Here is a 137946-nt window from a genome sequence, read left to right as displayed (position 1 = left end):
AAACAGTTCAAGTTATTCACATAGAGGTTTCCTGTTGTTATTAGGACACTGCCTTCAGAAACTAAAGTCGTCCACAGAATCAGAGTTTCTCAGATGGCATGAGTGTATCTTAAAGACAACAACAGAACATTTGGCATGCTTTATTAGAGCCTGGGGGATTTTAAAGTCAGCAGACATGGCTCCAGCGAAATATACTGGTAGACCACAGCAGCTGCTCCCTTTAACTTGTTTTGTCTGACAGCGTGCCAAGCTAGCTGTTACTAAGGCATAAATCAATTGTTACAGTATGACATGAACATGTAATTTTTTTTAATAATTTGGCCAGTTCTTTTGTTTTGTTGTTGGAAAAAGAATAGTACCGTTGAGCTCAAAAGCTGTTAAATGAAAGAATGAATTTGCTCTTCTAGAAACAGGACATTTAACTGAAGTCCCAAAGCTGCAAAATTGTAACAAGCAACAAACACCAGGCTGCGTCTTCGGAAAAACAGCTTAAAGCTGTTACCACTGTCCATGGCAGACACGTGAATTGGTTGTTAACAATGGCCTGCTCATGAAAACACAAGAGAAATGTTTAACCAGGTATTTTCTTAACCACCTGCCCTCACAGGGGGTTCAGTCCAAATCACTGTTTTCAATGCTAAATTACCCGATGTTATGAATGTTAATGTTCCCATTAAGGTGAAGGTTGTCTCTGGAAGGAAAAAGTCTCCATGACAAAATGCTTGTGAAAAATAAAGATTCCTATTTCCATTATTACCAATTACTGTTATTATCAAACTGTTAATCAAACCTCCACTAAAAAGAAACAATCTAGACAAAACACAAATGATCTCAAATCTTCCATTTTTATTTAAGGTAATTGAAAAGCTATTTTTCATTAACTTATTGATTTTTTTTTTTTTTATCAACAGCTATGATGTCTTCTAGTCAGTTTTTAAACAGCACGCAGCACAGACTGCTCTGAGCAAAGTTATTAATGACACGTTTGCACACAGACAATGGAAAAATGTCACCAAGTTTAACTGGACCTCAGTGCTTCATGTGATACACTCCAACGATTGGAGTACTTTGTGGTCCTCTCTAGCACTGTACTAAACTGGTTCAAAATGTACTTAGAGAACAGGAGGTACTTTATGTCATGTCTGAGCAGACCAGAATTACAGACCTTCCTCAATGTTTCATCCTGAGGCCTCTTCTGTTGTTCATCTACATGTTCCCAGTGGTCACAAAGAACACTAGTTACCATAGCTATGCAGACGATACACAGACTTATATCACGCTGTCACCAGGAGACAGAGGCCCTGTGGTAAATGCATCAAGGAGATTAATAGCTGTCTGCAGTGGTGTTTTTTTATATGGGCAATATGGGCAGCCACCCAGGGTGGCAATTGTCGAGGGGCAGCAGGATGTGCAGTGTGTGCAGCGCAGCAGCACAGGAGAGCAAAAAAAAAAAAAAGTTTAATTTCTGCTGATTTACATGTTAAATTATGGGAATATGCAAACACCTTTTCTGTTATAGGATACATCTCACCTGCTGGTGAGAAAGTTGCTTCAACAGTCAGCAGCAGCTGGAAGAAGTGTGAGGAAAGGGGTGGGGGGGGGTCTCAGACAGCAGACCACAACACAATATCTAGATACAAAATGCCGCCTAATAAATAGTATTTCAACAACATTTTGGTTTTTATACACCTGTACTTAGGCTAGTCTTATTTTCCAACAGTAATAAATAAATTCGATGGACTTTTCAGGTTTGCCCAAGGTGTAGAACAAGCTAGAACCGCCTCTGGGTGAATGTGCCTAAACTAAAGGTCAGCACAGAGCTTCGTTCTATACACATAAGAACAACCAACCAGAGATCTGGGTGTAGTGATGGACTCAGACCTCTATTTTGAAAAAGACAAAAAGGGAATCACAAAGTCAGCATAATAATCGCCTTAATAATATAACGAGGGTAAAAAAAAAAATCTGATGTCACAGCAGGGGCTGGAAAATAACAGTCCATGCCTTCATCTTTAGTCAGCTTGATTATTGTAAAAGTGTCTTTACAGTTGTACCCAAAGAAATCAATCAGACTGCAGATCAATCAGAGCTCTGCAGTTCATGTTCTCAGTAAGATAAAGAAATTGAAATATATCAGTCCAGTTCTGAAGATTTTAGTTTTAAAATATAACAGACATCACATAGACAGGATGAAGCCACTGGTTGCAAACATAATTTTTTTTCACTTTAATCCATTTACCTAAGGATAATCTTAAATTTCAGCCAACTTTATCATGGAAGAATTGTAATTATATTTACTAAAAATCCTAAATGAGGGTTGAATTATTCTAAGAAGGCTGTGACTACAGCCTGTCACGATGAACAAACAACCCAGGTGACATCCCAGGCCCTTAATTATATTCCACTTTATGTCACATCTCTGCTCTTCCTCCCTGCAGCTAAATCTGCAAAACGTATGTGAGCCATATGGTGTAGGAAAACATCTGCTCTGACAGGAGGAAGGAGTCATCCTCAAGGGTTGCCACTGATGCTGCCACTGGAAATACTGTACTTGTGTCCATTTGCATTTTTTCCTTCCCTTTTTTTTGTTATTTATAGTCATGCTACTGAGGATGGACTCTGCCTGGACAATGGAGCCATCACCGCGTGCCAGATCTCCAAACCCACACATCCACAGCGACGACAGGATTCATCCAAGCGTCCTCAGCCTTCATGCTTAGAGTGAGTTCTTGCACTCACATCGCTCATCACTCACAGAGGAAGCCTGGGGGCTCACTGGGGTTGGGGCTAAGAAAAAGAGCTCCGCCAGCAGTTGGCGGTGAGGATGAGGTCGGGTAATAGGAAAAGGGGGTGGGTGAAGAGGTGTAGCTGGGGATTTAGACAGAACTGGAGCAGAAGGCTGCTGAAACTTTTGTGGGAACTGATATCAAAGGATGGGGCTGAAGGCCAGTAAAATATTTTACATCAAGATGAAAGTTGAAGAACAAACTGGAGTTTGGAGAAACAGTTAAATGTCTGAAACTAAAGAAGGTTGCTAGTTCGATCCTCGGCTGGGACAGTGGCCTTTCTGTGTGGAGTTTGCATGTTCTCCCCATGTATGCGTGGGCTCTCTCTGGGTACTCGGGCTTCCTCCCACCGTCCAGAGACATGCATGTTAGGTTGATTGGTTACTCTAAATTTCCCATAGTAGTGAGTGTGTGTGTGAGAGGTTGTTTGTCTCTGTGTGGCCCTGTGATGGACTGGCAAGCTGTCCAGGGTGTACCCTGCCTTTTGTCCAAAGACAGCTGGGATAGGCCTCAGCTTCCCCAAAACCCTTAATCGGACTAAGCGGTTAGGATAACGAATGAAAGAATATTTAACATTATACACAGGTCACAGGTCTGAGAAGCCTAGACCTTGCAGCCGGAAATCCAGCACCGCCTTGAAACAGATAAGATCAGAGATACATTAGGACAGGTACCACCAGACTGCGCCATAAGCACATATTCAGACAATAGGCAACACACAGTCCAGGAAGGCGGTGAGTCAGAGGGTAAGGGAGGGGCACAAGGGAGGACAGAGTGTAAAGGAACATCCTATTCCTTTCTCAGGAGGGGTTGCGCTGGCCCAAGGCCGCTGGGAAGCTAAATCTAGATGTGATTGTTATTTGGGTTTCAGGCCAAGAAAATATTTTGCCCTTGGCCTTGAGTCCAGGACTAGTCTTACATGCTGGCAGCTCTGAAAAGCCTTATGTTACAGCTTGTATAGGATGTTGCCATGACAAACAAGAGGTCTGTACTAGTAGATGTTTTTCTGGACTGTTTTAGTAGCCTCGAACATGAAATCAGCACTAAGTGGTCTCACTTGAGGTTTGACTAAACTCATATGTACAGTGCTACAACACGGGACTAATGGATATTCCTATTTGTAGGAGGATTTACAACCCACATGATCTGCACTTCAAACTTTCTATTTACATCATAACATTTATATGTTTACATAAAAGAAATCAAAACCCATGAAGTCAGGAAAAGACTTCAACTATCAAAATGATTTCTGTGACTTGTAGCTCTAAAAGATAAAATTTACATGATGCTTATTTACCTACTACAAAGATATTGGTGGTGATTAAAATGGCAAGAACTTTCTACTAAACAATACATTTCTCTGCAGGTCTGTTTGATAGCTGTTGTGCTTTTGTATATCATTATTAATACTGTGATTTTGGTAGCTTAAACAAGTTTTCCTTTCACATTTTAATTCTGTCCCTTTCTCTCTACTCCTTTCTTTCTCACCTTTGGGGTTTTTTTTCTTTTCTAATTTGTTTCCCTGTCAGGAACAGGATTGTCATGTCAGGACTAAAGATTACAATAAAAATAACAGTTAAATTATTCAGAATACCTAGGGCATCCACATATATGACATTTCTCCCTTGGCAGAGCAAAACTGTCGGGCAAAATATAGAGCACAGACCACCATTCTATATGATATGATTCTGGACAGGACAGGACATGGTTAAATACATAAATAAATAAATAGAACCGGTACAAGAACTCTGTTCATGTGTCAAATATGCATCTGATGGGTGCAGCAGCTCTGTTCCCTTTCAATTGTTAAACTGAAGAATTGTTAAGTCAGACCCTCTTTGAAGAAAGTTGTCTTTCCTACATGTTTTTCCAAATGGAAACTGACAAAATGTTTCTATATTTCTTTGGTAGGATTTTTTTTTTTCTTTTTTCCTGAGTGTTTTAATGCCAACGTAATAGAATTGTTCAATTTACCCCAAACATTCAGACTTAAATCAAGGTGCCTTTGTATCGGACAGGTTAATATGGTTGTATTATGTTGAAATGAATGCTTGACTGATTGTTGAAGAGCTGAAGTGAAGAAGACACTCACGTGTTTGGAGAGGTTGTCACTCTTACAGTCTAAATCATACCTGCAAAGAAGAGAGAAAATATGACACATGAGAACAGCAGCCAAAGCAGTAAGGTCATGACTGAAAAAATACCAAAACACAAATTAGTAATCTATGACACAAGCTTTTCTTCCTCATCATCTAGCATTAATGCAAGCCATGTCGCCACTAATCACTGTAAAGAAGCTGTTCAGGCTTAAAGAAGGTTCGTGATCGTGTCACCAAAAGCTTTACTGAGCCAATGTCAAGCATGAGGGCACAGCAATGTTTGTGGCCTCACTGTCTTTACTATTTTTTAGGTTGAAAATAATATATATAAGGGTTGGGACTCAATTAAAAAAAAAATGCTATAATAATTAGAGACTGATATTTATTAATCTTGATTAATCACATTTTAATTTGCATAACATTTGCCTCAAAAAGCAACATTTTTTCATTTCAGTAGATTTTAGTGGATTACAAAATAATACAAATACAATACAATACAAAATATGCAATTTCTTTAATGTTGTAATCTCAGTATATTAAAGTATGGAAAAAATACAGTAATTTTCATTTCTATTCAAAACAGTGGGGAAAAATAGAAAATATCCTCAGCCAAAACCAAACAGACCTAAAATTGAAACGATTTGTTAAATAATTTAACAAGCAGTTCCAGTCTACAACACCTTAAAATACTTTTACCTGGGTGGGTATGTGTGTGTGTGCGGGTGGTTAGATTTTGCATTTCACCTAGTCCTACAAGAAAATGTTGTGTCTATACACAGAAGCTATGGTGAAAGCTGGATTATTGCTGGTAACAATATGGAGACCACATAATGGTTTCCTGTCAATCTGAGAACTGGTTTTGTTTTGTTTTTTATTTCTTTGTACCTCTTTTAAACATTTAAACATTTTAAACATTTATTTCTACATAATACAAAACAATAAAATAAAAGAAAACTAAAAAGACATTTTAGCTTGAATGACTGGAAAATGGACATAATACCCTTTTTTTTTTTTTTAACTCTTTCTTAATCATTCCAAACCTTTTTGTCATATCAATTACTGCTCAATGAAATAAAAAAGAAACAAAAGAAGTACATCCAAAAAGTAGAGTATTTTTCAATTATCGGGCTGCTAAAAGGAAAGTAAAAGTGCAAAGTTTCATACAGTGACTAATGTAATTTCTTGTTCATAGAAGTTAGAACAGAATAGAACAACATAGTGGGAAACCCTGCTCCCCTCACCATTCCCATTTTTCATGAAATCATCTTAATTACACTGATTCAAATTAAGTATGTTAAATAATTCAACATCTTGCCATCCAAAGTTCATTTGATACCTTCAAACAACTAGATTAAAATCATGTCATACCCACTTACTATACTCTATTAAAACAAATGTTACATTTTGCAGTGGCTTGTTCATTTTGTTCTTGTTTTTATTTTTCTCATCACAAACTCTCAGTGTATATTGTAACCCAACATCTAGAAGAAACTGTATGAATATGTACCACTTGAGAACATTAATGTACCTTTCAGGCCTTAAGATGGGCACAATTTGTTACTTTGAAAACCAGTCGCAAGCATTGGTGGGAATATAGGTCCAGATTGTATCCTGAGGTCAAAAATGTAATTCGGTTGTACCCCCTTTTCTGACAGTAAGCAAATAAGAAGCCAGAGCTACAGGCAGAAGAGGGTAAACTTGAAGAGACAAATAGCTTTTTTTCAGGTCTTTTTTGGATCTTGGAAACAATATCTTTCTTTAAGAAAAGACGCTGTTATGAAAGTGTTGCAATAAATAAAATAATTTAAAGAATCAGCAGTGATAATCACAGTGTAAGTGTCAGGACAGGAATGGCACCTGCACATCAATGACAAACACTGCATTCAGTTGCCCTCTATGAAGTGCCATTTACACCTGCAAGAGGGCAAAACTCTCCAGTGGAGAGGGTTTTTTTTTAGTCCATTTATGGAATTCAGTAAGTGGCATTAGAGAACCAGTCAGCGCTTTTTAATCACTCCTCTCTTACTTGTTAGTGAGAATTTATGTTGGCAACAAACGTCCTTTTGGTTGTATATGAAGATAGAAAGAGGCAGAGAGTAAAAACAAAAAAACAGATTATATGGGTGAAAAAACATGGATGTTCCATTTATGTTGAGCAATCAATTACTGTACAATTGTCTTTCTTAACAAACTGATCCAATGCCAATCCAGTATGCCAAACAAGCTCCATATAACACTGATGGGGTCCGGCAGTGCACAAAGTGCATTACACAACAAAGAGACAAGAGAGACAAACGTCCAGTGATGCTCCAGATATTCCCGATGGCTAGTTGTCGGCTTGGTGTACAAGAACCTTAAAATTTCTTCTTTTTGACTGGCAATGGTAATCTCAGTCAAAATATTCACTGCAAACACAACGGTCTGCATGGTAATAAGCACAGCTAGCTACAACTTCTGCTTGTGGTCTGTGGAAGTTTTGACAGTTGTATCTCAACATTGTTGCTGCAATAGCAAATATTGTTGTTCATATCAATATTCTACAAATATTAGAAGGTAAATTAATACAAAGTATATTTTTAAGAAATTTCTGCAGAACATCTTTTATGCCACTTGTGATTAAATGTGTACAGTAAGGGTTCTTGGTGCTCTGACGTTGTTCTCATAAAGCTTTTTGCTATAATGCCACATTGTAGTGCACTTTAAAGTCAATCCTTACTGCATTTGTCTCAGCTACTGCCAATTTTGTCGTTAAGTATAGTAGAAGAAACATCAATTTAGTTGGCTGATTCTTTATATTTTAGAAATGAACATGGGTGAATACTCCTAACAGTCTCTTTTTTTTGTGCAACTTTTCGAGTTTTGCTTTCCTTTATTTGCCAAGCACTGTTTACATGGAAGAAGATGCTTAGGTGGTGCTGTTCAGCTGGACAACAGACTAGACTGGAAATGAAAAACAAAAACATCTCAAAGAAGTGACTGAATGAGGAAGATCTCTGCAAGTAAGCAGAGATCCTTCAAAGTCTGCATTAAGATGTTGCATATATTTAAAAGTCTTTTGTGTAAAGTGCAATCAGCTTTGCGGCCACATTCCTCTTGCTTGCATCTGCAGATTCATTATCAGACGCATGTAAATAAAGTTCATGACATGGAGAAGTTACTTGTTTAACTTCCAACAGCAATAATATTTCATTTTACACTATCATATTTAGGCTCCTTTAAGAGGAGGTAGAACTTGCCTTTTCTCGTTTTTCTCCTGTAAGCAGGAAAATCAACAAAACCACTTATGTGTTTATGGCTGTTGTGAAATTCTGCAAAACAAGTAACAGATTCAAAGCTGTCAGTATTAATAGGGCTGCCATGTACTGGACACTGGACACTGGAAACTGGTGCAGACCTCTAACTCCTGTTAAACCAGTTTGCAGCTCATTATGCAAAAACTGACCAATGGCTGAGCTGAATTTTTTTCAGTGTCAAATCCTCATTTAGTTTGAAGGCCTGTCATCCAATCATAAGTTATTTTTTTTACAAAACGCTAAATATCTTAAAAACTACAAAAGTTTGCCATGACAAAAGTCATCTCCTCTTTAACCATTTAACAAATGGCTAAAGAGAAGATAAGTGCCAAAAGAGAAAAACAGGAAAACAAAAGTGCGAATGCGGTGAATCAATTCACACTCACTACAAGCAATTACATGAGAATGAAACAAAAATGTGAGAACATCCCTGTCCACTTAAGAGCTTCTGCTTATTTCTCCACGTAAAGCAAACAACACAAAGTGTTGAAGCACAGACTTAACTAATTACAATGATGTTTGTCTCACAGTGACAAAATCTCTCCATTTAAAAGAAAAGGACAAAAAAAAAAAAAAAAAAAAAGAAACAGACTTGAACTGTGTTTTCCTGAAACTCTGAAATTAATTATGAAGGTCCAGGTAGTTTCCATGAAGATGAAAGGAGTTTTAAAGCGATGTATCAGTCTTCCTGTGATGAGCTCCCACCATTATAAAAACATCTGACAAAACTGCTCTGGCTCACTTTTTTAGCTCTGCACAGTTCCTCAGTAGACATCTAATTCCTACATTGATTGGGCTTCCATCTTCTGTTTTTAATTAAAGTAATGTGGTTTCATTTTTGATTGACAGACAGAGATACATTTACATTTTCTACTGTGTTCCAGCTGACTCGACACTGACAGAGTAACACATCTTAATTCTGATATTTCTGTAGTAACATCACGTTTCAACTGTCTTCTGAGACTAAAATTATACACACACCCCTGTAGTTGTGAACATGTTGTCCATCTATTTGGGTATATTATTTTAAATAAGAGGCAGAAAAAATAGGCAGAGTCAAAAAAAAAAATGGCATGGGCATGTAGAATTCACAACCGTGCTTTGATTTGTGTTGATAGCTACAATCACAACTTCACAATTTGCTGGAGGGACTGAATATTGTACCACGATCAATCACATTACTTTCAATTAAATGCCTGCATGGGTATTTTGGGTGTATCATGCTAATAGTTACAAATGTAGCTTTTGGCCTCAAGCACAGCTAAGTTGTGAACTGTACATGACTGGTGGACTCCACTTCATATTGCCCCCATATTTTCAGATTTTCAGTCATTTAAAAGTCTGCAAACACATAAGCAAACAGTACCATGACTGCTTCTTCCCACAGGCAGCTTCATACAACTTTATCCATGATTTGCTTCAGCTCTTCAAGGAGCATATCCGCACTTAGCTTAACTCTTCTATTCCTCAGATTGAGTTTGGAGGATTTGTCCAGCTCTGTTTCAACAATTCAGCACTGACTAAGCTGCATACAGACGATATTGTGCGATCAATTATTTCTCGTATTTTAACAAAGGAAGCAGGGAGGGAAAGAAACAAAAAAACAACAAAAAAAAAGAAATAAAATAAAAATAGTTCACTGCCTCCAGCACAACATGGCAACACCTGTTTCCAACTGGACTCGCAGCAGTCTGACTAGCACTTATCTATGATGTTGTTTACTGTTTGATTCCTTGCTTGTGTTGTTCTCACTTTCAGATGTAAGTTGCTTTGCAAAAAAGTGCTTGCTAAATGATTATAGAATAGAATAGAATAGAATAGAATAACTGAACTTGGGATCTTTGTTAGTGTAAGTGGTGTTGCAAGACTTACACTGTATTTAATGTATAAATAAATAAAATTGGAACAGTTTTTCTGCTGTTGTGATATTTGTGCAGACCGTGAAGAGGGACCCATTCATTCGAAAACCATTAATAGCAGCTACGCTGCACACACCATATAATCTACTTGCCTCTCCAGAGAGCAATTTATCCAGCTTTATTTACTTCCTGCAACACAGTACCTTTGGTGTGTCAGGTGTGCGTCAATATGTGTGTGAGTGTGTGGTATGTGTGCAATAGCGTGCAGCGGAGTGAGTAAATGAGAGAGGCTGAGCGGTTCTTACTACAGACAGCATGCCATGTACGATAAGGAGCCCGCTGACAAAAGTGGGGGATGCTGCATGTTACGGCAGGATGGGCCGGAGAGCTCCACTACAGCACTGCTACTAATGTAATTCCATAAGAGCAAGGAAACACACTGACGTTACGCAATGTGCTGCCAGCTAAATGCACAGGTGCGCTTCATGTTCTATTCGCCCCTTGCCTCTGTCACTCCCAAATGTTCATGAATGATTCATTTAATTTTATTTAATTATGAGGGAGAGTGTAGCAGAGAGAACAAGTTTTTAAAAAATGGGAGGAAAAAAAACATGCTACTCATGTATGTATGATCATTTGACTGCACATTCTGATGCACACACACACACACACACACACACACACACACACAAACACACACGCACACACAAACACACACACACAAGAACGTTTGCTGGACTAGATGTCCCTCGGCACCTAGTGAGTGCACATTAGCTGTATATGTGTGTGTGTGTGTTTATGTAGATGACATCACTCTGCATCGGCACTGAGCCAGACAGGATTTCTCTTGGATCTGCACGGTTTGTCTTGCGGGGGGGAGCGGCTTCTCAGAGCTCCATGTGAACAGAGCAACGATGACTAATGATGGTGCACAAACAAATGGGGCCAGAGAGGCGGGGAAACAACAGAAAACACCACACTAACACTTGAACTTAGTTTCTTAACAGTCCTTTCAGACTGCCCCCATAAAGCTTTCAAACTGACTGATACAAGATACTAAACCAGAATTGGATAAACTGGATATCCAAATCTGTACCCGTTTTCCTGCTTTGGGGGATTATTGAGATGTGGTTTTCCTCCAAGAAAAACTCGCATTGAGGTGATGGGAAATTGATCTTCCACTGCTTACACTAGAAGGCTTTGTCCACGCTGCAGACAAACGGGCCTCCAATCTGACTTTTGTACACATGTGTGAATAAGATCTTTTTCATAGAAAAACACAAATTAGATTTTTTTCAAACCAAACCCAGTTTCATATGGGCTACTAAATCAGATACATGTCCGATCTTTTTCAAAGCAACCTCCATCTGAACGATCGTTTTGCATTTCATCCAACCTTTGCATTGTCAAAGTGCAACAGATGTCACAGTGTGCATCAGATGTGACAGGACACTGTAATATCACATGAAAAATATGGGATGAAACCCTTTTATTTCAGCTTCGATTGCACAACAACTTTGAAAGTGATGCACTAACAAGTTAAGCATTTAAATTCCACTCAGTACACATAGCATGTAGTCTTTTATCAATCAAGCAATCAAACTTTATTTATGTGCTTTTCCAACATAAAATATGTGACTCAAAGTGCTTTACAGTTTAAAATCAGACATAAAGGAAACACACAGACAGACACATTATATAAAAAGAAACATCCAACCCCCCCCACAAAAGACTGTTTTACTTTATAGAGTCTGTTTCGAGCTCAGATGACATAAATAAAACCTCCAAAAATTATTGGAGCCATTTAAAGGCGTGCTAGATTCAAGAATTACTTTGACGTTAGATTCAGCTTGTTCACCTGAACCTCTGTGATAGCTGGACATTAAGTTCTCAGCACAATACAAATGTTTCCATGTTCACCTCCATGGGATGGTTAAAAATACACATATTTATGAATGCTTAAATTAAAACAGTGGTTAAAGCTTAAATTTACTAAAATCACCATTGTACCTCATTCTAATGTTCAGTTTGATCTTCATCAATATGTCTTGACCATGTCCACAGGACTGAATGTACTGAGTTGCTGCCATGTGACTTGATTACACATTTGTGTTAACATGCAATTAGATAAGTGCGCCTAATAAATTTGCCATTTGGCATATATTTAAGTTACAATAAACAGTAATTATTTAGTAAAAATTAGATACATTTTATATAAAATAGTTATAAAATTCTATGAAAGCTTCCTAAATGAGTTTCTTGCACCTTATAAGGACTGAACCTTTATTACTAAGTAAAGACAGTTGGAAAAAAATCTCTCTTTTGAATCACTTTGTCAGGCATTTCCCATTATTTTTTTTAAAGTCTGATCCAATTTACCACACTTGATTAGAGAACCACCTACCCGAGGCTTTCCACTGGCTTGACTGAGCAGAATAAATAAATAAATAAATCAGCGTGGGTTGCCAGCAGTGAGATAAGGGTTAACAGGAATTCCAGATGTACATAGCAACAGAGAACAAAAAGTGTGCAGGCGGTTTGCAGGGAGCTCTGTGCTATCAAGCTGAATGGATGCCCTGACAGGATTTCAACCTTTCTGTAGTGATAAGAGAAGTAGGGCTACAAAGGTTTGCAGGTGCTGCAGGAGCAACTGTAAAGACAACTTCTACACCTCAGGACAGAGTCTGTGAAAGTAAGAGGCAGGAGTAAGCACTCATCCTATGATGAGAAATCTGAGAAGTGCAAGTGTCTGCAGGGACGCGTGTATGTGTCGGGTACATGCATGTTACAACTCAGCATGAGTGCAAAAGAATGTCTGGGAAACAAAGTGTAAATGTGTGTGTGTGGAACAAAGAGAGTGTGTGTGTGTGTCTGTGTGTGTGTTATTTTGGACATTTTCTTGTTTTGAGGGCAAGAGTGTGTGCGTGGCGGCAGCCATGTCTTGGGAGTGCTGGGAGTGATTATAGGGCCATCAGACCATAAGACAGTAACAGGGCCTGATGCTCACCCACTCACTATAGGCCCTTCAGGGACTCCACCAAGCCACACACCAACACACACACACATCATCAGCATCATCTTCTATCACCCAGTCTTTACTGCTTGTCAGCTTTAAACATCTCGCATGATATTCTGGTCAGGATTCACACAAACAAATCTCTCACCAGTCATTCACACTCGCATATACAAAAAATAAAGACATAACACACAGCAAACCCCACATGCAAACATGCACACTCACTAGCGACATTATTACACTTGTTCAATTGCTTGTTAACAAAAATAGCTAATCAGTTAATCACATGGCAGAAACTCAGCACATTTAGGCAAGTAGACATGATCAAGACGACTTGCTGAAGTTTAAACTGACAATCAGAATGACAACGAAGGGAGATTTAAGTGACGTCAAACAGGGTATGGTTGTTTGTACTCAGGCTGGTCATAGTATTTCAGAAACTGCTGGGATTTTCACACACAACCATATTCTAGGGTTTCCAGAGGATCGTCTTAAAAAAGAGAGAAAACATCCAGTGAGCAGCAGTTGTCTGGACTGAAATGTCTTGTGGTGATTGTGGTGGAGGAGGAGATTCTCATTATGGATGTGCAGCCAACAAATGTTCAGCAACCGTAGGATGCTATCATGTCAACAGGGAGCAAAATCTCTGCTGAATGTTTCCAACACTTTAGTAAGTCTATGCCAACAGGAATTAAGGCCATTCTGAAGGTAAAAGAGGCTCCCACCCAGTTCTAGCAAGTAGTACTTAATAAAATGGCAGGTGAAAACAGTTTTCTCCTCACAGAAAGGAAAAAGATTAACCTTAGCAGATGATCCCTGGCTTAATGCTTACATACAATCTTTAACAAAACTGACATATAGTGGAATTGAATACAAACAGTAACTAGACCAAAGACACTCACAATCGAACTGCCATATCTCCCCTTGACCTTCACGGTAACCTCCTACAGCTTTTGACAGTCCAACAAAGGAGCAATTCCATATTTCATAAGCTTCCATAGGAAAATCCAGTGACAAAGTCAGAGGTGGCTGTTAATTAAACAGGATTAAATTGGACTCCTTTAAAAAAAAAAAAAAATAATAATAATAATAAAAGTTACAAGCAATAAAATTCTGACATCGGGCATGATAGTAAAGAATCGCACAGCAAATTTAACATAATTTCAAGATGAAGAAAAATTTGCCTATAGAAAGTTTTTTCATGAAGATAAATACATTTCTACCAAAACCACAAGATCCAGATTGCTGCACTGACAGCTATCGTGACTCTGAGGTAACTATCCTGGCATTAGTAGGACCCTTCATGATTCATGATTTTCATGATGTGGAAGACACATACAGAATTGCAGAATTGAATAATGAAACTGAAATCAACTACGAACTATAGAATATCATAGAATTTGTTCCAATGTGAAAACAATCTGATATACCCATGTTCAGGGGGCCTCTACTAAATGAACAAGAAAAGTAAAATAAGAGTGGAAGGCATTTTGAGTGCAAGTGCAGCCTCCTTGCCAATGCGGCGTCAACCTGCACTAACAGAGCTCAAGTTTCCCCCAGAAGTTCAGCTGAGGCTAAAAGGCCAGGAGAAACACTTAAGTAGTCAAAAAAAATGTCTTAAATACTATGTGGTTCTACATAAAACCAAAAGGCTGTATCCATTATTGTTGCAGCATCAGGCTGAGGATACACTGACTGACAATGAGGAGAGACATCAGAGAATAAAAGCAGCCTCCTTCAAACTAATAATGTGTGTTTCTGAAGACTGTCCTGAAGAAAATCCATGAAAAAGAAAACATTACTTAATTTTGGCTAAACCTACTGATATGACACTGCCATATGTTAAGAAAAAACTGACAGTTCATAGGCTCACATATAAAAGGCTACAGTTCAGCTCTCAGTACAGCCAGTCCAGACTCGAATCCCAGCCTAGACCCTTTTCTTTAAGTTACCCCCTTCTGATTCTTTTCTGCTAAGCAACTTCCTAGTTAAGGCTTGTAGAGTAAAAAAAAAAAAATTATGTATATGTATATGTGTATGTGTGTGTATATATATATATATATATATATATATATATATATATATATATAGATGTATTAAAGACACCTTAATTTACGAGTTTAGTGATTCACAGAGACATGTGATTATTTCTTATGAAATAAACAGTTGAGAATATTTTCTGGTTTGTTTATGTGGTTTTTTGGTCATTTAATATTGATTGAATCAGGTGTTGTCTGCCTTTTCTTGTGTGAAAAAAATTAAAAAAATAAATTTGGAAATATTGTGCAGGCTTCATACATTTTTAGCTGTAATTTTTGCTCACAGTTTACCAAAAATATAAAAACCGTACATGTGATGCTAAAAAAGAAAATGGATATTAAAAGATTTATCCTATTACAACATTTATTCATCATTTATCATCCTAACCGCTTAATCTGATGAAGGATCGCGGGGAAGCTGGAGGCTATCCCAGCACTCTTTGGGCAAAAGGAAGGTTACACCCTAGACAGCTCACCAGTCCATCGCACGGCCACACAGAGACAATCACTCAGTCCTATGGGCAATTTAGAGTAACCAATTAACCTAACATGCATGTCTTTGGACGGTGGGAGGAAGCCTGAGTACCCAGAGAAAGACCGCATTTCATGCAATAGTTAAAGTAAACCTTACAAATTTTTAGAAATTTCTTTCAACACTAAGAATATCTGAAATAACTTCCGGTTAAGTCTGTAAAATAGCTGTTGAGTTTAATATCTGCAATTGTTGATGTGACTTGATAAAATACACATTGAATAAAGGTAAACCTTTCTTTTCATTAGTTGAAGCTTTTTTGTTTTCTTTCTTATCCTTGTTTATGTCATAAATTCTTTCTTTTAAATGTGAATATGAAATGGCTCTCTTTCAAGAAAATCATTTTATTAAATTTATAGATCACAGTTAAACTATTGAATTCCTCTGATGCAGAAGTTCAGCATTTTATACGAACAAACCTTTATTTTATACTTCTTACCTTTTGTTGCAACTATGAAGCTCCAATTTGTTTTAATGTTTTTATCTTTTTTTGGTAGTGTTTAATTGGGGAATTACTGTTGCGCTTTATATTCTTCACCTATGCTGGGATGAAGAGCGGCTTCACCTTCTGAGGTTAAAGTTACAGATTGTCACATTTCTTTTTATTGGCTGAATAATGTATAATTCACAAGGCTAAACACATCTATGCACTTTGTCAAGGTTTAGCATATACCACTCAAAAATAGGAATTTTAATATCTTAATAAGCATACAAGTTCCAAAACATGCCAATAATTAGCAAAGGAAAACGAAAGTCTTATTCTAATATGGGAAAATGAAGCACACTCAGGTTGTTCAGTGGAGCTGCAGATGTGCCATGCAGATGTTTTTACATAGCAGTTTCTAGATGAGTGGTGAGCTCTGGTAAACTCCTTGCTGACCCACAGATACCCACTCAGTGCTTAAGGCAGTCAATTAAAATTGCATGATCAACTGTGTCAAATGCTGCACTTAGGTCTAAAAGGATTAAGACTGAGCAATCTTCTATATCTACTGTTAAAACGCAGCAATTCTAAACTTTTATGGGGGGGGTTTGTGTACATGGTACCATAAAATTTTATCTAAATTTATCATCGTCTAAATGATTCACATCTATAAATGGCTAAATTAGCTGTTCATTATTACATAGTCATGAGGACTAAGGGGCAGTAGTATTGATTACTGAAACTAAATCACATTCATCACAATTTTTTATAGCTTTGTGTCTTATTTCAAAGTATTGAATAAATGGAAAAAAATAAATGCTGGTTAAAAATAGACATAAAAACTTCTATTTCCCAATGCTCAAATCATGAATATTTCAGTCATAACTCAACCCTTCACAACTCAAAGTAGCACTTCACCCACCGCTGTACTGCATTTACCATTTTGTACAATAAAAAAAATTAAAAAAATCACACACATGAACATGCATAACTTAGGTTAACTCACAGGTCAAATCGTAGATTCTGTCTCTCCTCAAAGAAATAGTCCAGGATGAATTTACGGACAAAGTCAGGGTTGAGGGTGTTGTCTATGACTTCTGTTCTCCCGAACTAGAAAGCAAATGAGAGAGATCATATTTTCATGCTGCTTACATTTAGCAAACGCTATAATTATGCATTTGGAAACATAACATATATTTGTCAAACAATATTTACAAAGCATAAGATTAACTTGTGTTGTTGAACAAACAGGGGCCTATTGTCTTAGAAAAAAGTCTCTAAAGGGAGACTAATAAAGATGCTTTGACTTCTAAAGTTTGTGTTCAGGCTAAAACTAGCGGTTCTGGATTAACATTAGTTTCTTTAGACTAACAATAGTTTTTTTTAGACTAAATGAGATTCTTGTTTCGAATTAGCTATTTAGACTAATATTATCTTAAATAAGCCCAAATTAGCCTGTTTATGCTATGATTAGTAATCTACGTATAGTAGCATTAGCATGTTTAGGCTAAAACTAGCTGTTTTGGATTAACATTAGTTTCTATAGACTAACAATAGGTTTTTTTTTTTTAGACTAAATAAGCTTCTTGGTTAAAATGAGCTTATTTAAGCCCATATTAGCCTGTTTATGCTACGATTAGTTATCTGCGTACAGTAGCATTAGCTTGTTTATGCTAATGTAAGCACTAGATGAGTCCTGCTCATGATGTCTGTAGACTGCTATGGTTACTGCAAACCATAGCAGGGAACTTGTCCAACACACCTGAATCCAATGAATGGCTCGTTACTAGGTCTCTGCAAAGCTGAATGACATTCAGCTATTTGATTCAGGTGTGTTGGTCAAAGAATGCATCTGAAAGCTGCAGGATGATACCGAGGACCAAACTTGAGCAGCCCTTATAAAGACTAAGATTATCCGCACAACATTAATGTTATTCTACTTGTTTTTAAAGTGATTTGTTTGTGTGTATTTAGCCTTAGTTTGGAGACCTCAAATTCTTAAGAACTTGCATGCAACCCCTAATTGCAAAGCTGAATAAACCAGGTCTTCATATGAATCTTACAACTTCATAAGGTAAATACATTTAATGTGTTTAAAAAGTTTTTATCCTCTCTCACTTTGACTGGCCAAAGAGACTTCACATTTACTTTTCATAAAGTAGTCTCAAATAGCAAAGCTGTTTTTTGTTTTTTAAACAATATTCTCTGAGCAGTGATCAAGCCCCCAATGAACATGGAAACCAGAAAGAGGAAACATGTGAGGTATGCACATAAATACACCAACTTAAACAGGTTTATGTGGATATCCTAGGAGTGACAGACTGATCTGATTAAAAAAAATACACCAAGCTTCCTGAAAACAACTAAAACAATAGAATCATTAAAATATTTTGTTATGCCAACAACCCCCTCACCCATCTCATGTCAGTACTCACCTCTCTCCATTCTCTGTTAGCTATTCCTTGAGTGTACAGGACACAAACTGTTAAATAAGAAACAAAGAAGAAAAGTGAGAGTCACATAGACTGAAGAACATTTAATAGTGAGCAAGCAACACTGAGAGGTCATCCGAGAGCATGTTCATTCCCTGGACCCTGTCATCGAAAGAAAACTCCCTAATTAAATGTCAATAGACCTTTGCCTTACAGCACAATGGTATTTCAGAGAGGACACGAGGAGAGAGTGAGGGCAGTATGTGGATGGAACTGGTGAGTGGAGGAGACCTGGAGTGTTTTTTGAGTATAAGCCAGCAGTAAGAAGAGAGTGAAGCAACCAGCTGGCACTAAAATGGCATTTCATTTGCATTCTAGTGGCTTTACAGTATTCATACACAAGTCAAATGTCAGCCACTGACAGCTCAGAAAACCCAGAGAGACCAGACACTTGTAAATTTGTTACCTGGTAAAATCTTTACAGAAAGAAAGTGAATAGTATTGAGGTGAAAATACAGGCATAGACAATGTTTTTAAACTCTACCGGCACTTTTATTAAAGCATAATGAAAGATACCATTTTCCCTTTTTGTCCCTGTGTTTTAAATATTTCATGTTTTCTCTGTACTTTTATCATAAGTTGGCAAAGGACTCTCATGACACCTTAGTTGTGAGATTACACAGACAACTAATGGGTATGAAGGGCAACATTCATTATGTACTAATAAATTATAAAGCTAGTAATGCAGAGGTTCTTACTCAACTTTTCCAGTACAAAGTGGTCTGGGACTCATTCAAATACTAACATAGTATTAGTTTAATTGTTATCACTCTTTATTCAATAACTTAACCAAATCCACCTGCAGTTTCACAAACCTTGTCAAATACATAAAATGATACAATGAAGTCATCACAGAGACATTAATTTATTATGTGTATATGAACCTGCACATACAAGAGCCCATGAGCTAATAATTCATGGAATTGAAACAGACTATAACTAAGATAACTAAGAGAGCAAAACATGGAGCTGCATCAGACCTTAGTCGTTCAGGGTTGATCTTGATCGTTCAGGGTTCTGTTAGAATATTTCACCTAATTATGTCATACCAAGAGCTATACCTCCCAGCTATTGTTTCGCACATCCCTATAATTTGGTTGTGTTTATTCATTTGGTTGTCCAACTCTGGTCCTCGAGAGCTACCGTTCTACCATTCCAACACACCTGACCCAAATCAATGGCTTTTTAACAAGCAGGTACAGAAGATGACAACTAGTTGTGAGAAAACCTTTTCACTTGAATCAAGTGAATTTTACCAGGGAAACACTAAAACCTGCAGGATGGTAGCTCTCAAGGACCAGAGTCGGAGACCGCAGCTCCACTGGCTAGTGGCCACAGCTGAACGTCTTCTTCTGCTTATGGTAATTGTTTGTAAAAAGCTTCTTTAATGTCCACTACAGATAACTTTAGCATTAATAGAAATAAGTATCATTTTCTTTGGAAGTTTCTCTCATCCCTCTTGGCAGAAATATTAAATCATCAATAAGTTCTCCTAAAAGCCGCGTCAGGCCAATCCATAGTTGATATCCTTTTATTCCAGCCCAGGCAGGGGTGGAGTTACTACACAACTTTTATTATGTTTTCTTAGAGGAATCACTTAATTTTAATCTAGTGTTTAAATATAAATGTTTGTTCACCGAAGTCAAGAAACAGTTTGCACCAGTGGTTTTCCAAATGTAATATTCTCTCCTATCTACAAAAGTAGCTCTGGATGTCATGGTAAATATTGAATCATCTTGTGATCAAGAACTCTTTATTCCATTTTATTTTATTGCTGTGAAACCAGATCTGAGATGTTTGTTGGTGGTACCAAACTTGCCCCAGAGTGTTGACAGCTACACGGGCCTTGGACAGTTAAAACACTGCTGAAATGTTCTCATCTGACACAATCCTGTCTTCTAAATCTTTTCTTCATGGTTTGGTCTCAACTTTGACCTTTGAATGACTAATATATTTGAAACACCCATTGCTCTCCTTGCAATAGGTGTTTCAAGATGGTTCCAATGGTCAGATAAGGACAGTAAACTAATGTTTTATATATATTTATATATATATAAATATATATATATATATATATATATATATATATATATATATATATATATATATATATATATATATATATATATATATATATATATATATATATATATATATAATTATAAAATAATAATCACTAATTCTAAGAGGCCACACCAGCAACATCTGCCTGTCCTGTTTGGTTGCACAAAAGCACTAAAAAACAAAGAAACAATAATGCAGCAGATATGGCATTTACTGAGTGTAAAGAAACCACTGAGACGATACAACGTGCTCCTGCACTAATATGAGATTATGGCAAAAGACAGTCTGAATTGCTGCATGAAATTAATAAATAAAGTTGATCTTCTGATTATAGAGTCAATGCCTTCTGAGCCAACATGCATATTTATTCAATGCAGTACTAATTAATCATAAATCTATGCAGAAGTTAATGTATGACATATCGTCTACTGATTAGATGACTGGAGTGACATAATCATGGACTTTTATGTATTTATTTTTATTTTATTTATATTTTAAGCTCAGGGCTTTGAGTGCATACACAAGGAATACATGAGCTTACTCCCCTGCCTATGGAGCAGCCATAGAAGACTTCAAAAGCGGCAAATGGGTTTTACCAAGCTCAAGTCATGGATGGCATAGAAACCACAGCCAGGGAAAAATAATAAGTGTTACAAGGGCACTTGTCAAGAGGTAGAATGTATAAATCAACAAGAGAGCAGTCAGCTGATGTTGATGTGTTTAGAAAAACTGGCAAGTGTAAGGATTTGAATTGCACTGACAGAAACCAAATTATTATGGCTGGAGGAGTGGGTCAGAGCATCTTCAAAACAATAGGTCTTGCGGGGTGTTCCGAAAAATAGTATGAGGAAGGACACAGCCAGAGTCGTGGGTGCCCAAGGCTCACGGAGGCATGTGTGGAGTGACAACTGGCCCATGTGGGCCAATTCCACAGAGAGTTATAGCAGAACAACAGAAAGCCTTGATGAAGACCGATAGAGAAGTGTCAGAGAACATTTCTTTAGCTCATGTTAACTAATGTCTACCACTGGCACAGTTGGCAGTGCATTCTACTGTGCTGCTTTCTTTATGTTGATTTCTGAGAATATACATTATCATGATCTTCTCTATTGCTACCTTGTTCACTATTGTCTGAACTCTGCACTGTCCTCTGGTGGATGCAATGCAAAACAACCATGCAGATGAATAGTACACATGGAAGTATGGAGGCACTGAGGCTTGAATCGAATGTACACACATAAAAACAGCATAAATGAGCCTTAAGGGTACATTTATACCAGGATAGTCCAGGGGATTCACTTTAGTAATTCAGATTAATTAAACTGTTAAGTTAATTGCGAGCCTGCTAATGAGCAGTGTCAGGTTAAAGTAGTAAAACATGCAGGGCAGGGCAGGATAGATAATCGCTGGCATAGAAAACGTCATGTAGTTACATCGACTGGACAATATTGTCGGAAATGTCCACTGACAAAGATGGGAAAAAAACTAAATGAAGAAAATTGACCAGGATGTTAAAATAAAAGCTTTGCAGTTTTCCCAAGAAACTACTCAGTATGAGCAGCAGGAGGGGCAGCAAACGATTAAGCATGTTATTTTATGACCAATTTTACATCACCTTCTCTTTTTGGTTCATTTGATAGTCCGCTTGCTTTCACACTGCAAGTGAATTGCACCACAGTTCACTTACAAGTGAACTCAAGCAGACCAGAGTTTGCTTCTTTGATTAACAACAGAGTTAATAAGTATTGATACTACTTGAGACTGTCCACATTATCCATGGAACCGAACCAAAAAGTGTCAGTGTAAACTCTTTTCAGCTAAAAAATGTTAACAGAGAAGTTATGTAAGGGACCCCCCCCCCCCCCCCCCCCCTTACACAAGTGCTATACATTGCTTTAAAAACCCAACTGTTAAGACAATTCATCCACTAGTGGTCAATTTTGAGTCATGATTCACTTCCGCACTCTGAAATCAGTTTCAGACATTGGTTGGTAGCAGTAATGTACTGTTATAAAATTACTTGCAACAGTCCAACATGCCCAAGACACTTGCCATCTCTACAGTTGTTGTTCCTGTCGTATTCTTTTACTTCTTTCTGGTCCTCTTTTTCTTCTCTGGATTGTTCCTTTCGCTGGTTATATTCGCTGTACTGTTGAACACTGCTTCTCAGTTTCTGGGAATTTTGCCACATTTGTCACAAAGAGCAATGGATCTGCAAGGCCCCCAAAATGAACTACATTTTTTTTCAAAAATAATACAGGAAACAGATGGATGGCTGTCTGTCTTCTCCCTTGAGCAAGACAGACAGCCAAAGCAGACTAATTTAATGCTCAGCATGATATCAATTTGGAACCAGTGTCATCTGTTTTGGTCTATGGCATAATAAGTTGGAAACACTCCCATCCTAAGAGGTTAATGTGGGGCATATCATATTATATATCGTAATAAATTTATACTTGAAACGCTCTACTTTGGTCAATAAATCAATTTCCCTCCTGAGTGTTGTGGCACAATAGAGCTAAAGCTTTAGCTTGAGTTAAATATGGATTCAATTTGTATTCCTTTAGGATATTTATTGATGGAAACAGCCTCTGTTTTTCTAGCATGCTGTAAAAAAAAAAATGTCCAAAAAATAAATAAATAAATTAAACAAATGTCCAGGATAACCATGAATAGTTCCAGGGTTTTCACTTTGATCTCAATCCATCTTCAGTGGGATGGTGCAGAAAAACAAGTTGGATCCATCTCCCAACTTATCTGGGATGAAGCAGTTTGAGATCTTTCTGTCTGTTAACAGACGGCATCCTCAAAGCTTTTTGAGGAGTTATTCCAATGGGAAGCTCAGACCAACACAATGTCAGGCAAGCAGTTTGTATTATGTAGCTGGTCAGGATGTTGCATCAGAAATGTTTTCCAATACAATAGTTGAATAAAGGTCTTTAAAATTTTCATGGAGCTCTGAGATGAGATGTGTTCTTGCATTACTGTTCAGGCCGAAAGACAACACAACAGTCACCTACAGTGGAAACATATTATTTCCAGTAGTACTCATGCACTGTCACCTTCTCCTAGTTATCTGGCTCACTGTGAAGGTAGTAGATTTGCTTCGTACAGAAGGTGGGTGCTTTGACAGTGTTCCTGTCTGCTTAATGCCCCTTTCCAATCTGCTGAAGCATGGAGAGTAGGTAAAAACATACATACACACACACACACACACACGCACACACACACATATACACACGCACACTCACAAACATGCAGAAAAGTAAAACACTGGATTGCTGTTCAGCTGTATAAGCTAATATGAATATGGTCCGTGAGCTTGCCGGAGGCTTTGGATGTGTGCACCATTGTGTGTGTGTGTGTGTGTGTGTGTGTGTGTGCTTGAGTGTGTGTGTGTGTGTGTGTGTGTGTGTGTGTGTGTGTGTGTGCGCGTGCGTGTGTGTGTGTGTGCATGACTCTGCCGAGCCGGTCTAATGCTGTGTGACTGGGGCCAGTGCTGTCAGCAGAGCAGAGACATAGACGCAGCACAAGTGCCTCCTTGCATAAACGTTGGGGTGGGCAGGGATGCTCATCCTCCCTTTCCCACCATCTGACATTTAAAGGTCCAATCCACGATTCAGGGGGCTCATCAATTATGGGTTTGTACATAGCCAACCATGCCCAAAAACACCAGTGGGTTAGCAGTCAGGGACCAAAGTGCAGAATATTCAGAGATTTAAACAAGGTGCTGAAAGAATGAAGGCTAAACAAGTTAGGACGAAGGTAAAAATGATATTTTCAAGACAATTCTTCCTCAATCTTGGTTATTTTCTATAAATCTGACACAAAGAAAATTATAAAGAAGAATGAAAATGAGACTATTTCACTATTCTCAAGCATGTTTGTGCTCATGTGCTTGTGTATGCAAGTTTTAGAGAACCAGCCAACACTGAGTCAGAATTGAATTAATTGTTTTGCAACAAATGAAACTGATAGGCGAATCATTTTCATCATTTAAATCACTAAAAGCTGTGAAAACAGTAAGGTGATTTGTGCTTTGGGTACATAAGCAGCCTTACAGGAGCATTGTTCAAATTTAGCAGTCCTGGCTCAAAAGTATTGATCACAGATGCTCAAAATGAAATGAAATATACAAGCCTTTCTAGATATTTACTGTCTCATTATGTAGAATTTGTCCTCCACAACTTCCACGTAGAACAGAGGGGATCAGCAAGGTGATACAGGGGACAGTGCCTGACTTTTCCATTTGACAGCAATGAAAGCTTTCTCATGTAAACGTGACTTAATGAGTGGCAGCTGAATAAAACATAAGGTCTGTCTTCGTCCTGAGCAGCCGGTACACACAGAGGTGTGTAAACGCAGCCATACAGAGGATGTCATCATTTCTATGTGTGGGACTATTATGATGCAATGCTCCTAAATGAGAAGTTTGGTTGAGATGGTAACAATAATGGTAATTTCCAGTCTAAAAGTGTTTTAGTTTCATAACATTGCACACATGCAATACAGTTTCCTAATATGTGCTCTATTAACATGGGTAGAAGGACAAAGCTTGAGTTGAAGTTATGAAGGAAAATGTTTGCTGGATTGCAGATTGGGCTTTACTGTTATAAAATAAACAAAAGCACTGGTTGGGTCTTGAAAGCATTTGTATATGGGAATATTTTTGCACGTAAAATTGGATCGACAAATTTTTGACCACACTTGTACCTGCGCAAATGTGCTAACTTGTAGGTGTAGTCAGGTTTTCAGACTCCTAATGCACCTCTTTTTTTTTTCAAAGAAAAAGGGAAAAGCAAAAACTCCAACAACTTTTTCTGGAGTTATTAAAGACTTTAAAGGAGAATGATGTGAAAGCACGTATAGTTCGGATTCTTTTCAATGAGTGGCAGCGCTGCTTTAGTGGCCCCCTTATGCTGCCCTGTCTCAAAGTCAGATATTAATGACTAATAATGTAGACTGTGGCCAACCTGAGCCTGAACAAAATTTGATTTGATGGACCACCATGGCACTACTGGAATCTTAACCATTACAGATGCTAAATCATTTCAAATCAAATCAAATCAAAAATACCAATTTTTTTCAGATATTAAATTTCATTAATATACCATAACAGACACTCATTCATTTGCAATATTTGTAGTTGACTTATATTATACTGACATGGCTTTTAATCTTACAGGGATACTAAATTCAGAAAAATGGTCTTGTATTGATTTGAACTTTAATATTTACAGTGGTATAGCAGTGTGGTATACTGAAATTATATTTAAAGTAACAGATTTCACAAATTTGAGTTGCACACCTTATTGCTTTTGGTGCCTGAAATTCCTTTCCATGTGCCCCAGTGTACTATTCATTCATTAATTTATTCATTCATTTTCTATAGCGCTTAGTCCAATTAAGGGTTGTGGGGAAGCTGGAGCCTATCTCAGCTATTTTCAGGCGAGAGGCAGGGTATACCCTGGACAGGTCACCAGTCCATCACAGACCAATGTGCCTCCGAAAAAGGCTTTTGAGCCATGCTGGTACATGTTTGGAGATGATAACTCACATTGGGCGCGGAGAACAGTGACGAATACGACCCTTGACATATGCAAATGACTACTGATTCACCAGGCGAGGCAGAGTGTGTGAGGAGTAAATCCAAGCCTGTGTTTGTTCAGTTAAAATCTGCCAGCATGTGGTGGATGTTTGTCTGCAGAATTTAGTATCCGAGCATACACGTGTAGTATGTGGGTAGTTTTGTGTGTGCAGCCTGCTGTGACGTGTTGCATGGACATATGTGTGTGTTTGTGTGTGAAAGAAAAAGATAAGAGATGGACTTACTTGGATCAGACTTGGAGAACGTGTCTCTATCTAGCAGGTTTCTGAAAAACAAGAAAACAAAGAAGCACATTGACATGTAAATGATTTACACTCTTGCCTTAACAAAGAAAGAGCATCAAGAAACTTATTAGATCATTAAAGCCTTCTAATTAGCTTCCTCACCCGCCCTGACAACTTGCTTACCCATAATCATCTCCTGACTTCATTAACAAAAGCCATTTCTTCCAATCATGCAGGCAGTAACATAAAGAAGACTACAATATCAAGCTTAAAGTGGAGCTTATGTATATTTCAAGCATACAGAGAAAGCACCAGAACTGAGGACCTATTTTTCAGTTCTCTGCACTCCCCGAGTGCCAGAAGCAACAGCGGAGGCTGCCATCAAATTTACATGACACTCCAGTCATGGCTCTTTGTATGGGGAGGGATAAATGCACAGATGAGTCCCATAACAGAGCAGATGCCCAGCACTACTGAGGTTCTCCATCATTGAACAGCTCTGAAGGAATTAAATATGTGCATAAAAATGACAAGGCCCAGTTTGCTTGAGAGCTGACAAAAAGGAAATTGTAGAAGAGCTCAGGCTCTGGGAAGGAAAACCTGGCAGGTTACATAACCAGAAGGAGGTTTCGCTTGCTTGAACAAATCTCGGAGGCAGGAAGATGATGCCAGTGATGCTGAAGTGCCAACCTTCAGTGTTCTTTGACTGGCCATAATCACCTCTAAGTATAATTCAAAATGCTTTTTTTTTTTTTTTTTTAAAAAAGCAAGGGTCACACATTACCTTAATAGGACTGAAAAAAAAGCCCTACAGTCTCTGACATTAGGATAACACCAGCTGTTGAGGAAAATTCAGGGTTTCTGTATAAGTGTCCCAGTTTGGACTGGTAAGCATGTAAGCTTTATTTGTTAGTGTTGGTGTGACAGGAGGAGGTCCTGTGCTTCTTAACAATGGGAAAAAATGAAATAGCCAAATACTAGACCCAGCATCACATGTAAATTGTTTTCAGTTTGATTTGGTATATTTGTGGTGTACAAACTCAAAATCAAGCCTTCTGAAGGCACTTTTAGATACAATCAAAAACCAGTTATAATCCAGTTCACTTTAATGGACAATAATATAATTAGTCACAGAACTACTTCAGATAAAAGACCAACAAAACTGAGTCATATTACATCATTTGTAGCTGTGGTAGTTGGGCAGCCAGGTTGAGCTTGTGAGTCTAATGATAAATAAATAATGGATCACAGCTAATCTCCTTACTGAAACATGATCTGAGGCCTGAGACATGTTTCTTTACCATAAGTATAAAAATTACTCAAAAACTCTGTTGTCTTCTGCTCCCAAGTGGACACATATCAAGCACTAGATACAATATAACTGCATATGCCAATTGGTTTTTCAGCTTTTTTTTGTTGTTGTTGTTCTTTTTTAGGACCAAAAAAAGATTCCATATAAAAGAAGTATTGATTTTCTTACCATTAATTCATGGATCAGTCTTAATGCAATTAAAGCACAGAAATACAAGATACAAATAAAATTCCACAGAAATACAAGATACAAGCAACTTAGCAGAATGTTGCAGCCACAACAGCATCAAATGTGTTTGTGCTATAGAAGCTGCACAGCATGATATGGCTTTTGGGGTTAAATCTGGGAAAATTTCCAATATCCATACATGTCTTCTTTTTTGCTTGATTCTCCTCCATCTTCTGTAGATGTTTTTCCTGCAATTGCCCCATGTCTTATTCTCTGTTTTTAATGTATATCTGTGGCAGTGTTAGGGTGCCACTTACAGGTCTGACATATGTACCAGTGCATTTTTTCAGTGATTTTTGTGATTGAAACATTTATTGAAATGATTCTGAAAATGTACTTTTTCCTGATTTACTTTCATACTGCACTTTACTAGAGTGGAACAAACTGCATGAACAACATCATGCAGTTACAACGACTGTTCGCCAGGGGGAATATTCCCCAAATGACCACTGTTCAAGAAGAAACAGCCAGATAAAGAGGTAAACCCAGCTCATTGATTGCCCAGAACAGACAATAGATATCTTTCCACTACAGCTGACTTGTTCACCACAAGTAAACAATGTAGCAACAATAATCTTATTTTACTTTAGAATTAAAACCCAATATGGTTTTTACAGGAATCTGTGCAGTATAAGCAGCTGAAATGCTGGACATCAGCGCAAATCTCTGTGACTACGACTAGTCACAGTTAATTGGATTTTGATCGTGATCACGATTTTGGTGGCCACAATGAAATAAACCAGATTGTTAACTATATTTACATTCAAAACATGAGCTCTGCTGCCTGCAACTCAGGTTCTCAACAAGTAGTCTGCCAACCATTAGGGGGCGAACACATTGTTAAGGCTTCATTAAGCTGTCTAAACACCAAGCGCACACACCTTTTACCAGCAGCCGGTTAAGTATTGTTGGATTGGCTGGACATTTTAGGTGTGCGTTGTTAACACGGAAAAGCATGATGCTGCTTGCGCATTTTTCCTGTTGCAGCTGAACGAGGTGGTAAGAAATACAAACATTTTTACAATATTACAAGAAGCATTTAAATACACAAACCCTGCCATGTGCACAACTCACCCTGGCATGTGCACAACCTGCCTTGCCGCGGACGAAGTTGCTCGTTCAATATAAAATGACCAGCTTCACTGCACACAGAGCAGACATCGCCACCCACAATGATCCCTCCCGGCTTTAGACGAAGCTTCTTGTGGAGGATGTAACAAGCTTTAGACTGATGAGAGCAAGTCATGTCGAGAATTGAAAATACATCTGCATCAAAATACTGGATAAGAAATATGGGATCCTTTCGTGTAACTATTTTTCCAAAGGGGCGTCGCCTGCGCTGTATGAAAAATGTCGAGGGATTAAAGAGGTAGTGCTATACACACACACACACACACACACACACACACACACACACACATATACATATATATATATTAAAAAAAAAAAAAAAAAAAAAAAAAATATATATATATATATATATATATATATATATATATATATATATATATATATATATATATATATATATATATATATATATATATATACATATATATATATATATACATATATATGTATGTATGTAGAGTTGACAGGTAGGTTGTTTACAAGTGGTGCCATAATAAAACATACCTGTTTTTCCAGACACAATGATTGTGATTAATAATCGTACAGCCTACGTACTATGGCACATTCTACCTCACCGCTTCTCTTTGGTTCATTGGATGGTTCATTTCCTTTTACATTGTTAGAGAACTGCACCAGGGTTAAGAGGTGAACTGAGACCTCCAGTTTTAAAACTTACCAGAGTTGACTTTTTGGTGAGTTTAATGATCATTCACACTGCTCCAATGTACTGCCTGCTTGTTTGTTTAAAAACAGCAAAAGTGATTGAATAAACGCAGTGTAGCATCCTGCTATATTGTTTATTTTGTCATTAAGTTGGCTAAAGCCTCAGTGTGTTTCTTCCTTTTATGTTCTTGTAAAGTGTTTGTAGTAGTGGCTGCAGTTTCCTACACTTTATTAGTCTTTGAACTATTCACATGTTACTCTTCTGTATTATTGGGTGATATCTGTGTCAGTGAGGATCAGCCAATCTTTGCTCAGCATGAGCAACCTATGACCTACCAGGTTAAAGGTAGGTGGGTTTTATTTTTTTAGATGGAAAAAGACAAGAGAAAGGAAAAAAGGAAAAGAGACAGGGCTGCATGGTGGCGCAGTGGTTAGCACTGTGGCCTCACAGCAAGAAGGTCACTGGTTTGATCCTTGGCTGGGGAGGGGTTCAGTCAGTGGCTTTTCTGTGTGGAGTCTGCATGTTCTCCCTGTGTATGCATGGGTTCTCTCTGGGTACTCCAGCTTCCTCCCACTGTCAAAACATGCATGTGAGCATCTCTGTGTGCCCCTGCAATGGACTGGCAAGCTGAGCCATTGTTTTGTTAAGAGGAGCTGAACATACTTTTTGCCACGAGGTTACACTACTTGTCATTGCGCCGGAACCAGAGACTTGGAGTGGAGACGGTGTTTGTGCACCGAGTTCCAGAGTGACTAAGAAAATAAGGAAGTTCTGGACAGACTGTAAAATTTATTAAATGAGTGTTAAGACTCATCTCATCTTATGAACCCTGTTAGTGTGCTTCAAGTTGCTACGTACACTGCTGCGGGAAGAGGTACTCAGGACTCCCCTCCGCACACCATCGTTACTCTGGCCACTCTGGATTGGGGCTCCTTTCCGCCTACCTTCTCTGGAGTCACAACGTTCTTAAAAGGCACTGAGTAATCTACAGTGGTCAGTGAGTACAGATTGTTTTTCCTGGAAGGATTCTCATGAGCTCCAACCAAAGCGCGCCAACGTGTGGTACCACAAACTGAAAAAAAACCTATAAACTCTATATTTTTTTCATTTATTATATTTGATTTGGCCCTGCGATGGACTGGCGAGCTGTCCAGGGTGTACCCTGCCTGTCGCCCAAAGCCAGCTGGGATAGGCTCCAGCCGTAAGACCGAGCTAACTTCCATGTAGCAGCAACTCTGCAGAATGCACTGGACACTTCAGGCGCAAGCAGCGGACTGTAGTTCAGGTACATGGTTCAGAGCTGATATGAATGTTGTTACGGCTGCCTGTATTGCTCTTCAGCCTCCTAATTCTGAATCTTCAGCTGGGATGCATGCTCAAACACAGCTCTGATTGCTGCCTCCTGGCTGGGATTGGTCCGTCATGTAACCTGCTCATCCCCACCCTGCTCATTGGATAATTGGGACTCTGAACTCAGCTGACTCCACTAATCACCAGGACTTAAAAGACACCAGGAGTCCTTCATTCAATGGCTACCACTGGCTCAGTAGTGGTCTGCCCTCAGCTTGTGTGGTGACTCTAAACTGTTTTATGTTGGGAGGACTTTGACAGAGCTGCCTTATTTTCTGTGGTGTTGTTCATTGTCATGGTTCTGTGATATCTGTTAGTTTTTTTTTGTTTGAATAGTTAAACCAGTGTTTTTGTTCAGAAAACTGCTTTACGGTACGGGCTTGTTTTGCTCTTGGTTTGGCTATTTTGAGGCCATTCCTGGCCTGTTCTTGCTTTGTCTTCCACCATTGGACAATAAATCCGTATTGGTCCATATGTACACCTGGCCACAGGTCTTTCTTTTGTGCAGCTCAGTTGCCCTAGCAGAGTCTGGGTCATAACGAATGTAAAAAGAAAAGGCGCAGCTATTAATTAAAGCTGTTCATCAAAGACCACACGACTGCGAATGAAAATAGCAAGCCAGTGTTGTTACAAGTTAAGGTCGGCGCTAATTTTACAGCAGTGTTTCTCCATTCCTGTCCTCAGGCCCCCCTGCCATGCATGTTTTAAAGGCAACCCTACTTTAACACACCTGAATGAAATAAAGGCTCGGTAACAGGTTGCAAAGAAATTGATGGGGAAGTTCAATAATGACTCTGGTGCTATGGAGGAGGATCATGTCTAAAACAGGCAGGGTAGGGGGGGCCTGAGGACTGGAATTGAGAAACAGTCTATTACAAATACAAAAAAATTAAACAGAAAAAAAATCTTCTATTTTATTTAGTTTTATTAGAATCGGGCAATATCCAGCTTGTCATATTTTATCATGGAATAAAATCACTTGGTGAAACAATGTTTTTGTTGCCCTTTTTAAAGTCAGAATATAGATCAGTAGCTGCAAATTAAGTTGAAGTGCAATACAGTTTACTGCAGTATATAAATATGTAACTGTTCCTGACTTTTGTATAGTTACTACTCTGTTGGACTTTATTACAAGATCTTCACAAAGGTAGAAAGGTTATCCAATCAATCATTTGATTGATAGAGTAAAGTGCCATATTAATTGGTCAATAAAATAATTAATAGTTGTAGCCACAGAGCAAAGGCCACTTACAGTATCTTGACTGAAGAAATGGATGAATCAGTGTTATCATGTTGGCTACAATATGTTAAAATCTAACAAACCAGCTAACTTCAAACTTAACCACTCAAGTGAGTTTTAGTTAATATCTGCAATTAAACGACCAACCTCTCATAGCAGCTAATAAAGCATGGGTAGATTTTCATTCTTTAAGGACTGGCTGTTTGGAGTCTAACTTTAAGCTGCAATAATCACAACAGCATGGCTTTGTCCATATTGCACACTGCCAAGAGACACAAGAAGACAAGGAGGGGGAGTGGAGAGAGGCTCCTGCTATCATGCTAGCTGCAGGGTGAGCACTTTGTCGCCCGTCCTGTCCTGTATGACAAGCAGCAAGCGCTCCGAAGTCATTGATGGCGAGTGATGTATCTAGATCAGGCACTCATGTTGTGCTGATCCCAGTGTGGCCCAGATGGTGAAATGCCACGCTCTGCTGCTTCCCTGTCAGGGAACGCCCACTGGCCCTTCTCCAGCTTTGAGACCTTAGATAAATGACAATAATCGTTGGAATTGACTGCAGTCATATCGGGGCCGTGTTTTGTGACTGGCAGAGAGTCTGAAAGATTATGTAGCAGTGAGAAATGGGAGACCTCACCTGCCAAATGGTATAAATGTCTATTAAAGAGATAAACTGGATCTGGTTGGCTCCCAGAGGAGAGAGAGTGGAGGCGGAGAACAAGCTGCCAAGACGAAAGCGGGGGGGTCTGAGTTGTGTATGAAAGGCAGCACGCAACTGTGTTTGCGTGCGTGCTTGCAGCCACCGTGCACTTTTCTATGGATATGGTAACCTCCCTATGATTCATGTGTGCCCAAGGGCTTCCACCTGGCCCTGACGGAGTCGAGTGACTCTTTAAAAAGCCCTTTCCTCCACGGGCAGCCTTCGAAATGTCTTGGTGATGCGAGCAGAGTGCCTCGTACTTCATCAAACATTTACGATAGCGGTCCCCCCTCGACACCAGAATTACATTTGAAATCCCACCAGTTACATCACAGCTTCCTAAAAATGGCAGCTGGAGCTTTAAATACCTCTGTGAGGACTGGAGGGGGGACTTCCATCTGTGAGAGCATGATGCATCATGCGTTATGGAAAAAAATAAAAAAGGGAGCTCATATATTTGCCTTTAGACGGTCGAAGCCAGTCATAAAAAGGATTGAGACTTCTTGCTTGAGGATATCACCTCTTCTTTGTCTTTAATATGGTACATATATGAGCTGAAAATGGTGTTTCTTTTAAGCATTTTGCTGTTTTGTTTTCTAATAATGTCATATTATTATCTCTTTTATGCATATTATGCATGCATGTTCTTCTTACAATTGTGTAATGATCACCAGCAGAAAGAAATTCCTGTTGGAGAACCACAAAGTGACTGAGAGGTCAGAGTCAAGAATTATTCATCATCATCATCCTCAGACAGTTAGCAGTAGTTCAATTTAAGTCGACCATATAAAAGAGGTTCTTAGACTTGATGGCACTCTTTTTTTCTATTTCTAATGAATTAATGAAATTCAAAGTTAATGTGGACAGACATTAAGAAACGAGCTCATTTTAAGTACTCAGGAGTTAAATGTACCTTTAATAAACATGAAGTAATTTCCTGCAGCAGCTAGAAAGCAGCATGTGTAGTGAATAAAGTGGGTTTTTATTAATTACAGATGTTTCAAAATTTCAAGTGCTAATTGGTTTATTTTGTCAGATATTATTTTCATATCACTTAACAGAAAGCACAACATAGACAAATGAAAAAGCAGATGCATACTGAGCAAAAAGGTTTGAGTAGTAGTCCATAAAAAATGGTTGAAACGGTCATTATATTATACGCATATTTGGAGATAGGTGTAAAGAAATGCATTTTCACTGGATTGAACGTGTTAATCCTGGAAGAATCTGTGTCAGCTTTGCTCACTTGATTCCCCAAAATCCCATGTAGCCCTTTCCAAAGACACTACTCTTGCCTTCCAATCTCTTGAAGACAAAGTCTGGTTACATGAGGTGGTCATACCCAATTTGTAATCTAAGGTAAGCTAGCAGGCTTCTACAAGGCTCTGTTTTTATTACACTATCACAGAAGCCATCCGCCTATCCATTTTCTGAACTGCTTAGTCAAATTAAGGGTCATGGGGAAGCTAAAGCTTATCTAATCATTGGGCGAGAGACCCTGAAGAGGTCACCAGTCCATCACACCATCACAGAAGCATTTCTTTCTATCTTTTGGAAGGCCTTTTTAACCCATACTGGATTTTGGGCTGGGGGGCAATACGTTTTGTTTTTGGTTTTTTTTCTAGTATTCAAATATTGAAAATAAAGATTATTTATGCAGTTGTGTTAACTTTTCATCTCTGCTTGTTTGCTAGCTGTCAGTTTTGGTGCTCCATCCTCTGTGTTATGACATCTGTTGTGGTCAAGTTTAACTGAACTGTCTGCAAAATCAGGATTCCATCAACGTGTGGGCTGCACTTTAGAATTTTTAGAGGACATGCGTCTGTCTGTGCTGAGGAAAAAGCGTGTGGGTGTTGGGGATCTCTGCAGGACCAGAGGCTTCACTTTTAGGACCACAACATCAAGATGCAAATTTTTCATAATGACTACTTCATTGTGAGAGAATGACATCCAAGTCATGTACTTTTACTCTAATCTTAAGCATGTTGGCATGCTAGCAATGTCAAATAAGCTGGAAAAAATTTAAAACCTGTATGTGACAGTGTTGAAAGTGAGGGTGATATGACTGCAGTCCAGAGATTGTGGTCATTAGACAGCAACCAGTTCTGAAACTGCGGCCTCCTGTAGCTGCAGAAACCACATGTAGTCAATGGCAACTAAGAGCAATACACAGATATCTCCATTAAAGTATAAACTTCACTTAACAAGTTCACCATTTTCTCCCAAGGGACAAGCCTGTAATTACAACAACTCAAAGGTATGAAATTTTTTGGTACATTTTATTCTGGTGTGGACCACAGTTTTTAAATAAGTTTGACTTTCAAGCTTGTTTATTCAGTTTTTCAGTCACTTAGTTTAGTAGCAGCTAGGTACAGTCGGATGTCCTCTCCTTTTGCCCATGACTTCTTGGCTGTTTCAGAAAATCACTTTACAGTCAGTAAGAATGTGTCTCTATAACAGCATCATGAAAGCTATTTATCCATCTGAGTTGAGTACAACGTGAACAGTTTAATTGTTTTCTGTTCCAGGTCAAATGGTTTTGCAGCAGTCATGGGTATTTAACAGCTCTGGATGTGCATTGATGGGAACACAACACCTGGGTATCCACCACTATGAATGCACAAGAATTTACCTTCCAGTCAGATAAAATCATGTCAATATGTTCAATTAAGACAAAAAAAAAAGCTGTGCTGATCTGATCAGTCAAGATTTGAAATCTATAAGATTCATAACAAAGGCTGGGTGTTATGGCCTCAAATAAATATCGCAATATCATGAGCAGTTCACGTGGATAACTATAAATGGCCGATAACTACTAGTATGATACAAGACTATAGACTGATGTAGGATCCATTGTGTGACTGATCCAGAGATTGGACGTGACTGCAACGTGCTTAACGTATCTTAACTCTGCAGCGACCTTTACTCTCTCCGTTATGTACATGCTGGGAATCACAGTTTTTGGAAAAAATATTTCCACAATGGCAGACCGTATCTCTTGTTGACGGTTTTCATGAGGTGTATAAACCCTTTGGGCTCTACAGTAACAATAGTCTCATTCGGACAGAGACATTCTAAGAACTGCGTTCTGAGAACTAATAGCGTTCTAAGAACTGTCCTTCGCCAGAGAACCGTGTCACTTTGCATTCGGACATGAGTCGGAGACCCGATCGCTACCGATCTGACGCAACCATCTGCGACAGTGACGTGTTATTTTAGCGCCACTCAGCAACAAAACAAACCGCGAAGAGGAAAACACCACAAAGGAGCAAAAATGGAGAGCGACAAGGCCATCGTGTTCTTTGTGTGCTTTCGAACCCCCTCTGGATTTCCTCGGCTGAAAAAACGGCCAGCAGGGCTCTGACTTCGTCGTCCGTCCACTTATCAGCTGCGTTCTCCATGCTTCCGTAAACAGTGGTTTTTAAAAATGGCGGGGTCTGACGATGCGGAAATTAAGTAGCGGCGCTCAGCGCGAGGGCGTAGCTATCACCTACGTCAGCCTGCTTCGTCAGATGCGTTCCTACAGAACTAAGGAAAGACCCGGAAGTTGAGTAGGCGCTGAAATGGTTATAGGAACTCAGGGGCATGGTCCCTAAGTTCCGATCTGTCCGAATGCGCCAAAGAACTGAAAAGGTTACAGGAACGTCAAATGGTTCCTACAGTGGGAAAGAGGCTAATGGGAGCCATGTATTTTGCTATATGATAGCCTATCGCATCGGTAATTTCAATCCATTTCTTTGACATCTACTCATTGTTGAAAACTATCAAATTCTTTGGTTAATGACTGCTGCCTTGATGTGTGAGTGCTTTTTAATTTCTTCTCACAGCTCTTTCTTGTTGACCAGATCTACATTCACCATCGCAGCAGCCGCTTCAACTAGCTTCAACAGCTGTGTCCTTCCTAGTTACTGACTGGATGGGGCAGAATCACATGACTACACATGGCGTCTTAAAGGGACAGGAGCAGACCACTTACCTACACGCGACCAAAGAGAAAGAACGGGTTTTTTTTGTATGCCGAAATTACCAACATGGGAAAAATTATCAGTTAACATAAATTTTGGTATTGGTAAAGTTTCGGTTTATTGCCCAGGCCTTTTCATAACTATGAAGAATTTTGTCATACTTAGTGCACCTTCAGATAAAAGCCATGTGTGTGTGTCCACCTTGGCCTCTACTAACTGTTTGATTGGCTGGCTGTCATTCACTTGTACAACTGTCTCCACCATTCCTCAAACCAGCTTTCGTTATTTTTCAACAAACAGTGAACACTAAAATTATGTGCAGAAATTTCTTGTAATGTCGTATAAGGACCAGCAGAAACCACCACTGCATGTGATTTTAAGACAGGTGAACCAAACATTGATTTTTAATGGGTTTTTTTTACAAATTTGGTTTGAGCTAGTCACCATCCAGTCAGACAGAAGTATAAAGAGTCTTGCACGCAGTTTTATGCTTCACATCTCTGGACAAGATGTTTGCAGAAGAACTTCTATTTCTACGTGAATCCTTTTCTGCTCATTTAAAAAACTTACATTTTTGGGGCAGATTTTTTGAAGGATGACAAAACTTGATTTAAAAATATAAACTTGTGACTTTTTATTCAGCCCATCCTATTCGGATTAAGTACCCTAATGTCCTCCCTACTGGGGTCCTCTGTTTCCAAATAACATTATCTTACATCAGCTATACTACTCAACAATACACCCACGCTTTGCGGTGATTTGCTGTAATGCATCTACATGGGCCCTAAAAATGGACAAAATAACAGACATAAAGGAAGAAGATGACAGAGGGTTCTATCATATGTGTAGAGCAAAATAACACAGAAAGCGTGTTTTAAAAAAAAAAAAAAACCTTACCTCTAATCACAATGTGTGATTTCACCCCCTTCTATTCTGGTGTAACATTAGGCTATGTGAATATGGAGGCACATGAGCATAAATGCAAAAGAAGATTTAATGGATTTTAACTTGAAATAATGTAAAGTACCAATATATGCTAAAACGTGCTGTGTTGCTTTTAAAGTCTGAAAGTAGTGGTCTTGTAGTGGTAGTAGCTTACAGCTCTGCATAAATCTGCATTCAAATCCCATATTGTTCCCGGCGGAAAAGCATCAAACACTGGACACTAATCAATGTGATGTCTTCAAATCTGTCCGCTGCAATCACAGAGATGTGGGAAAGTGGCTATGCAAAAGATGAAAGCAGAGGAACAGAGGGGGCAGAGGGCGAGTTGGTTAGTAATGTAATGGAGGCATGTCAGCTCCCCAAGGTAACCAGGTGAAGCTACTGTGGCGAGATGGTGCCTTAATTAGACCAAATTACCGCTTCAAAAAACTCATTAAGACAGCTACTTTGCATGTCTCTTACAGGGACTCTAGTGGTTTATGCTGGCCACATGAGGCCAACTTGATATGTTGGTTTTGTTCTCTGTTGCACACAAATTGTGAGAGAGAAGAGCTCAAAGAGAAGAGCCAGAAAATGCATTCAGGTGACATGAAGTTAATTTGATCAGATTTAATTTTAGTTTCACTAAAGCTTTATGTGCACTTTGAGTTCAACTAACAGTTGTACTTAAAATGTAGCTATTAGACCACTGATTTCCCTGGTAATAAGATGGAATCAATGGAGAATGGTAACAGCAGAAAAAGCTGATATTTACATAACCAAAGTGCACCAGAAGGAATTTTTACACCTCATCTGAGAATAACAGTACACTCTTTCTCCCTCATCAGATAAGTTTTCATTTTCTAATGATCTATTGTTACACATGAGCTCAGCGCTGCTGCTACAGACTATGCTTCCATCCTTTTGCAAAAATACATCAAGTTCTTCTAGTGTAAATACACTGGTTTCTTTAACATGACAATGAGTTCACTGTACTTAATGACCTCCACAGTCACCAGATTTCAGTCCAATAGAGCAATAGTTCCCCATAAGAGAACAAGGGGTCCCCGAGGCTTTGACCATTTAAAGCCATTGTGATTAATGATTTGACTCTTTTTTTTTTTTTAAAATGTAGCGCAAATAATTCAAACAAAATTATCCGAGTAGGTGCATACTGACCACTAGCTAGAACACGTTATTGATGGAGAAAATCTCACTAAGAAAGCATAAAACCGATAATGGTTTCAGTAGAAGATGAGGCAAGGAGTCCACAGCGTTTCAGAGTTTTTATGAAGGGGGTCCTCAAGGAAAATATTTTGGCAACCACAAAGTGCCTTTTGGGATGTGGTGGAACAAGCTATTCTCATCACGGATGTGCCACAAACAAATCAGCAGCAAGTGTGTGATGCTATTATGTCAATATGGAGCTACATAGAAGATTGCTTTTTTTTTTTTTTTTTTTTAGCAATATTAGCGTCTTTAAAAGCTTTTCCGCATTAGTGTAATACTGTAACAGTCATTTCTGTCCATCAGATTTGACAGCTTGTTAAAATAGGTTTTCTTTCATTTTGTTACAATAAAAACATTATTTTAACCCTAATCTTTTAGATCATTTCATTTTGGACTGTGAAGTGTGGCAAAACTTTACCTGTGATCGGCGTTTTTGACATTACAAAAATCAATCGTGACAAACACTTAAATAGACAAAAACAGCAGTGGAACTAAGGCTTTGTGTCAGCCTGTCAAAGCTCTTTCTGTGATGTCAGCCATTCTGTTTGTTTGCAGAAAAAACATGATACCTCCACACTCTGCATTCCCTTCTGAGTCCTTTTAGGTATTTTTCCTTTTCTTCCTGCCTTTCCACATGGAAAGTGCAACATCGGCTCTGACACATCGACAGACCTCTCAGCAGGTCAGTGTCCGGCTTCAATGCAGCCACATCAGAACACGTCAATTCTCAGATGGAATACGCGTCCTACCTTTTGTGTCCAAAGGTCATGGCTATCACTCTGCTGTGGACCACTTAGATCAGTAGGAAACCACACTGTCGTGAGTACCTACATGTTTCTGCACAAGCATTCCCCAAAGAACTGCCTGTCTGCGTGGTTCTGTTTTCCTTTCTTTTCTTTTTTTTATCGTGCAGGTCTAAATGCCTGCCATGCACACTGTTTACAATCCAAGTAGAAAGCAAGAAGCTGCATGTTCACATGCCATCAAAGGCTTGTGATCAGGAGTGAAAGGCCCTCATCAGCTGTACAGCTATGTGCAGCAGACTGGGGGATTTCCTTCCCACTAACGCTTCATATTGGATTTGAGTTAATCAATCTGTCAGTTCTGCTGCTTGACTGCACACGAGTCCTGAGATGGTTTGGAGTTATTGAGCTAGGGAGCGTTTTCACTTGAGGATGGGATTGAGCCAGACTGAATGCTTCAGTAGTTTACAGAAACAGTAAAGTGGGAAAATCACACCACCCACAAGTTGGGTGCTGGGAGATATGGTTGTGGTGCAGCTGCTGAGGGCGTCAACTCGAGGCAAAAAATGCACAAACAAGGTTGTTTTCTCTTAGAAAAAAGATTAAACTTATGCAACGGATGTGGCTGTCAAGTAGTATGTTGGTCTTTGTCTCAGGGGTGTGTACATGAAAGCATCAGCATTCAGATATGTGCTTAAACTGTGAGGGCTTTGGAAAAATGAATAATAACAATGATTAAAAAAAAACATCTTTAATTTTTTGCAGACCGATCGCCAACAAAATAAACTACTAGTTGCAAATGTGGCATGAATGAACCTCCATGAACTGTCTGGCTGTTTAAAATCTGCATTTACAAGCATCAAAGGACATCTTGCCATACTTTTTCTGTTTTCATTTTTAATAAAATTAAGCAAAACACAGATGACTGTAAACAAATCTATCCAACAGCTAAACATTATGATTTTGTATAATGTAGAAAAATCAATGGAAATCTCACATTTTAATATTGTTTTTGAAAGTTAAGCATTTTTTTAGATCAGGTGACAGAAAAAATGTAAAATCAAGATTACAGTGGGCTTAAGACAAACAGGCATGGTCTGAAAACTATAAGGTAAAACAAATACTCAGTGAGGAATAATGAATCTTTTGTTTGCTGCAGGTTCAATTAAACTTATACAGAGAAAAATAAGCCAACAGTATCGGATGCTTGATGGTGTTTAGTTAGTGTCATATAAGGTTCCAGGAGAGATTAGGGGTCAATACCTTTATAGCAAATGTACTGGTAAACACTGAATTTTGGAGACTTTTCTCATTCCACCAATCAAAACAAGCTTTGGTGATATTTTGCCCGGAACAATTAAATCCGGCCACAGGACAAAAAACATTCAGCCTTCCTTAAGAAGGACCATATTTGAATCTAACTAAAAATTTATGGTGGGAATTTGAATAAATGGTCCACAGGGAAGATCTACTCTATAAAGCTAATCTGTTAAGTGCTTCATGAGACAGTTGTAGATTGACTGACGAAGACCGTATTTATTAATGAAGTCCTCGCTTCAAAGAATTCAAGCTGCCATAAAAGCAAGAAAAGCTGCAAGAAAGTACTTCCATTTTATTGCTTATGATTAATTGGTTCTCATCTTTTCTACACTGCTTTGAAATAAAAAAAATAACAACTCTTAATTTTATGTTTTACAGAGCCAGAACATCCAGCTATGAAATAAAATAGTTTTGCCTTGTATCCATGCTTTATGTGTTTTATCAACTAAAAAAGCTAAATTAACATCAATAAGCTTAGATGATTTAATCATTATTTTCCTGAGTTGGCACACCTGCAGTTTTTTATATAGTTTTTTTTTTTTTTTTTTTTTTTTAGAAATCAGCAGGTTCTTAAACAATATTCTTTAGGTATAAACACAATTCCCAGTTCGACCTAAGAGTCAGGCTGGGGATGGAACGGTTTGATGTGGTTTGGTAAAATCTCATCTCTGTAGTGTTTTCATAGCCAAGTATACTAGCAACATAACGATGTATGCGTCAGCTATGTGATTGTGGGACATCATAGCATTGCAATGCTGTTCCTGATTAAAAACAAAGAACGATGCGACACAGAAACAAAGGAGGAGAATGTCCGACATCCAGCAGTTTGTCTTCTGCTTGGTATGTAGCGCTATACAACAAAAAATTCACTCCATTATTCGACATTCCTGTTTTGTTCTCACTGCCAAGTCACACAAAAAGTGACAATTCTTCCAACCAATCAACACTTGGTAGCATGTCAGGCTCCACCCTTTAGAGTCAAGGGCTCGACAGGAGGGGGGGGCATTGCTTCTTCTCCATTCACTTTCTATGGAATTTGCGCCATGAGGTGAAATTGCTGCCCTCCATCAGCCAAGCAACAGGCAACATTTATGTGAGTGAACACCCACCATCGTTCATTTAGACGTTCACAGGGGGGCTTGAACGCGACACAAGAAAATTAAAAAATCTTCTGTCTGAAAACCGGATGTCTCAGTTCACTTAAAAAGTAAACCATGGTGATGTTTGTTTATTTGTTTATTTATTTTTTTGTTTGTTTGTTTTCAAAATTACACACATGCAAACTGAAAATAGCTGCTAGCATGTTTCACTGTAAAAAAAAAAAAAAAAAGGAACACCCTTAGAAGCTGCAAACTTGTAAAGCAGGGGTCCTAACGCACCACCCCCCGATACATAGTGCAGCTTTATCTCAATTCAGCTCAAATCAACACGATCCAGGACTATGGCACACCTAAAGTGGGAGTTACATATAATGGGAATCTGTAAGTCAGCATTCACGAAACAATCTGTTTCTCACATAGTTCCCTTCCAGTGTAAGAGCAAACGGATCATCCAAAGAGAGGAACATGATGGATATATCGTGCTGCCTCTCCTGTAGCTCAGACTTGACAGCTGGAGAGGCAGCGAGATGCCAAACCTTGTGTGTGAAAACCAAACTGGGTTTGAACATTTTAGGAAGAACAGCATCTCCCGGACTGAATAAACTTACTGTGCCTTCATTGTTTACTTGCAGTGAAGGAGCGGTAAATGGGAAGGACCTACAGTTTCTTGGCATATTGAAACACCAGGTTTATTCTTTCTTCTACATTTTTTATTCTTCTTCATTGGTCGTGTCAATATTATCCCCGAATGAGCTGCTCTCACTCTGTAACGTTGCAGAGGCGGTTTGCTCCACTTGAGAAAAGTAAAGTGATTAAGTGATTTTTAAAAAAAATCACACAACTGTATTTTTTTAGACGGTTGCCACGGAGCTATTTCCCCATTCTTATACGACTCCTCATGGCTGTTTGTAGTATTTGAAAAAGAAATCAGCAGGTTTTTCTTTTGAAATTATCGTTCTGTCTCATCCTGGGTTTTAAAAATCCACTCTCTGGATTGTTGCTGTTTTTTTTCTCACAGTGGGACCCCTCATTTAACAACAAACCAAGGATCAATTGAAAAACAATAAGACAACAATGCATATTGGGTCTCAGTGGGGCTATGTCCCTGAGATTTCTGCTAATGCTCCTATATAAAGGATGTTAATTGAATTTTACTTCTGCTGCTCACAGCACTGAAAAGCAGACATGTAACAAAATGTCGTGTGGAACAATATCATGGTTACTCTGCAAACCTGGTGCCAATACCTCAAGCCACTATAATTAGACTTATGAAAATGCCTCTGCGAGTATTCTGCTCAGATCTGCAAGGTACAACCTTTGACATTTTAAGCTTGTTAGGGCCCTTAGCCAAGGTAAGTGCAATCTAATATTTTCAGTCTCCTTCTTCATTAAGACTGCAAATCAAAACACCTATTTAGATTTTATTATTTTGCCAAATGGGACTTTTGTTATTTTGTCTGTCGCAGACTTCTATAACCTGAGAAAAAGGAGCTATTTCTGTGTTTCTTTGCGACTCAAAAATGCTTTTACACCCATTAAAGAAATGCTGCTGCACTTTTTCCACTTTCCATTCTGCCCATTTTCTATAACTACATGCTCCTATTAACTGAATATGGAGAAGCCTGAGCTTATACATTATGTTTGCATGAATAAAAACAGCATTTGTTAGAAAACCGAGATGAGTCACAACTCAGAGACAAGCTTTTTTCTTTCTTACCATCAAAGAATAAGCTTCTTCATTTTGAGATTAAATTTTTTTTTTAAATCCTAAAACCCATCAGGTTATTACCAGACTGACTTCTTCTTGAAGGTAAAGCCTTTATCAGGCTTTTATTTCCCTAAAGTCTCTTTTTTGTTATGTTTTTTTGTTTGTTTATTTATTTATTTATTTATTTTTTGCAAATGTCTTTTGTTTGTTCATTTTTTTAAAGACAGAAATGAGCCTAAACCTGTCCCTGAGGGATTGTGACTAAACTAAACTGATTATTTCTGACTGAGCCTAGTATTTATTTAGACTTGGTTATGAGAATGTGGATGAACTTTTGGCAGTGAATCCTGCTTTCAGTTCTTTAACACACGGCAGCTGATTGTTTCCGTTTTTTTCACATGTGTAGAAACTCTGCACAGACTCTTGCGCTATCAAGATATAACAAAATATTGATTTCTGATTGGAGAGCTGACATTTTAAGAAATAAAAACTGATTAAAGGAGAGCTGAAACATAATGGATGCAGATGTTTCTATCAAGGATGCCTTTTTTCCTAAACATACTGTCTTTGTGTAAAACAGCAAACAGATTTTGTCATTCTCATGCAAATTGATGATGTAAATTTGCTGTTGCTCATCTATGATGTTCCGCTCTGTGTGATATGTAAATCACATGATACAGATCTTTATCGCAACATGCACATCTTTAGGGGAATGGCGATCAATCAAATTTCAAATAATCAATACAGACACTTGATTTGTGTGGACAATAGGCAAAAATCTTAGCACTTCCTTAGCAGCGAAACCCTTGATGAGATTTACCTAAAAGAGCATTGCTGTTCTAAAAGATGATTGTGCATCAACACCTTACAATGAACTCAGCTTTGAAATGATGCTGCAACGACATGTTGGATGTTTTTCTAAATAATCCCATAATCTCTGAATGTAGAAAATACAAAGATATTTTCAGTCATGCAAAACTTAGGAAAACAGCACATCCACACACACACACACACACACACTTAAGAAGCTGAAAACTGATTCATCTTTCTTTATAAACCTGGTTGGATGATGCTCCAACATCCATCCAAACGGCTTGTGCATCCTTCATCCAGCCTCACAGAATTAAGGGACAGTGGCATTGGAGGAGCTGGTGTTATTAAATAATTTCCCATAACTCTGCACGACACAGCTGAATCTGAGCTCACAGCAGAGTAAAGACCTGTCAACGCCGACCCCCGTGCGCCCACCAGACGCACAAAATGCAGCTGGATTTCCTTTTGTCTTCTTGTGGACATCGCAATACCATTATATCATAATATCAAAATTAAACTGATGCATTTTTTTGCTGCATAGAAAACAATTTTTGCCTTAAAATAAAGGGAGAGTTTCTGTTGTGCATATAGTGTCCACAGGTCAGCACAGATTACACACCGACACGCACCCCAAACAACACCACAGGACAGTTTCACACATCCAAACATGCTTGAGCACCTCTCCTTCTGCAGCGTTCACTCACCTACAAGAAACCGTGAGTTCAACTTTGGTGGCAGGTATCGCAGCAGTGAAGGGGTCTGCGTCCCCGATACACGCCATATTCATCGAGCGGCTGCTTGGTCGATCACAAATCCTCCCTTATCCAGCGCCTCGGCGGAGGCATGAGAGGGGCAGGGGGAGAAACGGGGGAAGAAACGGGCAAGCCTCGCAGCGAAGCGTCAACGACCTGTTTTGTCTTGTGGAAGCGCGAGCCAGGAGAGGAAGGAGAGGAAACCCGCGATGCTGCTGCGGCGCGCCGGACTCGCGTCTTTGTGCGCCTCCGCGCAGAGGAGAGAGGATGGTGAGGAGAGGGCGGGAGGGCACACATACTGACACACACGCGCATATCTGCACACAGACACGCTCACTGTAAAAATGTACTGTATCCATCTGTTATAAATAACAAATAATTCCTCATCAGAAGTGCGTTCAGGGCAGACGCTTTGATGACGGTGGATTTTATTTATTATTCTGTGTTTCTCATCTTTCCCTTTGCAGCTTATTTTAAAGGAGCTGGAAATGAAATAAAATGAAATAAAATAAAATAATTGAAAAAAGAAAAAGCAGCACAGTATAAGCCCACTCGTCCATATACACCAGAAGCAGTGAGCAAACACCCAAAGGGATAGCCAGAGCTTTTGGTGCCTTGCTGAAAAGCACTTCAGCTGTGACCATTATATGAAGCACTGACCTTTTAACCCTAAACTGTATCTCCACCCTGTGGGCCTTTGGCTGCCCCTTGTGTAAGCCCTGCTGTAAGCATTACATTATGGAATAAGAACTGGGTATTTACGGAGAGCTTTTGGAAAAGCTACTTTCATGAAGCCCCTGCAGAGGAGCTCAACGCTAAAAAAAAAAAAAAGTATTCGGTTGCTTTGGTTGGGAGCTCAGATTCAAGCCCATTACCATCTATGGGAAAATTACTTGCGAATAAAGAAGACTGTTTACTATTATTGTTAACTTATCTCATATCCCCCGTGGTGGAATATTTTTTTTCTTTTTTTTAATTTACCATTCAACCATTTGATTTACTCTAAATTTATATTAGGAGCTTTAACTGTCTAGTTAAAAGCATTCAAAAAACCTTGACTGGATAAAAGACATTCACTGTCTTTAAATGAGACATAAAACACCCACAGCTGGAAGGCAATAAGATAATCACAAAGAAAAAGAAACTGTGGGTTATTTTTACATATTATTTTAATAAATCTACTTTAAGAACTAAAGGTAAAAGAAAAACATTATGAAGAGTGTATAGCATCATACTGTAACCAAATGGCAAAAGCCACCTGAGCAAAGCAAACTCAATTAACAGTCTAGAATGAAGCCAAGAGCTAAAAATAGGAATATGAGTGTCAGCTCCAATTAATCTAAAGAAAGAGATGGACAGTTCATTCAGCAGGTCAAACACCTGCTGGATTTCTCCGTTAAAGAGCCCTGCATCATCAAGCACAGCAGCTTGACTGTTTGTAGTAAGAAAAATATGGAAAATTTGCATTTGCATCAATTTAATTTAATTAAATATATGCTAAAATGGAATTGTGAAGATATTTTAACCCCCTGAAGTCTTCCAATATTTAGTAAACTGGATTTTTATGTTAAAAAAAAGACTTGTGGACCAGTGCCAGCTTACTGGACTACTTTTATTGGAGCCTTGTCAGTGTAATAGGACTCTTTTTGTAGCCGTATCATTTGTTACTGGAGCACAGTATGGCTTCAAATGTACAATGTATTTGCAATTGGTCAGAGATAAGTGTTTGTCTTATCTAAAGTTATGATTGTAGCGTGGAATTATAACCCATGTACATCGTTCAAATCTTAAGAATTTTAGCTTTCCCATGGTGTACAACATGTGGAGGTAGTTAAAAGGAAGACTATTTGGCTTGTCACTCTCTTGAGATCTAGCAACGGGCTAAAGTAGCCTAGCCCAAAACTATACTTTTTTGTGAATATGTTTTTTTTTTTTGTTTTTTTTTTTTTAAAAAGGGCTGAACTCTTTGTGTGGACCAACTTCATTTGATTCTGTGTTTGCTACCTCAGCTAATCAAGAAAAATGAAAAATAAAACATTTAAAACTAAAAACTAACATCATTTGGCTAAAGTACCAACAGTTCAGAGAGGTTGTTGGCATTATGCTAAAGTATTAGCCTACTAGCAACAACATGCTAGTGTTTAGCTAGTGAAGGAATGGTAATTGCATATTTCTGGCTAAAGAAGCTACTAAAGAGTCCATCTGGTGGCATAGGCTGCAGATCCGCTTATCATGATTCTGGTATTGATACTTTATAATCTGCCAGTCATCATATTGAAATTGATACTTTTATAAATCGTGGTACTATCAAATTTTATCTCGGTTTTCAGAATTTTTGTACATAAAATTACAGGAAAAAAGAAAAAAACAGGCCTGGTGTACATCTTGTGTTGTCTGTGTCACAATGATTATGATAATATTGTGAATTAATGACGTACTGGTTTAATGCAAGCTATTGTACACTATGTTCTTTCAGTTTTCTTTTCCACAATAAGGCCACCGTTCAAAATTTCCCCCAGCCAAGCCTCAAACCAGCAACATGCTGTGAGGCTAACCACCACACTTCACAGCCCTGTGCTCTCAAATTATTTTTTTAAATCTGTAGTCTGATTATTTGGCAATGAATTAAAATCCTTTACTTTTTATTTTATATAATTGAAATGAAATATTTTATCATTTCTGTATAACCATTTCTTTCGAGTATTTATATTATATAGATTTATTAGCATTGCATTTTTCCCTTGCAGGAAATATAATGCGTACTGTACAACCCTGTGATTAAAATGCTGGTATTGATAACAAAGTGTTATAAACTTGGAACAATACTACCTTTTGTTCACGTACTTAGATATAATAGCAGTATCACTGCTGAAAGGTCTCCCTCTTACTCAGGCTAATGAAGAACCAGACCAGTGTACAAGAAGAACAATCCACAGACAGCTGATGATGTAATTTTAATTGTTTGTGTGAGTGTGGAGATCTTCACTTCTTTTTGCTGACACAGAGCATTTTCTCTCAACCTGGATACTAAAATGCTAAACTTTCTGTCATAAAAAGTCAATCAGTTTAGTAAACAGTCTATATACAGTCTATGAGTAAAACTCTTTTGTTTTGTATCATTCACTAAGGCTTTACATAACTAATTTCCTTCACTGGATTAAAACAAAAAGTTGGCATCAACAGCATTAATTAGATTACATTAGATTTTTTGATAAACTTTATTCATCCCCCAAGGTTCAAGAACAACTTGTCCAAGATTTAACAGACAAACATTTAACATACACAGGTCACAGGTCCGAGTAGCCTTAGGCCTCGCAGCTGGAAATCCAGCGCTGCCTTACAACAGATAAGAACAGAGGTACATTAGGATCTAGAGTGGAGGGCAAAAAACAGGTACCTCCAGACTGTGTCTCATGGGGTGCATTCTGGGGGGACAAAAAAAACACCTCATATACACATAAGCACAAATTCAGACAATAGACAACACACAGTTCAAGAGGCGGTGAGTCAAGGGTAAGTGTGGACCACGGCCAGGTGCCACAGTCCATGTCACGGGGGAAAGGGTGCTGGACAGAGCGGTAGTGAACATCCCATTCCTTTCCCAGGGGCTTGTGCCGGCCCCAAGGCCTTGGGTAAACCGAACAAGATAAAATTGATTATTGCCACAATTTAGCAATGGCTGTAGCACACATATAACATGGATTTTAGTTTTTTTAAATGTAATTTTTATGTCATTTTAATGTTGCAGTGATGCAATAGAGCATAGACAGGACGCCAGAGACACCATTCAAGACTGTTCCACTGCTATATTGCTCCCCAAATACAACAAATCCCACCAAAAACCGCCAACAGCACTTACTGCATTGTAACCCTGAGGGGGAACATCTTATTAGCTCACTGACATACTGGAAATTTACATTTACAACCATAAACAAGAGCGTTATTATAATATTGGAGGATATCACACCAAAGTATATCTTTGACACTTTTTGTGACATGACATCACTCAGAGCATAACGTCTTCAGCATACCGAGGTAAATATGGATGCTACTCATGTCACGTGTGTCTCTCTTTTGAAGTAATTGAAGTAATTTGGAGCCAGTAAAATTATGAAATAATAATGGTGCTTCCGCTGTATTTAATCTTACTGCATCCAACCTCCTCCAGTGCAGAACTGTAATGTCTGTCTCACTTATGTGACATAAAAGTTGGTCGTTTGACTATGTATTGGATTTAGTACGACATCAGAACGTACTCTATAGGTTGGTTTTTTTTAAAAAATTTGCCGTTCAGACTGTGATAAAAAAAACTTAATGAGGTTATCTTGGCAAAAAAATGAGACTTGAGCCGCTATTGCTTGTAATGTGAACTAAGATTTTGTAATCTTGAACTTGTTCACCACCATTTTTGCATCATATCTTAAGTCCTAATAATGACCAAAAATATACATTACTGAGCAGTTAAATTTACAGTCATTGAAAAGAATGGAAATGAAAGATTGTTTAATAAATCTGATCAATTGCACTTTCTATTCCAAACACAAACATGAAGCAAAACACAAGCATCCACAACAGTAAAGCAGAAACATGGCTGATGTTGTTTCTGATTAGAGCAAACCTCTTCGTCCGCACTTCTAATTAATCCGTTAAGGCACAACATTTCACAACATAGCCTACTTCTTCTGCTAACATGAACATAGTGTCACGTGCATCTGAGCATTTGATGCTGAGAGGGACAGATGCAGACCAGAAACACAGCAAAACAGCTTTAACAGGCTTTGTCTGCTCTATCATTGGGTCATTAGTTTTATATTATCACTTTTTTCTGAGAAGATGGAAAATTATTGTGAGGGAACACATAAAAAAAAATCTCCCTTTGCCTACTTGGGATGTGTGTAGAACTGTGCCATTCACTTCATAGAAATGTATGCATTGTGTCAGTATGTGTGGTTTTTGTGTTGTCTTTAGCTCTTATTTACTGTTTTATTTTGCAGATTGTCCCGTTTTAGCTGTATTTTTGCTGATTTGCTTCTCATTGCTTAGCTCACCTGTATTGATTTCCTCATTTACTTCACCTGTTCCTTATCAGTTCCTCAGTGTATTTATACTCCTCGGTTATCAGCTTCCTTTGATAGATAATTGTCATGTCACCTCTGTCCAGTGTTTCTTGTTAGTTCTGTTGGATTAAACCATTTTTTCTTATATTCTGTCTGCCCCTCTGCCCTGCATTTGGGTTCCCACATCTCCACAAACCATGACTAGAGCTAATGTTAGCATTTGCTTTGCAGCCCATAGACTAAGATATAATTAATTTGGCAACTCTGATTACATGCCATTTATTACTGTTTATCCCTGTTTATTAAAGTATCCTGTTCAAAAAGAATTGTTGCACTCCACGTAAGGAATACATTTCTTATGTGGTTTTACAGGAGAGACATCTGCTAGCTTAGGCTACCTCATGCTTCTGAGCATTATATGTGATCCGCCCTTTACAACACATAATCTACCTCTCCTTCAGCCATATTTTTTTACCCTTTGTGTCTATTTAAGAAGTAAAATCTCCATTCAACTTTTTTCAATTCAATTTAAGTTTATTTGTATAGCGCCACTTCACAACAATGTTGTCATAGGGCACTTTACATACACAAATCAATATACACATCATTTCGAGCCAATTCATACATAGCCTATAATAGAAACCAACTGATTGCATTGAGTCATGACTTCGATCCAATCCCCCATCCTGAGCATGCATGCGGCGACAGTGGGAAGGAAAAAACTCCCCTTAAACAGGAAGAACCTGGCTCAGGGAGGGCAGCCATCTGTCTCGACTGGTTGGGGTGGAGAGGACAGGAAAGACAGATCAACATGTACAATTGCACTTAATCAGGAAGACCTGCGGAAAAAAGGAGAAATAAGTTAGAGACAGCGATATTGGCATATATGTATACATTAATATATTAGAGTAATAGAGTGAGGTACTTCTCAGTGCATCAGGTGACATCCCTATTGCTACATAAGTAAAGGTTGGCTAGACTACCCATAATTATAAGAGCAATGAGCATAACCTGGACAGTTGGGTCCCGTACATGAAGACTCCAACTCATGAGATGCTCATATCCTAACTATAAGAATCATGAAAAAGGAAGGTTTTCAGCTCGATCCTAAAGGTGTGGAGGGAGTCTGCGTCCCGAACCCACGGTGGGAGCTGGTTCCATATGAGAGGAGCCTGATAGCTAAAGGCTCTTCCTCCCATAGTACTCTTTGAGACTCTGGGAACCACCAGTAAACCTCCAGTCTGAGAGTGTAGTGCTCTATTTGGAATATATGGAACTATGAGATCTTTTATGTACAATGGAGCTTGGTCATGGAGAGCTTCATATGTGAGGAGAAGAATTTTAAACTTTATCCTGGATTTAACAGGGAGCCAGTATAGAGAGGCTAAAACGGGTGAAATATGAATATATATCCATCTGTGTCACTGACATGACCCTCTCTTTGCTGCCCGTAATTTGAGCTTTCTAACACAATCAGGTTTTCTTTGATCATGGGACTGTCATCTTCTTGGCACTGTTGATCACTATATCTAACTATCTGCATTTTTTTAACATTTCAGTCCTTTCAGGAAAAATCATTCGACAAGTACAGATTTTGCCTTCCAAGGTATGCTGCTGGAAGAGCACCCTACTTCCTTACTCAGCTCCCACATCATCCACAAACGTGTCACTGGATGACTCATGTACCACATTCTGGAAGAGCTACATACTCACCACATCTCAGTTCTACCTGGTCTTAGTCATGCAGAGCTCTTTAATCGACTTGCAACCAGGATATATCTGCTTATGCCCCTAAGTTCAGCCATACTGGTCCATCAAATGGTGTGCCTCCAACGGCTAAAATACACCAGCTCTCCCCAATAATAACATCAGTGTTTCTAGTAGTTAAAAGGAATGTATTTTCAGAAACAATAAAATTAGATCCAAACGATCTTTTTGCCTTTCCTCAATATGAAATGTGCTAAGTTCCAGAAAAAAATACAATTTGTCTATTATGTAAGTAAGTAATGTAGGTTCCATATTATTGTCAAAAAAGCGAAGAGAATCCATCATTGTTTCCTACTGGCATCACCTCACACCACCTAGACCAGTGCCAGCTCAAAACAAGATTTTGGTTCGTCCTTCTGAAGCAATCCTGATTTCATCAGAAGTCACAAAGCCATGATGTAACTCTGGTTCTTCTGAAACTGTTAATAAAACAAGATAAGGATTTTTCTGTAGCATTCAAAAGTAGAAATCCCAAACTGTCAAAATAATAAAATAGCTTTATAGAATTCAGCTTTGACTTTTGTGTCCTTCCAGAAAGTCCTATGCTGCCATTGTTATGCAGAAATTTCTCTAAGTGTGTTTTTGATTGATTAGCAGACACTTGATCAGCCATCAAATGCAAGCTGGGTCCATTTGTGGCTCATTCTGTTTGGTTGAAAATGCAGTAGGCTGGTTCCTTTACAGATATTCAAACTAGTAACCTTTTCACTGTGTAACATTGAGACAATCAACCATCAACTCTCACTCCAACTAACTATTTGCCTGGACTGAAACGGGAAGCTGGAGATAAATCCAACATGGAAAATCAGAACATGGAAATACTCCAAGTATATCATAGAGAGACCTAAGTCGAGGTTCCAGCAGCCCTCTTGAGACGACGATGCTAGAAAACCACACCACTGTGCCATGACTCAAAGTATAGTTTCCATCTGGTAAAATCAAATAAATAGAAAGGCTTCTTCAAGTACAACAATGCTTCTGATTTTCACTATGATTGCTAAACTGTGCCAAAGTGGTCACTTGGAGACCTCGCTTTGAAACCTCTTTGACTGCTTTTGTAGGCATAAGCAGAGATCTTCACAAATCTTTAAAATTGGTTTAGTAGAGGTTTAGCGCTACAGCTGCATCACTCCAAAGGCATTTTCATATTCATTAGTAAAGGGTTCGCTTTCTTGTAGGGAAGCCAGAAACCATTGCAATTTGTGCCATGTGTCGTCATCATTCATTCTTCACTAGCAACATATCGACTGTTAATTGCACATCTTATCAAATTTGTTTTTACTAAGACTCAAAAAGTATCTATCTCTGATATGTCCACATCACAGCCCTTCTACAATCCCCTTACAATCTATGGGCCTCAGATCAATAAACATTTTCTAATCCCTCCCCAATGTCTGGAGGAAAACTGACCTGCAGGGAATAACAAACTATTTGAACTCGCTTTTGGCATTTTATTGATGTCAAAATTTCAACTGTGGATTTACTGCAGCGTGTTACAAAATCAAAGGTCAATGACAGAAATATTCATTTGTCATTAAAATTGTGTTTATGTTCATTCTACTAAAATATTTGCTGTGTTTTTATTCCCTTTAGAAAGAGCTATTTGTATATAACGGTTGTGGATCCACTTACATGGTAACTGCCCTATACTTGGCACCAGTTTTACAACGGTGTCTGAATGGACAAACAGTTTTGTGTGTAAAGTGAAAATGCTTTGAGCTTTAAAAATTGCAGTAGCAGTTTTCTTTGACATGCGCTAGAGTGGGGTTTTTAACCTTATTGAAAATAAAACCCATCTTTTTCAGTACAAAGTAGGGTCCATTCAAATATTACAACTGCGTTGGTTTAATTGATCTCACAATTGGTTTGATTTGTATTCACTAAATAAACCAAATCCAATTACAGTTTAACAACTAAAACTTTGTCAGTTGAATTATAGGATAAAATTATCGACCAACAATTTATCAAGTCAAAATGCTACAAAAACAAATTTGAAAGCGCAAGTCGGGCTTTTAACACAAAATCCACAAATTAAATGAACAGTACCATAACTTCATAGTTTGTTTAAAATTTTTTAAAAGAAAGGCAAGTGATTCATTTATTTAAATCAATTTTAAGATATGTCACCAACACAACAGACCTTTTCTGAATCTATAGCTCTCTTTTTCTTTTTTAAACATTTCTGGTTTTTTTGTTGTTGTTGTTTTTTTTTTTTTTTTTTGTTTGTTTTGTTTTTTTGTTGCTCTTCCTTGGAAAATTTGTCTAGCTTAATTTGGTTTGTTTTCCTGGAGCATTACCACTGCAGGGGCAGCACTGACTTGTTTCAGCTGTTCAGCCCACACCCAGCTGGTGAAAAGAGCAAACCAGAGAAAAGGGACAGAAAGAGAATAACACAGAAACCGTCAAATAAAAAGTACACGGTTAAGAAAAGAAGTTCAGCAGCAGAAGATGAAAACATTTTAACTAATTTTTTTTTATTAATTTTTAACTAATTTTATTATTTTTCTTCTTCTTCTCTACTTCAAATGAGGAAGTGAATTCTGAACTCAACACTGCCCTCTAGTGGATGAACTGACTTAACAACTATTGCTAAGTAAAAAATGCAAGGAAGTAGGAGAGCAGCGACGTACAACAGTGTTTGAAACTGAGACTCCGTTTAATTATTTAAGGGAACACAAATGGGCCTTAACTGACAACTAATGTCTCTGTCATGTCTTAAATTGATAACCCATGCAGCCCTGTGGCCCCTTCGAGTGGCACTTGCTGAACAGTGTTCAGAACCTTGGTGTGAATATGTATGCTGATGAAAGGCATTGCCCTGTCAGCCATGTACAGGTAAATGGTTAATGATCAGCAAAAAAGGGTTAAGTGATTAAAACACTGTTACGTCAGTCTCGTTGGGGTAATTGCCCAACAGACAAACTACATTACTAGTAAGGTGTTCAATCATCTCCCACACTTCCGCAGCAATTTTTCCTCTTCCTTGCGTCGTCCAAATGAAACAAAATCAAATATTTTGAGATTGATTTTTTTAATTTACTTTAATCAAACTACTTGTGTGTCTTAAATTTGGTTTGAAGTCCCTCAGTTGCGAAGTTGTATTTGATTTTAGCCGCCAGTGTATCGGGACCCACAGAGTTTTATTATACTCAAGCCTTTGTGCCACAAATAGATTTCAAATTATCAGAGTGTGAAGCAGCTCTAGCTGCTTCCATAATTACCGTCTCCTCTATCTCCCCTGCTCGTAATTTGCCGGGGTCTTGCTGTGACAGACATATACAGTCTTTTGAAAATGTATTAGCTGCCTTAAACTTCCAGAACTATAGTTTTAACTCAATCCAGGTTATAAACTTTAAAAAGATGCCAACAAAAAGTGGAAAGTTAATGTTTAAAATGTAAAGTTATTAGTACTGATTGAGGTACATGCCAGTTTGATGATCCCATTTTTTTTCTTCTGCAGCTGCTTGTATAAAGAAGAACATTTCTGGAAATACTTTCAGAAGAACAAACATTGGCGCTGATCAATAGTTTTACAAGCAAGTTAATTAAAGTTCTGTATAAAAGGAACCCATACTCAGTTAAATCCTCTGTTGTTAAAGTATTCAATGTAAAAAGCCTCTTACAAACTGAATTTCTGCTGAGGCAAGTCAGCCTCTCTCTAAGGGTTGGTATCTGCTTGGCAGCGAGCAGCAGGACTGGAGAAAAATTCTGCTCATCTCTGCATCTTGTAAAACAGCTGCTTTTGCTGTTTTTAAGCGAAGATAAATAGACTTACATCACAGAATGAGACCTCCGACCACTGAGCGTATCAGATGTTTGTGGAAAAAGCCTGCTGGATAATTTAACATGCGTGCAACTGCATAGCTGCTGAATGCTTTGATAAAGAAGATAAATGAATCTGTTAAAGTCACGGAAAACTGGATTTGGCATTTGTGAATTTGCAAAGACAATAATTTCAAGTCTTCCCATGCTAAGTGCTCAGCCCATCGGGTGGCCGGTGATTGGTGCTGCCTGTTAGACAATCCTGCAGGTTTATAACAGCAGACACTGTTGGTATCCTGAGATTCTCATTACGCATCTTTAGAAATTTTCTGATATAATTGTTTCTGCTAAATTGTCATGGCACATTTACAGTAAGAAGTAAACTAGGTTTTTCAGTCTTTTCAACATTCAAAACAAACAATCCATAAAATGAGGTGTTTTGAGGTGATAATAACATTATCACTAAATCACAAGAATGATGACTTACTATAATAAAATGTGTAACATGTTCAGAATAGTACTTTTCTGACTATTATGCACACTCACTAAGTACTATGTCAGGTACATCTTGTTAGTACCAGGTTGCATCCCCCTTTGCCTTCAGAACTGCTTTAATTCTTGGTTGCATAGATTTAACAAGGTGTTGGAAACATTCCTCAGAAATGTTGCTCTTTATTTGTCTGACAGCATCACACAGTTTCTGCAGATTTGTCAGCTGAACATCCATGATAAGAGCCTCTGGTTCCACCACATCCCAAAGCTGCTCTGTTGAACTGGGATCTTGTGACTGTGGAGGCCATTTGGTTACAGTGAACTCATTCTCTTGAAGAAGAAACGAGCAGGGGGTGATTTGACTTTTGTGACATGGTGCATTATCCTGCTGGAAGTATCCATCAGAAGACGCTACACTGTGGTTGCAATGGGATAGGCACGGTCAGCAACAATATTACTCAGGTAAGCTGCAGTGCTGAAAACATGCTCGGCTGATACTGAAGGGTTCAGAGTGTGCCAAGAAAGCATCCCCCACACCATTACACCACCAACTAGCTGTCAAAGGCAGGATGGATACACGCTTTCATGTTGTTTTCATCAAATTTTCCCTCTGCCATCTGAATGTTGCAGCTATAATGGACCATCAGCCCAAACAACGTTTTCTTCTATTGTCCAGCTGCGGTTAGTGTCTGTGTGAATTTCAGCCTCAGTTTCCTGTTCTTAGCTGACAGGAATGACACGTGGGGTGGTCTTCTGCTAAAGCCCATCTGCTGCAGTGGGCATGTTACATGTTCATAGACTGTATTCTGCATAACTTACTTAGAAACAGTTTATATTTGATTTGCTGTAGTCCTTGTATCATTACACTTAAGGAAAGGGAAAATCTCACCTACACAGCATATTACACTGTCTCATCATATACTTTAATTAGTAAAACTGAGTCAAGGTGCAGAAGCAGTGTGTAAAAATTAATCTTATCTTTGTTTTTTCACCTTGGAATTAAAAGGATAAGAAGCAGCCAGGTGTTTGTAATCACATGCACTGCACACAAACTGCATAGTTGATCATTTTTAGCGCGATCGCCTCCATAAAAGCAGAATTTAACACTTTGCTCATCTGCAGCATTCAGGCGTGTGCTAACACAATAACAAGGAGCAAAGCCATGAGAATAACCTTGCAAAAGACATTGTTAGTGCCAGTAAATCTTGGAATATTCAAATCCAATTATTCAACAGTGAGATATTATTCGCAACTACAAAAATAGTCAAAACAGTTACCAATCTTCTCAGGAAGACATTATTAGCATTCTGAGTAAATAAATACCCAATTAACTAAAGTAACATTAGAGTGTTGCAAAATTTCTCACTTAGCCTAAATGACCTGCCAATAGTGATAGCAGCTTATGATTAGTTTAGTGTATTTCTGCTAAAGATGGGCAAATAAATAAATAATAGGGGTGTGTTTAATTTTTCCTACACATGCTCGGTATTTTGGTTTAGTTTTAGTCAAATAAAGGACATGTTGCAGATAAATACATTTCTTAGTTCATCTGAAGTTTGATTTACTTGATTATAATACCTGATGAGATCTTCCTTACATGTCTGTAGTTGGTCGAACAAGAACAATTCCAAACTATTCTACAGATAATTAGTCAGTCAGCAATTTAGTCCAGTGGTTATTAATATTGGTGTCAGTTTCAGAGTCTGAATATTAAAACTGCACTACTGTACTCTTTTAGGTTTTCTCACTGTGGTGGCCTCAATAACAGCTAAGCATCCACCTTGCATCCTGTCTCTTTTCTCAGCATTCTCCATACAGTAAAAGTCAGTCCAATTTTAACTATGGTCTTTTCTTGTGGTCTTTTCTTGTGGTCTGTTACTTTTTTTTCCTTTTCTCTCCTTCTCTTCCACCTCATGGGGTTTTTGACTCAACCACCAGTTGCTGGTGTGTGCCGCTGAGTGTGAAGTGAAATGCAGCTGTAAAAATGTGTTGCTACAGGAAAAAACTGTTGTGTGGGTTTTTCAGTCTTAGGATGCAACAACAGTTCCAGGAAAGTGTATAATAAATGTGACTGTACCGTCAAAACAAATCAGAAACAAAGACTTTTAAGGTATAAAGTCTGAGTAGTGTTACACTAATAATACTTTTCACAATTTTTCCCTTTTTGAAATTCAATTTTTATTCTCAAAGGTTTTATAAATTACCTCCCTTCTGAACTGTTTAGATTTTAGCTGACATTCACCACAAGGTATCATTGGAAAATTAATTACTGTTTAAGCGAAAGAATTGACCGCAGGGACAATTCAGTACTGAGGATGAAAATATCAACGGCACTGGACTACAATATTCACATAACACACTTATTGGGCTGGCGATTTCTGCAGTGGGTGGCAACAGATGGCAGAGTGATAGTATTCCAGCTCAAGCACCAGTGCTTGTATCCTCAGCACCCCAGCAAGTTGAAATGTCCTTGGGAAAGTCATTGATATGCTAACTGGTGAGTGGTTGTAGATAAATAAATGCTGGAATTGTGGAATGCAAATGTCTGAAGAAGTGCTGCATGAGTATGCATGAGAAACACAAAGCTCTTTGTAGAACGTGCAACATATTATACAGCGCAAAAGCTTTGAGTCACACAAAGCAAAAATATTTCAAGAGTAGCAATTTATTAAACATATGCAAACAAAAATGGAAATTCATTATATTGCTGAAAGTATTCACTCACCCATCCAAAGAATTAAATTCAGGTCTTCCGATCACTTCCAAGGCCGCAGGTGTATAAAATCATTCACCTTGGCATACAGACTCCTTCTACAAAACATTTATGAAGGAATGGGTCACTCTCAGGAGCTCAGTGATTCAATGCGGTACCATGAAAAGATGCTACCAAGCCCAGTTGTGAAATTTCCTTGCTATGAAATCCTCCGCAGTCAACTGTCAGCGGTATTAATACAAAGCTGAAGCAACTGAGAACAGCAGTTCAGCCATGAAGTGGTAGCTATGTAAAATAACAGAACAGATCAGATGCTGAGGTGTATTGTTCGCAGGGGTCACCAATCTTTAATTGCTACAGACCTCCAGACTTCATATGGCCTTCAGATCCTACAGCACCTAGACAGCTTGATGGTTGGGTTTTCATGGCTGAGCTGCTGCATCTGAGCCATACGTCAGCAAGTACAATGGAAAGCGTCAGATACAATGGTGTGAAACCCACCACCACTGGACTCTAGAGCGGTGGAAAGGGGTTTTCTGCAGTGACAAATCACGCTTCTTCGTCTTAGTTCCAGTGAAAAAAAACTGAATGCTTCAGTTTACTAAGAGATCATGTTCCTAAATGTATGGGAACAGTTTGGGGATGTTTCCTTCCTTTTCCAACATGACTGCACACCAGGACACATAACAAGGTCCATAAAGACATGGATGGGCGAGTTTGGTGTGGAAGAACTTGACTGACCTACACAGGGTCGTGACCTCAGTAGGAAAGAACACCTTTGGGGTGATTTAGAGTGGAGACTGCAAGCCAGGTCTTCCTGTTCCACATCAGCGTCTGACCTCACAAATGTGCTTCTGGAAGAATGGTTGCCAATATGAGCTGGGCAGCAGCTGAGGGCAGGGACCCTGGTGGTCTTATCCTTGACTGCAGAAGCCAGCTGTAGGGATGTGGAACATCAGACAGGAGCCTGAGCTGGTGTGTGAGGATGAGCTGCTCCAAATACCTAAAGTTGGGCTCAGCTTGATGAACAGTTTGGGCTCTAGAAGCAGTGTCCTCAAGAGGAAGTGGACTCCCTTACGTTATAGAGTTGCTTCTAAGGGAGAGGTGCCAAGCAGGTCTGGGCATACTCATTGCAACTTGGTGTCTGAACATTGGGGTTTACCCTGGTGGACGAGAGGATAGCCTTCCTCCGCCTTTGGGTGGGGGGCAGGTTGTAGTTTGTGCTTATACACTGAACAGCATTTCAGATCACTCATCCATTTGGAAGTCTTTGTATGGAGTGTTGGCGAGCCTTTCTTCTGGGGACTCCCTCGTTCTGACTGGGGATTTCAATGCTCATATGGGATATAGCATTAAGGAAGGTGGGCAGGAGGGAAATAGGGAGCAAAGAAGAGGAATTTAAATAATCATTGACAGCTTGATTTACATACATACAACTGATGTGTATGTAAAATGCCCTGCAACAACCTTGTTGTGAAGTGGCGCTATACAAATAAAGCTGAATTGAACTTGAGATGATTAAAATAGAAATTTCTGATGACAATGTGGCAGGGAAATTAGGAAAAATCATGGTTTTACCAACACTATATCTGTAAAAACCTTTTCCAGGCTGCAGCGCTTCTCAACTTGGCTTTCAGAAGAAACTGTTCACAGTAGAAAGGGTGGGATTGTTTTTTAAAACAAGTTATATTATTCTGAACATCATATTGTTAAGGAGGATTTGTACACCATGGGTGCTGAACTATGCTGAACCATTTTCAGGTCACTGGTAGACTAAAGTTTCTTACAAAAAGCACTGTAAAACATTACAAATGACTATTCCCTCTAATGTTTTCCTTCAAATCTTTCAGTCAACTTGAGTCCTGATGAAAACTTAAAAAATGCAAGCATTAAATTATTTTAACAATTAAAATTTGATCACTTTTTTATGCATGTTAAAGAAGGAGATCTTTTAGGTCAATATTTTTACAAACATATTGTAACAATAGGGATTTTAATGCATTTAATTTGACCATTTTAAAATTTACAACATTACAAAAAAACCTTTTTTTTTTTTTTTTTTAAAGGTACAATGATCTCTCAGTTGTTTTATTTTGGACAGAAGCTGACAGAAAATTTTAAGATAAAAAGAAAACCCGATCTGTAATGTTTTTATAGCAGTTTTTTTAGAGAAGACCTTGTCTAATGGCCTACTGGGTAGTAAATTGGTCAGTGGTGTTACACTGAAATGAAATAAAAAGGTTAATTAGAAGTACAAAGTTCTTTACAAAGTTTCTTTTTTCTTTTTTTAAAGAAAGGTTATAAGAACAACTGAGTGAAAAATGATCTGACAGAACGAAAACGTCCATAATGACCTACAAGGGTTAAATTCTTTAAATAAAGCCTGTATTATCTGCCAATGCTGTAATAACATCATATGCTCAGTTGTTGCTAAGCTACATACAGCACCAGAGTCCATCATACTGACCTCTAAAAAATCTTTAAACTTGTCTGTCAACTGCTTTTTATTTTCCCCATGTTTTTCTTTTGTCTCAAGTGTCTTTTTTATGAACATTATATTAGTTTTCTATAATATTTTAAATTGCAGTAATATAATTTAACTTCAGCTCATTTCAATTTAAAAGAAAACTGAGAAGTTAAAAACTCCCACAAGTCTTTACTCCACATTAAAACACCAACATGACGAGACTACACTGTGCAGTAAAATGGCTACAAGGAAACTTAAATCAGCCCGGGGCAGCATGGCGAACATGGAGCTTACGCACACTACGCTGAAATAGTCATCAATAATGCAGCAAGTGGTAATGAAGTACTAAATATTGACTCAGATAATTGTCATGAGTAGATCATCACAGTCCTGCGTGAAAACTGTCTCCTGCACACACACACACACACACATAAACCTGCCTCAGTGAGTCACTTTTGTTCTTCACTTTTTATAGATGTGGAAACTTTTATTTTCCCTGCTAAAAAAAAAAAAAAAAAAAAAAAACCCAGTATGAATTTGTGGGCTTTAATGGCTCTGAGGCCTTCTCACATTGTCTCTGGTGCAGATGTTGCTGCTGCCATCTTGTGACCAGTTTTCCTCATGTGATGGATGTGAAAACACTTTTAATCGTCATCAGGTTTGCAAAAGGCAGCCTAATTTTCATGAAAGCAAACCTCGTAAAAGATCAGGGGAGAAAAAAAGGGGGTCTGATCACCATGGCTGGAGTTAATTTGGTTTCTAATCATTTCTAGATCCTCTAGTGTGAGGCATGTCAGAGTAAAACGGCAAAAGTGTGTCCTCTGAGGCTGTGCTGCTGTCACAAGCTATGAACAGCACATCCGTTAAGAACTTTTCCAGAACTTCCAAAGTAAAATAAAGCCTATTAGACGAAAGCACAAACGTCTCCAAGAACCACAGAAATAAATTTAGTTGCTTTTATTGAAGTTCCAATGAAAACTTTGACCTTGTTGACTAAAAGCCTACACCAGCACAAGCTCTATAAGATGTACTGTGGTTACTCTACATCAGACTTGTTTGTATTGATTCAGGGTATAATCATTTTTAAAAGACCATTACCAAAAGGGAAATACCAATTCCCAGTCAGGAAGAGTGTTTTGGTAGGTGGTGTGTGCGTTATAACCAAAGATTTCCCAGCAAAAAAAAGCATTATTTTCTAAACTGGCTTGTTTTCTTTCTAATCTGCATCCTGATATCAGATCTTCAGCAGGTACGCAGCAAACCTGGACATGAATGTGACATGAGAGAAAAACATGACTCATCTCACCAGGTTGCCCTGTGGCCTAGTTCTAATGCATCCATGACTTTTTACACTTTTGGTTTTCATGGATAAACAGGTACATCCTGACCAGTCTGGAGCTATGCGTGCTGAAGTTACATCTGTATTAGCCTGGATTACAAGGCTCAATCTTTGCTCTTCATGTACATTACTGGCTCATTGGTTTTCCTTTTCTGGACCAGTTTTTAGTTTGCCCAGACCACAGCACACCAGAACAAAAACATCCTGCCGCGTTGGTCCAACACACGATAAGCCTCGTCAACTTTTATGCGCCCATACGTCTCTGCTTCCAGAACCATGTTAACTTCACGTTTCACAATGTTGTAGCAGATATATGTAAAATGGAAGTATAGTTTATTAAATTTCTGTATCCTACTTTCAAACCTTTCATATTATTAATTTAAAAAAAAAAAAAGAAACATTGAAGTTCAAATTGTAAAAAAAACAAAACAAACTCATTCTACAAAAAGATTTGTACAAAAAAGTACATTGATTGTATAAAATGATGCAACTACATATACAAAGACAAAAAAAATGAGAATTTTAATGAAAAAACACAAGAGCCACAAATACTTGGTCATTTTTGACAGATGGCATTTATTCTCACCAGGCATCTGACATTAGAATCGCTACAGTCGGCCATTGGGGAATGGATGCTAAAAGTCCAACGTAGGGAACGCCGAGAATATTTGGAACAAAGAAAGAATAATAAACAAAAAAATAATAAACAGCCAGCCAGCCATCTCAGTGGAGGAAAAGCTCAGTCCGAAGCCCTGCTAAATGCTGCTCGTCAGTCTTCCTTCCAACTCTGGTCCTCTTGGCTCTGCCGTGAGACTGCATTTGGATTGGTGGTCCCACAAAACTAACAAACATTCAGTCAGATTTGCTTTTAAATACACACTTTACATAGATTAGATATGTATTTGAATAAAGCCAAGAGATGCTGTTTCACCAAACATTCAGAATTGACAGCACACAATCGCCACAGAAAGATCAGCAACATCAGAGGAGACCACAGGTGCCTCCAGGAAGGTCTCACAAGGATCAGATTCGTTTATCCAGTTATGCAAACAACACTGAGTTTGACGGGCTCTCCTAACAAAAACAAAAGGACACTATGCCATATACACACACACACACATACTGTGACTACGGTACAATGTGGACGTCACCTGGAGTCCGTGACGAGAAGCCCTCTTATAGGGTTAAAGGTGAGGAGATGCCTTAGCAGCAGGGTAAGAAACTCAGCGGTGACGGTTCAGTGAGTGCTAACAGCATGTGTGAAGAGTGAACACAACTTGACACACGGTGACACATGAACAAGTGAAGATCTTCAATGCTGAACGGGCTCATATTTAATAAGATCGAGTGAATCTCAAAGACCGTCTGTTACTCTGACAAGTGCTCAAGAATTAAGGGAATAGTTAGAAGAGTTGGAAAACATACATGAAGCCACAGCCAGCAGCTGCTCAGATATGTTCCGCATTGACACAGAAAAAGGGAAACAACTGGCATCAGCTTGGCCGAAAGTGGCAAACTTGGCATGTCTAAAACTCAGGGGATGAAATGCAGCAGCTTTAATTTAATCTGTAGAAACCAAAGTGGATTTAGAGACATTTTTAACTACCAAGAAACAGAAAAACAAACAGCAAAATGCCGTATTTTCCCATTTTGTTTTCCCACAAATAACACAAATGAGATTTCTTATTCGAGTTTTAGCGTTGGCTCATCTGATTCAAAGGAAGCTAATGGGAAATTTTTTCTTGAAGCATATCAGTTTTGTTTCCAAGCACCATTCAGCGCAGCGACTGGACAAGACGATGAGATGCACAGATTTGCTCACTGATCTGAAGTGCCACAATTTTAAGTTTTACATCAGAATTCTGACTGCAGATGAACAATTGAATCTGGAGACCTGGGTTGTGAAGACCAGCTACCAACCCTTCAGCTTTGCCATCTTGTTTTTTTCCCCTAAGATTTTATGCCTGCTTTGTCATAACCTGACAAACCGCAGCGCAGCTGTTGATTTCCTGCTTGAATGTTGGTCTGTATTTCAACTTAGCACTGTATTTCAACCTAGCGCTGAGCTGCATGATTACATTTTAATGTGTTTATTTTAGTCTATAATATTGGTGAAGTAAAACTTCAGGATCAATCTTTGACACCACATGATGTGACGTGTACCTATCATGACAGTGAACTAATTGTGATTAAACAACTACAGTGTTAGTGTTTTAAGAGATGAGGTGACCGTGACTCTGTTGGCTTCGTCATAAAGGTTACATGGCATGGAGAGTCGTGAACTGAAGTAGTCAGCAATAAGTTGAGATGTTTGGAGTCAAAGTGCAGGACAGCAGCATAAAGGATGACACTGCATCCTTGTAGAGTCCAAGCAATCAGGTGGTGCTGCGTTCAGTTACTGGCCACCTCGTCCGCATTGTCGCCCACCTCTAAGGTGCTGTCGAGCCCACCACGTGCACGCCAGATCTTCACAGTGCGATCACTGGAAAACAAGACAAAATTTACTTCAAATTCATATTTCTTATTACACCTTTTCATCACTTTTCATCTAAAAAGGCACCAAAAAGTTAATCTGAAAACATGAAGCCCAAAAGAAATCAACAAAAAAGCTTTCTTTGTTTTTCATTAAGGAACTTAAAATGTTAACTTTGATTTATATTTAATTAAATCATTAACTTAACTTACATCTTGGTGATGCAACCTATAACGTTACTAAAAGAAGCTCTCTCACAACTAATCAGTGCTAGTGTGTGTGTGTGTGTGTGTGTCACTTACTCAGAGGTGGTGAACAGGTGGCTGCTGTTGGCAGCGATGCCGTTGATGGGGCTCTCGTGACCCTTGAGCTCCCCTAGAGCTCCCAGTGTGTCTGTGTGCCAGAGCTTGAGTACCCCACCTCGGCAGCCGCTCAACAGGGCCGGGGAGCCAGGGACGACGCCCAGGGCACACACCCAGTCACGGTGGGCATTGGGAACTTGCTAATAAATGATAATAAAACCAGCAGAATCAGTAAAACTTGTTGAAGGAGCATGAAGGAGCAAAGTGTCATAATTTGCAAAATAACAACTTACTCCAGGTAAATTGGCTCGTTTGTCTTTTCTAAATCAACATCGTCAAAGAATTCTTTACAAAATCAGACATGAGAACATCTCTCTCCATTCACCGAGGATTTCTCCCAGAAGTCCTTTTCTTTTTGTTTGGACTACTCTGTGACTCATCCAGTACCTGAAGCAGGTCTTTGCGGTCCAGGTCCCACTTCTTGATTCCGTTGTCTCGAGAGCCGCTGAAGAAAATGTCCCCCTGGACCACCAGTGATTCGATGCCATCGTAATGCGGTGGCTCAAAGTTGTGTGTAGGGCTGATGCTTCCCAGAGAGCCTTCAGTCACATCAAACAGCTGCAACAAGAGACACTCAGCACATTAAAAGTGTGTTTATTAAACATCAGCAGTATTTAGAAAAAGAATAAAGAAAAATCCAGCATGAGGCAACAGAAAAACACAAATGACTGAATATTTCATGTGTATTAAATACTGCAAAATGCACCTTGATGTAGTGGTCCTTGGACCCAGTGATCACCAGATCTTGATTGTTTCCAGACTGATCCACAGTGAGACACATTACTGGACCCAGGTGACCTGTGAGTTTACCAGTAGATGCAAATCTGACAGAAAAACAAACATTCAGTGTTCAAATTTTAACCTTAACTAATCATGAGGGGAAAATGACCAAGTTTCTTAACATTAAAATGCAGTTTCTGTCACATGGGAGACATTTGTCAAGTTTAAAGCCATTTTTGCTCATTTAGAGCGACACATATCAACTGGATTTATTTTCTCAGATAATCAAAGAGGTCATTCATCATTGCCAACACCAGCTGGCTGACAGTAACAGATAAAAACCCTCCTACTGATACTTCTCAAGTTTTAAGTCATCCAAGAAACGTTAAAGAGGAGACTAGACTTTCTATAAATCACACTCTGTACATCAAGACCAAGGGTTGTAGTGAGCTGATCATCCTTGGAAATAAGTAGGTGTTGCTGATGTGTGATACTCTGTTAAAAAACATCATTTGATATGATCGCTGATATTTTGAGTTAAGCAAAGAATGAACATATCTTTAAAAACTAAGTTTTTATATGTAAAGGTAGCAGCAAACTATACTGTAAAGCTGAAAGGGATGGAATGTTCAAACAAAGCAAGGTGATGATCAAAATACATCCTCTGCCATTAGATAAATAAATAGGATAATCAGTTAAAATCTGGGATTTCACTACAGCAACACACAAGTCCAGACTGATTTCTGTGTGAAACCTGACTCTTTATCGACTCTGCTCACCTTCTCAGATCCCACACTCTGACCGAGTTCCCAGCAGCAGCGTACAGAACCGTCCCGTTGGGGTTGAGAGCAATCTGGTTGATCTGGTTCTCACCTGCCGGGATAGTGACGGTCCGGCTGGTGTTGGACGCGCAGATGTCGCCGACATTAACCTGACCAGAGGACCTGAAGACATGTATATGGGACATCTGTCAATCTGGTAATAAAAATGTGAACAGAAGCACGTACAAGACATAACAGCTGCTTCATCAAACCCCCTGCACTTCAATCTGCATGCACAATATTTTACAATGTAAGCTGCTCACGTGAGAGTCCTGATACACTTGGCCGAGTCCCTGATGTCCCAGACTTTGATGTAGGAGGTGGAGACAGTGAAGACTAAACTGGAGCTGTAGCGGACAGACACCACGTTGTTGGGGTGGCTGGCCAGGGACATTATCTCCTGACCTGTCACCAGATTCCACACCTTACAGGTCCGGTCTGCAAGAGGACACACTGGCTGTCAATATGTCCTCACTTTGGTTTATAGCAGCAGAAACTAAAGACCAGGTCTGGCAGCACCGGACGAGGCCACAAAAAACCAACGAGGCGTTCTTCTCAGAGAATGCTGTATCTGTTAAACATGAGCAATGTTGGAAATAAGTGAGCCCTTCAGTCGAGTTAATAAGCCACACATTTACCTCCATCTATTATATTAAAATATCCTTCATCATAAGAATTTCCTTCTATGCATAATGTCATTTTATTTCATTACCCAATTTATCCACATGCTGTGCATATGACAATCTTAATTAATCCCTGTCAGGTTTTATTTGCAGTTATATAACAGCTTGTCAAGCAATAAGAAATTGCCAGTGCTGTAACAGAAAGGCATGTGAGGACTGCTGATGAGAGGTGGAGGACTTGGAATCAGGAAGGATGCAGGGAGGGAAGGCTTGGGAGCATTAACCTTTAGATCCAGTGAACAGAAGGTCATCGGTGCAGTCGACGCACAAAACGGCTTTACTGTGTCCTTCGGCGACGTGAACACACTGCAACGTTGAGGATCGGCTGCTCTTAGTGGGTGGGACCGGGTTAATAACACCCCTGGAAAACACACGTATAAAAATGTATAAAACACAGATATCCTGTGGGATAATAACTAAAATGGAGCCCAGATGCAAGTCACACACACACAAACATGCAAAGTGTTCAGCTGTTGTGGCCAATTAACAAAAAAAAAAAAAAAAAGCTGCAAACAAAAAGCAGAGAGAGAAGAGACAGAAGAAAAATGATGCACCCAGATGCATGAGATCAAAAACACCTGAGAAGCTGAAGAGAAACTGGTTACTGGGAAGCAGTGGAGTCACATCAGAGATGTTAGCATCACAGAAGTCCTGATAGATTATTAATTAGCTGATGACAAATGATAAATTTGCATCTGATTGAGGAGATTGTTCTATTATGTTAACAGTAGCAGGAAGATGAGCTGATGCTTTGTCACAGATTCAGATGTCGATATTATAAGGTTTAAAAAAGGCTCATTTTATTAACAATTACAGCTTTACTAAAATGAGAAGAAGCTAATTAACAGAGGATTAGAGAGGATTCAGACTGTTAACTACAATAAGCTTAGCACAGTGGCTGCATTTGGCTTACAATGCATTGAATCAAGATAGGACATTTACACTCATTGGTCACATTAAGTACAATTCACTTCTGGTGAAAACATGAAAGCATGGATCCATCCTGCCTTGGATCAACAGTTCAGGTTCCTGGTGGCAGTGTAATATGGTAGAGGATGTGTCCCTGGGTCCCCATTTAAACCAATATGGAATGGTTAAACACCACAGCCTGCCCGAGTATTGTTGCTGACCATGTCCATCCCTTTATGATCAAAGTATGACCACAGTAGTCATCTGATGTCTATTTCCAGCAGTAAAATGTACCATGTTACGAAGTTCAAATCATCTCCAACTCTTTTCTTGAAGATGACAACAACTTCACTGTACTCGAATGTTCTCCACAGTCACTAGACCTCAGTTCAGTACTGCGTCTTTAGCATGTGGTGGAACAGGAGATTAGTTAAGTGAAGGTAGGAATCCACACCATGTGAGGGTGTGTTCAAGGCTTGGCTTCTCACCACACACCACAGGTGAACCTTCAAACTATGTAAATTAGAAAAAGCAAAACAAAGTTGTGCTTTTGTTGACTGGAAAGAGATGGAGAAATAGGGCGGGTTCTGCTGGAGGAGCGGTGGAGGCATCCATCCATCCTAAAAGGGAGAAAAAGTACCCTGACATCTGAACAACCTTTTCCAACTAATTTCTCTCCTACAGTCAAGTAAGTATGACATCCTAACTTTGAGATGGACCAATGAGGAATGATGACTCCACACACACTATACTGCTCAGTATGCAACAGGGCTAAAGATGTAAACATTTTCTACAAGTCAATGCTTCCAGGTCACAGCAGTAAACGTTCAGTGGATGCAAAGTGGAAATGCATCCGGTGAATGAAGTCAGGTGGACAAATACAGAGTGATGGTGACTGAAGGCATTCCAGTAAACTAATCGATCAATTTAATTTGTACCAATAGACAACAATGCAACGTCTTTTTACAACTTAAGTAATAAAAGACAAGTTTCTTCAGATCTGCTGCAACAGATTAACATTATAATTACAATATATAGAAATTACATTTTTCTTTGGGTATGACATTCAGTCAGAAACAATATCCAATATCCATTTTTATGCAACTAAACTAGAATAACAGGAATAAAGTGGCTACATGAGAAATAAACACTCAGCCTGACATGAAATCAGCAGCTACAACTGATGACTAGCTGAACCAAAACCCCTTTAAACACTGACATGGATTTAAAAGGTTTCACATCATGTGTTGGCTTTGCTTTATACAGAACACAAAGAACTGAAATTATATTGAAACTTTTAAAAAAAGCCTCATTCACGACACTGCTCCAAGATCTAAATGTTTAGTGCTCCTATGAATCCACATTGCCTGTGTTCCTTGCCGTCTGCACTGAGAGGAAAACATCTAAAGTAATTTGGGATGTGAATTGGCAACCAGCCTTTAACAAACTGACAGATTTTACAGAGAAAATACCCTCCCCGCTCCTCATTAATATCCTTTTCCAACTTTAATCCCAGTCTCTGGTACGGTAACGTCAATTTTACTTATCTGCTGCTCTGACGCCCTGTCACACAGCTAAACATGGAGCTGTGCTTACTGGGACTTGTGTGGTATGGGTGAGATGAAGCGGTGGGCTGCTCTTCAGGTTCCCGATGACTGGGCTGTGAAAGGAGACAGGAGCGCTGCCAATTAAGCTGCGGCATAATTAAAGTGTGCGCTGAGCTGTTTACACTCTGCTGACACGCGTGTGGGAGGACTGCATGAGGACAGCAGGGAGATGCATATGCCACATTTATGTCACATGGGAGCGAGTGTCGGGACAGCTCCACAGCATCAACTACTTTTCACACCAGTTACTTTTTTTTTTTTTTAATGCCAAACATGAGAGTGAAATGTGCTTTTAGTAAAAAGCATGAAGCCTTTCTTAATTTTATAAGCCTAAATTACGAAACAAAAGACTGGACAATGATTTGTTGCTGAAGAGCAACATTCAGAACCTCATTTGGAATACAATAGGACAGACAGTGAAGTGATTAGCTATGGTTGAGGGAGGGGTGCAGCGCAGGAGAAACTAAAATCCTGGTAATTCTAGTGTTAATGTTGTATGATTTCTGCTTCTACTAAAATATCTTCCGTTTTACAAAAACTCGCCACAACAAATGTCAGAGTTAGCCTGCGGCTAGTGGCAGAGGAAATGCCACGTTGTAGCCCGGAGAGTTTATTCTGTGTCAGGTCCTGGTAGTCAAAACACAAACAATTTATTGTAGCAATTAAATTCCATTCGAGTGAAGGAACCTCATTTAGTGTTTATTTCTCTCTGCATGATTACAGCTTGTTTAATGTTCTCAATCAAAACCTGAAACCAAACTATCGATTCAACTTTCTTTTAGGGATGGAACAAAGCTTTGAGCTACATTGATTCACTGTTTAAGGAGCAGATAACACTGATCCGAATGGAAAATATTTATAATCTTAGCATTTTCCAACCAAAATGTCATATTTCCAATTGATGCGGAAAATGTTTACATCCAAAGATATCTTTGGTAAAGTCAGACAGTATCTTAGTTGTTTTAATTAAGGCCTAGCTCCATGTCCTCCTGTGATGTAACCACATAGACATGTTAAAGCAAAACATACAGAATGTTTTGAATCTAATTTCTGTTCAAAAAGTAGATTTTTCTTCTATTTAAAAGACTAAGTTCATGAATTCATTCATTCATTTTCCCTACTGCTTAGTTCAATTCAGGGTCAGAATATAATAACTGACATTTAATTAATGAAATATTCGATAATTTATATATTTTTGTGACTTGATATAAACGCAGGTGACTGCCTGAAACCAGCACAGCACTGTTAGTGCTGGCCAGTATGGTCCAAACAATGGTCAAAATGATACCAGTTTAATATTTTTCAGAATTATACTTATTTCAGGATGTTAAAAAGCTTTTCTTTTCTGTTGGATGCGAACCATATTACTCACTGACAGAGAACAATTACTGTATTAGATTAGTTGTCATCACATTGTACAGAAAAATACATTTAATGACCAGATTATCTTGATTAAAGCCATTAAACTGTCTTTTTCCATGATACTCATCACAACCACTTCTTTACATGCATGAATTGTTAGCCTTGATTTCTATCCACTGCTTGCTTTATGGTTGTTGTTGTTGTAGTTTTGCAAGTATGACTCAAAGGGACATCTGACTTGAGTATTTTCCATTCGTTTCAATTTTACCTGAGGATTATGCTGATTTTAGCTTCATATATTCTTCGTACTCCAAATTGTGTTAGCAACTAGTGGTGCAAGTGGTGCAGTGAATTTCTCCCAACTACATCCTCTGGTAACAACTTCAGCTCAACGTTTGTAGTAGTTTGTTGTTTGGTCCATGTCCAACCTTTTAAAACCAAAGTATCTCCAGACAACAGCTACTTTTTTCTGTTATCTTCAAATTCCAAGTCACTACAGCTTCACTTCCTCCTTTTATTTTCACTGCTTAACATCTCTAATAACACAGCTGCACTGTTGCATGCACATCTAGTGGTGCAGCAGTAAAAAAGTTCCCATTTTAAACAGTATACTGTTACAGTATATCCTGAAAGTTGTCTAGCTTTCTGGTACTTAACCCAGTGTTTAAATTGCAGCAAGAAAATATTTTGTGACTTAAAACTGTTATTCCCTGAATCAATACAATATTTTAAAGTGATCTTGTAATTTACAACACTGCTTCTATAAGGAAATGAGTTAATGACACTCAATGCTGAGGTTTTATCCTGCGATTCATACAAGTGACATAAATGTGGGAATATCTAGCTCTAGTTCAGATACATGCACTCACACTGCCCGTGTGTTCAACTGCACTAAATATTGTCACTAGACTGGAAACCATTAACAAAGCGGGTGGGGTGAACATGTGCAGCAGCATGAAGCAATCCACTAATGTAAATCTTAAACATTTCTCAGTTCCCAACAGCTTCTCTCATCTTACTATAAGAATTTGTCTCACATGGGAAAATCTATTGATCAGGCAAAAGCAGGAAGTAAAGTGAATCAATTAGGAAGTAAAATGTTGATCAAACAAACATTAACTGATCAGCAAGTTGAACACTGAACTTGAGCCAAAACTACCCAGAAGAAAAAATCTGGATTTTGTTTGGGCTCAAAGCAGAGACAGAATTTTAAAGTGAAAGAAAAAAATCTTGACTTAAATTCAGCGTAGAACTTGGTAGGTCAAAGGTCATCAAAAAGAAGCAGAGCATTATCGATTAAGCTAACGCCACATGCGTCTCCAAAGCAGGAAAAATTGACCAAAGTAGTATTAGTAGAGTCAAAGTGAAGTTATTTAGCCTTTGTTTTTGTTTGTTGGTTGTTTTGTTTTTTTTCAGCCCTGCAGCCACAGTGTCGGCAACAAGCTCTTACTGTTTAATCTCCTTGACCTTTGCCCTGTCAGCCGCTGCTTGTGCCTTGTCATAGGTCTTCCTGCGAGACAGTGGGGAAGGCTCCGGCGCTCGCTTCTCCACACCTGGCGGAGTTCTGGAGCCAGAACTGATCGTTCAGTTTGATCAATTAATCCACAAACACACACACACACACACACACACACACACACACACACACACACACACACACACACACACACACACACACACACACACACACACACACACACACACACACACACACACCACAAAGACAGTATACAAAAAAAAAAAAAAAGAATTACAAAAACAAAAGAGGGATGTGACAAAAGCACAGGTTAATGGCAAGGATGAAGAGATGAGCATGCCGAACGCAGAAACAACGTTACCTGATATCTTAAAGGCCCAATACAGTGATGGTTCTTCGGCCAGTCTGTGATTATTAAAGAGGACTCTGCAGGTTTTGTTTCTCACCCATATTTCTAATAAACACTGACCCCTCAGCTTTACTTCTCACATACAGTTCATGTGCTCAAGCACATTTGTTAGTAGTTTTATTTTGCATAAAAAGCCATTTAAATTTTAATATTTTGCCATATATGCATGCTTCATCTCAAAAGACTCAGCTATTGGAGCAAAGTTGGGACATTTGCAGGGATGCTAAGTAAAAGTGGTGAACCTCCATATAAGCAGCATCATGCAGGAAGCAAAAAAGAAGCGGTTACTGTATTGTTAGTAAAAGAGTGTCGGGCCTGGACTTACATGCTGCCCATTTTAGAGGAAAAGCCGGGGGAGAGAGCTGTATAGTCCCTGACTGACGAGCCCGACAAGTCCATGTCTCCTCCTCCATCTGGCGTCTCGGCTAACGGTAGCATCGGACTGGAGAAATCTGTGGGCATATCGGGAGCAGAGTCGGTGTTTGCGTACAGCAGCTCCATCTGAGTGGTGGTCCTCCTGCGAGCCTGAAAGTTGAAGGCACAGAGAGGAAAATTTACAGATTTCTTTGGGGGGGGGGATTTAGGAGCAATTGTTAACGTTCTTCTCAAAAATAAGGCATGAACACAATAAACATATAATACCTTATTCCTTGTTTTGGTCTCCCCACAAAGTTTCATGAGGTCTGATGCCAAGTTGCTGCAGAGGGAATACATCAGTCATTTAATGTGGGTATAAAAAATGCCCCTAAATACAACATAAGCTAATCATTCAACATCAACATCAAGTTGAAACATGAAAACTCCATTATACAGAAACACAACAGGACTTCACATCATATCAACATTAACAAGCAGAATACTATGCAACAAATATAGAAAAAGCCAACATGAAATGCAATCATCAACATATACTTACGTTCCCTCTGCTGAAGGGCTTTGAGCTGACTCATCACTGCTGCTATCATCCCCATTTTCTGTCAAACGAGATCAGTGAACAACATCAGAGCTGAGTGACAATCAGTGGCGAGAACGCTCTGATGATGAGAATGAGATGACTTTATCTTTCTGAAACGCCATCTTTACGACTGAATCATTCATCTGCTTATCGTTTTTTGCGTTTTTTTTTTTTTAGATTTTCGTTTTTGTAGCTGCTCAGAATGGATGAAGGAAACGAACGAGGGAAGCAGCAGATGAAGCTGAAGTCAGCATAGCGCCATGCTGTTTTATTGACAAACTTTGGTTGTCTCACTGGGCTCAGATGGATTGGAAAAAATGAGAAGTCCAAGGTCATAGAGGGTTACTTAGAGATGTTTGTGGTGGGGGAAGGGGTGGCTGAGATGAAAGTAAGAGACATAGTGTAAGACAAGAAGCTGGGTGGGTGTGAGGAACCATTAGTCCTTTGCTCCAGATAGGGTCAGCTGACCTACAGAACATCCATGTTGCACAGTTCCTGTGGAAGGATCTGGGGTTAGCAGGTGCTAAAGCATGGACGCTGTAGCACATGTGAGCTGGGGAGAAGAGTCGGATGAGTGGAAGGAAGGAACATGTCCAGATAAAGAGACAGGAAGGAGCCAACCAACAGATGGAGGGAAGCTTGACTGCACTGCACCTCATGCACCTGCATCTGTTATATTTGGTTAGTTCTCGGAGTGCAAAGGAGGGGGGGGAGGAACCATGCATTTATAACGAGGATTAAAGTCTAATGTGGTGTCACTTACCGGTCGGGAGGTTACCTAGCTCTGTAAAAACACGAGAAAACAAAAAGAAAAGAAAAACATGGGGGAACTGAAAAGAGGCAATGCACAAATCAAAAACAGTCCCCCAAAACTTTAAAGAAAAAAAAAACAAAACAACCAAATAAGAAATGTGACTTCTCAGCAGACTACTGAACAGAGGCTGATGTAGAATCTGTCAGTCAATCTTTATGTACGCTATTACTTCACTACAGTCATTTAATCTCATCATATTGATTAGTTGTTTTGCTGTTCAATGAAGAGACCAGCTTCTGTTCAGCAGCAGGCAACCGGCAAGACCGTCTGAAAAAGCCCAAATCATGCAGCTGACCAGTGACCCAGTGTCCCTCTTCCTGAAAAGATATATGTGTAGGTAAAAACAAGTGTTTACTGAAAAATGTATCTAGAAATGCCAGTCATCCAGGTGGAGACTTTCAGGGGGTGGATTGGGTTAAACATTGGTTCTGGTCCTTTACTCTTCTACCAGGGTCCAAACTAATTCTGCTTTTACCTTGAAGAGCGTTCCCCAGCAGCGCGTCCAGCTCCGGGTTGAACTCTGCTTTCTCCTTCAGCATGTGAAACAGCAGCTGGTTCTGAGTGGCGCTGGTGATTTCTGTCTGCTTCAGCCTGCCCTCCATCACTTTCACCTGAGACTCCCGCTGAGCTGCCTGCAGACCCTGAGGAGGTCAGACCCAACACAACAAACATCTTGTAGATGTACTCCTTATTTCAACATTTCCTGAGATAATTAATGATAAAGCAGTTCATTAATGAGTGGTGCCACAGGGAAATGCAGGAATATTTCTGCTGTGCCAATGAGGGCAGGTACCTTGTTGATTGCCATAGACATGAAGTGATCTAGCAGGAAACGAGCCTCAGCCAGAGTACAGGAGCCAATCACAGCCGAGACATCCACTGTGTCTCCCTCCTCCTGCAGGAAACAATGATAGGATTCAGCTTCAAGACTCAATTCAAGCTAATTCTTTTTACTGTTTTAATGTTTTTATTGTGTTTTTAATGAGTTTTTAACCTATGTCTGTCCGAGCAATTATTTATTTATGTTTAATATGCACAGAGGTGGAAGAGTGAGTGTTTTAGTGTTTTATTGAGTCGCCAGACAATTTATTCATCCCTTTTAGGGATGAATAAAGTCCTATCTATCTATCTATCTAATTCACATTTTATCTTGTAACCACATGCTAATGCTGCTAAACAAACTGTTAAATATGTTTTTTAATATAATTTATTCATATATATATATATATATATATATATATATATATATATATATATATATATATATATATATATATATATATATATATACATATACATATACATATACATCCATCCATCCATCTTCTGCCGCTTATCCGGGGTCGGGTCGCGGGGGCAGCAGCCTAAGCAGGGAAGCCCAGACTTCCCTCTCCCCAGCCACATTTGCCAACTCTGCGGGGGGGATCCCGAGGCGTTCCCAGGCCAGCCGAGAGATGTAATCCCTCCAGCGTGTCCTGGGTCTTCCCCGGGGTCTCCTCCCAGAGGGACGTGCCTGGAACACCTCACCAGGGAGGCGTCCAGGAGGCATCCTGACCAGATGCCCGAGCCACCTCAACTGGTTCCTCTCAATGCAGAGGAGCAGCAGCTCTACTCTGAGCCCCTCCCGGATGACCGAGCGCCTCACCCTATCTCTAAGGGAGAGCCCGGCCACCCTGCGGAGGAAACTCATTTCAGCCGCCTGTATACGAGATCTCATTCTTTCGGTCACGACCCACAGCTCATGACCATAGGTGAGGGTAGGAACATAGATCGACTGGTAAATCGAGAGCTTCACCTTCTGGCTCAGCTCCTTCTTCACCACGACAGACCGGCGCAGAGTCCGCATTACTGCAGACGCCGCACCGATCCGTCGATGTACATATATATATACATATATATATATACACACATATATATATACATATATATATATATATACATATATATATACATTATATATGTATATATATACATATATAAATACATATATATATACATATATAAATACACACATATATACATATATACACACATATATATATATATACACACATATATATATATATATACACACATATATATATATATATACACACATATATATATATATATACACACATATATATATATATACACACATATATATATATATACACACATATATATATATATACACACATATATATATATATTATACTTACTACCATCAACCCAACTTGATGGTCATTTTCCATTTGCTGTATTTATTAGTTGTTGACAGCAGTCACATGACTTTTGGAAAATGAACTTAAGGACATAAACTGACTTCAGCCCACTTGTACTGATTTTTATAACCGGTTAATACTAAACGAATGAAACGACAAGCAGAAATCAACTCTGGTATAACCTTTTATGCTGACATGAGAAAATCGCCTGCTATTATAAAACAGCTTGAAAAATGTTTGATGCAAGTTCAGCAACTGAGCAATTTGCTTAGGAAGTACAAGATGTAGGAGCTGATTGCTAATCAAGGTTTTTTTTTTTTCTAATTTTTTTTTTTTTTTTAAAGTAAGGGGTCCGCCCCATTGAAAGCCTCGACAGTAATCAGCGATTAATCATCTTGAAAGATGCGTTTCCTCTTTGCTGCACCAGTCAGCATCACTGCAGCTGGAATCTGAAAAATGTGCATGTGGGCAATAACAGGAGTAATTCAAAAATGATGTAATAATACTTTACGATAATTATTCCATATGATAAAAAAAAGAAAAAATAGCCTTGTTTTGAAGTGAAGGAAGTATTTTCAACAGCAGAACCAACTTTTTGAACTTCTTCATGAGTAGTGATGGGAATAACACCGTTACTAATTTCAGTAACAGTTCAGCCTTTACTTCATTACAACATCATACGTTTTAAACTGAAATCAGACATCAGTTTCTCTCGCATAGATAAAAGACAAGAAGACTGTGAGAAATGTTCATGATGACCAGAAACACAACCTCTTCATGCTGGCTGGAAGCAGCTGAGAAAGACACAGAGCCACGACATCCAGGCAGCCTGGATTAGCGCCCATCATCGTTTGTAATTTATTCCATTAATTTCAAAAATGAATTTACAACTTTATAAAGGAAACCTTTTTTTTTTTTTTCCCCCCCCACATAAAAAAACAACAGAATCATAATTTTCCACAGTAATTCATTATTTTCATAATGTTGTAAATCTGCTACTAACTTAGTTACTTTTTGGGCAAAGTAACTAGTAACTATAAGTAATTATTCTTTTGAAATCGGGTTAGAGGTCAGGGTGGCATCTTCACCTTGGTTTCCTCCATCTGCATGATGTTGGCCTGACAGTCTGCGATGCTGTCGTTAATGTAGTCGATGTTGGCATTCAATGCATCCACTTCCTCACTGAGAGGAAGCACGGCCTTCTCTGCCTCTGGCCCCTCTCGGACCAGCCGCTCCCTCTTCCTGATGACCTTCTCCTTCCTCTTGGTTAGCTCCTCTCGTTGCTGAAAATTGAAAAATGATACACAATCCTTACAGATTTCATGTCATCTGGTTATTTCTTAAAACGTGTTCATACCTACGGTGAAGCAGATGGAGACAAAGATTACGATGGTAAAAGAGTTCAATTTAAATGTGTAGATTTAACTAACTAATAAAACTAAAATATCTTTTGTTTAGGATGATTTAGCATCTACAAATTAATGGTTCCGATGCAACTACTTCCCAACCTAAAATAGAGGTATTAAACCATACCAGTCTGCAATATTTACAGCAGACAAACCCAGACCTACAGCACCAATCTAAAATAGATTAAAGAAAATGAAACAAAGAAAAATGACAAATATTATTATTTAAGGGTCTTGGAGGATTTTAAAAAAAAAAAAAAAAAAAAAAAAAAAAAAAAAAAAAAGCATTCGAAACTTTAGATCAGTTAACTCAATAGTTTAACAAAAATTATTTATCACTGGTAAATTGGAAAAAGACATATTATAATATGATTATGATAAAGATGAAAGTACATACAATCCAATTGACCTAGATGGTTTTAAAAACTGTAAGACTAAAGGGAAAAAGTTCTCGCGTGTTCTGACTGATGAAGGGTTAACCTGGATATCGCATATAAATCCCATGAAAATTAAAATATCTAAAATAATTGTCATCCATGTTTTATACCGGTAACTCACTGTTTTATCTTCAAAACAGGGTTAAAGTAAATTTATTGGATAAATATACAGGTATGTGTTAAGAGTTCTTCTGTTGCGCTGTGATAGTTCGCAGTCAAATAAAACGGCGGAGAGAAGCTTTATTAGCCTCATTTTCTTTTACACTCATTTTATATTTTACATTTATAGGTAAAAAAGAAGAAATTTATAGAAGACTTTTTTTCTTTCTGATCCTCGTTGATAATTTTTTACAGGATTTGTTATCGGTTTTGTTGGATTGTATTAAGAAAGAATTAATTAAACTAAGATAAATATGAAAACCCAGAAAAAGTGCTTCAGGACTACCTTGAGGAGGCGGTTCATGTCGGCTTCCATGTTGGAGATGGTCATCCTCTGCATGATGACATCAGAGATCCGCCGCTCCAGGGATTGCCATTTGCTGCGGGCGATTCTGGTGGAGTAAACGCCTGCCGTTCGCCTGTAAGAAGAGCTGATAAGGCAGCATCTCGTATTAGTAAAGTTAATCATAAGTCGGATTTTCTTTTCAATTAGACAGCAGATGGATCGATATGATGAGCTTTAGTACATGAAGTGATGCTTATAGTCAGTCAGGTCTCTAAAGAAACACTTATAAAAACTGACTCACCGTGTGCCATTGGGAGCAGTGTTGCTGGAGGAGTACATGCGTCCAGAGGGAGGTCGGTGGGGGGAGTCCTGGACTGGTTCTGGAAGGTTCACTCTCCTGATCACCTTACCTGAAGTGGGCCTGACTTGCCTCCGCAGAGCGGTCACCTGATCCACAAACACACGCGGCACAGAGAAAAGTGAGGACAGACAGGTACGAGAATAGATCAGCATAACGAACAGTAAAAAGATTCTTAAATGTGCTGCCAATCCTTGGAAATGACTAATCCAAACCTGAATAAAATGTACCTGGTGCTTGTAGTAGAAATGATGATAGCTCCATCTTCTTAAATAAACATATTTCCTTATTTCATTTCCACCAACTTTAATAAATTAGATATTTGTTTATTGGACTAGTTGTTATCAGACAGACCTGGCTCACCAACTCCGGTCCACAGCGGCTACGTTTCTACAGCATTTAGATGTTTCCCTGCTGCAACACACCTGATTAAAATGAAATGCTTGTTGCCAAGTTCTACATAAGCCTGCGAATGACCAAATTATTAGAGTCAGATGTGTTGCAGCAGGGAAACATCTAAAACCTGCAGGGCAGCAGCGCTCAAGGACTGGAGTTGGTGATCCTTCAGATATACTTAGAGTTACTAATAATTCACAAATAATTCACAAATACATAAATCATTATATCAGATACACAACAGTCATTTCCAAATACATCCTTTGGGTTTTTTTCATTCACAGCAGAATTGTTTAACAACAACCGCATGTTTGCATGTCAATAACCTGTTTACCCAAATGTTCCGAATGAAAATTTCCCGTTATCAAGTTCACATTAAAATGAAGAATAAACTGTACAGAAGGTGTGTCTGACAAGGTTGCAAGCAGCCATGCTTCTTCTGGAGGTCTCACACATCCTGCTGCTTTATAACAGCATAACAGTATCCTTGACAACATCACTAAAGTATTACAGCGTATTCAGTCCGGGGAATATCTATGGAGAGGTTCTGGAGCAACTCCACTGCAATATGCCTCTGAAACATGGCCGCAGCTTACCTGAAAGCCCTGATCCAGAGCCAGACACAACTGATGCTATGGAGAGTATGATAGATAATATAAATTGTTCAACTGATGACTGATATAGTCAATACTATCATATCTCAGTATCTTCAACGGGGGGCATCATCAGCTATGTCAGAGGCAGAGGAAAGGGAATTTGCAGTGGAGAATTTCATGCTGAGGCAGGAAATTAATTTGGCATTGATGGAAATATTATAACAAAGACTGCTAACATTTCTATCAGAGCCAGCTTTAGTATGTGAAGTGATGCTTATGGTCATGTTAACCTCAGTTTTATAGTCAATCCAGTTTTCCCAGGTCTGCTTGAATTTGTCCCTTTAGAAACACAAAGACAGTCATCTTGTCCATTTTGCTCATTTTCTATATCATATTGTTCTTTTCTTTGAACAAATTGCTCATATGATGCTTTTTAACACCATTTTCTTAAGTTTTTACCAAACACTTTCTATCTGCTGGAGAGAGACTGTTTATCCTTCCAGCCACTGACAAAATTCATAACTGCGTAGTTTCTGAAACCCTTTTGATGCACAATAGGAAATACCTTTATTTAACCAGATAAGCTGTTGTCTCATTTGCAGTACTGCTCACCTCCTCAGTCTTTCTCCTCAGAATGAGCTCCTGCTGCCTTTTCTGAGCCTCCAGTAACTTCAGCTGATGCTGAGGAAAAAACACAATTATAGCATCAACATTGAGGAGGAAAAGCTGTTCTGCTGCAGGAGACGGACACGGGGAAGTATTCATCACTGACCTCTTGCTTACGCTGGTCTTTCTTTAAAGTAGCTATTTCTCTGTTCCTGCGAGACTCGTTCATCCGGTTTTTCTCTTGTTGCTCCTTCATCTGCTTCATGAGGCGAACCTGAACGATTAGATGACATCCATGTAAAACCTCTGATTCAATCAAATCTGCAGGAAGTTCGCTTGTGTTCGTCAATTTGACAAAATACGACAGGTGTTGCACCTTCGTCTTCTTCATTTCTGCCACATCCATCTGAAGCTTCTTCAGCTGCTTCTCGTACTGTGATTGGTTCTTGAGCAGACGTGCGTGCTCTTTCTGAGCAGACTGGAGCTTCTGAAGCTCCTTGTTCATGACGCTCAGCTTCTTCTCATATTCAGCCTTGATTTTGCGAGCTTTGTCCTCTGTGCCGCTTTCAACTGAACCTTTAAATGCCCAACACAAACACACAAAGACTCTGATGCGTTTAATGGAGAAACTTCTTCATGCTTCAAATATTTTAAAATGTTTTACCAATTTGCATTCTCACAGCCTCTAAACAGTCTTATTCAACTTATCAAGCAGGCTAAAAACTGTTGAGATGTTGAGATGATCTGTTTTGTTCTTTAAATACTCAGGAGAAAAGCCCGAGATCAAATATGTCAGGAGGGATATTTATTCTTCCAAATACAAGGGGGGGGGGGGGGAGAGATAAAATTTAAAAATACTTCCCTTTTGATACAAATAACTAGATCAGAAACATGAAGAAGAAAAGCTCACAAGCACCATCTGGTGGATCTATATATATAATTTTTTTTTTGTCTAAAACGAAACATCTGGACAGTAAAACAATCAAAAACAGCGCAGCGCTCCTGAGAGATGCTTGACCCTCTTGTCTTACTCATGTTCTGGAGGACGCGGTCTCTCTCCAGCTGGGTGTCCCTGATCTTGCACTGCAGCATCATCAGCTTCTGTTCATACTGCTGTTTGAGCGTGTGCAGACGCCGCTGGCTGTTCTCGAGCTCGTCGATGAGTTTCTGCTTGATGGCGATCTCACACGTGATGTTGGCCAGATCTGCCTGGTAGTTCTCTGTTGGACAGATGATCAGATCAGGAGTCTGCATCCACAGCAACCTTTAAACTTATAAAATATGAGTAGGTCAAGTCTTTAAGTATACAATCCACCTCTTTGTTTGTGCCTGAGCCCTGTAGTTGACTTTTCTTTTTTTCTATTTTATTTCTATTTGTTTTGAGCTCCTGTTTGTCATTTGTGTTGTTTTGGTTCTATTTTTTTCCCCACGTACTTGTATTGTATGGTAATATTACAATAATAATAACAATGCTTTCTCATGTCCTGCTATGTTAGATATTACTTCTACTTGGTCCTCAGATGATGACTGTGGCTGCTTCCCATTGTCTCACATAATTCTATGTCCTGTCTTCATGTCCAGTATGTACAGCGGTCTGCTGTAACCACTTTGTTGAAAGATTGTGGGGATTGTACTGCTGGACTCATGGTCATAGTGATACAGAGAAGTTCATTTACAAAAGTACAAAGTCCTACAAACCGTCAACCATATCATACAGTATTTGTACCATTCAGAATTATTTGTGATGGCAGCATGCATCATTTTTCAGTTTTAGCCAAGCTGCTATTAAATCATCTGTGCCTGAGGTGCAGCAAGCATTTTCCCCAATATCTCCCCTGACAATTCCAGTTTAGGTAGGTTAGTCTTCTTGAAGAGGTCATAGAAAACTGATGGCCTACCCCAGGTTTCAATTTCAGTGTTTGGGGTCAGATTCAGAGTGGAAGAGGAATTCTGTCTCAACTCATTTTCCCTATAATGTTATCTCACAAAAACATGGATGATCAAAAAACATTGAGTAACTGAAAAATACAAGAAATAAAAAATGAGCTGAGGTTGTGATTGCAGTCTATATTCTAAACCATGTTTTGTATCAGGAAGCGACAGATGAGTTTATGAATGGGAAGTTTCCTCCAAGTGCAAAAGGCTGACATAATCTCTGGTCATCAGACAGAAACTTACTCCACATTGTGGAAGGTTAGCTGCATGTCCACTGAGCAATAAGTTTGATTTTCCACAAAAAATATACAATCACATATGATTGTTTTTACTGGACAACATTCTGCGTAATTGTACCGGATTTTTATGGGCAGAACCTTTTACTGTGAACATGGAATGGCCACACAGTCAACACTCCTGTCTGTCTACGCTCAGAACAACGACACTGACTCAACGGGCCACAGAGGATCCATAAGATGAAGAGATACCTTAGCTGGTGAAATGCCCATTATATGATCTAACTAATATGATCAAACTCATTGAAACATATTAGACTAAACTGAAATCCAGGAAACCTCAAAACAAGGTGGTAAAAGGACAATAAAGACCCTTTAACAGCCTTCTTTGACCCTACCAACCAGTAGGTGCTGAGGGCATTTTGGACTTAGTTTGTACTTTTACCACTGGATACACCAACTTTTTGTGTTAAATTTATGAAACCAACATAAATTGTCAAACTGTAACCAAAGGATAAAACATATATAACAACAGGAAGGAAAGGATACACACAGGAGATGCCTGGATGAACTGTTTAACATGAACAACTCCAAAAACGTGGGAGACCATAAAAAATATGGTTGGTATGCAAAGCAAACGCAGACTGGTTGTAACTGATGACAAGCTGGCCTCTGCTGGGGAGCTGAACACCTTCACCAGGTTTGACACTGTTGGAGTCTAACGGGCTGAATGAAGTTCTGAGGCAAGTGACTGCCCAACGTGAGGACACTGTGGACATTACTGTGAATCTGGAGACTAAGACCTTTCGTCATCTTGGAAGACGCTCGTCCACTGGTCATAATAACATCTCTGCCTGTTTTAAAGACCTATAGTGAGGAACTTGCCCCAGCATGGCAATCTATGTTTCAGCAGTCATTAGATTCATATATTGTCCCATCAGACTGGAAAATGTCTCGCATCGTTCCAGTCCTCCACCCTCAAAAAAGATTTTTTTTTTAAAAAACATGCACAAAGGAGATTATCACCCTATAGCTCCGACTCCTGTGCTGATGAATTCACTGGAGAAAAAAAAAAAATCCCGTCTTAGCTGTCTTGGTCAGTTTGGCACAAACTTGACCATATCGGTCTGCTTATGGACCTGGAGGCAGTACTGAAGATGCAGTTGCTACTCTCATACATCTTGTCTCTGGACAAAACAAGAAAATCAAACGGCTGCTGTTCAGACTTTTCCTCTGCCTTCAATGCAGATTCATCCCCAAACTGCAGCAGCTGGACATCGATTCCCATCTCATTCTCTGGTATCACTGCCCAACAGAGAGCAGCTGCTAAGGGTCATTAGCACATCCTCTGGTTGCAACCAGCAGTGGAGTCTCACAAGATGTGTGAACTCACCTTAGCTGTTTACCATCTACACCAATGACTGGATCATGAGTGCACCTGACCATCGTCTCATTAAATTCTCTCATAACACAGCTCTGGGGGCTCTGTAGATTTAGGAGGAGAAACCACACACTTTCTTTGGCGAGGTGCAGCTGGCAACTGAAATGCCCTCATACTGAATCCCAACAAGACAGAGGAGCTCATCTTTAGGACCATACAACACACACCAGCTCCTGTCATGTTGTATTACAAACCCCTTAAACAATCTGCAGTCTTTAAATATTTGGGAGTGCACACAGACAATGCCCTTTTATGGTTCCATTATTTGGATTACATTTTCAGAAAGGTGAGAATACAGTTTTTTAAGAGACTTTGGTCTTTTGAAGCCAGCAGTGGGATCCTTCACAGTTTCTACTATGCTACCATACTAATCATCCTGCAACATGGATCCAGTTTGGCTGCATGGCCTTTCTGTCCAGCTGAAGTCCAGGATTCTGAAACAGCTGAACATCTGCTCCTAGGCAGTAGGTCAACCTGTGGAGAGCTGTTTCTTTAATGGCTGGTCTGCACACACTGGTAAATAAGATAGTTGCAGACCCCTGTCATTTCATGCATAGTGAGTATCTGTGCCTCCCATCAGGCAGACGCTTCATGGTGCCTCTCTGGAGGAGGAATAAGTGTGAGCATTCGTTTATCTCACACTTCATCACATTGCGCAGTTAGTAGCATTGTGATCTTTGTGCATTTTTATAAAATTGAGTTTTAATGGATTTTATGCTCTTGGTGATATTTTAATGTGTTTTTATAGACTTTGTTTCTGTTTTGTACAACTGGAATATTGTTTAAAGTGATTTCTGTGCAAACAGACATGAAAGTATTGTCTTATCTATTATTTTCCTATCTTACAATGTCTTAACAATATAATTAAATTATAAAATTGCATTCAGACATAATTTGTACTGATCAAAAAAGATTTTTATCTTATGTCAACTTTTGCCAAATCCTTCTTATTGTGTTTTTTATTAGATTTTTTTTGTACAATTTTTAAAGTTCAAAGTATAATCTATACCTGAAACTATGGAGACATTTCAGAGACATATTACAGTAGGTCAAATTGGCTTAAGGGAGAGGGGTGTGCATAGGAAAGCTGGCTGTTGTATTTATTTCCCACATGCTAACAAAGGGAACTTGAATCACCTGCAAACTGAGCTTTGAGTGTAAGATTAGCCGAAACAGAAATTTTTTTCCTGATACCTTTTTCATCTGACTCAGAGTCCGAATCATCTGAACTCTCCTCCACATCCATCTCCTCCTCTTCCTCTTCATCCTCCTCCTCTCCTTCTTCATGGTCGCTGCCCTCTGGGACCTCCTGCGCCGTCATATTAATTTAAATTTAGTGTCTGAAGGCAGATTTTTATCCCTGTTAAAAGTTAGAACTGATCAGGATCGTACCATTTCAGCGTCCTCACTGACCCGCTCGGCCATTTCCTTCTCTGTGCCCTTTTCTTGATCGTTGTCAGGAACTTCTTCCTTGTTGGCACTAAGAAACAGAAAAATCAGAGATGCTTGTCAGTCAGACCTGTTTTCTCCCAGTTCATTAATGTACAATGTATGAAGAAAGTGACATCTCCACAGGTACTGGAACAGTACCAGTTAGCAAGAATCAAATTTCTAAGCAGATATCTGTGGGTAACAAATTCTTTTAGTAACATATATGGATATATTGGCTGTTATCAGTGGTGTGACACTGCCTATATAGCAATAAAGCTGATTTAGGTTACAATGAAATGTTTGCAGACACTGGTGCTTTCAGATAATACAAATTATTAGACGTGATTCCATTTTCATTTTGTGGATTCTCTTTTAAAAATTAAAGAGAGAAGCATCCCAGAGCCTGAACAAAACCAGCAAAAGCAAGCATGGATGGAAAAAAAGGGGGCACAATAACTGAACATGTGCATCAAATTGGATAAATAACTATCCAATCACAGCGGGATTAGCAATGTTGAAGCAGTGTGTTACAAAACATTGTTACAGGCAAACAAAAAATAAAGGATAAAAGACCCAACAAGGAGAAAATATTCATTATTTCTCAGTTTAAACGCTCAAAATTTTTGGATACTTGTTTTCCTATGTCCACATCGTGCTCAAGCACAGGGAGAAAACAGATAGAGAAAAGACGATCTGAAAAGAAATTTTAAAGAAAAGCATTTAATGAGCAAAGTGCTTCTGTAGTAGTGTATTTCACTCCAGGTGGGGGCCAAAGAAACTGAAAACAAGTGGAAAAAAAATAAAGAGCTTAAAAAGTGGAAGCAAAGGATGGGGATGGCAACAGCAGGGTGGTAGCTCAGACAAACCTGGCATCCTCAACCTCTTCCACCACCTCCTCCCTTTCCTCCCTGTCTCTCTCCTCCAACAGCTGCTGGAGTCTTCAGGGAGGGGTGAAGGATCAAACCGGAGAAGGAAGCAACAGATGAAGGAAGAATGGAAGGAAGAATGGTCAGAGGAAGCTCTGCACTGAGGACCCCACCTTTTATCCCCCTCAGCACAACTCTGACCATTTACAACCAGGAGCCTGTTTTATTTTATTGTTTTATCAAACATCATATTTACATAAAGGGAGCAGCACATTAATCAGAAGGTTGCATACATTGCATACATGCAATACAAGGTTGTAATCATGGACATCGATGTCATGATAACATCAGACTTTCAGTGATTTTGTTACCAATGTATTCTCCCAGAATGACTTTTAAATGAGAAGTTAATTTATTGGGGTTATTTCTAAAAACAGGAAAGAAAGCTTCTGGCTTTCCAATTCTGATTGAGCCTCTTTTCAGGCCCAACCCTGCTTAGCTTCCGAGATCAGACGAGATCAGGCGTTTTCAGGGTGGTGTGGCCGGAAGCGTCAGAACAGGACGGAAATTGTCTTTTTATTGCTACTGTAAAGGCATAAAGCTGGCGCCAGGATGAACTAGAAGAAGAAGTGACATCATGTCACGTTTATGACATTTGAAATGTGCTCCAAATATTACACACGAAGATCAAACGGTGACATGTCAAAGAGTACTATGACATCAACATAATGAGGTTATTCTCCAAATTTCCCACACTGAAATGGAAGTGCAAAGGCTTACAGCACCTGGTATTCCCAGGCAGTCTCCCATTCAAGTACTGACCAGGCCCAACCCTGCTTCTCATTAAAAAAAAAGAGTAGACTTCATTACATGTCATAGTTTTCCAGTGCAGACCCATGTTTAAAACAAAGTCCACATATATGGGAAAAAATAAATCAAAAACATGAAGTGTCTCACTCACCAATGCCTTAAAAGGCATTTAGTAATTTACCTGAGCCCTGTGGTTTATTAAAAAAAACCATTTAGTCGCCTGTGGAATGGACAGGACTTTAAAAAAAAAAAAAAAAAAATCCAGTTATTTTAACCAACCAGTTCTAAATGATTGAGTTCTGATATGTCTGTCAAACTAAACTGCCATTTGTCCCTCCCCCTCCACCCCTCTGCACATGCACCTCTTCGTGCACAAATCAGGCGCTTTCAGAGAGGATTGGAGCTCTTGTAAAGGAAATAAAACTGGAGCCACGCTACATTAGCTAGCATGCTACATCAAAATACGGGGAACCCTCAGGAACAAGCACTGCACGTTTCTCTGCTTCAGAGGCTTTGGGGGCAAGTCTAAAGAAAGGGAAAGGACTTTGTAAGAAAGGACTTGTAAACAGTATATTTTCAGAATGTAGCTAACTCAAACCAAATTTCATTTTAAAAGTATTTTCGTTTATGATCAAATAATTTCTAGAAATGTGCATCCACACAAAACACCTGGAAACGCTGTGTATATTATATATTTATATATAAACACTGGATGTATAACACTGTGTATATATACCAGAGGCGTGCGTGCTGTTGTGTTATATTTCTGCTTTGGGTCCTTGACTACAAAACAACTACATAGCATGAACTCAGCACTGAAATCTGCTACTGTTGTCATTGCTGGTGGGGTTTGAACATGCGAGTTCAGAAAGAAATGTTCAGAAAAGTTGTGTAAGGGTTACTTGTAAACACAGAAATGAAGCGACGGCTATTTCAGATTTATTCACTTTGGTTTCAAAGATTTACATTTTCTGACTGGGTCTTTTTACACCGGAGGTGCCCGTCAAGTCCAGTCCTCTTGATCTACTCTACTGCCGCTTTTAGATTCATCCTATTTCCAACACACCTGAATTAAATGAATGGCTCATTAAAAGGCCTCTGCAGAGCTGAATGACATGCAGATGAGAGAATTTAGCCATCAGATTCAGGTGTGCTGCAGAAGGGATGCAATAGTTGCAGGATAGAGCTTGAGGACTGGACTTGTGCATCCCTGATGTAGATTAAATGTCCCAGTCATTTAATAAAAACTTAGCTTGTCTTCCTCTGGACATGGCCTAAATATGCCATTTTTTGAGCAGTACTGGAATAAAGAAAGGCATGTTTGGTGGAGAAAAAGGGTGGAAACACGAAGTGATGGCACCGTTTCCAATTAACTTCATGTTTTTTATGTTGGCGGTGATTTTGTTCATGGTCAACACTCAAATGTGTGGAAGAGTACCCATGAGTACTTTTTATTATTACCTCATAAGACATCCTGGACAAGAAAACATTTCAGATTTTTAAAAAAAAAAAAAAAAAAAAGGACATAATTTGTTGAATGAGGCCCGATAAATGTCTGGTTTACTTCCCTCTCCCTGCTTCTGCATTAAATCCGATTTGGTTCCATTCCAGTGTGAAACTCGTCCATGTGAAACCACAACAGCACCAAAACATTCAAAGCAGCCAAACATCCATCAGATAATAATCATCCAGTCTGTAGCTCCTGTTACCTTTTCTTTTTCTTTTTTTCTCGTTTCTTCAGTTTCTCCAGGTCTTTTTTGGCAAGTTCAATGATGTCGGATGTCTCCTTCTCGGGGGCCATCAGAGTGGTGGAGAATGAGCCGGGCCCTCCATAGAACGACTGACGGCTGGACGCGCGGGACAGATTCTTCCGTAAATTCTCATTGACAGCCTCACTCTCCAGGAGTTTAGCCCTGAGGGACACAACCAGACACACAAACCAGATGATTAAACAGGATGTGTTATAGTAGGAATGTTTACTACACAGCGGTCTTCAGGATGATAAAAACCATCCATTCATCCATTTTTTCTTAATTACTTTGTCCAGTAAAAGGTTGCAGGGAAGCTGGAGCCAATACCAGCGATGGTGGGGCGAGAAGCAGGGTACACCCTGAACACATCACCAGTACATCACAGTGATGAAAACCAAATGTCTCGAAACTTCAAACAACTCAATTTGAGCCACAAATAAAGCCATCTGCTAGTTCTCAGATGTCAAACGCCAGTCCTCAAGGTCACAGACCTGTAGTTTTAGGATGTTTCCCTGCTTTAACACACCTGATTCAAATTAATGGCTCATTATCAGGCCTGTGCAGAATCTAAAATCTGCTGGAGAGCAGTCCTTTAGGGCCAGCGCCTCACGTCTTGTGTTTGCTGATTGTGTGAAGTCCTTTTTGCCCTTTCAGTTATCTGGCCTCTTAGATCCATATGAATCCGTATGAAGACTGCAGCTTTTACTTGCTCTGGAGACTCTGGTTTAACACCAGAGGTGACAGAGCCTTTACTGTATAATGCCATGAAGTGTTTACAAGAATAGAAAAAGAAATAAAGACTCTGAAAAGCTTCACTATAAAGAACAACGATGAGGTGTAAATTGCTCACTTAAGCTAGACTTTTGCAGACTGAACCTGGATTATTTTAAACTTTTATGGTTTCCACACTATAGCAGTAGAATGTCCATTTTTCTTAAACAGACTATTAAAGCTAAATTGTGATAATACTCCAAAATTTTCCCCTCAAACTTCTTTTATGCTCAAACATTTGCATCGAAGTATAGAATTCACAGATCAACAGTCTATTTAAGCTCAGTGTTACTGTCACTGTGATATATCTCTCTGTTTTCTCTTAAATCCCTTCAGAGCTCACAGTCCAATTCTCTCCCATTATATCTCCCATTGTAGCATAAAAGCCAAAAAATAAATAAATGGATAATAACCACCAAGTCAGAGTCAGGTATTTACCGAAGATCTTCAATCTCCTTGATGTAACTCTGTATCATGTTTCCAATCTCCTCTGTGCCCCCTTCTCCTGAGGGAGAAAATAAAATGCCAGATGAAATCAAGATATCATGCTGTTTATTATCCATGACTTCTGTAACCATAGAAACAATGACAGAGCAGTCCTACCTGCCCTGGCGAGAGCTTGGTTGGCTTGGTCACTGAGCAGCTGGGTGAGTCTCGCCCGCTGGGCGTCGATGGTCTCCTGCATGGCTTTGACCCTCACCCTCAGGTTGCTGTTCTCCGTCTGCAGCATGGAGTTCTCGTGGAACATATCGCTGAAGCTTTCCAAACCGTCCTCACCAACCATACGTTTACCCTGCAGGAGACAACCTGTCATTCCACTGCGGTCTTCTTAAGAATGTTCTAGAAAACATTATTTTTTCCAAAGTTCAAATAAGTCCTCTTCCTGCTCACCGTCTTGTACTCCATCAGCTCCATCTGCAGCCGCGCTATCTCCGTCCTCAGAGCGCTGATCTGCTGGCTGGCTTTGTCCTGGTTCACCATTACCTTGTTCTTGATGTTGCGGGCACGGTTGGCATACTTTAACGTGTTCAGCGTTTCCATAAAGTCACGATCAGACGGACTAATGCATGCAATCATCACCGTTTGGCTAAAATTGAAACAAAGGAAGATTTCCATTTTATCCAGCTGCACAATACCACAACCATTCATTCATACATGCAATACGTTTGTTATGAAAAAATATGCAAATAAAATCTAAACTAATTTCATATTTAACTTTGTGATAGTATTAATAATAATTTTAGATAACACAGTTTCCCACCAACCTGTTTCCTCCTAATGAGTCCTGCAGCAGTCGGGTGAGTTTGGAGTCTCGGTAAGGCACATGCGAAGCCCGCTTGCTGCGATCCCCCAAAGCACTGATTACATTCCCCAGAGCGAGCTGCGCCATAGAAACAGGAAAGCCATAACAAATCATATTTCAAAATGTTGCAACATTTTTATTTTACTTTGTTGGTATTTAACTTTTGCATTTTTTCTTTTGTAAAAATAGTGATAAGTAAATAAAACTCAGCATTTTGTGCTGAATGGTTGATGATCAACCGGGGCTGCATTTAACAAATGCAGCCACTAGATGGCAGTCTACAGTCGCTGCATCTCGCAGAAGTGAGGCAGAAGAGGGGAGAACTCACCAGTCCACAGTTGATAGAGATGCCTTCTTTGGCTCTGTCACCCGTCGCTCCGGTTCTTTTCAGTCTCTCAGAACCGGCCAGGTCCACAAAGTGAAACTTGGCGGTCAGCGTCTCATATTCATCCATCTCTGAGTTTCCATTAGAGACTCTGTTATCATTTTCATTTTCTTGCTGAGAGGGCAAACAAACACAAACACTGGGTAATAAAGTATTGCCATGAAAACCTACCTTAAACTAAATGAATGAATGAAAATGAAATAAATGAAAAATACTTTATTAATCCTCAAAGGGAAATTCAATATCCATCAAACACAAAATTTACTGGGAGTAACTGATGATGCTAAATCTTATTTGTAGAGACTTTATGGTCTTTTAAGGCTGTCTTGAGTGTTTCCTGTACTCACATTGTCAGAGGCACAGACTCGGACTTGGCACAAGTGGATGGTGAAGATGGCATGGGATCGAGAGCTCTGGACATTCATTTGAGTGCTGGCTGTGGTGCGAGACAGAGCTCCCAACTTCAGGCACTGCATCATCTTAGGAGGGAAGAAAAAAAAAAGATTGACTTAAGCAAATCAGTGTAATAAGGAAAATATGTGAACATAAGAAACAAACACTCATAATCAGCTGAATAAATTCACATGTTGACTGAATAACCAGTTTAATTCAGCATCATAATGTGTTACCTCAGCTTCAGAGGACACGGTCCGTGTGGTCACTCCTACTGTATAAATTCCTCCATTGGCATCTTCGTGGATTTTAATGTGAGATTTCTGCTTCATGTCTCTTGTGGAGTCAAACAGGTCCAGAACTTCCTCATTATAAAGCTGCAGGGAAGCAAATGTCGCAAAATCTATTAAACCTCTTCATCACAAGGTCTGTCTGTTCTGCCTCCTGTCTGAAATCACAAACCCAAAATAAATAAAGTGTATCTTTACAACTAGATGGGATACACATTATTTTTTTTGTCTCAAAAGGATGAAATGTGACATTAGTGAAGTGTGCTTGCATGAAATGTGTTAAGGAGATTATGTTGTGTGCTTGTTTAAATTTAAGGCTTAATTTTAAAAAGCAGAAATTGGTTTTATTATGGAAAGTACTTTGTATTACTGGTAACATGAAAAGTGCTTTATAAATAAAGTTTGATGAAATACTGTACAAACATAGAAAATGTAGAACTTAACCTAAGCAGTTTAACAAATGTTTTAATTAGTTATTACCCAAGTAAATATCTCAGGAGCCCATCAGTTGATGTCAATAATGGACACCGTTATCAACGGTCAGAGTCAGGAGAACTGAGGGACAACCCTCAAATTCACCCCAGAAACATGATGGGGATAAATAAACTCGATAAACTAACCTAAATAAACTATAAACTGCCTTTACCTTCATGGAAACTACCAGGACTCTGGTGATTCATTTCCAACAAAGGCAGACCAGCTGAGTTTTTTTTTTTTTTTAGAGCTGGAATAACACTCAAGACATGATTTATGATTTTAGCTTCTAGCTCACTGCATTTTTGTCCCACAGTGATGAGACAGACATCTCTGTAATCAGCAGTCTCTGCTTTCATATTATATCTTGTCTGTGTGGTTTGCTTGAAGTAAAGAAATGAGCTAAAGTTGACTGTTTTCATGTTTTGTTACATTCCTGTGTAACTGCTCGGAGATTCATTTGAGTTTTATTTGGCTGACAGTGGCTAGAGTCTATGACTGAGTTTTCCTTGGTGATTTTCATATGTTAAGGTTGCTTCCTACTGCATACAAAGATCTTCTATACTGCACACATCTCATGCTGCCAACCTGTACCAGGAGCTTTCAAGATGAAGAGCTTAAACCAAAGATTTAGTTATTCACATTGAAAGATGTTGCATTAAATCTCAATTTCTAAGAGCCCTTGTCTGACAAGTATTAAGGATTAAACAGCAACTAAAGTCGTGATGCCTGTGCTGTAGCTCTGACAACTGCTTTCACTGTCAAGTCGCACATTAACTAAAACAACCTTCAGCAATAAGTAAGGGCAGCCTTTACATGGTGAAACCTATATTATAAAGAATTGAGATTATTGTCAGCTGAGACTATGTTGACTAGTAGAGGAGAAGCATTCAGAGATTTTAAGAAAATCATCCAGGAACTATAATTTTCTCTTCATCCCAACAGGAAAGTACACCCTTACTAATCTATATACACACTGAACTGAGTTACTGGTGTGTGATTTCCTCTTTATATCCACATTTCTTATCCAAGATTTGTTAGTTCAATCTGCCTCTGCACTTCCAAGTCGTCTCCAGGAACGTCTACAGTGTCCCTGACTGATGTACCAGCACAACTGTCATTCCAGTTAACTCTTCCTGACCCCTCCTAATCCCCCAAGGACAACTGCTGCAGTTTAATTGTTAGTGAAGTGATGGAGTTCTGACGTTACAGTTTGGTGAGGAGAGTTGACAATAAAAGCCTGACCCGCAGCATCTACTAATGAGGAGAAATTCTTATTTCTGCTTTGTTTGCCCTCAAAGAAGCAGTAAAACAAACATGAGTAATGATGCGGTGAGGTAATAAGGCACCTCGAGGAACTGGGCGTTGATCTTGAACTCAGGTACCGGGCGTCCCTGCTCCTGGGCAGCCTGGCGACGCTCCTCAATGCCCTTGAAGAGGTGGTGGACGGCACGGGGGATAATGCCCAGCTCCTCTTCCACTATGTTGACGTCGAAGCCAGTGCCCATGGTGTACGTCTTCCCTGAGCCAGTCTGCAGGGTAAAGAATAGCTGTCATGAATAAGACCACAGATGAAAATATCATGTTGAAAAAGTGGGGAAGGGAATCAGGAGTTGAGATTTCAGAATATGCATGTAGACAAGACTTGCAGTTTCCACTGGTATTAAAAAAAAACTCCAGAGGAGACAGTATTGCCGGCATAATATCTTGTGATATTTTAAAAGACAATGTCAGGGTATTCCTCAGAGACAGTCTGGTACTATGGATACGTACAACTATCTTCAGTCCACCCAGTATCGGAGGGAAATTCACAAAACATTAAATTGATATATTTATATCCTCAAGATGCTCTCTGATTGCTGGGGATTATAATTTGGTTTTGGACTGGAACTTGGACAGATCGGCAAGAAGACAACCTGCACCATCAAATGCCTCGATAACCTTGAATAGTCTTATTTCTTCAACCAACTTAGTGGATATCTGGCGCTTACAGCATCCTACAGATAGGGATTACTCCTTTTTCTCAAAATTGCATAATTCTTACTCTCGAATAGATTTTTTTTTACTGGACTCTAAGCTTTTACCAAATGTCATTGATAGTAAATATCACAATATTTTAATTTCGGACCATGCACCTACTAGCGTAATTTTCGATCTTAATCTTCCGAAACAAAGTTCAACATGGAGATTACAACCATATTTACTGAAGGACTCCAACTTTTGTAAATATCTATCACAGAAAATTGAGGAATTTTTACAGACCAATGACACAATGGACACATCGGACTCTGTTTTATGGGAGACATTTAAGGTGGTCTTGAGAGGACATATAATTTCATATGAGGCTTCTCAGAAAAAAATGAGGGATACTAGATTAAAGAATATTGATGATAAAATATCAGAATCAGAAACTAGGTATAGACAAAATAATTGTAATCTTATTCTACAAGAAATTACTAATCTTAAATATGAATACAATACAATTTTAACAAAACAAGTAAGTTCCCAAATGTCACGTCTGCGTGTACGTTATTTTGAACTTGGAGATAAGCCTCACACTCTTCTGGCTAGACAACTTAGAAATCAACAAAATAGCAGGGCTATACATAGAATTAAATCCAATACTGGAGACAATATTACTTTGCCAAAGTCCATAAATGAATGTTTTGCCAATTTTTATAAATATTTGTACAGGTCAAAAGCACAAGGAGACGTAGATTCTTGGCTGAGGGACATTCCAATTCCAAGGTTAGATGATTCCTCACGTGACAAATTGAACCAACCTTTGTCGACAAAAGAGGTTTTAAATTCCATTGAATCATTTTCTTCAGGGAAAGCCCCAGGCTCAGACGGGTATGGGGCGGAATTTTATAAATTTGCTGTACAGATATCCCCACTCCTACTTAGAATGCTCACACATTCAATAGAAACTAAATCTTTTCCTCAAACGCTATATGATGCAAACATAGCCTTACTACTAAAGCCAGATAGGGATGATTCCAATCCTGCATCTTACCGTCCAATTTCAATGCTAAATCTTGACTGTAAAATATTCACTAAAATACTTGCTACTAGATTAAATGTATGTATTGAATCTATTGTTCATGAGGATCAGACTGGATTTATCCCTAACAGGTATTCTTTTTTCAATACAAGACGGGTGCTAAATATCACATACTACAAATTCCCAGTAGGTTCTAAGCAAGCAGTTTTATATTTGGACGCCGAAAAGGCATTTGATCAAGTTGAGTGGGGATATCTGTTCAAGGTGCTCGAAAAATATGGTTTGGGAGAATCTTTTGTGTCCTGGGTCCGCTTAGTTTATGCACAACCATCTGCGTCAGTTGTTACTAATCAAGACAGATCACGTCCGTTTCCGCTGGAGAGAGGCACCCGCCAAGGGTGCCCACTATCACCATTATTATTTGCTCTGGCGATCGAGCCCCTGGCTATCAACATCAGAGCAAACCCACTTATCAAACCTATAACAATCGGAAGAGTTGAACACAAAATATCACTCTATGCTGATGATGTCGCCATTTTTATATCAGACCCCGAGCATTCTATTCCCATTTTGTTAAAATTGATAAATGATTTTGGGATGGTGTCCGGTTATACCATAAATTGGCAAAAGAGTGACCTTATGGTACTTACAACAGAGTTGGATCCTGCATTTGTAGCTTCAATTCAGTTCAAAGTTTCAGATACAATTAAATATTTGGGAATTACAATAACAAAGAATCCAAATTCTCTATTCAAACAAAATTTTACTAAAAGATTAAACTCTCTTAAAGAAAACGTTGAAAAGTGGAGAACGTTACCTCTATCATTGATTGGTAGAATAAACACTATTAAGATGGTTTCTTTACCGAGATTTCTTTATTTGTTTCAGAATATCCCGGTATATATCCCAAAATCTTATTTTAAGCTGATTGACTCGGTTATTCTACCTTTCATATGGGGCTATAAGGCTCACAGAATATCAAAACAACATTTGCGACAACCCAAGGAACACGGTGGCCTAGGCCTACCTTGTTTCTTGCACTATTATTGGGCCGCCAATGTTAGAGTTATGGTATACTGGCAAATAAATCAAGATTCTCCATCATATAATATTCCCCCTTGGCTGACAATAGAGCATACGGTGGTTTCAAAGACTTCTCTCCGTGCAATTCTTTTCTCATCCCCTAGGCCTTTGGCTTCTCGAAGGGGAGAACATTTTACTATATTGCACTCTCAAAAAATATGGTTGCAAATCCGAAAATTTTGTGAACTCCCAAATACGGCTGTACACACTCCGGTATGGCGCAATCATGCTTTCCCCACTTCATTTACAGATGTTGTTTTCAGGGAATGGAGTCAGAAGGGTATTGACACAATTAAAAATTAGTATATTAACAAAAAATTTAGCTCATTTGAGCAATTGCAAACAAAATATAACTTGCCTAAAAGTCATTTTTTTAGGTTTTTACAATTAAGAAACTATGTTAGGCAAAATATTCCAACATTTGACTCCCTTCCTACGGAAAATGATCTCTTTAAAATATTACTGGGGCCTCCAGACTCCAAAAAATTAGTTTCTTCATTGGTAAAATTCTTTTAAAAAAAATATTCTCTTCCTACTCTGACAATTAAACAGAAATGGGAGGAAGATTTAAATATCTCAATCAGGGATGATGTTTGGCAGAGAGCACTGAGAGACATTCATCATTGTTCTGTGAACTCAAGACTTCAGACCATTCAGTATAAAGTAATTTTCAGATTGCATTATTCAAAAGTGAAGCTACATAAGTTTTTTCCACAAACATCACCTTTGTGTGAAAGGTGTAAGATAATGGACAGTACACTGGCACATCAATTTTGGCTTTGCCCAAGGATTCGGAATTTTTGGGTCTCAATATTTGAATGGTTCTCCCAGGCGCTTAAAATCACTATCATCCCTGACCCTGAAACGGCTCTTTTGGGCTTCTCAGAAGTATTGCAATCATTGGGTCACGATGTGACTTCACTGATTGCATACGGTATGGTTATAGCTAAAAGGTGCATTCTTAGATTATGGAAGGCAGATGTCCCACCTCATTTCGAAGCCTGGCTTAGAGAATTTGTAGGAGTACTGCACATTGAAAAGCTAAGATTTGAAATATCGGGTAACCCCCAAAAATTTTTTGATGTATGGAAACCAATTTTAGATAAATTGAAATTATAGCGTTCCCCCATACTCTGGGGTGAAATTAATGAACATTTGATCTACAATATGTGGACTGTAATTGTATAAGTTTAAGCACTACATTTTATGCTGCTCTTGTGGGTTTTATTTTGGTGTTTTGTTTTTTTTTTGTTTTTTTTTTGTTGTCTGTATGTAAGTCAAGTGATAATTTAAGTAATTTTTGTAATAACTGACTGTGACTATTACTTTTTTGTTGTTGTTGTAAAATTGAAAAACTTAATACACTTGGGGGAAAAAAAAGATGCTCTCTGATTTGGGAAGTGTGTTACATGGAAATTATCACATGTGTTTATATGTTCAAAGTAAAGTTTGGAAGAATTAAAAGTTGCATCATATAACTTGTTTGTATTTTAACAACACAAAGAAAAGACAGATTTTTAAAGTTTCAGTGGAAAATGGAAGACTTAGCATCTCCCACTGCCTTTTTTAAAAAAAAAAAAAAAACTAAACTGTAGCTTCAACAATACAGAGCTCTTCAGAGAAATCAGGAGATTTATTCTGTCATCTCCACATCTTTCATGTCTGCTTGTATCTGCAACCCAGCCAGGCTGCGTTCTTGTGATCCAGCCGAGTGGGTCGGTCTAAATCTAGATTAGTGCCTGTAAAGCCACAGAGGCAGAGAGGCCGGATCCAGGGCAAACCAACTACTGTGAGCTTTCTATGCTGTCAGAAGTGGGACAGAAGGACTGAGGACAGTTAACATGGATGCACATTAAAAGATGTATAGCTGCCCAAAAGGTGTGTCTCACTTCACTTCCCTGAAACATGTGACTGCCATATTGCAGCAAAAGAGGAGCTAAGAAGAGGAGAACAGTGTGTTCAGGGGTTTAAACTGTTTGGTTGTTTTCATATAGTGAAATTAAAAAGGTGATTCCCACAGAAAAGTGAGTGATGCAGCAGAGATGGAAGAATATTTTATGGTAAGTAAAAGAAACATCAGCCAATCACACACAGATATTTTAATTGGACCACCTTTATAGATATCTTATTATAGACTATTTACTGTGGCATCACTTCAATTAGCTAATGCAATGTTACTACAGTTATATCTGTCCATTGCCTCCATTTTTTCCCTGAGATCTTGAACCATGATCAGAAATCTGGAAGTGTCCCAGCATTTACCAAAGATTCTAAATGGGGTTAAAGTCTGGAATCTGTTGTGACCAATTCATGTGTGAAAGTGATGTCTCATGCTCCCTGAACCACAAATCACAATCTGAGCCTGGTTGTCTGCCACTGTTGTCTTTGGAAACGCATGTGCCATATAAAAAAAAAAAAAAAAAAAAAAACTGATTTAAATCAATACATTTTTAATCCTTTTGGGAGCATCACATTGCTAAACTTTCGGACAATTAGTCGATTTGCAAATGTATTCACACTTTAAAAATGTCAAGAACAACATCCAAAGAAATTATGCAACTCTTTACAAAACAGTAAAAACAAAATGGTCTAGAAAAGGATGAAAGCTAAACTAAATCCTTATTGGATGTTTTTTTTTCCTAAACAGGGTTTTAAATTAAATAATTAATTAGAGGGAGGAATTTAAATTCTGTCATTTAAATTCAATAATTTAAATAGAAAAGTCAAGCCCGCTGCCATGAAAATCTGCATTCCTGAAGTATCGACTAGATTCTGTAGAGAAACTCAAAGTACCAGTCAGAAGTTTGAAAACACCCATTCAGGATGTAAATTACAGGGTTGACTGTAATATGACTTTATATATTGATTGAGTGAGAAACAATTCACTGTTTACCAACATGACAAATTCTGCCACAATATGATTTCATTTGATTTAGGCTGAGGATTTAATGACTGATGCAGCATTTCTATGTTGTGTATTTCTCTTTCCTCATTGTCTTCTGTTTATTTTCTTCTCCTTTCTTTCCTTTTTCTGTCTTCTTCTCAGGTCAGGTCCAGCAGTACTTTGTAAACTTAGTATATATATATATATATATATATATATATATATATATATATATATATATATAAAATGTCCTTTTCTCCTCAGCCAAGTCAGACATTTTATTGAAAAACAATCAGTTATCTTCACATAAAAAGACTGAATAAATTTTTTAAAATTGATTCCAACCTCCAGTGTGTTTGACTTTTTCCTCTTAGATTAATAGTTTCAGTTTGTTGATTAGTGAATTGATGCAGCTCAGTGTATTGTTCAACCCCTAATATCAACATCTGTTTAACAAACATATCTGAATGTTTTTAGTTTTACTGTACTGCATCTCCTCACTCAGCTCAAAATCTCAACACATCTGGAAAGTATTCAATTAAAATAAAACGGCATCTTAAACATAACAAAAGGTCCACTTTCCTGTTATAAAGTTTGTTTTGTATTTGTTTGGCAGATTAAATTGCTCAGTTTTGGCAGGAAAAAAAAGCTGATTTCCAGTAAAGCCATATACATCTTCAGTAAAATGTTCTGACAGGTACAACGTGGCTGCACTATGAAGTCAGCACTGATCAGCACCAGAGCAGGGCAGAAAGTGGTTTCTCGGGGCCCCACAAAAACATGCAAGATTAAGCGATCTGAGCGCTCTCGTGATCAGTCCTAGAGATTTATGTAGCCATGTTGATGACTTAATTTGCCATTGAACTTATCAGAAATACCTTTATACTTCTGCTTCAAAGTATAAAATAAAAATATGTATTTTCCAGCCTTTTACGCTCAGATTCAGAAAGATTTATTGTCAATGAACCAGCGTCCCGGCACAATCACCCATTTATTTCTTTTGCTCCCTGAAACACACACACACACACACACACACACAGACACACACACACACACACACACACACACACACATGCAGACAAGTCTCCTACATCCACTCAGCTAGAAAGCAGTGTCAGCACTGCAGCTGTGACGCCCAGGACAAAGACTTGCCTGTCCGTATGCAAATACAGTGGCGTTGTAGCCCTCGAAGCAGCCATCGATCAGCTTCTCTGTACAGGTGGTGTAAATGGCATCCTGTTGTGAGTCCATGTCGAACAAGTAGTCGTAAGTGAAAGCTTTGTCTTTGCCTAGGATCACCTGAGGCTCTCCAGGCATCACGTACGTACAGATGTGGCATCCTTCTATCTTCTCTCTGGCCAGCTGAGGACGAATCCTGCAGGAGACACAAACAGTGACAGTTTGAATCAGCAGAGGAAAGCCATGAAGGGTTCATTAAAATAAAGACATTTAAAAAAAAACAAACATAAGTTTTGTTATAGCTTCTCACACTGGACACCATGACAGATTTGTATAGGTAAATTTTATTTGTAAATGCTTTCAGGAAAAATAGAACTCTTATAAAATCTGAAAGCAGTGAAGTCAGAAAAACAATGCAAAACCAAAAACCCAGTAATATGTCCAGAAAATTCTGGGATTTTTCATGATTAATATTGATCCTGACAGCAATATCGAGTTGTTTTGGGTGTAACTGTAGCCACTTGAAGTACAATAGGCTGAATCTCTTTGAGTTGATAGCAAAACACTTTTTTCCTGTTCATCAAGTCCTTCAGGTTCAGGTCCTGCTGCTCAAATTTCTCACAAAAATCCACCTGATTGGTCTTGAAACTTCCTGCTATCAGTTTTGTTCATTTCAGTGATGTTTTGTAGAACATTCTCTGAAAGAAATGCTGATAAAATTTACAAAACTGATTTCTGGCAGTTGCTTGTTTTACATCAAACCTCAACAGAAACTCAACAGCGACCCCAGCCGCTCAATTAGGATCAGGTTTGTTTAACTATCCTAGTTAACTACGAGCAATGGACCTTGCACATGGACCCACAGTGTCTAACCTCATTGGCCTGGGTCTGGGGACTTGAACGCAGGTCCTCCAGACCCAGGCCACCTCTACATCCTCTCTCATATTTCTGCTCAGGTTTTATCCTGATCCTACTGGCTGCTCTTCGTACTTTTTCTGTTTCCCTTTTTAAGTTTTGTTGGTGCTTTACAACCAGCTCACAGGCACATTACCACCAACTAGTAGATAAAAGTATGCAGAGGTATACGAAGCTGGCTCTATAGGTTGACTGAAAATATTTCATGGTTGTCACCAATATTTATGGAAATAATGATCGAACTATCAGAGGGTTTTATTACCCCGCACTAATTCCTAAAACACTGCATAAATTGAAAAGTTAATTGATTAATATAATTCAAGGTTATAGAGATCTGTATTATGTGCTCTAAACATATTTGAGGACAGTTTTTGTGAAAAGTAAAATTGCCAGAAACAGAAATCTTAACTGAAAAGGCTCCTGTACATACAGCAGTTGAGTAAAGATACTTCATAACTACCAAACGTATTGACAGATGGCAGATCTAATTATAAAGAAAGCTGGTACAACAGCTCGTTTTTCACATTGCAGGACATCCACAATATGTAAAGTGGCTGCTGGGGTCGGTCAAACATGTCACCTTGATGTCGGACTACAATCTAAAAACACGGCCGAGTCGCTCAGCACATTCCTGGAACTGCTGCCGTAAACAGGTGAGTTGTGCCATTTTAAAGCAGCTGACCACTTCCAGTACATTCATAAACTCATGTGTCAGCTTGTCTGAAAGCACACTGTTCTTTTTGTTTCTGCAGAATCTCATCAGCTGTTTTGTTTCTGCAAAACATCCTGACCTAATAACATGCACTGCTTTAGCATGCATGCGAATGACAATGTTGACACGGAGGATGTTGTGCTGAATGTTGGCCAGCTGAAATCTGGCAGGGATTAAATATTTAGTGCAATCTGGACATGAGGGAAAGAGGAGATAGAGAGTCGGTGAAATAGTTTTGGGTCATACAGCACTTATTTCTATAGTGAGAGAAAAACAGAGCAAACAAGCTCAACCACGAGACATCGGATGCACATGTAAAAACAACCGACTGGAGCAAAAGACAGCGCTACTTTAATTGGAAGGATGAAAAGCATAAATACATGCAATGGAATAGCAGGCTGATTCAGAGTCATTGATAAAAACTAAAAAATTACAGTAACAAATCAAAGTGTTTGGTGTTGTACAACCTGCTTTACAGAATTTACAGTTAGAAATGACAGCCTGAGCTTAATGATTTTTTTCTCTTATAGCAACACTACATCATTTTCTGACATTAAAACTTTAATGAGTCCATTATGTATATTATTTCTCTCTGCCACCTAGATTTACAACTTCTTCATGAATGTTGTAGGATCACCACCAACAACTGGATATCAACACAATGGCTGTTTTGAACACACACTGTGACATAGTTAAATAAACATAAGAGGACATTATGGGAAGAAGTGAAGAAAAAGAGCTAAAGTGACAGAGCTAGAGCTCAGCCATGAGTCAACATTCGATTGACTTTTACTCGGTCAGGATCGCTAAGAGAAGAAAAAGATACATGGCAGGTCCTGAATTAGCCGTCAATGGGGGTGGAGGCTAATGTGAATAATATTAAGTCTAGTATTGCTGCTTTAAGCTTTCGTTTGGGTAAAAAAAATTAAATTAAAAAGGTCTCCAGACACTTAAACTAATGATTTAGTCCCACATGACCACCATAAGAGCTGGGGTAAATCCATGATGAGATCCTGATGAGTCTGTGTCTGAAACATCTGCAGGAAGCAGGTTTGATTATCTGCTTCAATAAAAATCCTTTAAAAAAAACTGAGTGGAAGAACATTTACCATCAAGGCTGTCATCTTCATTAAACAGATGATTAAACTCCAGCCGTCACAATCTTAACCAGCTGTCGGGTTGCTTTACTGTCACCAAGGAAGTCAATGCAATTAATTTACAACACAATTACTTTACTGTTAGAATGGATAAGCAAATTAAAACATCCAACATGAACGATTACCATGACTATCGCTTCGATTTTGACCAAATGAGCTGGTATGTGTGCTTAATCTTTTTTTTTTTCCCATCCCTTTCTATTTTCTCCTTGCTGACAAATTCTTTTCATGAATTCAGCTCTCAAACAAGCTTGAAAGAAAAGCACCTGACAGCGAGTTTTCCAAACTTTGCAGCCCATGTGGATAAGGGCCTCATTGTGCCTCCAAGTTCAGGGGAAAACAATACAGAGAGAGGACTACAGAGCAGCCATTGTGCCCATCTAAGCAACACTGGATCCCTGCACTGACACCAACGCCACGGCTGCAGGATTACACGGCTGGACGGAGGCGAGGGAAGAGAGGTGATGTCCTCTGTGGCAGTCGAGACATGTCTGTGAATAACACTGCACTGGCTGTTTTCGAGAGTGGCCACAGATATTTAATTCAGTCTCCTGTATTGACTGCTGTTATTATGTAGGTAAATTTGTTACTATATCTTTGAAACATGACTGGAACTGAAAAAGCTACTACCACCTTTCTTTTTGACAGTCTAAAAATGGTACCAAAAATAAAAAACATAATTATACAACAGGAGAATAAAAAGTACCACGGAACCAGAGTACATATACTCCATGTTTCTATGTACTGCTTTAATAAGTTGTTTTAGATACAGATGCAGATACTGACGCAATCTCATGATAATCAAAGACCTGGAACCCTGAAGTGTAGTAACCAGGCAAAACATCCTTCATTTACAGTAAAACTTGAGACAACGCTATTAGACTATTTAAAATCTGAACCACTGGAAACCACTGCACAAAATTTCTCCTTTGAGTAAATGTAAACACAATAAACAAGATTCCAGTCAGAAAATCAATTAGCGTCCATGTCAAATCTACCGTGTTTAACCCATTATATATTTCTTTGGCCTCAGAGAGTCTTATAGAAATCTAATCCCCTTTGCTCACCACACAGGGGTTGGGTGGGGAGTGTGGTTTTTGTTTCACATGATTTAGCTTACTAATTGGGTGTGTAATCCTGTCTTTCTATCGCTCCCACAATGCTTCACACCCAGGAACCTGACAGTATTGCCTTAATTTAACTTCCCTTTAATAATGTAGACTGTCGGCTTGTTTGCTTCAATGTCAACATTTAAACTTTTTTTTTTTGTTCTTGTTAATATAAATACAGTATTTATATTATTTAGTGCTTATTTCCATTTTGTTCCACAATGTGTGAAATATGACAGTATGGTTTCGGCACCAAAAAATTCTCATAAGTAATAATGTAAATCCAAGTCTTCTATTTTGTAAAAAGCGTAGTAAACAGATCCTGACTGTATCAAGAGGGCCATAAAAACCACGTGTGGCTGTTCATCTATTTTAATGGTGATGTGTGGTGGGGTCAGAGGTCAGGTGAGTGTCAGGGTCATGAAAGCTTGGCAACAGAGACATGTTGTCTGGCTAACATTAGATGATCACTAATGTATAATGAAGCACATAAACATTAGGGGCAAAACCAAATATCCAACTTTGACTGAAACTAGTTATTAATATTCCTATTAATATAGTTTCAGCCTATATTAGCCCTTTATATAAACATAAAATGTTTACGAAACCCATATTTTGCATCTTTTTCTCACAATTTCACCTACATGAACTGATCTTTTTTTTTTTTGTAAACTTTAACCTACTTTATTAACATACCAGGCCCAAAAACACTAACATTATCACACTTAGTTGAAAACATTTGAAGCTAATTTGACAAATTTTTCACAATAAAATGACCATACTGAAATGTAGTACCTGCCAATCCCATCCCTCTTTACATACTTTTGTTTTTCTTTTATTGAGCAGTCTTTCACTTTTTTCCCCAAGCTTTTCTCATTTTATTTATTTATTGTCACTGACCAGTTTCACTGCATTTTACCTTTATTTTTAAATTAAAATTTGTTTTTTTAAAGGGATGTAATTGTATCTGCTTCTCCATAAACGCTTTTTTGTATAAATAAATTTTCATCCAAAAATCAGGAAAGTGCATTATAAAGCTATTGTTGTGGTTATTTTGAGAATGAATACGTTTGGAAACTAAAGTCAGGTAATCAAGTATAGGTACAGAACTAATAATATACAAATCACAAAAGAAAAATAATTTGCTACTGGAGTATAAATTAAGTGTTGTGCTTACTGGATGTTCTCCATCTTTATTTGTCAGTTTCTTGTCAAAGACTTTATGTGATTACAGGAGAACTGTAGATGTTTTACACATCCTGAGCTGCTGATTTTCAGTCTATTAAACATTGAAGCATGTCCTAACATGTTACCCCCAAAGCACCTTCTCAATAAATCCTCAAGGTTGGCATATAACTGAAAGGGAAGGAACCAAAAATAACGATAATAACATTTGTGCCTCTGAGATTAATAACATTAAAGTCCTTTCGGCTTCATCTCTTGCTGCTGTTTAGGAGACACTGTCAGCTAAATAGATTTTCACAGACAGATGATAACAATGACTACAATTCTTACAGGCCAGGCCAGAAAACATTAAAACAATAACAGGATATCTTGCTTAAGAGCCCAACCAACCATTATAAATGTCAAGCAGCAGTTTCTGCACAGTCATTTGTGTTCCCCAAAGACCTGCACTTTAGAAGAACTGACTTATGCTCACATAAAGGAAAACAAGGGGGGTAAAAAACCCAACAGACTGTGCATACACTGCCACAAACAAAAGGCAGCCACACAAAGCTGAAGCACTTCACTCGGCCTGATCTTTAGGAGGAGATGTGCTGAGAACAGCAGTAGCTGCCTGGGATGAGATCACCTGCTACTCAACCTTAAGCACAATGTCTCACTGTCATCTACATAAGAGGCCATTAAGCCTGTGTGAAGGATAGGGGAAAGCAAAATGTGCAAGAGACAGAAGCAGCAACAAGAGTGGAAAATGTGTGTCTTTGTCACACACTGGGCTCGATGCCAGGCGGTGCAGGCTAGTGGTTACACGCCTGCTTATGGTTGTTAACACTGAGGCAGAAATAGTTGGTGTTTAACACAGGTGATCGCTTTGAGGCATCAACAGTTTCCTTTATCACTTCAAAAAAATCTTAGCCATCATGCTGAAGGAGGGTGGAGCTGATTCTTTTTATGTTCAACACATCAGAAATGTTTCAAACCTGTCAGGCAAGCTTCTAATTGCAGGAACACAAACCTAATTGCCTTTCAGCTCTTTGCTGTCATTTGTATTTATCTCCCTGTCATTTATTATCCTGAAGTAGTGAATCCCATTCAGTTTGCCACTGAACAACACCAAAAACAGGTTAGAACCCTCAGAAAGACATTTCTGTCACACACAGATTTATTATATCTATATCTATCTATCTATATCTATCTATCTATATCTATATCTATATCTATATATATATATAGATATAGATATATATATATATATCTATATCTATATCTATCTATATATCTATATCTATCTATATATCTATATATATATATATATATATATATATATATATAGATGTTTACATACATGCACATAAATGGTACCATCTGACATCTTAAACTATATTTAAAAAAATAATTTTACCTCTATCAAACATGTTGTATAATAGTGCCAAATAAAAAAGCATATCTTCAAAATATTTGAATAGGTTCTTTAGTGTGTTGCTGTTTCTTTGCTGCTTCCCACAATGCAAACGCTCGAGTTACAAAATTAAAAGAACAAACAAACAAAAAACAAACAGGTTCCTTTAATGTTCATAATAATACAATAATTCAAACCAGTATAAATGTAATAAAAAATATTTATAACTATATTCATTAAGTGTACTATTAAAAATGATGCCATTGTATGTTGGATAGGGTGGTCGTGGTTGAGCAGGGATGATAGAAAAGGTTCAGCTGACCTATCAAGGTTTGAGTACAAGTGCAGGCTAGGCCTTAAAGCCTATAGATTTGATTAAAAAATAAAATTAAATGAAATCTGGAGATTGTTCCTATAAAATAAATACAATAAAATAAATATATTCAAATAATGAGAAATTAAACAGACATACATTTTTATTATTCAGCCTGTGCAAAAAAAAAAGAAATTAAAAACAAACAAATAAAACCATCTCATGTCAGAAATTAAGCCTCCAGCTCATATTGTAGATTACTGATTACAAGACTGAAAGGCCTGCAATGCTGAATTGAAGTAAGAAGGTCCGAAAATAGATGGATGGATAATTGAAAGGTAAAAGCATGAATATGTTGCATCAGCAGCAAAGTGTTGAATATGCATTTATTTTATTTTAGAGGATGATCATTTTCCTGTGATGGCATAAAAAATTGTTCGCACACAAGCAGCGTTACACTGAATGTCTGGTCTGCATTTGGCTTCATTACCTCCAATATAACTGGCAGGCAAAAAGAAGAAAAACCCCACCCAAAAAAATAGAAAGACTATCTGGAGCTCCAGCGCAAAACAAACAAAAGCTCCTCTGCAGATCATATGTGGTGAATCATATTAATATTAAAATGTTTAAACTTCCTATTGAGCAGGACAACCTACTGCACCAGACAAAGAAGTTACAGCAGCATCTACTTAAACTGCAGATTACATGAGACATGAGTGAGAAAAAAAAACAAAACAAAAAAAAAAAAACATCAGTAAACAAGCTGCTTCAATAAAACACCATCCAGCACTATAAAAGGCTCTTTACTTCATACAAGAGGTGAGCCAATATGCCCCACATAGTACATCAATATGTCTGTGTGCACGCTCTCTTGAAATGCTCAGTGCAGTGCGTGACATGAAAGATGAAGTTGCCATAGCGACCGGTCATAGAAGCAAAGAATTAAAGTCATAATCCGATCCCAGCTGGATATAATGCTTGTCTGGCCGACTAAAAGATGCCAAGAGGAGGGGCGTCAGCAAGGCACACACTCAGCATCCTGCCACCGTCTGACACAAGAGGATGGGGTTAATTTGCTGGTGACCCAATCAACCAACCACAGACTCAAAATAAACAGAGCAAAAAAAAAAAAAAAAAAAAGAATCGGTCTAAAGCTCAAGCAATAGTACTGAAAAAAAAAGAAAAAAAAAAAAGGCCCATTCCCTTGTTAGACGCCCAAAAACAAGGGGTTTCTTTAATCTATATAGGATTTTTATTTTTTATTTCTACATAGAATATTTATAATATTTATAATATTTATTTTTATTTAAAAAAAAAAAAAAAAAAAAAAAGACCAGAAAGTTTTGTTTGTTTGTTTTTTTACAAGCGGGGACTTTGTGGATGTACTAGCTTTGCTGCATCTTCAAGTTCAATTTTATTTAAAAAAAAAAAAAAAAAGGATAACATATAAGTAACAGACTCAAATTGTGCATGCCATTTTCCAAAAACAAAATCTGACAATACACAAGGGATATCAATAAAAAAGGAAAAAATTAATTATATCATGCAATTATATCATGCAAAATTGGCTCATGCAATTATAACTATTTTCTGCAAACAATATAATAAAATTACACATCTACGTTACATTTGAATGAACACAGGTGAGATGAGAATTGATGTGAAAATTAAGGTTCTTTCGTGGTTCTGAGAGCAAACAAAAAGTACTGAGAGCATTGAATGTTAAAAGAAATAGTATGAAACTATCTTTGTAATAAAGTAACCACATCTCAATTGCTCTTGTGTCCATATGCTCTTCATTAGCTTTGCTACAGAGCAGAAAAGTCCAAATGACATACGTTTACACAAGGTTGGAGCTTGCAAAAACACCATTCAAATGTCTGGTGGCACAAAAAGGTTCAGTGAGTCCTGAAACTACCATGACCTGAGCTCAGAGGTTCATCTTCTTCTAATGAAGCTAAATATGCAAACATATCCCAATGATCCCACACAGCTAGAGAGCTTTTCAGAAAATGTGCTTCCAAAAACAAATGGGGTTGTACTGAATCCCTGTGGCACGCTGATAACGACTTCACTGCTTCCTGTAGGTCAGGGGTCGGAGAGCAGCACAGACATTCGTTAGCAGGGAGGGAGAGGTGCAGCAACAGAAGGTGTCAGCAGGGATCATCTTGCAGTGCCAACATGGAGGGGAAAACTGGCAAAATGCTGCTGGTTTTCATTTAACGGCCTACACATCAGTGTCAGTAATCACCATGGTAACGAAATAGAGAAGGCGTACCTTTTTTTTTTTTCCCCTATGGCACCTTTTAAAACACAACACGGACCATTTTATCTGACATGATCTTGTTTATTTAATATTCAGTTCAAAATTAGAGATCAAATTATAAATAACTAGCTTGCTTTTCATTAGTCCTTTATAAATGCAAAGTAAAAAACTAAAATCAGGCTGTTTTTGTCCTTTTGATTTCAAGTTTAGAAGAACCGAACTAGAAAAAGAATTCATGGACAGAAACAGACTTTAATATTTGTAGGATTTCCATCACCCAGAATCTAAAGTCCAGTGTTCTGTCAATTTGCCACACCTCATCAAAAGCGTACCGTACATTAGGGCTGGGTGATATATCGAGTATACTCGAGATATCGTGGCTAGTCCCCTGTGCGATATAGAAAATGCCTATATTCGTCATATTCGAGTATCCTGTTGTCACGCAGTTGTTTTTAGCTGTAGGCGGGGTTTTCTCCCTCCTCCTCGACTCTCCACCGCTTTGCACAGAGAGTTAAAGCAAGCGCACCTCGTTACGTACATAACGTGAGCTACATGCTACGTCATGAGAGGCAGCATGGAGCCACTGTTGCCCACTTGGTGACTTACTCGCTAAATCTGGTGACTTTTTTGTGAAAAGCGACAAGCGACAAATCTAGCGACTTTTACTGGAGTTACTAGAAACTTTCCTGGTATTTTGGCGACTGACTTTAAAGCGCATATTGTAAAGTTATTGTCAGAACGAGAGTCTCTCCCTGTCCTAAAGCACTCAGTCGCTCCGGCTGCAGCTGCAGCCAGTCAGAGGAGCAGAGAGGACACCTGCACGAGTCCACCTACAGTCACAATGAACAGCCAAATCCGCTACTGATCCCGCTCTGGATTACAGAGTGGGACGTAAATTACAAAGTTTTTCACGTCACGCAAAAATAATTAATTCTATTTGATTACATTCACAGCCTCTGTCACTTACTCACTTCATCCACTGTGTGTGTGACACAAGCTAAATATTTATCTAGCTCGTCATGTCTCTAGAAAGTACAGAAAGGAGTGGGAATCAAATCCTGAATTAAAAACTGGCTGAAGCCGTTTATTGGAGACGATACGAGGACATTCTGCCAGTATTATAAGACTGATTTCTACGCTAAACTAAAAAATACAGACAACTCAAAAACGTATCCATAAAGCAAAGCCTTATAATAGTTCATCATTTGAAAAGTCCCCCCCTAGAGCACCTATTTTCATACGTTGCATTTATTACATCATGCAAAGTCACTTTATTTTGTTTTAAAATGACATGTTTCTGCCACTGCTTTAACTGTTCAATAAATACAGTTTTGATTAGTTTGCTTCGTTACAATTTCATCCTTTTGGCATAAATGTTTAAAATCAGCATATCTTAATGCAGTATGAACAATTATGTTTTAATGTAGACACAAAATCATCTTACTGATGTGATTGTAAGAACCAAAGCATTCATTCTAGGCTGAGGTAAATATCGAGATATATATCGTATATCGTGACATGCCATAAAAATATCGGGATATTACTAAAAGGTCATATCGCCCAGCCCTACCGTACATTCACATTTAAAGGCTTATCTGTTTTTTTAGGTTTCTTTGTTAAAGCAGCATATCCATTAAGATGAACCCAAGCCATATCCCTAATCCCAAACCCAAAAAGGACATGACAGAAAACTGTGTTGGTATAGGGTCATATGTTTCATTCATATCATGTCTGTAGTTTTGCCACATTCTGTGGTACATATGTTCATTAGGCAAAAGTATGTTATTCTGATGGGTATGTTAGACCGGCATCTAGGGCCTTTGTTGTTGTGGGGCAGTGGTCTCCAACTCCGGTCCTCGTGAGCTACCATCCTGCAGGTTTTAGTTTTTCCCTGGTACAACCCACTTGATTCAAATGAAAAAGTTCTACAACAGCTTGTTGTCATCTTCTGCACCTGCCTATTAATGAGCCATTGATTTAGGTCAGGCGTGTCATGGCGGGAAAACACTAAAAACTTGCAGGATGTTAGCTCATGAGGAGCGGAGTTGGAGACCCCCGTTGTGGGGGAGCACTCACCCTTTCCCAGTTAAGTCTCCATGCACTGCAATCACCATGTCAGCAGTGCTTGGATTTCGGGGTACCACCCGACCGCCTTGAAGGACCAATGTCTACCCAAAAGCAGTTACTGTTTTAGCAGGGGGGTGGAGAGACCTATATAGCGATACAGCCATTTAAACTGGGGGTCCCAAGAGGATTTCAAGGGGTCACTAGATCACTGTTTTTTAAAAATAAAAAAACTATTCGCATTTAAAAAATAAATTTGGGATCTTTTATCAGGGCTGTCAAAATGTTTTCATGCAAAGAAATTAATATGTGGAATTGAAGTATTAATTTTTTAATGGATAAACCATGCAGATGTTACTCATGTCAGATTAAAAATCTGAATTTAATGAAAGAAACTGGTATTGGGCATGAAGCTTTGAATCACCTTATCCTCCTTAATAATGAAGATTCCAACAGCTTTTATACTTTCCATGTAGGGTATGGATGCAGGATGACCTGTTTGATTTATCATACAAATAAACATTTAGTTGTCACATCTGACAATCAGGTCCACCGGCGATGCGGCAACTGCCAAGAAAACAACAAGTCATTTCATAAGGGCTAATTGTGTACAGAGCGATACGTAAGAATCCAGACAACCTGTTGAACACTAAGACACTATCCACTATCATAGCTCAACACGCAAAGCAGGAAACAGCATCTTACGGCTGACAGAAATACTTTTTTTTTTTTTTTATTCCGCAGTCATTTGGCAGATGCTTTTATCCAAAGCGACTTACATGTCAGAAGTGACCATAGCGGTTAACCTAACACGCACTGCAGTACCAGGAGAGAACCCACACATACACGGGGAGAACATGCAAACCCCTCACAGAAAGGCCACCATTCCAACTCTCTTCAGATTTCTAACAATGAAAAACAAGCTGATTTAATTAGTTGTTGATTTCCGATTTGAACAGAATATTGAAATAATTTATTAATAATTAATAAAAAAAATTCTACTGGAAAAATATAAAGGAAAAAAAACACATTGACTTAAAAAGTGAATTTTAGACCAAAATAAACCTGAAAAAGTCTGTTTAATCACCAGAAACAACCAAGCTCACTGAAGCATAAACATTTTGGCCAAAAATCTATTTTTAATGATCACAGGAAGAAAAATAAATGCTTCAAGAGCAATGTAGTAAAGCTTTCTTCTTTTTCTGGCCTTGTTGATTGACTTTATTTGTGGACACACCAGCGAGCTAAGAATAATGCATCCTTTTCAGGAGTGGAAACACTAACCCAAAATCTAATATGAGATGTGTTTAATTACATTTAGATTGGCAAGCACAATAAATATGCCCGTACTGCATACCGATTTGGAATCACCAATATAAGTCAAACAAAGTAATGATAGCAAGCATCTCACAACATCAGCAGATCCAAATAAAGTCCATGATCATCAGCTATGAAAGTGCTCAGCATCTCATCAGACATGAATGAGTCATTTAAATGTGTGTATCAGAAAGGGAATCAGAATTAAACATCAAAAAATAAACTTAAAAACAAATATAAATCCTGTTAGAAAAATATCTTCTGCAATAACATCCTAGCTAAGATAGTGGCAGCACAAAGAAATAGAGGAATTGCAGCCAGTGAAAACCACATTAAGAAAATACACATAGCATTTAAAAGGTAAAAGATAGACATTTATCATGTCATAAAATATAAATGTTTATAAGTAACAAGACGAGCTCTATAACGGCATCTTAATTAAAACATCTGCACGCAGATTTACTCAGATTTTAAAATCATGTAGGGAGGCCAGTTAGCAGACTGGACAGTGTTTATTCAGTTTAGGAGTCAAATCTGTTGAAATATTTATGTAGTCTGTCCACATGTTAAAAATATCAACACATTTATACAATTATGTAATTTTATTTCACCTAATACATAACTTTTTTATTGCTATTCTCGTTGGGTTTCCAGAGGATGGTCTGAAAAGAGTAATAAGTGACCAGCAGGTTATGACAAGCACCATGTCACAAAGCCAAAATCATCTCCAACTGCTTTCTTTAACATTTAAAAGCTCTCAAATTCATCCACACTCGCACTACTCATACGGCCTCCACAACATCTCAATCTCACAGATCAGCTTTGGGATGTGGTAAAACAGATAAAAGTGCTCCAAAAAATGTTAAACTGCATAGAGGAAGACAAAACTGAACAAACAATCCTCTTCACTACTCCATGACAAAGTTGAGCACTGAATGCAGTGACACTGAACCATGTCCTGTTTACACAGAATCATATCAGTGTCAGCCATGGGCCAATGACACACAAGCTAGCCCCGAAAACATGGGAAGTCTACGTGTATGTGTGTTTACATGGAGAGATTGATCAACCATCTGCAGATTTTAAAATCAGATGGGCAATCACAAATTCAGTAAACTGTTTGACACTGACTGGAAGGCTTCAGTAAACCTTTTATTGTCAGATATGTTATTTTTCTAGCAAGTGGCCATGGGCCAGTCAACAACCTCTTAACAAACACACTACCTATAGAGTCTTTTCACCTGCTGCAAGAATTCAAACAAATTACAGCTCATGAATATGTATATGATTCAGAAAGCTGCAGCATGATGCCAAACACTGGTGAGTTTATTTTCACATGCTGCTTTGAACGGTGTTTAATCCTCACCTGACAATTTTAGTTAAAAGAGCATGTGTTCATACATGGGTGTCATCCCTTATCCGCAACAATTTAAAGGTGCATTCGCACCAGGATAGTCTGGGGAACCAGAGGGGAATTCTGAAAAAAATTGTACCTTTCTTCTGGTTTGGTTTGATTCACACTGTATTTTAAATCTGCTTGCTAGGGGCAATATTCCCCAAAAAGGACCGCTGACCAAGACAAAAGAAGAAAAAAAAAAAATCTGGCGCATTCATTGGCCAGGGGCAAAAACAGCTCGCTAGCTTCAAGCAAACAGTGGTGCAACAATAAATGTATTCAGTTTTTTGGGTTTCTGTTTCTACTTTGGCGTTTAAATCTGATGTGGTTTTCACCAGAATCGGTCCAGTATGAGCAGCAGGGACATATGTTGCGCCCTACATCACTTCTTCTCTTTGGGACACCGGATGGTCTTTTTGTATCTCCACTGTCAGCACACAAGACAAGAGCTCATTTGCATTAGATGGAAACATGTATATTTTTTTTCTAAATTTATTGGATGACTGTCCAGTATTTTTGAGCTTTTATGGACAAATCTATATCTTGGGGGTGTGTGGAGTCATGCAGCTCGAAATCAGTAGCATTAAAACTATTTTATATATTATATAATTTATATTTACTGCCATAATTGCCAAGCTCCAGGGAATGTTGTTCAGTATATATTCAGCCTTGTCTTATGACGAGAGAACAGTAATAATATATTCACAGTATATTTTAGCCACAAAGATCATTGTGGCTAAGAACTGCTTTGTAAGACAGTAATTTGAGTGTAACCCAGAAACATTTTCAGTGTTTGGCAATCATGACCTCCTTTCAGACACAAGTCTCTTCCATTCCAAGATGATACTAAGCATAGCCTGCACTTAAACTCAACTTGCCCCAAAATAGACTCCCAAGCAGCACTGCTGAAGGACCTCAGTTGTCAATATCACCACCGAAAGAGTCAGCACATTTCTGCCAGATGCATCTACACCAATACAGAGAGCTGTCCCTTCAGCTGTAGAGTCCACATGCACCACATGTGGACATGTGCTGGACTAAATGACAATATTTACATCAGTAAATTGGCCAAAATATGCACATATATGTGCAAGAGAGAATTAGGCTAGGCTTTAAATGTCCACATCCTCCTCCACACACCTCCAGGGTAAAACAATTGGCAAACAAGTTGGCCATGCAAAATAAAGTGGATGTAATTAGAGCAGCTTACATGTAGACCACACCCTTACAAAATATGCTGTTCTCTCTGGTGTTGGCACTGGATTGCTCTGGTGCACTTCATCCAACTACCCCACCCCCACTTTTCTTTTGCACCGCTTTAGCATTTCCTCTTGTCTCCAGGTGCTTGATGCTAATGCCTTCTGCTCACCGTACAGAATCTGCCCAGTTAAGGGTTCAGCTGCAATGGATGAGGTCTAAATGTGGAACTGGTGCCACAAATAGGACGTGGATGTAACTCAGCTTCTGTCATCAAACTGCCAGCAGAACATCCAAAATAGGTCTCAGACAGTCACAAATAGCTATGTTTGTATCGTGAGCTGCCACCTTGTTAAATGTGTCAAGACGCCATGTCTGCAGTTGATAGGAACAATTGTGTGTTATTAGAAAACAAAGGCTGTTGTTTATTCATGTCTCTTTCTAAAACACCATGTGAAAACTTTCAATTATTTTAACAGGGGTTTGACTTGAATGATGCACATCAAAGCTGCTAATGCTCACTGTGGCCGATAGCGGTGGATGTAAATTTTAAGTTTGTCTAAACGGCAAGTGGCCATGTCATAAAAATTATGCTGGGTGGGTTGGAGGGTTCTTTGTTGATCTAAAATGAAAGCTTAGCCTTTACTGGGTGGAGTAATGAAGATGTGTTTCGCACATTTGTTGCCTCCTTGGTTCTTCTCATGTTGTAGAGAATTTCCTTTAATATAGCAGTTTAACTGTGACATTATTTTGGTTGAATGCATGAACACATTGTTCAGACATCAAAGCATCTTCCTACTTTTTCTTCGTAGGGCTCCTACACACCAAAATGACAATCAGCTAGCTGGGATGGTGGGAAATTAATTCAGGTGACCTAACCTGTTGGATTGATGAAGGGTCTGCCGAGGAGATACCACTGACTGTTCAGCATATTGAATGTTATATTAGCCATGTTAGCTTTTATAGCATTAAGTATGAAAACTTCATAATACAATGGAAAAACTAGTATTAGGAGATAGTCTGAATGTCATAGATTAACACCCCCCCTCCTCATCCTCCCCTCAGAGATGAGTGTATCCAGCTGGTCTTATCTTTCTGACATACTGTTTGAAACCATGGCAACCAAAGCCATGTCTGAGGACAGTAGAAATACTATTGCATCCTTGATGGTGATGGAAAACTCTCCCTTATGAGGGTATGAACTAAATAAATATATGAAATGACAAATGAGGGTTTCCATTCTAGTTTTCACTGTCATGGCAACTGTGATAATAAAAATGAGATTTTTCCCATAACAATTTTCTAGCCAAGCTGATCTCTGAGCCCATGGCACAAAATGAAAAGAAGGCAGAACCAGACACTTTGGTGGAGCCTTGATCATAGCACTTGTGGAATTTCTTTATCTGTTTGGCTCAAACTATGTTGGATATTAAAACTGAATGATGCTAAAATGTTTCTTGACTTGATTCACGGCTGAAAACCTGGCTATGTAGATTAAACTAAAAATGTGCAAGCTACCTCTCCATAGTGCATTGCTAAAGATGAAATGTCATAGCTAGGACCTGGACGTGGACTTTGTGGTGTCTTCATGTGCAGAAATTTTCATCAGATTCTGGAGACATGAATCTGAGATGGGGATGGGGAACTTTCATCAACAGGTTTGTAATACAATCTTTCATATGGAATGTAAGAACACCATCGTGGGTTTTTAACATAAGCCAAATGTGGTGATAAGGGTGAAAATCTGAAACCGCATCAGCACACAAGGGATAAGTATTACCTAAGACTTAATAAGAGAAAATAAAGAACAGCTCAAGATCAGTGAACACTTACATGCATTCGCAGATTCACAACACTGACTCCTGACAGTCTGGCTTGGCTCAGTTGAAGTGAACAAAGCATGTGGTCTAGAGAGGTTTTAAAACCCATCGGGGCTTTTGTGTTTGCTGCTGCCATGGGTGACCAGCACACATCTAAATGTTGTGTATCTGAACTCCTACTGGTACTTTGATAGGGGCCTGTGCTTCCTTGGCCAACCATCCACCAAAACATAACTAAACTCTTTACACACAAATTTGATCACAAATCTTGACAAAATGGTTCATGGATTCATGTTGGGGCTGCAGGCGGGTTGTTCAATCAGAAAAAATTCTGACCCCGTAATAATTACGATTGTTTCCATCTTTTAAGCAAATTTCAAAACTGTTTTTCTTCGCCATGTAAAACCCCACAGCTTTTGTCAGCTGTTGTCTCTTGTCATCCGGGCTGAGGACCACACAGCTTATTAAGCAATAGCAGATATCAACTGTAATCGCACAGCTCATTTTAACAAGATATTTCCTCCACGGTTAACCCTACCTCTACTGTTGGCTTGTGAGATACACCCTGGGGCTTAGACTTTAGCCACTTATACCAGTTACGGCATGCCTCCACATCATTACATTTAGGTAAGCCCATAACTTCAGCCTTAAGAGGTTTATGAACGTATTTAATTTCATTATCGTCATTGTTATGGCCTGCAGCTGAGCATAAACATCAAGTCCTTACAAAGGGAAAAAAAAAAAATCAAGTCTAAATCCTCTTGATTAGATTGTGGTTTCAATGTTGTCGGTTACCTCGTGTTATGTAGTGACTGAGACTGCCAACAGCAGCACGCTAAGCAGCTACAACACATAAACAAAGCTGAAGTGATTTCATTTCGCTTTGATCTTCCTTGTTCATCTGTCACCATGAAAAAAACTGAACGCTAACTTCTATTTGTCCTGTAGTAGTCCCTCAGCAGGCAGGTTGAACAAGTCTTTAGTTTGACTTAGCCCTTCCCTTCAGTGTACACTCACCATTTAAGAAACTATTGTGACATCTTGGATTGTGCAAATAAAGCAACTGCAATAATAATTTTTTTTAAAAAAAAAACCATTTTGAGTAGCCAGAGAGCTTCTTTGTCAAGGCAGCATCACAATCACTTGTGTAACACACCAGCTGGAAGCAAATACACACAAACACCTTTTTCCCCCCCAGTTCCTTAAGGTACATTTGAAAGAACAAGAAAGCCTCTTTTTAGATAAGCTGGGATCTTAAACTGATTAAAAAACCTCATGTGGACCACTCAGTCCTTAAATTAACCCCATTTAAAGTAGTATGCAATCTGGGATCAACCATTATGGCTCCCACTGCATCTTGAGGTTTTTGGTCTCATAATAAACACAGTAGGTTCTCCCATTGAAATGAAATGAAATGAAAAATACTTTATTAATCCCCAAAGGGAAATTCAATATTGTAGTATATAATAATAACTAATTTGAGGAGGTCTTGTTCTGGAGGCTGATGGTTGCTGGCAGGAATGATCTTCTGTATCTTTCAGTCTTGCATCGGACCAGAAGAAGCCTCTCACTGAACACACTTTGTTGTTTCATCGATGTGTTGTGGAGAGGGTGTGAAGAATCCTCCATCATCTTCATCAGCTTGTGCAGCATTCTTCTTTGGACAATCAGCTCCAGAGTTACTCCAAGCACAGAACCAGCTTTGTTGATCAGTTTGTTGATTTTTTTCAAGTCTCTGGTTCTGATGCTACTACCCCAGCAGATGCTGCAAAGCTGACTGCACTCTCCACAACAAGACTTATAGAAGATATGCAACATCTTGGTGCAGACGTTAAATGATCTCAGCTTCCTTAAGAAGTACAGTCTGCTCTGACCTTTCTTGTAGATGTAGTCAGTGTTGCATTTCCAGTCCAGTTTGTTGTCCAGCTGAACTCCAAGATACTTGTATTCCTCCACCACCTCCACCTCCTCTCCCAGGATGGAAACAGCGCTTTGTTTATTCTTGTTCCTCCTGAAGTCAACAATCATCTCTTTTGTTTTGCTGGTATTTAATATGAGATGATTGTCACCGCACCATTGAACAAACTGACTGACCAGTTCTCTGTACTCTGCTTCCATCCCTGATACACCCCACAACTGCAGAGTCATCAGAGTATTTCTGCAGATGACAGGACTCAAAGTTGTACTAGAAGTTGGAGGTGTACAGTGTGAAGAGGAATGGCCAGAGTACAGTTCCTTGTGATGCACCAGTGCTGCTGACCTCCATCTCAGACACACAACCTTTCAGTCTCACAAACTGGGGTCTGTTTGTGAGGTAGTCATAGATCCAGGTGGTTGTGGAGGTATCCACCTAGAATTTATGGAGCTTCTCACATAACAAAGCGGGCTGTATGGTATTAAAAGCACTTGAGAAATCAAAGAACATGAAGACTAAAATCAACCCAAAATGGTCAGATTCACCCACATTAGTAGGCACATCACAAGGTGGTTTTCCCTCTTTACCAAATGGGGAATTGAATCAGGAAGCTTTGCACTAAAAGTCTTCATACACCATGACAATGATAATGATGATGACAGTGATGATGATGCACTTTTGTGAAAAGCCTAAGTATGCATGATAAATTACGGGTAAAAGTAAGCATGGAGATTAAATATGCACAGAATAATAAGAGGCAATTCGTGACCTATAATCTGTAATCGCTGCACGGACACACACACACACACACACAAACACACACACTCACAAAGAGTCTTTAGCAATGATTCCCATTTTACATTACTGCCCCTACGTCTCCTCCCCAGCTTGCTGGGAGTGGTCTTCTTCAACATGACAGCACATATTAACTGCGTGAAATTAGAGAAAAGAAAGGCCAATTTAGTCCCTGAGGATGCCATTAGGTGAAAACTGAGACTTTTAACTGGTCTTTCCTCTGGATGTCTACAAACAAGGGGCATATTTGTCAGGTGCAAAGGGGCTACTGTGAACGCTCTACTGTCTTCACCTTGAAACCTGGCTGTCAGTGAAGCTCCTCTTACATTGATTATTCGTCTCTCTGCAAGAGACTTACAAGCGAGGCCTGGCTGTTGGAAAAAACACGGACTGTCTGTCTTTGTCCCACCTCTTCTTTCTCTTGTACCTGAGCCATGGATAACGTCCAACAAAAGATGACATCAGATTTACCAACGCATGCTAGAGTAAACAGGGGATGGCCAGTTTGTGTTCACCTGTGCAAAAGGCGTCATGTTTTTGTTTGTTTTTCCGACAACCCTCGTTGCAGAGATTAAGCACAACAATAACTAAATATGCAATCTTGTAAGCCGGTAGCAGAATCAAGAAGTGTGGCTTGAACTGGATTTATACAAGCATGATAAAGACGTTTATGTTTCCGAAGCAGTGTCAGCATCCGCTGCTGACCTGCAGATGGTTTGGGCCCGCGGCTCTGACTGACAGGTGGAACCGGGCAATTAACTACGCATTTCGCAGATATGATTAAAATGAAAATATATTTAGGTGACTTACCTCAGTGCCACACGGACTGAGCTTTCATCCTGTCCCGTAGTCATGATTCCTCACAAAATAATCGATAAAAGATAGAACAAAATAAGGTTTTATTTGTGTTGGCTGCTTGCCCTGGGCAGAAGAGAAAAAAAAAAAAGCAAGAAAAGCACGCCCCCCGGGAAAACGAGCGAAGCGAGCCACGGATTTGCTCACCTCGACTTCGCGGTCGCCATTTCTAAACTAAGAGAAAATAAAAGGATCTTAGCGGTATTAAAATCATAGTTTCAGCTTAAAGTTAGGCGGTGCGCTGCATCTCTGCGCAGCTGGGCCCGCATGCTTCAGCTCCGGCTCGAGCCCACATGCACACTGTCGCTTCTACTGCTGCTAGGTGAGCCATTCGCGCGCGCACTCTCACACGCACGTGAACAGCGCACAGACGTGCACGCGCCGGACGCCGTGCCTCTCTCCGCTCCGTTCACACCGGGGAGGGAACCGCAATGCGTCAGCAAGCCACGCCTTCTCCAGGGAAAACGGCTGCGGAATGACGTCATCTCAAGGCTGTTATCCAAGTTTTGTGAAAAAAAATTATATTTTAAGTGTTTTTAACGTAAGTTGTACCCTTAAAAGGTATTTTTATTCACTAAAAATAAGTGCACTTTTTAAATAAATAAAAAACATGCATCATGATCATTGTACAGGCTGTTATTTCATTCAAAATTCCAGTGAAGTGAAATTTGTTTTATTGCAATATTTTTTTTTCTTTTTTTAACCTGGACAGGACAGGTTAAAAAAAAATAAAATAATTGCAATATTGTCAGATTGTTGTTTCTTTCACTTTATTGTTGTCGTTTGTTTCTATTACAACTAAAAGTTTACTTCTTGGCCAGTGTTTTATGGTAATGTGGTTGATGTATCAATGTTTCATTTTGCAGTAAGGAGAAATTGGGTATGTTTTTAATTAGTCTGAATCCATACATTTGTTACATTGATACAACTGCATTTTTTCATACAATTTTCATGAAGCAGAGGAACATGTCAAAATTTGATTTAGGAAACTCAAGACAGGTACAAAAGTTGTCCCAAATGAATAATCTTGCACTTTAAATATTAAAAGGTAAAAGATTATGATGCAAGTTCTTTACTTTTTATTAAATCTCACCATTCTAATATTTCTGGTAGTATTTTTCCCTATTTTCTAAAAAAAAAGTAAGATTTTATAAACACTCATCTTTTTTTTACATTTTGTGTCAGTCAATAAAAGCCTTACAGTTAGAGCAGTTAGTGTATTCAGTACAAGCGAGTAGTTATTCATTTACCTACTAGCGCCATCATGTGGCTTTGTCATGTAACCACATGAAGGTATTAAGATTTTTGTTCCCTTTAGTACAGGGAGCAACTGGTTAAATACCATAAAAACATGTGGCATCTGATAACACAAAAAGGCCTTAGCTGGTGGAGTGTATTCTATATTACAATTCTAACCTTACATCTACATTAAGCTTTGCAACAGAGCAGCCAGAAGCTAAAGAGCAAAGCAAGCCAGGATTAGTTTTCCTGAAGGTTTCTGAGTTTTGCCTGTCTGTTCAAACCTCCAGCAGTCCACCCTGCTGTTTTCTGCTGAGTAATAACACTGTGAAAACAGGAATCCCATTACAAGGCTCTCAGGTTACAAGGACAAGAGGGTATGCTTCACTAATGACCACACACTCGAGTCTATGAAAATAGTTAAATTTGACCGCTAAACCTGCACTGTGAAGATCAGACACCTCCTACTGTGAGAAATGCTTCATTGACTTTATTTTCTACACTACATTTAATTTAATATTACAATATAAAATTGTATAAGACATACAACTATCCTCTTGCATATCATATGAGGCTGTTTTAAGCAATCGCTTGACTAGCTTGAAACATAAAGCCAGACTGAAAGGGTTTCCCCATACAACTTTAAGTTTTCTACATTTTGGTCATGACTTCAGAGATCTCATTCCAATCAAGGTAAAGAAGATTTAAAGGTAGGTTTTCAATGTTTCAAACAGATTCTGACTAAAGTTCAAACATGAACAATCTGGCAACCTGCCATGATACTGCTAGAGGTAGAAGCAAAACCGAGTTTTCCCATGAAATGAAATACATTTCTGGTTGAACTCACTTTGAACCACATCAAATATAGAACTAAATATCTTTCAGTCATTACTGATCATATAGGTACCTACCTTTAGCATGCATATTACCTCCTAATACATGTAGCCGTAGCCCCCACCTGGTGCTTCATAAGCCTTTTTTTAGGCCCTTTTATTATGCCACACAATACATTCCTGCCCACAATAACAGCAAAACATAGCTTTTCATTAAGAAGATTTATTTATGTAAAACATCTGTCATTCAAATGTCTTAAACAATGGATTATGTCATTCATAATTAATGAAATATTATTGTAATATTTCACCTATGTTAATTTTTTAGCTCTCTAAAAGGACTCTGAAACTAATAGTGATTAGCAATTAACTAGACATGGAATGCAGCTTTTTAATCACGGTTTATTTGGTTGGACACATTATTTGAATCTTCCATCTTAAAGCTGATATATGGGTTTTGAATTTTTATTTTTCTTCCAATTCAAAATAAACAATGCAGATTATGATGTTTACCTGAGGTTAAAGCATGCCATTCTCATTTTCTGTACATTTTCTAACACAGAATTTAATAATGAAAAATTAATTAGTTTTGGATGAAATCAGCTCTTAATGTTTTTACATTTCTCATTATAACCAACACAATATTATGCAACAAGATAAAATGTGTAGCCACAAAATATGAAGATATAAATGTGTTTCTATATAGATGCTTTGTGCAGCTTCCAATGAATTCACTGTTTATTTTTTATCATTAAAACAATACTCTGTAACAACAACTTTCATTAGGACATTCTGTACATTTAGAGCTGCTAGTGGTAGTACCATTACCGCAGGATGTTGATAAATCGTACCACTGGATTGCCGGTGACCTGGTGATAATGAAGAGGTTAAAGGAAATTGGTCTTTATCAAAGTGAACCAGTGCAAAAAGGGACATTCTGTATAAATACATTTTATATTAAGCTGTTCAGGAGTACCAGGTCACGATTATCTTAGCTGCAAGAACAAGAACATGAAACTGGATGTTAAAAAAGGTATAAAAGCACTTTTACAGTAACAAGGATTTAAGCACTCTTGACACAGTACTTACAGTTATATAAGCTATGGCACTGTCTGAATCCACTGCTCCATAATGTGCTGGGCTGACTTCTGAACATTGCTAAAAAAAAAAATTACACCAATTTATTTTATTTTACATCAGTGCAAAATTAAAAACAAACTTAAAATCCAAAGTTTGTGATTTTAAACAAAAATGTGTTTTCAAACAATTTCATGGGCTCAAAATCAGTAAGAAAGCAATTCATCTGTCCATAATGCCCTTCACATTGTTCATGATGTCTCATGGAATTGAAACAAGAGTTGACACTGAAATTGAAATAAAACCCATTCTTGCGGGTATAGCAGGTTTACACCTACAGTTTGTACAAAAGAGGAATAATTATAGTCACACAAAGAATTGTTCAGTTTCATAAACACGGCTTTCTGTTGTTCATTCAGTCAAAAAATGTCAGCTGATGATTTCTTTGGCAATGAACGATTTTCTAGATAGATGTCCACATCATCTCAGTCGCTGATGTTTTTGTTATAAAAGCAATACATTTACAAAGCCCATCCACAATAAAACTAGGATAACTATAATGATGGTGATTATGAAATTATTCCCTTTTACAATGAAGAAGATGAGAAATCTGAAGAATGTGCAACAGAAAGCTGTGAAGGTAAAATAAAGGCATTAAAAAAGCCATTAAAAACAAGAAAAGATTGACTCAAGAGTCACCTGAGCAGAGGAAAACACCAGTTTTAGTCACGTTCCTGGAGAACCCCACAACAGAAATATGATTACCTTTCCTCCCCACATGTGCATTCTTCAAACAGAAACAAGATGGACACCAAAGAGAAGAGTGGAGACAGAAAATCTGCACCGGCTACTCTGTGTCTGAGACCTCGTTGTCAGAGTGCAGATAGTTGCTGCCTTTTACCCGGATGTAGTGGACATGACGATTGTTGCTAGGTACAGAGTTTCCACAGGAGCAGAGCTGCCCAGTAAACAGGTTCTCAATGTCCTCCAGCTGTAAGCCTTGGGTCTCTGGGAGGCAGCCGAAAACAAAGATGAGGCCAAACACCACCAGGCCCGTGTACATGAAGAATGCACCTAGGCAACACAGTCAGATTTCTCCATCAGGTTCTCAGCATCAAATTCACCTCAGACAATGTCAAAACTCTTCTTTACTGTCCATTCATGAACCAAATAATATAACTTAGAACAAAACTTTTTTTTTTTTTTTTTTTTAAATGAGCTTGCGATGAAGTGGTGAGCTGTCCAGGGTGTACCGCGCCTTCGTCCAAAAGACTGCTGGGATAGGCTCCAGCTTCCCTGTGACCCTTTATCAGACTAAACAGATAGGATAATGAATGAATGACTGTTTAGGTGCTGGGCTGTAACATTGTGTGGTGGTTAGCAACGCGGCCTCACAGCAAGATGGAGGCCGGTTTGAACCTCGGTTAGAGTGAGGTTCAAACAGCGGCCTTTCTGTGTGGCATTTGCATGCTCTCCCTGTGTATGCGTGGGTTCACCAGAATGCCATGACTTCTTCCCACCATCAAAGAATAACTGGTTAGGTTAATTGATAACTGTAAATTTTCTCTAGGAGTGAATGGGAGTGTTTGTGTTTAGCTGTTTTAATTAAGTAAAAACAATAATAAAAAATAAAAAAAAACAACACATTTTAAAAACTCAGCTGGATAGTTCATTCGTACTAAATGAATATAAGAAGGCTGTTGTTTCAACTGCTTCTCTGAATCTAGTCAAAGCTGTGGCATGGCAGGCAGTATGTAACAAATCCAAGACGAGTTAAATAAGTTTTCTATTTGTAGTCTGTCTGACTGAACTGATGGCAATCCAAACTCTTTTTTTGATTTTTGTAATATTTCCTCTCAGGTGAGCATCAGCAACTCAGTGGACCCCAGTAATCTCATGAAAGAGTTTTTTCTGTGTGTGCGCGTGTATGTGTGTGTGTGTGTGTGTGTGTAACTGCATTGTCTACTTCAAAGACTTCAGTAAATGGGCTATTTCATATCTATGCAGAAAAAAACAATTCCTTAGGGTTCTCAAACTTTCAAGTACGACCATACTTTTTCCTCTCCAGTCTGGTGCTGAATATGTAGGAATCTTGTAAAACAGTGCATACACTTTGTGTCAGTTGGTAAATAGAGATCTAATAAAAAAATTACATTGAGTTGCCCAAAAGTTAGAGCATGGACAGAAACAAACCATCTTACCATGCTACAACACTCAGCTTTATATTCCAGTATGTATGTAGTATGTATGTAGCTCTAGCAAATAAATACTTCAATATACCCAACTGTTATCGGCTAAAAAAAAAAAAAAAAAAATCTGTTCTAATTGTGTTTGGAAACAATTATACGAGCCATCTAAGAACTAAACAAGGAGAATCTGCATTTAGTTTTTATACTCCAAATATCTGGAACAAACTACAAGTAAATAAAATCCAGTCTGAACTTTAGTTCTTCTAAATAACCTTAAATAACCTTTTTATTTGCCCATTATGTGTAACTTATTTGTATTTTCTTTTGTGTGTTTTTGATCATGTACAGCACACCACGTTGCCTTATATATGAAATGCTACATAAATCAATTTCCCTTGTCTTTTTCAAACAAACAACTGAACTCAGCTCAGTTCCAGCTCATCTCTCAAACCACAGTCTGGTTGAAATAAGCAAGGCTGTATTCATGAGCGCCACATCTGATTATATGGTGAAAAAAACATTAAAACAAAAAAAAGAAAAAAACATTTTAGTCAGGCTAGAAAAAAAGTGCCCCTGAGTTTTTACTGGCAACATGCTCTTAAATACAAAGATAACCATAGATATATTAGATACCAAAAACGAAGAATATATCCCCAGTTGGTGTTTCCAGTTAAATATCTCCACATGATATGACAGTAACAACAGTGGCCATGACTGGTGAATGGTTGGGTTTTAAGGGAAAACGGACACTTTCAAGTTGGTTTAAAGAGGCCACCGCTCTGACATAATGTGAGTTTATGATGTGACAGGATGCTAACAATAAGCTGAGCTCTTGATGAAACCTTACCATAGTAGGTCAGAAATTCAGCAACATGAAGAAAAGTCAGCGACACGAGGACGTTGAATATCCAGTTGACGCCGGCTGAACAGGCGTTGCCGGTGCTGCGTGCCCAGAGTGGGTAGATCTCTGAGTTCACTGTCCAAGGCATGGGCCCCATACCTGTAATATGTATTACATGAATGCAGTAATACTTTAGCTGTTGGTTACTATCTGGGATCATGAAAACACTTACGTTTATTCATTTCTAAGCAGATGCAGACAGCTCATTCTCCTTTAACAAGAAACTGAGCCTATATCCCCAAATATGAAATGAAAGGTTTCAAATACTTCTGCTGTTTTCAGACTCATCTCCACATGATGTGACACTTGTGGGATGTGAGATGTAAAAATCAATAAATAAGAAATTAAATTTAGACCTGGAGCAAAAAATGCAAGGTATAGGAGGAGTCCCATCAGGACAATCCAGGAGTAGGATGTTGGGCAGTAGTTGTAAGCCCAAATTGGGCTGTTAGGTGACTCAGTCCTGTTAGAACACCTGGATGGAAAAAAAACACCTTTATTATCCAGCAAAGAAGTTTGTTTTAATAAACTGCAGATTGCAGTCACACTGCACATATAAAGATAAGCAAAGAGGAAATCGGTTCAGGTAACACATAAAAGTAGGAAAAATCCTTTCCAGACCTTCCCCAGGCTGATAGGTCAGTGGACGCCAGACTGACAGGAACACAGGAAGAATCGTACACTCCTGTACTGTTTTCACGGTAACAAAATCCACAATCCGGATCCAGCATGCACAATTCACAGGACCTGGGAGACAGACCAGAATGGAAATAGCTCACGCTGGGCTGGAATGCTTTCTGCTCTGTTAACGGCAACTCGAGCCTTTTGATGAAAGCAAACATAGTCAAACTTAAAATGTAACAAGGCTAATGTATATTTAAAAACAAACACGAGATGTGGCATCCCCCACTGAAGAAACTGGTAGTTCTGCTTCTAAACAGCGACACTGCATAATAAACAGCAAACCAAAAAGTTGCTGAATCAGACGCGTCCAAGTTGAAAACATGTGGTCAATGTACAGGCAGTTTTCTATCATAAAAATGAGCAGAAAGTCACTGCTTTATGTTTTATTCTTACCCATACAGTCTGCAGGTTGAGTTATGAGAGTCCTCTGGGTGGAGCGTAACGGGCGGAGAGTTGTGGGCCGAAAGCAGGAACCCGACTGCCAGCAAAGTCAGACTCAGAGCAGTACCTTTATTAGAATAAAACAAATAGACACTAAATCAAGCATACAAAGCAAATATAGACCAAAGTGCTGCAAAAAAAAATTGAACTAGTTTTATTTGAAAAAGGTAATTTAAATCACTTTTACATGTGCATGTGTTTTAAAGATGTTCCCATGTGGCAAATGAGAACACAAACATCTGCAACATTTGCCCTGGACTGTGCAAACATGTTCTGTCCAGTAATATCTCTACATCATACATGTGATTTCTTTTTACATTTAAGCTGCTTCCCATTGTTGAGGAAGCATAATGGTACCTGCAGTACTTGTATCAACACAATAAGGAGCCTTATCTGCCATCATCAATAGTCATCCATCCCTCCATTTTCTTAACTGCTTAGTCTAATTTGGTGTTGCTGGGAAGCTGGAGTCTATCGAAGCGATCAGCCGGGGAAAGGCTGGATAGACTCTGAACTGGTCACCAGTCCATCGCAGGGCGTTCCTCAATATGTTGTAGAGAAAAAAGATTTCTAAATCCTGACTTCTGCATCATGTCTGGTCTTAGGAACAGCCTAGACAAATGTTACCCTCTTACTCAAACTCCCAGCAGAGATACATGTTCATGTGAACAGAAACAATCACACATTAAAACTTATTCTTACGCACTGTACCTTTAAATACGTCTCCATGCAGGTATGAAACAAAGACTGGAAGTTGGTGTGTAATGAAACCAAAAGCAAAAATTGACCATTAAGAAAACTAAATTAGATCTTGATTCGAGTTTGATCCGCCTTGAGATTTAACAACATGCTTACCTATCACTAAAGGTGCTTTTTTTTTTTTTTTTTAAACATATAATTTCTTATTTCTTTAACAGGAAAAACATCACAACTCTAAGCATTTCTCAACTGATAACCTATATATGACTGAAATTATGGGTTCTGTTTACACAAACACAGAAAAATACCCCAAAAACTATCCCAATAATGCTAAATATGTAAAGAAAATACCAAGACACATGCTGTGTATCACCATTTTCTGTAAAACAAAACAAACAAACAAACGAAAACAGAATAACATTTTGGGGCTGACAAGACTACAAATAAACTTCATATGATCACATAATCATTGTAAATTCCTCTGAATAAATTCTTTTGAATAAGATCATTGTTTTCAGATAATTGTGTAACCAATAATTTATTTTCCATGTCACAATGTAATATTCTACATATGCAAAGGAAGTGAAACAAGCTTACGCTCACTCCCACGCTCAACATCCTACATCCTCCAAGATGAGGGTTACTCACAGGTGAGTGCAACTATTTGTAAAAATGGAATACACAACCAAAGTGACACATCCATCAATCAAACATACACCCAACAGCAGAATCATAATCATGAAATTACTTACATAAATGGCTCCTACAGTCATGGACTAAATGCAAAGACAAAACAGTGTCAATTACAAACCTAAAAGGCTGCCCAGTGTCAGCTTCCTGCGACCCACTCTCTCCACAAGCCAGACCCCAACCAAGGTGAAGGCAAAGTTTGTAGCTGAAGTCGCTGCAGCTAGCCAGATAGCCTCTTTGTCATCCCGCACGCCTGCCATCTGTAGAATGGTTGCACTGTAGTACCTAGATAATTAGGAGATTTATTACAAATCTATGACTTGCATTTCCACTCAGATTTGATCATAATAAGCAGCATTACGAAACGGTAAAGAGGGAACTGGGGGACTTGTTATAAAATGAACACTGCACCTACATGACTGTGTTGATCCCAGACAGCTGCTGAAACATCTGGAGCCCACAACCAACGATGAGAGCCCTGCGAGTCGGACCGTGGCCGAGGATGCGCAAAACGACAACACCTCCTAAAATTACGTAAACATTTTACGATAGCCTCACTGCCACAAAGAAATCCTGCATCATATTTATTCACATTCACAGTCATTCCTCACCTACGCCCACCTCCTTCTCCTCCTCCTCGACGCTGGCTTTGATGTTGTCATATTCCTCGTCAACGTTCCGGTCATGTCGGATCCAACTCAGAACCTGACGGGCCTCTTCGCTCCGGCCCTTCTGGAGGAGCCAGCGCGGGCTCTCGGGCAGAAAGATGAAGCCAAAGAACTGCAGCACAGCAGGAAGGACGGACAGGCCCAACATGTATCTATGGTAGGGAGAGGAAGAAGAGGAATGAAGGGGGGTGGAGACACTGATAAAGTCAACTGCTTTGACGGACTGAAGTCTCTCTGGTGCCAACGTTACAGGGAGACATGAATTACAAATTAGGGCCATTAACAAGAGTTTCAGTTCATGATAAAGGGCTGTAGAGAAAGATAAAAACTGAAAAAAACAAAAGTGGACTGAAGTGTTCATAAAAGTTAAAAAGCAAGGCAGATAAAGAAAAATTGCCCACCTCCAGCCATCATGGCTCATGTAACTAAAAGCCCCATCCACCACACTCGCAATGAACTGGCCACCAGTGATGAAAAGGGAATTGACAGTAACTAGCTGACCTCTCATGTGAGGGGGGGAAACTTCAGCAATGTATACAGGAACAGTCATAGATGCAATGCCTGAAAGGAAAAAAATAACTAATCTTTAGCTCTAATTCTACACCGTTGATCCTGTCCTCTTATTTAAACAAACATGTCTTACTCACCAATGCCCAAACCCACTGTGATTCTGCCAACAAGGAGGACCACTTTATCCATGGCGATGCTCAATATAATTCCACCAACAGTGAAGATGAAACTGGCAATAAGGATACAGATCCTGCGGCCCAGCCACCCATTCAAGAAGCCACCACTCAGGGCAGACAGAGCCGCAGCTCCGACAGTACTGGAAACCAGCAACTCCTGCCACAGGGCGTTCAGGTTCATCTCCTTCTTCAGGAGCAGCATTGCCCCTGAAACCACACCAGTGTCATATCCGAACAGGAATCCGCCCAAGGCAGCGAAAAACGCCAACACGTAGACGAAAACCGGTGTGTTGGCATCTTGGTCCAGGTGGGTCTGACTGGAGACTCGAGATGGGGGTCCAATGAGACTCTGCTCTCCATAGTCCACAGCTCCTTGTCTCTTGCTGCCCATTAGGGAAACTGGTGCGCTTCAGGCTGTACAACTTTTGTTCCTGGGCTGACCGGCTGGGTGAGACATCACGTGACGAGCAGCACCTGGCTGTGAGGGGGCTCATAGATGCGGTCATTTATCATCACAAACCATTAAAAACAAACAAAAGTGGACAATGTATCTCAGCTACTTTAAATTTTATACGTTACAACTACGTCAAATAAAAACACAGGACCTGTCCGTGTAAAGTTGTCCAACAAACCCGTGACAGACAGGAAAATCAACACATTTACAGCTGTCGAGCTTTGCTTTGCAGACACTAAGGTTCCATGACGTTTCTCGTGCTGACCTGTGCACGAGACGGTGACTATAGCCGATTCATTTCCTAATATTGAAGGCTAAACAAAACACTCTGGCAGCTTTAAACTCACTTTACATGATTATTTACCTTTCTGTTGCTACTGCTACGTTCCTCGTGCGGCCATGTTTACGTGACGTCACCAGCCCGGGCACCAATCCGGAGAATAAATACTATTATAATAATAATTATATAATAATTATTCCTTTCAGATGCTTGATCTCAAAAGCCCCGCCGGACTCCATTTAAGAAATATCATTTAAGTGATTCGTCGTTCATCTGCATATGTAAAATCAACTAAAAGAGACTGCTTAACTTAAACTAGGTTGAATAATTCAATCGGCATCTGTACCCTACATCCCGTTGATATTTTTTAAATACTTTAATAACCTGTTAAATACTTTAATTTTACTTTTAAATACTTTAATATCCTGTTTAAAGTGTATTTGATTTATTTAAAACATGACGTAAAACATAATCAGACCGTGTCATAAACCTAACATCCGATTTTTGTGGATTTCTTTCTTTTTTTTTTTTTTTTTTATCTTAAAGTTATGTTATTTGCGTTGGTGTCAGATCAGAGTTTCTTTCTGCGCGAATGATCACGCGAAATTATTATTACCTTACCTGTAAGAACGAATCCTTTTTCTGAAGCTCTTCAGCATACCATGTCCCGTTAAAAAAAACAGGAAGCCTCTGTGTGGGATCATATGATATTGCTGAAAGAGGAGGAGGAGGAACACACCCCTGCAAGTTGTAATAAGGTTAACCTATTGGAGCTGTGGTCCTTGCACAGCATGCTGCTCTGTTGGCTGATATCTGCTCTGTCAATATAGCAGGAATTTGGATTGGTTTGAAACAGATGGTGAGTTGCATTGTGCCAGTCACCTTTCTCTGAGATTAAATGTTACAGAAGCTGGTCCTAAAGGAAGTGATTGTGATAAATGGGCAATTTCATTGAGTTTTTCCAATGCATTCTTGCAAAGCTGTGCAAAAGTCTTGAGCCACTCCAGAAATGTTTGCAGTCCTAAAGTAGTTTTTAACAACATCTTTCAAGGGACTCTAAACATCTGCCTTCTTATTCTTTCCATTTTTCAGTCAAGTCTTCGGACTTGATCATTTTCAGAGGAATGCTTCCTTTGTTTTTCTCCTTTTGTATTAAGCTACTTCATACATACCTGCATATTTATGTGTTAAAAGGCACTTAACTATATGAACCACTGTTTAGTCCACATGTAACAGTCTAGCAAAGAATCAGTTTTTAATATACAAAAAAAAAGGGAAAACAAGACTGTAAATGTATAATACTGCACACTCGCTGGTCATTTTCATAATGGGTTAGACCCCTTTTTTTGCTTTCAGAATGGCCTTAATTTTTTGTGGCATGGATTCAACAAGGTGTTTGAGTACAGTGCTCACTGTCATGTTCAAGAAACCAATCTGATCAGATTTTTGTCAGGGGTTATAGTATACAGCAGGAAGTAGCCATCAGAAGAGGACACTGTGGTCATAAAGGGATGGGCATGGTAAACAGCAATACTCAAAATAATGCCAAAATAATGGTTTTCAGTGCTCTAACACACTTGACTAAAATAAAATGGATCCAAGCAGCCTCTGAAGTTCTGCACATTGACTAATTCATTTTAGTCACATATGTTGAAACCAAGCGGCAACCTCCGGCAGTTAAAAGTGAAGCCTATGCAGAAGTGCATAAAACTGCAGTTCCCCCTTCATCCGCTAGGGGCTGGCTCCAAAACAGAGCAAATCCACATAGACTCCCATGTTAAAAAGGCCAACTTCATGGCAGAAATAAACATGTTTACAGCCTGATTCAAAAATCCATTTTCGGTTTATCGGTCAGGTTTACCTTCATGACAACTGTAAAGTAATTTAATCTCGAAGTTCTGCAAATTTAGGGGCGTGTCCTTTTGATTAACAGGTACAATCTCTGGCTTCAAGTGAGAAGAACGTAGAACAACCGCGGTTTTTAGTTAACAATGTGACTTAGCTGTAGCCCGCTTACCTCCATTAGCTGGGTAGCTCCCGTTATCTCGAGGTTAGCTTGGTTAGCTTTTAGCTACAGAAAGCTCAGAGTTCCCACCGAGCTTCAATTCAGCTCTTCAGAAACCTATGGGTGACGTCACAGAGACTCCGTCCATCTCTTTATATACAGTCTATGGTTGAAACAGGGATTTTGAAAACCCACAGGATTGTGGCCCTTGAGGATTGGAACTGGAGACCCATGCTCTAATGGGAAAAAAAATTCACCAAGGATTTCAGTAGCAGCCTGAACTGTTGCTACAAGGCAAGATTGATCAATGTTTTCTTATTGAATACAGCAAATTTTGAACAAAAAAATCTAAAATTTTCAGCTGAAATGGAGACTTATCAAACCAGGCAATATCTATCCAATCTGCCATTTTCCCAAGTTTGGTAAGTTTGTTTAATTTATAGCTTCCGTTTCCTGTTGTCATCAAGAACTGCAGAGTATATTAATTCATTATTGTGATGGCAGGCATGTATTTTTTTCACCACTAACAAGAAACTGATCTATAAATGTCTGAGTATAATATTAAATATAGGTCTCAAAACTAAACTATGGACATTGGAAAGTCATGATGTTCTTACTGGTTCTATACATTAACAAATATATAATTATATATGCTATACATTAAAACATGCACTGGGTTAAAATGAGAGTGACAGCTGTTTGAACTTGAGATGCAACATAAGCACACATAAGCAAGCAGTACCATGTCTCCTTCTGGGGCTCACAGGAAGCTAAACAACTTTATCATTATATGACTCAGTTCTTCAAAGAGCATTTTTGCACTTAGTTTAACTCTTCTGTTTGTTAGATCGAGTTGGAAAGATTTGTCCAATTCAGTGCAAAAAATTCAGTACTGAATAATCTGCAACCAGATGATATTCAAGGATCAACTATTTCTCGTATTTTAACAAACGTACTATTTGCAGGCAGGGAAGGGAGCAAAAAAACAAAAAAAACAAAAAAAAAAAACCCAATTCATTGCCTTTATGGCAACATCTGTGTCCAACTGGACTTCCAGCAGTGTGACTAGCATGTATCTATGCTGTCCCTAACTGTTTGATTTCTTGCTTGTGTTGTTTTCACTCTCAGATGTAAGTTGCTTTGGAGAAAAGCAGCTGCTAAATGTACATGATCTATCTATCTATCTATCTATCTATCTATCTATCTATCTATCTATCTATCTATCTATCTATATGTCTATCTTAACTGATGTAGCTTACTTGTCTTTATTGTTTTTTGTATATTACATACAAACAAAAGTAGTAATCATTTACACATTATATTTAAATTTATTCATTTATTAAAATTTTTCAAATGTAAATGATTTAATATTTGTGGCACTATGGTAGTTCCATACAGTCTTGAGCCACTCCAGAAATGTAACAACTACATTTTTATGAGGACAAAGTGGGGTTAATGTCAAACATGTGTAGCTTTTATCTATCTATCTATCTATCTATCTATCTATCTATTACGTATTAATTATATTAATTAATTAAATCTTAATTGATGTAGCTTACTTGTCTTCATTGTTTTTTTGTATATTACACACAAACAGAATTAGTAATCATTGACACATTATATTTAAATTTATTCATTTATTAAAATTTTTTCAAATTTAATTTATTTAATATTTGTGGCATTACGGTAGTTCCAGACATTCCCTGACAGGGCAAACACCGTACTAACTCCTGTAGACGCGCAGCACAAAACTAATGGTAGAAGTAGTGGTCACAGTAGAAAAAGACAGAAAAACCTGAGATTTGTTAAATAATTCCGTTTTGTGGGGTTAATGCAAAACATGCATATAACATACATTGCATTATTAACAATTACATTTTTATGAGGACAAAGTGGGGTCAATGTCAACCATGTGTAGCTTTTATCTATCTATCTATCTATCTATCTATCTATCTATCTATCTATCTATCTATCTATCTATCTATCTATCTATCTATCTATCTATCTAAATAAATAAATAAATAAATAAATATATAAATACATAAATACATAAATTCTATTTTTTTAACTCACGTGTGAGGGGGCTCGTGCAAACCTTCGTTGGGTTGGTTAGCTTTCAGAGTTGTCAAGCTGCGCGCGCCGTGTGTGTGTTTCCAGCCTCCTAAACGGGAAGTTTTTTCTGACTCGAGTCATATGATGTGA

General features: G+C 38.7%; 3 protein-coding genes across 6 annotated transcripts in view; all 3 read right to left on the bottom strand.

Moving 5' to 3' along the window:
• The window catches only part of LOC306771267 (copine-8-like), a gene marked incomplete at both ends in the record, with an annotated part of 79034 nt that extends 33386 nt beyond the window's left edge, over positions 1-45648 (bottom strand). The window contains 5 exons of the mRNA XM_079260401.1: positions 4879-4918; positions 17055-17158; positions 18484-18530; positions 26437-26477; positions 45566-45648. Coding sequence (XP_079116527.1) covers positions 4879-4918; positions 17055-17158; positions 18484-18530; positions 26437-26477; positions 45566-45648 — 315 coding nt within the window. The remainder of the gene's footprint in view (positions 1-4878; positions 4919-17054; positions 17159-18483; positions 18531-26436; positions 26478-45565) is intronic.
• Positions 45649-63782: 18134 nt separating this feature from the next.
• Positions 63783-123310, bottom strand: kif21a (kinesin family member 21A). 4 transcript variants are annotated; one of them, XM_079251405.1, is made up of 34 exons: positions 122854-123310; positions 102460-102682; positions 95686-95868; positions 93809-93949; positions 93527-93658; positions 93123-93293; positions 92757-92872; positions 92383-92578; positions 92095-92284; positions 91930-91996; positions 90679-90882; positions 87255-87342; positions 87057-87171; positions 83282-83470; positions 82627-82826; positions 82417-82524; positions 82257-82325; positions 80596-80741; positions 80295-80439; positions 79095-79289; positions 76596-76697; positions 76278-76443; positions 75752-75772; positions 74950-75007; positions 74676-74730; positions 74359-74558; positions 73598-73723; positions 68494-68630; positions 67850-68024; positions 67545-67709; positions 66752-66869; positions 66433-66603; positions 65986-66185; positions 63783-65692 (listed from the first exon to the last, which is right to left on the bottom strand). In XM_079251405.1, the coding sequence occupies exons 1-34, from the start codon at positions 122895-122897 to the stop codon at positions 65602-65604; spliced, it is 4707 nt and encodes a 1568-aa protein (XP_079107531.1). In that variant the 5' UTR covers positions 122898-123310; the 3' UTR covers positions 63783-65601. The 4 variants fall into 4 exon arrangements, with proteins under 4 accessions (XP_079107531.1, XP_079107532.1, XP_079107534.1 ...); XM_079251406.1 differs by having other exon boundaries at positions 73598-73711; XM_079251408.1 differs by lacking the exon at positions 73598-73723.
• A 3056-nt stretch (positions 123311-126366) lies between these two features.
• LOC306762643 (proton myo-inositol cotransporter-like) lies at positions 126367-133611 on the bottom strand. The gene is made up of 10 exons (XM_079249207.1): positions 132967-133611; positions 132721-132880; positions 132263-132471; positions 132067-132175; positions 131773-131936; positions 130215-130329; positions 129759-129884; positions 129494-129612; positions 129084-129236; positions 126367-127121 (listed from the first exon to the last, which is right to left on the bottom strand). The coding sequence occupies exons 1-10, from the start codon at positions 133394-133396 to the stop codon at positions 126895-126897; spliced, it is 1812 nt and encodes a 603-aa protein (XP_079105333.1). The 5' UTR covers positions 133397-133611; the 3' UTR covers positions 126367-126894.
• Positions 133612-137946: the final 4335 nt, after the last annotated feature.

The sequence above is a fragment of the Telmatherina bonti genome, assembly GCF_933228915.1.
Source record: "Telmatherina bonti genome assembly, chromosome: 2".
Taxonomy (NCBI): domain Eukaryota; kingdom Metazoa; phylum Chordata; class Actinopteri; order Atheriniformes; family Telmatherinidae; genus Telmatherina; species Telmatherina bonti.
Note: the sequence above shows the minus strand (reverse complement) of the source record. Positions and strands in the feature narration are given on the sequence as shown.

Bases quoted from the DNA above. Each gene is read 5' to 3' on its own strand.
- kif21a (XM_079251405.1), bottom strand. From the start codon at position 122,897: ATGACTACGGGACAGGATGAAAGCTCAGTCCGTGTGGCACTGAG. The intron at 83,471-87,056 runs GTATCAGGAAAA...TCTGTCCAACAG, and splicing joins CTCTGAGTCAGATGAAAAAG to AGAACTACCAGGCAGATCTG. The intron at 66,186-66,432 runs GTACTGGATGAG...ATCATTTATTAG, and splicing joins ACCGCAAAGACCTGCTTCAG to CAAGTTCCCAATGCCCACCG.
- LOC306762643 (XM_079249207.1), bottom strand. From the start codon at position 133,396: ATGGGCAGCAAGAGACAAGGAGCTGTGGACTATGGAGAGCAGAGTCTC. The intron at 132,176-132,262 runs GTGAGGAATGAC...ACGTAATTTTAG, and splicing joins GGAGAAGGAGGTGGGCGTAG to GAGGTGTTGTCGTTTTGCGC. The intron at 129,237-129,493 runs GTCTAAATTTAA...TACATATTACAG, and splicing joins CCTTGCATTTTTTGCTCCAG to GTATGGGGCCCATGCCTTGG.